The 140,565-nt window shown below is 56.7% G+C and overlaps 1 protein-coding gene across 16 annotated transcripts; it reads left to right on the top strand.

Moving 5' to 3' along the window:
- On the top strand, positions 51,865-139,177 carry FBRSL1 (fibrosin like 1). 16 transcript variants are annotated; one of them, XM_021074104.1, is made up of 20 exons: positions 51,869-52,515; positions 68,424-68,624; positions 85,275-85,379; positions 87,673-87,708; positions 105,092-105,121; positions 124,104-124,149; positions 126,658-126,982; positions 127,065-127,285; positions 128,026-128,094; positions 128,263-128,462; positions 129,288-129,338; positions 129,566-129,661; positions 130,229-130,297; positions 130,458-130,487; positions 130,740-130,811; positions 132,898-133,027; positions 135,232-135,309; positions 135,491-135,574; positions 135,833-136,037; positions 137,014-139,177. In XM_021074104.1, exons 1-20 carry the CDS (start codon positions 52,237-52,239, stop codon positions 137,894-137,896), a joined length of 3,210 nt encoding a protein of 1,069 aa, XP_020929763.1. In that variant the 5' UTR covers positions 51,869-52,236; the 3' UTR covers positions 137,897-139,177. The 16 variants fall into 16 exon arrangements, with proteins under 16 accessions (XP_020929759.1, XP_020929764.1, XP_020929768.1 ...); XM_021074109.1 differs by lacking the exon at positions 129,566-129,661 and having other exon boundaries at positions 51,867-52,515; positions 128,263-128,278; positions 130,099-130,297; XM_021074098.1 differs by having other exon boundaries at positions 51,867-52,515; positions 128,026-128,462; positions 130,743-130,811.

The raw sequence follows: 140,565 nt of genomic DNA, 5'->3' as shown, positions 1-140,565 counted from the left end.
GTCCTCCATGGCAGCTGGCATCCAAAAGAGAACATCCCAAGTAGAGAAGTTGGAAGCTACAGATCGCTTAAAACTGAGCCTTGGAAGATCACTCATGCGACATTCTATTGGTCAAGCTCCAGGGCCAGTCCAAATTCAAGGGGAGGATAAACAGACTCTACCTATTCATGGAAGTACAAAGGCTTTGCTTCGATCCAACATATTCATATATGTCTCCAAACTTGATATGGCACTTGTGAGACCATTCTCATCATGCTGTTTCCTAGCCACACCTTGGGTGGCCTTGTTGCTATCCTCACACCAAAACCATCAAGTCAGAGAATAAGTGGAACCCTTCCCTCCTTAGAACAACTTCTCATAAAATATTCTCTCTGCACCCTCTGACTCCCCTATGGGGGGGATCCTGCCTGACCCTCAGTGTCCATGACCCTGACTCCCCTTCCCTCTCCAGCTCCTTCTTTTTTTTTTTTTTTTTTTTTTTTTTTTGTCTTTTTGCCATTTCTTGGGCCGCTCCTGCAGCATATGGAGTTTCCCAGGCTAGGTGTCGAATCGGAGCTGTAGCCACCGGCCTACACCAGAGCAACGCCAGATCTGAGCCGCGTCTGCAACCTACACCACAGCTCACGGCAATGCCGGATCCTTAACCCACTGAGCAAGGCCAGGGATCGAACCCGAAACCTCATGGTTCCTAGTCGGATTCGTTAACCACTGCGCCATGACGGGAACTCCTCCAGCTCCTTCTGCATAGACTCACTGGCAGGGATGGTGATAGTAGGAGAGGATGTGCCACTCTGAGCCAGTCCTATCTCTTAATATCTCATTGGTGCTTTCAAATAGGGGGAATCTGGCTCCTTCGCCCTAATCCTTGGGTCTTAGTTACCTCTCTAGAACAACAGGATAAAATTCACCTCAGTAGCCTGTTACACTGGATTAAGGGCACTCAGTCTCTGAATCCTCCTCCTCCTCCTCCCTGTCATCCTCATCGTCTTCACCATCCTCACCATAATCGCCATCACCATCGCCATAACCATCATGTCGTTATCACCATCCTCAGTCATCATCACCCTCACCTCCCTCACCATCCTCCTCCCCTCATCATGCTCATCGTCATCATCCTCCCCATCATCGTCCTCATGCTCACATCGCCAGCCTCGCCAGCCTCACCATATTCATCACCTTCACCATGATCATCCTCCTCCTCCCTAGATTCACCCTCCTCACCATCAACATCCTGCCACCATCATCATCCTCACCATCCCCACTACACTCATCACTCTCACCATCACCCTCACCATCCTCCTCCCCCTCACCATCCTCACCACCTTCACCATCCTCACCATATACATCATTCTCACCATCAACCTTTTTGGTTTTTTTTTTGTCTTTTTTTTTAGGGCCACATCTGCAGCACATGGAGGTTCCCAGGCTAGGGGTCGAATTGGCTGCTGGCCTACGCCACAGCCGTGCCAAGGCCCGATCCGAGCCATGTCTGCAACCTACACCACAGCTCACGGCAACTCCGGATCCCCAACCCACAGAGCGCCGCCCGGGATTGAACCTGCATCCTCATGGATACTAGTCAGATTCGTTTCCACTGAGCCACGACAGAAACTCCTCACCATCTTCCTCACCGTCACCCTCCTCACCATCCTCACCATATTCACCATCCTTACCACCACCATCATCCTACCATCACCATCCTCCCCACCATGATCATCATCCCAGCCACGGGGAATAAAATGACCACCACATGATAAAGAGATTAAATTAATCTAAAGCTCACAACATCCTTTTTTCATGGGTCCTCCTGGTCCAAGATGAGCAATGGTGACCCCAGGCTGACCGGGCCTCATTTGGCCTGTGGATGGGATGAATGGGAAGGGTTGAAATAGTGTCATCAGAGTGTAGTCCTCTCTCTCTTTCTGCCTCTCTCTTTTGTCTCTCTGCCTCTGTCCTCCTTCTCTCTCTCCTTTCCCACTTTCTTCTCTCTTTCCTCCTATCCTCTCACCCCCTCAGCCCTGCCTGTCCCATGGTCAACTCCACTCTCAGCTGGAGTCTCCCCCAGGTGACTTCAGACAGTTCCTCTGATGCAGTCCCACCTCTGTGCTGCCCCACAGGCCTCTCTTCTGTCAGCCCCACCTACAGCTCCAGGCCTGAATTAATTGGTGCAGCTAGGATCATGGGCTCATCCTGAACCAATCACAGCTCTGAGAAGGTGAGTACTGCCACCAGGCCTGGGGCCAGAGCCAATCAGCAGAGTTGGGCAGGGTGTGTGTCTGCTCCCAAGGGCATCTGGACTGAGAAGGCAGAGGTGGTTCTAGATGGAGACACTAAGGGAGTTCCCATTGTGGCTCAGCAGTTTAAGAACACAGTATAGTATTCATGAGGATGTGGGTTTGATCCCTGGCCTCGCTCAGTGGGTTAGGGATCCCACATTGCCACAGGCTGTGGCATGGGTCACAGGTGCGGCTGGGATCCAGGATTGCTGTGGCTGTGGTGTAGGCCTGCAGCTGCAGCTCCAAGTCACCCCCCAGCCCAGGGAACTTCCATATGCCACAAGTGCAGCTGTAAAATTTTTAAAAATAAAAAATCAGTAGTAGATGGAGGTATTGGGCCTCTTAGCAAAAGATGGGACAGATGCACATGGAACCAGTCCCGGCGGTATGGTACCCTGAGGACAGGATGGGTTTGACAAAGGGTAGAGGACAGGGTCCAAACTGCCTCTGGTGGAGCACCTGGCTCTGCCACTGGCTAGCTCTGTGACTCTGGGTGAGGTACCGCCCTCTCTGTGCCTGTTGCCCATCTGTAAAATGGAAATCACAATACACGTACATCACAGGAATGTGTGTGCATTCAATGATGCGTGTGTGTGCGCGCGTGCGCACGCGCGTGCGTGCCCAGACGTGGCCGTGCACCTCTAGATTAATGTTGCTACAACAGAAACATCATCTCGTCAGGGAGAAAAATTCACATGAACTATGGGGCTAACTCACCAGCCGCAGACCCTCCTGACACCCCAGAAAAGACACTAGAAATAGCCTCCTCCCAGCCCCCACGTCCCACCAGGGTGCAGGGAGAAAGCGCCCAGGGCAAGGGCTGTTACAGACACACAGATGACAGCTGAGGGGTGACCAGTGGCTTCAGGCAGGCAGCAGGACATGACCCAGGCCTAATTGTCACAGCTTTTCGTGTCCTTCACACCTAATTAGATTCCCTTGTAGGGAGATAAAAGCTGTTACTTTGTATCAGCAAGGCATCTTTTTCTGCAGGATTGAGTTTCTAAAAGGGGGGGGGGGGACTGTTGAGAGTGAGAGCTGGGAGATGGAGGGAAAGAGCCAGGTTTAATAGACTTTGGAATAAAATCCTGACAGATTCAAATGGATTCTGCAGCCTGAGAAAATTGAGTGCAGAGGGAATTGGATTTATGTACTGTTAAATGTAACTGCCTCCCAGGATCTACATCAAAAGCTGTTAAAGTGGTCATCTTTGGGAGTTCCCGTCGTGGCGCAGTGGTTACCGAATCCGACTAGGAACCATGAGGTTGCGGGTTCGATCCCTGCCCTTGCTCAGCGGGTTAACGATCCGGCATTGCCGTGAGCTGTGGTGTAGGTTGCAGACACGGCTCGGATCCAGCGTTGCTGTGGCTCTGGTGTAGGCTGGCTGGTGGCTACAGCTCCGATTAGACCCCTAACCTGGGAACCTCCATATGCCGCGAGAGTGGCCCAAGAAAATGGCAAAAAGACAAAAAAAAAAAAAAAAAAAAAAAAAAGTGGTCATCTTTGGAGATGTATGGAAACTGTGTGTGAATGGACCGATGGACGGTCTAGGGAGCGGGGTCCTTCCATGGAGATCTACACAAGGCAGAGTCGGGGTTATTAAAGACACGATAAACATGACGCAGTGGGTGGGATTTAATCAGAGCATCTCAAAGCCCTGGCAAACCTGGGACTCCCAGCAGCTTTTCCTTGTGTGCGGTCACTTGGGAACTCTCAAGGCTGCAGAGGAGGGCCACAGTCCCAGGATGCTGACAGGCTGGGAGTGGGGTTTCCCAGCTGAGGGCGGGGAGGGTAGGATTTACTCTGTTTATTCATCAGCCCCGATCAAGGACACACTCAAGAAAGGACTTGGACCTGCCCCTTCCTCATGAAGACATGACACAGCCTGGGTGCCTCGTGAGCCCAGTCCTCCAAACCCCTTGCACACAGAGCCCGAGCCATGCCTCCCCCTGGGATCACCAACCCCACTAGAGAGCGGCCCTGGGGCCTTTCTCTGAGGACCTAGAAATAGCCCGGTGCTCACCCCCCACCCCCCACAAACCAGGAGCAGAGACACAGACCTATTCATGTTTGGGAGAGTGTATCAGTCAAGCTGGAACAAGGTCTGCTGTGTAACAAACATCCCTCCCCCATGACCAGTCAAAGGCACAGCTCTCACACTGTGGGTCCAGTGGGTCACAGGGCCCTTCACTCTGGGTAACCACTTGGGGGCCAGGAACCCAGGCTGACATATGCTTCCATGTCACTAAAAGAAATAGGAACCCCCATAAACTGACCTTCAAAGTCTCACTTTTTATGGTCCAAAGCCAGTCAAATGGCCAAACCAGACTTCCAGGGAGCAGGGAACTGTAACACCTGTACCCCCTGCCCCCATGGAGACAAAACGATTTAGGAACAGCCCTACTGACTCTGGGCCAGCCAGTTCTACTCACTCTCCCTCTTGTCTCCCCAAGCAAACGACCCCCAAATTCCAGCCACATCCAACCAGGACCTCGGGGTGATGCCCAGGAGGATTGTACCATTGTACCAGATCCACACATGGCACTTCTGCATCTGAAGCCCCATCAACTAAGGAATAAATCGTTTCCTCTGACACCCTCACTGATGTGTGGAACAGAGACTTGACAACCACAGTGAATGGAGGAAGAAATGAGATGCAGCCTCACAGGTTCGAGGTCCAAAGTCCAGGTTGCTGAAGGCATTTCCTCCTAAACACTTTCCACTACAAAACATCTTCTGCCTAAACTGGCACTGCTCACCTTCCACTATTTGGGTTTCTTTTCCAGCAGCACTGTTTCTGGGTGTCAGTTTCGGTATTAGTCAAGGCTGACTAGGTTCTGCTGTGCCTAACAAACATCCCCAGGCCTCAGGGATGGAAAGTGACAAAGGGCCGCTTCTCACTCAAGCCCCTGCCCTTCCTGGTCCTCAGGGCACCTGCTCACTGAACTCATTCTGGGGCCCAGGTGGGTGGGCACTCTATCCACACCTCCAGCCATGATTGCAGGCAGGAGAGGGGACTTGGTGACAGGGCAGCACGCTCACCGGCTTGAGGCCTCTGCTGCCCTGGCCTGGGGCTCCTTCTCCATCTCCTGATCATGCCTATGGTTACCTATCGCACAGTAACTCAGGGGGCAGGGGAAAGGGAGCTAGCTGCTATTATAGAATTCTTTTGTTAAATTTATTTTATTTTTTACCTTTGGCCATGCCTACAGCATGTAGAAGTTCCTGGGCCAAGGATGGAACCCATGCCACAGCAGTGACCAGAGCCACAGCAGTGACAATGCCCAATCCTCAACCCACTGAGCCACTAGGGAACTCGTAGAATTTTTTACAAGAATGGATTTAGGGGAGTTCCCGTCGTGGCGCAGTGGTTAACGAATCCGACTAGGAACCATGAGGTTGCGGGTTCGGTCCCTGCCCTTGCTCAGTGGGTTAACCATCCGGTGTTGCCGTGAGCTGTGGTGTAGGTTGCAGACGCGGCTCGGATCCCGCGTTGCTGTGGCTCTGGCGTAGGCCGGTGGCTACAGCTCTGATTCAACCCCTAGCCTGGGAACCTCCATATGCCGCGGGAGCGGCCCAAGAAATAGCAACAACAACAACAACAAAAAGACAAAAAAAAAAAAAAAAAAAAAGAATGGATTTAGGCATAAACTTGTGCAGTTTGATTCCTGGCCTCGCTCAGTGGGGGAAGGATCCAGTGTTGCTGTGAGCTGCAGGGAAGTTCGCAGATGTGGCTCAGATCTGGCATTGCTGTGGCTCCGGCATAGGCCCACAGCCTGCATCTCAGATTCAATCCTTGGCCTGGGAACTTCCATATGCCACAGATGACACCCTAAAAAAAATGTTTCTTGTGACTTTTAACAAAAAATCAGGAGAAGAGATTTGGAGATGGAGCATTGCCACAAAGTACATATTTGTACAATACAGCAAAGGAAAAGAAAAGAAAGGAGCTCCCCTGCCCAGCGCAGCCAGCCACCGGGGCCAGTCCACTGGTCAGTGGGCCTGAGGGGTCTTGCTGCCTAGCTAGCCCAACAGTGGTGTACTGGTGCTCTCCTTTCCGCCTCTCCTCAACGGAGATCAGCAGGTCTAGGGAGTATGAGCCCATGGATTTTCTTCCAATACATTCAGAATTTTGCAACCTCAACACCTCATACTACTCAACAACAAAAAAGCAAACAACCCAATCAAAAAATGGGCAGAAGACCTAAATAGACATTTCTCCAAAGACATATGGATGACCAAGAGGCACATGAAAAAAATGCTCCACATCATTAATTATTAGAGAAATGCAAATCAAAACAACAATGAGGTACCACCTCACGCCAGTCAGAATGGCCATCATTAACAAATCAAAAAATAAAAAATGCTGGATAGGGTGTGGAGAAAAGGGTACCCTCTGCTTCACTGTTGGTAGGAATGTAAATTGGTACAACCTTATAGAAAACAGTATGGCGGTTTCTCAGAAAACTAAATATAGAACTACTCTATGACCCAGCAATTTCACTCCTGGGCATCTATCCAGATAAAACTTTCATTGAAAAATATCCATGCATCCTTATGTTTATGGCAGTAATATTCACAATAGCCAAATTATGGAAACAACCTAAATGTCCATCGACAGACAAATAGATTTAGAAGATGTGGTACATATACACAATGGAATACTATCCAGCCATAAAAAAGAACAAAATAATGCCATTTGCAGCAACATGGATGGAACTAGAGATTCTCATACTAAATGAAGTAATTCAGAAAGAGAAAGACAAATACCATATGATATCATTTATATGTGGAATCTAAAATGTGGCACAATGATCTTATTTACAAAATAGAGACAGATCATGGACATGGAGGGCAATGTTTGCCAGGGGGGAGGGAGGAAGGAGAGAAGAGGATGGACAGGGAGTTTGGGGTTGGTAGATGCAAATTGTTGCATTTGAATGGGTAATGGGGCCTATTGAATAGCACAGGGAACTGTATATAATCTCTTGGGTTGGAACATGACGGAAGATGGTATGAAAAGAGAAGAATGTGTGTATATATATGGGGAGGCTGTGTCACTTCACTGTACAGCAGAAATTGAAGGAACATTGTAAATCAACTATACTTTTTAAAAAATTTTTTTCAAGAATTTTGCATCCTTGGAGTTCCCATCATGGTGCAGTGGAAACGAATCTGACTAGGAATCATGAGATTGTGGGTTCGACCCCTGGCCTCGCTCAGTGGATTAAGGATCTGGCATTGCTGTGACCTGTGGTGTAGGTCGCAGATGCAACTTGGATCTGGCGTTGCTGTGGCTGTGGTGTAGGCCAGCAGCTGTAGCTCCAACTGGACCCCTAGCCTGGGAACCTCCATATGCTGTGGGTGCAGCCCTAAAACAAAACAAAACAAAACAAAACAAAACACCAAAACAAAGAATTTTGCATCCTCACCTGTATCCCATGGGACAGACCAACTCAACTCAGTAACAAGAGCAAGTTCCACCGAGCTGACAGGATTTGCCCTCTGCTCCTTTTATTCATTCATCCAACAGGTATTTACTATGGATTTGCTGTATGTCGGACACTCATCTAGGCTCTAGGGGTGCAACAGGGGAGAAAAAATAGTCACACACACACAGAGAAATGGCTTTTCTGGTGGAGCACACTTTCTCACAGCAAGGGAGGGAAGACAGGAAACAGGGTGCCAAATGTCCATGAATTTTCTGGAGACAAATAAGCAAGGGAGGGACAGGGGTCGGAGGAGGTAAGGTCAAGTAGAGGGTCATGCAAAGAGTGAGAGAGTGACTTAGCCACACATGTCACGGAAACGCCTCCCAGGCAAAGGAAACAGCCAGTGCAAAGGCCCTGAGGCAGACGCAGCTTGAAACAACCAACGAACAGCACCAGACGAGTGGGGCTGGAGGAGAGAGCGCAAAGGGAGAAGAGCTGGAATCACGATCTATCGAGGTGACAACTGGGGCGGGGCCTGCAGGCTGCGGCAAGGACTCTGGACTTTGCTTGGAGTGTGACCAGGATCCTGGAGACTGGGGAGCAGAGAAGTGATGTGAGCAGTCTGGCTGCTGGGGGAGAACAGCATATAGGGTTTGTCCAAGTTATGTGTTGCTGCATAGCAGATGCAAAACATAGCAGCTTAAAACAACTAGGGGATTTCCCATTGTGGCTCAGCAGGTAAAGAACACGACTAGTATCCATGAGGATGCAGGTTTGATTCCTGACCCCGTTCACTGGGTTAAGAATCTGGCATTGCCCTGAGTTGTGTGCAAGTCTTAGACTCGGCTTGGATCCCAAGTTGCTGTGGCTGTGGCGTAGGCAGACAGCTGCAGCTCTGATTTGACCTCTAGCCTGGGAACTTCCATATGCCACAGGTGCAGCCCTAAAAAGCAAAAAAAAAAAAAAACCAAAAAACCCTCAGGTTCACGACCTCACATTTTTCTCAGGTCAGGGCCCTGTGTGACTCAGTAGCACTCCCCAGCTCAAGGTCCCCAGCGGGTGTCAGCAGGCTGAGGTCCCATTTGAAGACTTCCCTGGGGAAGGGTCCACTTTGAGGCTCACTCACGGCTTCTGGGCAGCATCAGTCCTCTGATGGCTCAGCTCCTGACTGGAGTTCAGCCTGGGGCCACCCTGGGCCCTTTGTCACGTGGACCTCTCCACAGGACTGCTCTCAGTGTAGCAACTGCCGGCTCCACCAGACTGAGGAAGCAAGGGACAGGGAGAAAGATGGAAGCCAGAGCCTTTTTACAACCCTGCTTAGAAGGAGCCTCCCATCACTTTCGCCATTTTCTATTCACTAGAGACCAGGCACAGGCCACACCGACACTCCAGGGTCAGGGATCACAGCGGGCATGACCACCGGCAGGTGAGGATCAGGGGTTGGCTGGAAGCCTGCATGGAGGGCAGAAGTAGGGCTGGGAGAGCAGCTGCTGCCTACTTCACCAGTCCGAGCCTGAGATGGCAGCAGCACGGAGCAGAGCGGAGGTGGTCAGAAGTGGCTCGATTTAGATACATTTTGAAGGTGCCGAAAGTGACCTTTGGGTTTTGAGATCAAGCGAGGCATCTTGTTGAAGTTCCCATTGTGGCTCATCGGGTTAAGAACCCAGCTAGTGTCCATGAGGATGCAGGTTTGATCCCTAGCCTTGCTCAGTGGGTTAAGGATCCAGCGTTGCCATGAGCTGTGGTGTAGGTCGCAGATGAGGCTTGAACCCTGCATTGCTGTGGCTGTGGCGTAGGCAGGCAGCTACAGCTCCAATTTCACCTCTAGCCTGGGAATTTCTTTTTTTTTTTTTTGTCTTTTGTCTTTTGTCTTTTTGTTGTTGTTGTTGTTGCTATTTCTTGGGCCGCTCCCGCGGCATATGGAGGTTCCCAGGCTAGGGGTTGAATCGGAGCTGTAGCCACCGGCCTATGCCAGAGCCACAGCAACTTGGGATCCGAGCCGCGTCTGCAACCTACACCACAGCTCACGGCAACGCCGGATCGTTAACCCACTGAGCAAGGGCAGGGATCGAACCCGCAACCTCATGGTTCCTAGTCGGATTTGTTAACCACTGCGCCACGACGGGAACTCCTGGGAATTTCTATATGCAGCGGTGCGGCCCTAAAAAAAGAGAGAGAGAGAGAGAGAGAGAGAGACATCATGTTTTCCAGCTTGAAGATGGGGTTTGTCCTGACCTAAGACGGGACTTAGCTTAGTCCCCCACTGGACAGGGGTTCCCCCCCTACACTCTGAGACCTTTCTCCCAGCAGAAGTGGGAGGTGAGGAGAATGCATGGGAAACTCCAGGTCCCAAAGCTGCCTGAAAACAGATGCCCAACCTATGCTCCAGCTCCCATCACCCCACCCCTGACAGCAGCAGCCCCTGCCCCGCCAGTCACATTTCCCAGTTACTAAATGAGTTAATCACTGCGTGAAAGGGGAGCTACAGATGCCTTGGAGGCCCTACCTGCGTCCCTAAGCCTGCTAACCCTTCCACTTAATCCTCTTTAAGACTGAAGGCAACGGGGGAGGGCCAGTAATCAGTTTTTAAGGTTACAGCCAACATCCCCACTCCAGCGGTTGCCCGGGGCAACGGGTGTGCGCCAGGCCTGAGATTGGATTACTCGCCTTGCGGATTCATCCATTTACGCTTATGCGCTTATGCTGCTTATGCTGCTCCGCCTGAGGCCGAGAAGGGATTTGTGGCTGTGTCCTGAGCTATGAACAAGCAAAGAAGAATTTAGGTGGGAAAAAATGCAGACCAACCACCAGAATTCATCTCAGCATGTTTCAGCTTCCCTGTGTACTTTTTGCTTCAAAATACTCCCTGAGCCGATTGCCTTGGACAAGGATCCAGCCAGAGAGGCACAGCACACACACCCCACCCCCACTGGAAGGTCAGGCTCCAGAGGAAACTGATCCCAGACATGAGACTCTGTTCTCTGGGGAGGAAGTTTAAAGCAGACCAGAGAAAGCATAATTCTCCACCCGAGCTTGGTCTCTGAGGGCTGTTCCAGAGAAGGAGGACCCCCCAGGGGCTTCCACAGCTCTCAAGACAGCTTGCCCAGCCATCTCCCTGCATCCCTGATCACATGACCTTCTGTCCTCTGCATCAACCACGCTCAGCTTGGCCTCAGGGCCTTTGCACATGCCAGGCGCTTCCACCTCCCTATTTCACACTCCTGGGTCCCCACCCCTCAGGTCTCAGCTCACTCAGCACCTCCTCCTGGACCCTGCACCTGAAGCGGCTCCCCCATCACTCTATAGCCCATCTTGAGGCACTCGTCATTTCCTAAAATTAACTTGTAATGAGTTCCCATTGTGGCTCACCAGTAACAAACCTGACTAATATCCAGTAGTATGCAGGTTCGATCCCTGACCTCACTCAGTAGGTTAAGGATCCTGCATTGCCGCAGGCTTCTGTGTAGTTCACAGATGCAGCATGGATCCAGCATTGCTATGGCTGTGGCAGCTACAGCTCTGATTCAACCCCTAGCCTGGGAACTTCCATATGCCACAGATGCAGCCCTAAAAAGACAAAAAAAAAAAAAATCTTGTAATGAATCTCCTTGCCCAGTGCCTAATACCCTCTCCACAGCGGAAGTCCCTAAAGGTTACCAGCCTTGCATGTTGTATTGTCCCTGACCCAGGGAGGGAGGGAGTAGATGAGTGGGAATACCTCATTAAAAGTTAATGAATGAATGAATGAGGGACATGTGGGGTCAGGACAGGAACAGGTTGAGAGGCAGCATCTTCTCTGTCAGAAGTAGGCGTGGCCCCAAAGGCAACCCAGCCAATCAGAGTCCCAGGGGTGGGAGACAGCCAAGACTGCTGGCTTGTGCTTTGTTTACCGCCTAGGCTCGTCAACCAGCTCCTTGCCCCTGCCCACTGGCCGGGTGACCCCAGCACCTTGGATGGGGCATCAGCTCAGGCGCCCACCAGGGAGTGGAGAGAGCCGCCTGGAGAGGCAGGGAGCCCTCCCTGGAGCTGCGGCAGCTTATGGGGCAGCCGCAGGGGCTTCGCTTCCCGGAAGCATCTTCCCATTTGTGGGACTCTTCCTTTGTTTTCCAGCCTGGGTGTTTCTAGTCCACGTTCCAAAGGCTCCTGCCATTCTCCAGCCCCCAAATTCATCCCAACAGTTCCCGGATGAAAACAAGAGGTGAGGGAGGCTGGGGGACAAGCCATGTGGGCCAGGCCAAGTCTTGTGCCCCGTCAGAGACGCCCCTGAGAACAGGGCTCTGGGCAGATAGAACTTCTGAGTCTGCATCCTGGCCCCGGGAGCCACAGGTGCTCGGGGCAGAGACCACCAGGTGGCAGTGTGAGAACATCCCACCTGGGCCCAGCCCTGAGTCCTAGTGGGGCCTGAGCAGACCAGGCGGGTGTGACTGGGCTTTGGGAAGTCCCCTCCACCTCCTGGGCAGGTGATCATAAAACGTTAGCAAATCTTCCGGGATAGCCCTGGGGGAGCAGGAGTCGAGGGTAAGACAGGCTGAGGTACATTCCTGGGCCTGGAGCCCAGCACACCTGCACATATCTGGGCACACCCGTGCACATCAGCACCCCCCCCTCAATGCTCTTCTCCTTTGCAGCCTCATTGTCCCCACTGCTCCACTGCTGTGTCCCTGTGCAACCTTGAATAAATGATCTGACTTCCTGGTACCTGAATTACCTCACCTGTGAAATGGGTATAATAACCTCCATCATAGAGCTGTTGTGAGGATGATGCTGGGACCATACCTGGCCCATTATACAGGCCATTTTAAGGGCTGCTCCTTTGAAATTTTTCTGCCCCCCACACTTCTGAAGTCACACCCGCGGACAGCCATGCCTACGCCACACCACACAGTTCTCCAGCCGTGATCTTCTCCCAGGCAGACCACCAAAGCTGAAGTCGCAGGAGCCAGTGAAGAGTCAGGTTTAGAACAGAGTTGCCAGGAGTTCCCGCTGTGCTGCAACGAGATCGGCGGTGTCTCTGCAGCACTGGGACACAGGATGGATCCCAGCTCTGGCACAGTGTGTTAAGGATCCAGCATTGCTGCAGCTGCAGCATAGGTTGAACCTGTGGCTTGAATCTGATCCCTGGCCCAGGAACTCATATGCTGTGGGGCAGTCAAAAAAGACAAAAAAAAAGGAGAAGAGCCAGTTGTGACACAATAGGGGCTGGTAGGGGCTGTGGCAAGTCAGAATAGGAGCATAGTACAGAGGGCAGCTGTTCCCGGGCAGCCCCAGCTTACCGTCACCCTTCAGGAACGTGTAGCCAGCATGACCCCATCTGGTTATTCAAAAGAAGCTGCAAGCCTGGATCTGAGGGTAAATATTCTATTTTTAGAAACATCTTGCTAGCCAAACAAAATGTTTCTGTGTATCAGATTTGGCCTCAGAAGGCCCTGGAATGTGAAGTCTGTTTCAGAGTCCTCAGTGGCATGTGGACTGACCACATTGTGAGTGGAGAACTAGGCCCCAACTCAGTTTCTTCAGGTGCCAGGGATCAGATTCACCCCCTGAAGAGGCAGCCATGGGATGATGATGATGGTTGGAATAAACCACCTGTGCCTGCCCTGGGGGCCTGGCACAAAGTAGGTACTCAGTAAACCAACACCAGGTTTTTTGTGTGTTTTTGTTGTTGTTGTTGGGGTTTTTGTTTGTTTGTTTGTTTTTTGGCTTTTTAGGAAGGCCACATCCATGGCATATGGAGGTTCCCAGGTTAAGGGTCAAATCGGAGCTACAGCTGCCAGCCTACGCCACAGTCACAGCAACGCAGGATCCAAGCCACATCTGCAACCTACACCACAGCTCACAGCAATGCTGGATCCTTAACCCACTGAGGGAGACCAGGGATCAAACCTGAAACCTCATGGTAACCAGTCGAATTCATTTCCACTCTGCCATAACCGCAGCGCCCCAACACAAATTTGAGAGCAGAGGGTCTGGATCTAGAAAGCCTGGGTCCAAACTCATGTCTGTTCCAAAGTTGTAGGTAGATTGCATCAATAATGTCCTACCCAGGAGTTCCTGCCGTGGCACAATAGTTTAAGAATCAACTGCTGTGACTCAGGTCACTGTGGAGGTATGGGTTTGAACCCCAGCCCAGGGCAGTGGGTTAAGGATCCAGTGGTGCTGAAGCTGTAGAGTAGTTCACAGCTGTGGTTCAGAGTCATTCCCTGGCCTGGGAACTTCCACATGCTGCAGGTGCAGCTATTTTTTAAAAAGGGGGAAAGAAAATGTACCCGGTATTTTTCGGTCCCCCATGCTCTTCCAGAAGCTTGCCACACCCCTCACAGCCATGAGATGGAGCCTGGTCCCCTCTCTTTCAAACTAGATGGGCCCCAGTGGCTGCCTTGGGGAAGAAAGTGGTCAGAAGGGAGGCTGCAACCTCCTGAGTCTCTGTCATCAGTGTCCAGAGTCTCCACCTGATTTTCTCTGTGCTTCGGACGCTTTAACTGTTTGGAACTGGCCACCATGCTGTGAGGAAGCCCACGCCACATGGCAAGGCCAGAGTCCAGCTAAGGTTTCAGCTGACAGCCAGCTGACCCTCTAGGCCTGGAAGCAGAGGCCAGCTGTCCCTACCAAGCCCGGCCCAAACTGCCCCCCAAGTTGATGCTGTCACAGTTTATGCCACTCAGTTTAGGGTGGCTTGTGATTCAACCACAGGTAGCTGAAAAGTGTCTGCTCCCTCAGGGTCCTTGGACAAGTCTCTTAGCACCTCCGCACATTTCCACATCTCTAATACCGACAGTAAGTGTCCACTCCACGTGCATGTCAGAGGTTCAGTAAGTATGAGCAAGGCACTGGGCTGAACAGTGTCCCCTAAACATCCATGTTCCCCTGCTCCCGGGATTTCAGAATGTGGCTTTATTTGGCAAGAAGTTCTTTGCAGATATAATTAAAGATGAGATCATCCTCGATTAGGGTGGGTGGGCCCTAAATCTTGTGACTGGTGTCCTTACCAGAAGAGAAAACAGAAACACAGAAGAGACACAGGGAGGAGAAAGTTGAGTGAAGATGGAGGCGGAGGTTGGAGAATGCTCTACACACCAGGGAACACCCAGGGTGCCAGCAGCCCCAGAAGCTGGGAGAGGCAGGATGGACCCCACCCTGGAGCCTCCGGAGGAAGGCGGCCCTGAGCACACCATTACTTTGGACTTCAAACCTCCAAGCTGAGAGAATACCAACTCCTGTCATTTCTAGTGGCCCAGTTTGTGGTGACATCACTGCAGCGAGGACACTCGAGCTTGTCTAGATTCTGGTTGGAGTGAAAATGCTAACTTTATTTATTTATTTATTTATTTTTGTCTTTTTAGGGCTGTACCTGCAGCATATGGAGTTTCCCATACTAGGGGTCGAATCAGAGCTGCAGCTGCCGGCCTACAGAATAGCCACAGCAATGTGTTACCCAAGCCGCATCTGCGACCTACACCACAGGTCATGACAATGCTGGATCCTTAACCCACTGAGCAAGGCCAGGGATCAAACCAGCATCCTTATGGATGCTGTCAGACTTGCTTCTGCCATGACGGGAACTCCTATTTATTTTTTTATGATGGCCACACCCGCAGCATATGGAAGCTCCCAGGACAGGGACTGAATCTGAGCCACAGCTGTGACCTACACTGCAGCTGTGACAACACCGGATCCTCTGATCGAACTCACGCCTCTGGAGCAAGCTGAGCTGCTGCAGTCACATTCTTATCCCACTGTGTGACAGTGGGAATTCCAAAAGTGCTAACTTTGAAGCAATGACAAAATAGAATCCCAGCGTTCCTGGTGGCTCAGCAGGAAGGATCTGGCATTGTCACTTCAGTGGCTCAGGTTGCTGCTATGGCGCAGGTTTGATTTCTGGCCAGGGAACTTCCACATGCCACAGGCTTGGCCAAAAATAAAATTAAAAAAATAAAATAAAATAAAATAAAATAAAATCCCACTTGCTGCAGGCCCTCCATCTCCTAACAGGATTCCTGTATTGGAATCTTCTAGACAGCATGTTCTCCTTGGTAGATAGGACTGTTCTTGTGTGGACTGGCATAAAGAACGGGCACTGTGCCCATGGTCGGGGAGGGGCCCGCCCCAGGCACACACTGCAGCTGGCCAGCTTCCGAAGCACAGAGCTGGCCTCGCTGGGAAGCCCAGCCATCCAGGTGGGTGCAGCCCAGAAGACCCCACTGCGGCCCCCAGGCCTGGGCTTCCTGGTTGCCCAGGGGGCTCAGCATTTGCACCACCTGCCTTTCCAGAGCCGGCAGCTCTGGGCAGCCCAGCAGGGAGATGTTGCCAAGTGGGGCCCAGAGCAGGGCTGGGGCTGCAGCTGTTCTGGGGGCTTTTCCTCTACAGCCTGGCCTTTCCTCCTGCCTCCGGGAATTCTGCCAAAGGCGTTTCAACCCGAGCCAGGCCTCTGGCCCCGCCCCCACCTCCCAGAACAGAGTGGAGCTGTTTAGTTCGGCAGAGACAAAGGCCCCCCAGAGGCCAGGGAGCCAGGCCCTGGTGTGTGTGCAGGCCTGCACCCTCGGGCGTGTCTAGTGAGCATGAGGCCATGCCACATGCATGGATGCAGCGCTCGAGCCCACTTGAGCATACATGCTCAGAAGCTGCTGATGTGTCTATGGGTTCACACATGTGTGCCTTTGGTTGTGGACACGCAGAGGCCTGTGAGGCCCGTGCATTTGCTCCTACTTGTGCCTTGGGTCCGAATCTGGGCACCCACTTGCGTGTGAGGATCGAAAAAGAGATGTGTACCTCTGTATCCAGGTCTGCAGCTGGGCCTGGGTAGGCATGAGAGTGTACGTGTGAATGTGTGTACATACATGTGTCACTGTGCACATGTGCATTTGTGTGCATATGGGGGGTTTTCTACATTTGTTTTTCTTTCTAGGGCCACTCCCGCGGCATACGGAAGTTTCCAGGCTGGAGGTCTAATCGGAGCTACAGCTGCCGGCCTACACCCCAGCAACAGCAATGCAAAATCTGAGCCGCATCAGCAACGCCAGATGTTTTAACCCACTGAGTGAGGCCAGGGATTGAACCTTCATCCTCATGCATACTAGTTGGATTTGTTTCCACTGCACCACAACAGGAACTCCTGGGTGCTTCTACATTTGAAGTACATGTGTGGGTCTGTGTGTGTCCTCCCTCTCTACATGCACGTGTGTGCTTGTGGCAGGTGCAGGATGGGAAAGGTTATTGGGGTGCAGGTCTAGAAGAGGGTGCACCTGCTGGGGCGGCAGGTCTTCCAAAGGTCAGGAGTCTCTTCTGCAAGGCCATGGGAGGACTGATGTCCGGAATTGGCCTCCTCTCTTGCGCTGCCCACCCAGGGCAGGCATTTCTCCAGTGGGTGTACAGGTTGGGGCAGGGAGGAGGTCTCAACCTGTGCTACACTCCCCTAGAGGCCAGCACCACAGGTCCCCATGCAGAGACCCCCTGACCTTCCCAGGCATCAGTCTCTCTGCCCCAAGCTCAGGCTGGAAGAGGAGCGGAGTACAGAAAAGGCAGAGGAGGAGTTCCCACTGTGGTACAGTGGGTTAATGATCTGGCTTGTTTCTGTGGAGGTGCCAGTTTGATCCCTGGCCCTACTCATTGGGTTAAGGACCAGCATTGCTCTAGCTATGGGTTAGGTCAGAGCCTTTACTGGGGTTCTCAGGGCAGGAAGTGTTAGGAGGGGGCCCAGGAGTAGCCAGGGCTCTGGTAATTGGGTGGCCCAGGTTTCCCAGCCCCTGTCCTGCTGAGAGAGCCCTCAGAGGAGGGCTCAGGGTGGGTCCAGGGCTGGTTGGTTTGCATGTGAGAGGGATGCTCCACTGGCTGGTTACTGTCTCCTGGATTTAGGGAAACCTGGGAGAGGTGGCCCCTCTAGGTCAGTGAGGCCCCAGGCATCAAAGCATCAGAATAAAAAAAAGAAAAAGAAAAAAATTTTAATGGTATTCCCGTTGTGGCTCAGGGGGTTAAAAATCCTACTAGCATCCTTGAGGATGCGGGTTCAATCCCTGGCCTCACTCACAGAGTTAAGTATCTCACATTGCCTTGGCTGTGGTGTAGGTCACAGATGAGACTCAGATCCAGGTTGCTGTGGCTGTGGTATAGGCCGGCAGCTGAAGCTCAAATTCGATCCCTAGCCTGGGAACCTCCATATGCCATGGGTGCAGCCCTAAAAAGAAAGAAAGAAAAAGGGAGGGGAAAGAAAGAAAGAAAGAGGAGTCCCCATCGTGGCTCAGTGGTTATTGAATCTAAGAACCATGAGGTTGCGGGTTTGATCCCTGGCCTTGCTTAATGGGTTAAGGATCCGGCATTGCCGTGAGCTGTGGAGTAGGCTGAAAGCTATAGCTCTGATTAGACCCCTAGCCTGGGAATCTCCTCTCCACATGCCATGGGTGCGGCCATAGAAAAGACAGAAAGACAAAAAGACGAAAAAAAAAAAAAAAGAGAGAGAGAAAGAAAGAAAGAGGGAGAGAGGGAGGGAGGAAGGAAGAAGAAAACTGGCAGCATAATTGATACAAAGGAGAGTCCTGGGTGTGGGCTTATTGTGGCCCCTCCCAGATGCCTACCCCTGTTTCTGCCACACAGGCAGGCAGGTGGTGGCTGGGACTTGACAATTCAAAGTTCCTTCTCCTGATGGTTATGGCAATGGCTGGTGAAGGGTCTCCCCTTCCCACAGGCCCACATCCCAACAGCCCACAGCAGACAGTGACCCCACGGAATGTAGATTTCTGCCCAGAGCCGCCTGTGATTCCTCAGTCAGGGTCCCCAGAGGCTTGCACACACCAGGCCTGCTGCAGTGTTGTCGGGGGGAGGCCACAACCCACACACACTGGGACATTGCAGAGGGTCCAGGGTGACACTGCCCCCTCCTGATCTGACCCCTCTACCCATACCAGGCTCCACACGTAAGGGGGCAGCCAAAGCCTGGGACTGGGGAGGGACAGGCCTACTCCTTCATCCCACATAACTTCACTCTCAAAGACAAAATTGTGAGACGCTTCAAGATGGGGACCACAAAAAAAAAAAAAAAAAAAAAAAAAAAAAAAAGATGGGGACCACACAGCATTAAACTGCAAGTGTGTTTTCTTGGCCTGGTGACTCTATGAGAACTGCCCTGGGTGGTGCAACTTTAGAGAGAGTTTTTGTCTTTTTTTCTTTCTTTTTTTTTTTTTTTTGGCTGCCCCCGTGGCATATGGAAGTTCCCAGGCCCAGGATTGAATCTGAGCCTCAGCTGCGGCTTTGCCACAGACACAGCAACACCGGATCTGTAACCCACTGCACGGGGCTGGGGATCTAATCAGCAATGCCACCGAGACAAGCCAGGTTATCAGCCCACTGAACCTCAGTGGGAATTCTCAGAGAGAGAGAGTTTGCCTCAAGGGGCCCAGGAGAGAGCTGTCTGTTCAGTCCGGACTGAAGGTCGTTCTGGCCTGAGACCCGGAGGAGGGAGCATGGTGGCTACAGGGCAACAGGGAGGAGGATGCCCTCAGAGAGGATGCAGGAAGGACTGGGATCGCTGCAGACAGACAACAAGATAGGGAAAGACAAACAGAAGGTGAACAGGAGCTGGAGGGGGAGCGGGATTGAGGGAGTGTGTACACAGCAGACCCCCTAGAGACTGCTGGCTGGGGGGCCGTGGGGTCAAGGTGAGGGATTTCAGGGCCAGTGCAGGAAGCCCAGAGGAGCCTGGCAGCTGGCCCCTCGAGGCCAGGTGGGCTCATGGTGAATCAGGAAATGGGTGGTTGCAGTGTGTGGGCTGGGGAAGTCCTCTTCCAACGGCCCAAATAGGAACAAGGTCATGAGAGGAGAGCAAAGATGGGCCAGGAGGTACTTGACACTGGAGAGGAGAAAGGAGACAGTGCGGTCATAGCTAGGGGTGGGGTGGGGGGGAACTGGGGCAGAGAGAATAGATCTGGGAAATGCAGGGCCCCTGGACACTTGGCATTGTTTTCATCTGCCCACAGCCTACTGCAGCTGAATGTTGCAAAGAGCGGGCAAAGGGTTGCATTTAACCAGAATTCTGGATGTTCAGCAATGCAAGATGAAGGGAGAGAGCGCTAGGAACTCGAGACATCTCTGCAGGAGTGACCATGCAATTTACCCAGGGACAAGGACGAAGAGCAGCACTGGCCGGGAGAGGAGGGGGAGAGGGACGTGGGGTCCTGGGTGAGGATGGAGGGTTGTAACTGGTGCAACAGAGGCAGCAGGGATACAGGACGAGGGATTGGAGACAGGTGCTTGAAACAGGAGCTTAAAAGAAGACGAGGTAGAGAACAGGAGGAGGTCTGGACACTGGAGTATACTCTGGAAGGGTCACCTCTGTGGTCCCTGAAATGCCCAACGGGGGTGACTGAAGTACTGTAAACAAGTGTGGGGAAGCCAGAAGCTGAACGCCCTAGTGAGGGGAAGCCTGAGTCGGTGGGCAGCCCAGATGTGGGGGGGGGGCAGGGGCAGTAGGCCATTCCAGATGTGGGGGAGGCTTCATTCAGGAGGAGGGAGCACAGAGCCACACCGTCACACCAGTGGCTTTGATTATGTCCAGTTGCCAGGGACCCAAGATGCTGCCCTGCCCCGGCCCCTTCCACCAGGAAGACCCACGACACCAAGAGCAGCAGACAGGCACCTGGAGGGTGCCAGAGCCCACGCGGCAAAGGCTCCAGGCTCCAATGGGCCCAGGCCTCCAAGCCTGGAGGAGTCTGAGGTCACTGCTACCCACATGGATGACGGAGAAGTGGTGAGGAACTGGAGTGTCCCCAAAGCCTGGTTCTCTGAGGCCAGAACCAGGGGAAGACAGATCCCACTCACTGAAGACCAGGGGCCCCACACTCCACAATGCGAAAGATTCTAGATCCATTATGTTATGGTGGCTGGACCTTTCATGAAACAGAGAAGCGGGTGCTATTAGCCCCTGAAGCACCCTTCTGTGCCTGGGCAAGTCCCCATTCCGGAGTGCAGGTGGTGAGGCACAGCGCCTGTCTCCCACTATTTACACTGACAGGTCCTGATGCCACCTCTCAACCCCCCTAGGACTCAGCTCTACCACCTTGATGTGTCTATGCCAGGCTTTGAAGCAGAGCAGAAGCTGTGCTTTATAGCAGTTGTGGGCAGTAAATGGTTAACGCCGAAGGTCCCACTAGTCCCTACCCTGCAAGTTCCCCAAGGTCCTCAGGACTGGCCCTTGCCAGCTCTGGGAAGGTGACCTCTGAGCCCCAGGGAGGTCCTGCCTGCTAAGAGAGTCTGTTTACCTGGGGCCTTGGGCCACTCCCAACTGTCTCTGCTGCAAAGTGACTTATGCTCAGGCCTTTGGCCACATGGCATATGTTTGACCTCTGGAGGGGCAGGAGGCTAAGGTCAGCCATGTGAGCAGGCAGCTGTGTCTATTTGACCAAACCCAAGGAGAACCCTGGACCCCAAGGCTCGATGACCCTCCCTGGTCAGCAACACCACACACTGTCACCCCACACGGCTGGGAGAATCTTCCCTTTGCAGATTCTAACCTGTGCCCTTTGCTGCAATAAACGGTAACACTGAATATAACAGAGTCCTGTGAGTCCTAGCAAATCATCAAACCTGAGGTTGCTATTGGGGACCCCCCCCAAACCTGAAGTGGGTTCCAGAAGTGAGGTTGTCAGCATTCCCACTGTGGCACAGCAGGTTAAAGAGTTGGCATTGTTTCTGCAGGGGTGCAGGTTTGATCCCCAGCCCCACGCAGTGGGTTGAGGATCTGGAGTTGCCGCAATTGCGGCCTAGGTTGCAGCTGCAGCTCAAATTTAACCCCTGGCCCAGGAACTTCCATACCCCGTGGATACAGCCAAAAAAAAAAAAAGAAAAGAAAAGAAAAAGGAAGTAATGTTGTCTTGGGGACCCCACACAAGTAGGAAATGCTGTTGCCAGGTGTGTGGCATCCAGAGCCAGCGGCAGGGGGGCAGCCGAGAGCTCTGCCTTCAGAGGCAGCCATGGCCACTCCACGCCAGCCTGTCCCTGGAGCACAAGGAACATGCCATGGTCCAGCTTCTGACCTCCCTATGTGTCTTCAGCACCTGTGAGCTAACCAACATTCATTGTACTAAGTTAATTTCCTGCATTGGAGTTCCCATTGGAATCCAACAAGTATCCATGAGGATACGGGTTTGATCCCTGGCTCTGCTCGGTGGGTTAAGGATCCAGCGTTGCTGTGAGCTGTGGTGTAGGTCATGGACATGGTTCAGATCCCATGTTGCTATATGGCTGTGGCATAGGAAAAACAACAACAACAACAACAAAAAAAAAAAACCTTATTTCCTGAATAGATGATCCAGAGTCTATTTCTGCTGCTCCAAATCCAGATTGTTGACTGGATCCAAAGGACGCAGTGCTCACTGGACCCGAGACAGGACAGCTGCAAAGGGTCAGTGTCACACCAACTGCCATGCCACCTGCAGACCAGGAAGCCAGTAGATGAGCAGCCCCTGAGTGGGAACATGTGTGCTGAGGCAGCGATCAGCACCCAGGTGAGCCAGACAGTCTTGCTCTTTGAGACGCAAGAGGGGAGAGACATGAGGTCCAGAATGGGCTTTCTCACAGAAACACCGGGAGGTTCAAGGGCTAGTCAGGCCCCCCGCAGCAATGCTCAGATGAAGGCTGCGCAGTGCGACTTCATCCCAGGTCAGGTCAGTTATTTTATCTAAACCCTCCCTTGTCACCTGCAGTTTGGGGGTCCCCGGGACCACCCCCACTGTGACAATCCCACATACTGTGCCTTCGCTTACTTGTCTGTCTCCTGCAGGAGCAGCCGCAGGGGGTGGGCGGGGATGCCCTGGGTCGCTGAGCTGCTGGTCCTAAGCACCTGGAACTGCCCATTCCTATTGTGGAGTGATGCAGGGAGGGAGAGAGGGCTTGGTGAGGACTGGGGAAGGTGGGGCAAGGAGATCCCATAGTTCAGACCTCCCTGACTCCAGGCTGGTAAGGAGACAGAGCTCAGCCAGAGAAAGTTCTGGAAGGTGCACACCATCACCTGGGGACTTGCTAAAGGCCCATGTGACCAGCAGGTGTGGGGTGGGGCCGGGTCTGCCTTGCTACCACGTGGCCATGGGCAAATGTTCCCACCCAGCATCCCATACCCCAGGATGAGGTTGCCCCAGATTTCCTGTCAGCCGCATAGTCTGGGTGAGGCACCTTGGGCACTAACCCAGGTCTAAGGCATTGGCATGTGGCAGAGCTTGTAGCACTAACCCAGGTCTGAGGCACAGCACATGGCACATCCCACCACATGACCAGCCCTGGGATGGGCACCACTGGAGCCAGTCTGAGATGAATGAACCAACCACAGCAATTAGGAGGCTGCTGGGACAAGAGCTTCCTCTTCTAGGACCAATCTGGGCTGGCAGGGCCAATGCCTCCTCTCTGCTCCCTGCTCCTCCACCAGGCAAGGCTGGGGGCCTGCAGCTGTTAATCACAGGTACCTCCCCCTTCCCTTTGCTGCCCTGAGCCCTCCCAGGGCTCTGTGACTGGCTCCCTGAATTCAGCTCCTCTGTTTGGATCCCAGGAGGCTCCTGAGTGATACAGATTCCAGCTGCAGCTCCGGCGAGAAGCCTTGCAAAGATCCACCTCTTAGCAGCCAGCCCCCTTCCCACCCACCACCAGGGCCACCACCTTTGTCCTGGAAATGCAGCCTGGAAGGGCTACAGAGGATCACTCAGTGCTCAGCTCCCAAGAGAAGAGCTCCTCCACCAGCTCTGACAGAAAGAATTGATCAGATCAAATCAGAATTGATCTGCTGAAGAGAATCCATCGAATCAGTAACAAGACATTAACTCACTGGCCGATGCCCAGAGCACATTCAGAGGTAGGCGCCCCCATCAGCCCAGGCAATCTTTCCAGCTACATCCTGGTACCCACTGCATCCACTGTGGGCCCCGGGGCTGCTGGTGACTGAGAAGCCAGCCGAACCTTGAGGCAGGGGCCACAGCTGCTGAGCATGGCTGAGCATGGCCAAGTGTGGCCAACCTCGGCCAGGGGTCCCTTCACAGAATCAAACACCTGGTAAGTCCTCAAAAGTTGAAGTGCAGCTTGTTTGTTCTCAGCTTAGAAAGGCATCAGGAGGTCTCTGGGAGGTGACAAATGATATCCTCCAAGCTCACGGCCCAGGAAGCCGGACCACCCAGCAGGGCCACCCAAAGGGGAGGCTGGTCCTAGGGCCCCCTTGGCTGACTAAGGGATGCAGATGTCTGGGTCTGGGAGGTCAGACTGTCTGTTCCCAGTGTGTGGACACATCCCAGCAGGGAGGGTGCTCAAGGCAGGCCCTGCGGGTATAATCACAGATGCCCCGAGTGGCCCCCCCCAGAAGGCCCCCCAAGAGGGTTCCTAGGAGGCCAGGCAGGGCTGAGCAATCCTACTGAGAAGGAGGGTTAACTCAACTGGCTCGGGGTACAGGGGACAGTGAGGGCCACCCTGGACCCCCTGGAGCCAGCATCCCTTCTCCAGGAGCCTCCAGAGTCTTCCCCCCCCACCACTGCCCCCCGACCCCAAGACCTGTCCTATCCCTCCTCCTCCTGGCACTGGTCAGAGTATCTGAATAAAGAGCACTTCATGCTCACTGCAGCACCGCATGTACTAAAACTGAAACATGCAGAGAAGATGAGCATGAACAGTGCACCAGGAGGACAAGCAAATTTGTGAAGCATTCCATATTTTTTGCAATTTTTTTTTTCTTTTTTGGCTGCCCCACAGCATAAGGAGTTCCCGGGCCAGGGATCAGATCTGAGCCACAGTTTCAACCAGCACTGCAGCTGTGGCAATAATGAATTCTTAACCCACTGTGCCAGGCTGGGGATGGAACCTGCATCCCAGTGCTCCAAAGACGCTGCCAATGCCTTTGAACCACAGGGGGAACTCCTGCACATTTTTTTTCTTTTTAGGGCCACACCCACAGCATATGGAAGTTCCCAGGCTAGTGGTAAAATCTGAGCTGAAGCTGCCGGCCTACCCCACAGCTCACAGCAACGCAGGATCCTTAACCCACTGAGCAAGGCCAGGGATTGAACCTGCATCGTCATGGATACTAGTCAGGTTCTCAACTGGCTAAGCCACAGTAGGAACTCCTCTATATTTTTAAAGAATATGTATATATGTGGATGACTGGGTCACTTTGCTACGCAGCAGAAAATGGAACAACATTGTCAACTATCTATACTTTAATAATAAATAAACAAACGAATAAACCCTTGCGGGAGGGATTCTCTGAGGATTTCATTGGTTTTCTTTCTATAGCATAAGGAGTGAGTGGAACACTCTAAAACAGGAGAGATTGCAACTGCTGAACATGCACTGGGGGAGGTGGGGTGGGGTTGGGGCGGTGCTGACAGGTGCCTGGGGTCCACCCCACCCGCTTCTGGTGGATGAGCAAGGGCCAAGGGTCAAGAGCAGGGCAGGCTTATGTCGATGGCTCTGGGCTCACTGAAGACCCGGCCCCACCCCTCAAGGGCAACCTCACAGACCAGGCCAGGGTCCCCACAGCCTGCTGAGCACAGAGGCCAGATGGATGATGGCCTTGAAGGCCAGGCCCACAGGTCAAAGGGCAGGATGTTCACAGCTGGCGAGGAGCCACAGGGCCTGGAAGGGGGTGATTCCAGTACCCAGGAGAGGGGGCTGAGCTCTCCCAATGGCGCCTCCATCCCCTCCTCGCATCCTTCAGGGAAGGTTTTCAGGGCTTCGGACCCCCAACTCCATGAGATGTCAGGGGGCAGGTGTGGAGGGTGGAGGATGTGAATGTGGCCGGGCTCCAGGGGGGGGGTGACCTCAAGCTGCTCCCACTTTGGGGGCTGCAAGCCTGCTCTGACTTCCAGGCTGGGACCAGCGTGTGCTGGGGTCTGTCCAGTGACTGGGGAACATGCAGGCCTGAGGGTGTGTGTGTGTGAGACAGAGAGAGAGAGAAAGATGGTGCTCCACTCCTGACCACCTGCCCCCAGGCTGACCCGAAGCTCCAGTCAGCTCACCACCCCTCTCTGTAGGGCTACTGGCTCACGCTCTTCAGCCATGGAGCCCATGCTGGCTCCACCTCTTCCAGAAACGTCTAGAATATGGACACATTTACCCATAAGGAAAGAGCTATGAAGATAACTTCAAAAAGTGAAACCGGAGTTCCCGTCGTGGTGCAGTGGTTACGAATCCGACTAGGAACCATGAGGTTGCGGGTTCGGTCCCTGCCCTTGCTCAGTGGGTTAACGATCCGGCGTTGCCGTGAGCTGTGGTGTAGGTTGCAGACGCGGCTCGGATCCTGCGTTGCTGTGGCTCTGGCGTAGGCCGGTGGCTACAGCTCTGATTCAACCCCTAGCCTGGGAACCTCCACATGCCGCGGGAGCAGCCCAAGAAATAGCAAAAAAAAAAAAAAAAAAAAAAAAAAAAAGTGAAACCACCAAATCAGAAGGGTCTGAACCATTGCCAAGTTGCTCCCAAGAAGGGCCATTTCCAAGTAATTTATCTGCTGACTTCTGTCTTGGGCCCCCGTGCTGAGTGAGAGGGCCCAGGTTACCACCCATCAAAGTGGCCTGTTTCCCTCAGTCACAGAGCCCGACTTGTCCCTCCATGGATGGCAGCTGTTACATACACATACACATACATATATGTATGTGTATGTATATTGTCTTTTTAGGGCTGCAAGTTCGGCATATGGAAGCTCCCAGTCTAGGGTTCGAATTAGAGCTGAAGCTGCCAGCCTACACCACAGACACAGCCACACGGGATCCAAGCCACTTCCAGCAACCTACACCACAGCCACAGCAACGCCAGATCTGAGCCACATCTGTGATCTACACACAGCACATGGCCACACTGGATCCATAACCCACTTAGAGAGGCCAGGGATCAAACCCACGTCCTCATGGGTACCAGTCAGGTTCGTAACCTGCTGAGCCACAACGGGAACTCCTCTCCTCTTCTTATAAAGACCCCAGTCATTGGATTCAGGACCCAACCTAGTTCCTATGACCTCATCTTAACTTTGCTACATCTTTGAAGACCCTATTTTCCAATAAGGCCACATTCTGAAGTCCTGGGGGACACTGTCCCACCCAGCACATTGTCTCCCGGAATAATAGCCGGAGTCCTTTTTTTTTTTTTTTTTTTCCTGTCTTTTTGCCTTTTCTAGGGCCGCTCCCACAGCATATGGAGGTTCCCAGGCTAGGGGTCTAATCAGAGCTGTAGGGATCCGAGCCGCGTCTGCAACCTACACCACAGCTCATGGCAACACCGGATCCTTAACCAACTGAGCGAGGCCAGGGATCAAACCTGCAACCTCATGGTTCCTAGTCAGGTTCATTAACCACTTAGCCACGACGGGAACTCCAAAATTGGAGTCCTTATAAATGGCCTCGGAGGCCTGTTCCCTCAGCCGCCCCCACCTCAGCATCCCCCCCACCCAACACTGTGCTCCAGCCTTGGGGTGTGGCCAACACTCAAGCTCATGTCCACAGACCTTTGCACTGGCTGTTCCTGATGATCTCTGCGCTCCCTGTTCCCAAGGCTTGCTCCTCACCGAATTCTCATATCAGCTTCCCGGATCACCCATAAAACATGACAAACCAGTCCTCCTGAGTATCCTCAGCCCCATTGCAAGGCCCTGGCCACCACTGCAAGGCCCTGGCCACCACTGGCAAACTACCAACTTTTGTCCTCTGACTGGAAGGCACCCCAGTGGTAGGCTTTATCTCTGCTCACTGGGGAACCCCAAGTACCTGAATAACTCTGGCACAGGGTACTTGGTGGGTCCCCCAGAGCAGGTCTCAGCAGCCGGGGTCCTGACTACCTGGCCCAGAGAGGGCCTCTCCTGCACCAGGCAGCAGGAGGATGGCTGATTTAATGGAATCCAGAATCCCCGCCACAAGCCAGGCAATTTACACCTGCAATTTGCTGAGCTGAGCAGGAGGATTTTTTTGGAAGTCCCCAGGCTAGGGGTCAAATTGGAGCTACAGCTGCCGGCCCATGCCACAGCCACAGCAACACAGGATCCAAGCCCAGTCTGCGACCTACAGCACAGCTCACGGCAACGCCAGATCCTTAATCCACTGAGCAAGGCCAGGGATCGAACCCACATTCTCTTGGATACTAGTCGGGTCTGTTACTGTTGAGCTACAACAGGAACTCCCAAATGGGAGGACTTTTTTGTGGTCAAAGGCACACTGCCAGCAGCGGCTTGATTCTAGCTGACTGGCTCACCCTGGCTGTCTGCACTGCAGGTTTGGGGGTGCCCGCTCCACCCTGCCCTGCTCCAGTCCCAGCAGACCTCGAGGGTTAGGACAAGCAGCCAGCCAGTCTTGGCTGTTCTCTCAGGCCTGGTCCTTGGCCTGAATAGGAAGGGTTTAAGAAAAAAGCTGTCTTGATACTCAGTTGTTTCAAGTTCATCCAAGGGACTGAGCAGAGACAGGCCCGCCAGTTGGCTGAAACAGGGCTCTGTCTGCAGAGTAACTGGCGTCCCCAGATGGGTGTGTCAGAGCCCCCAGCGCAGGCACCAGGCAGCCATGAGGCTGGCACCTGCCTTCGGAAGGCTCTCTCCCAGCTCCCGTGCCCAGAAGTACCAGATACTCAGGCCCCCACCCCCACCGGGGAAAGAGTACTTGGCAGAGGGAACAGCAGCATAAAAGCCCAGGGAGGCCACGTGGCAGGAGTTCAGGGCAATGGGGACCGAGGAGGCGAGAGAGAGCTAGGGCCTCCCAGGCTGTTTATAAAGACGGCCTTTTGTTCTGGGAGAGGGTGTGCTGGGTGAATGGGGCCCCAGAGCTGCCTACTTGTCTGACTCCCAACTTTGACAGATACACCCTCTGGTCTCTGCTCCCTCCTCATTGAAATCAGTAGTGGGAGGCAGGGGTCTGGGTAGGACCCCCAGAGGAGCAGGTTGGGCAGGAAGTAGAGGGGGTGCTGCTCAGAGGAAAGGGAGGGAAGCTGACCAGTGCAGGGTCTCTGTGCAAAGGCTGAGGGCCAAGGACAGAGGGCAGGGATGCGCCTGGGGGCGGGGGTGATCAGCCAAGAGCAGCCTGAAGAGCTTGCTGCCCTTGGCATTGCACCAGCACTCTGACAGACTGCGAGAGGGAAGACAGCCATTTATTTGGAATAAATACGGGTGTTTGGGGCTTTATAGGTTATGGCTTCATTTTGATTTTGATTTTTTTGTTTTTTAGGGCTGTACCCGCCACATATGGAAATTCCCAGTCTCGGGGTTGAATTAGAGCTACAGCCACTGGCCACAGCCACAGAAACACCAGATCCAAGCCGCGTCTGCGACCCATACCACAGCTCTTGGCAATGACGGATCCTTAACCCATTGAGTGGCACCAGGGATCGAACCCACATCTTCATGGATACTAGCAGGGTTCGTTTCCACTGAGCCATAATGGGAATTCCAGGTTATGGCTTTTTAAAGAAAATTCTGGACCTGTGTTTTCACAGGTACATGCCTCTGTGAATGGTATGTGTGTGTGTGTGTTTGTGTGTGTGTGAATGGTGGTAATAGTGTGTGATGTGCGGGGGGGTGGGGAGGGGCTAAGATTACAGGGTGTGGCACACCCTTCCTGAAGTTCAGGACAATGGAACAATCAAGGAGTTCCCATCGTGGCTCAGAGCATTACCAGCCAGACTAATATCCATGAGGATGCGGGTTCAAGCCCTGGCCTTGCTCAGTGGGTTCAGGATCCAGCATTGCCATGAGGGGCGGCAACTAAACACTGCAGCTAAACACCTGAAAGACAGCTAAACTCTGTCGTCAGACTCCAGACACCAGAAGCTCTCCTGCTGTGGTTGCCGAGGCCTCCCCTCCCGACACCCTCATCCCCACTGTGCCTTCCTCTCCAGCTCCCAGACCCCAGGAGGATGAGGCTTATGAGCTGCCAGCCTGACCCCATCATGTCACCCCACAGAGGCTCTGGAGCACCCCATCTTTGTGAGGCCTTAGCAGGAGGACTGTATTCTCCCTCTGTGTGAGGCTAGACATTCTTAGGGACAGAGGGCAGGGCCATGTCCTTCTGCCCCCTTGGCAGCCACTCCAAGAGCCCTGGAACAGGCAACTTTCCCTGTCTGGGTTCTGCCTGCTGTCAGCACCCCAGAACAGGGCCCCACACACAGCAGTCCACAGCTGACACTTGCCAGGTGGGGAATGAATGAATGAGTGACCAAGTGAATGAGCAAATGTGTGAATGAGTGAACGAATGAGTGAGTGAACACACAAATGAGTGAACGTGTGGATGAGTGAATGCATGAATGCATAAACACAAGAATGAGTGAACAAAGGAATGAGTGAACGCCTGACTGAAGGCATCAGCCCCGCCACCAGGGGATGCTGTCTGTGGTGGACACGGACCTCTCAAGGCCACTGAGAAAATACGTCTTAGCTCTTTTCATGTCAATGCTGGTGTCGTTCCAGCAGAGTAAATATGACCAGCCACCAGCTGAAGGCTGGCCTCCTGCCTGCCGCCCCGTGGAGCTGGCTGGCCTCTGCTAAGCGCTGCTCTGGCCCCCGTCCCCTCCCCTTTGCCATATGGCCTGGAAGGAGGACGCAAGCCTCTTTGGACCTTGGCACCACAACCTCCCACTGAGAGATCTCAGCCAGTCGCTCTGCCTCTCTGGCTCCCATCTTCATCCTAAGATGGGTGCCAACCTCAGGGGCGTCTCAAGAGTCAGGGGAGGAGTTCCCACTGTGGCTCAGCAGCATAAGAACCAGACATTGTCTCTGTGAGGATGAGAGTTTGATCCCTGACCTCGCTCAGTGGGTTAAGATCCAGCATTGCTGCAAGCTGCGGTATATACAGGTTGCAGATGCTGCATGGATCCTGCGTTGCTATAGCTGTGGTATAGGCCAGCAGCTCCAGCTTCAACCCCTAGCTGCAGGTGCATCCCTAAAAAGAAAAAAGAAAAGAGCCAGGGGACATTCGGATTAAGTGCCCACAGAGCACCAGCAACCAGTCAGCAGCTTTGTCGCTGCTGTTACTCGGATACCTGGCGTGAGACCTTTCCTCCTTGAATCAAGTCCACATGCAGGACATGAAGGAGGGGACGTCCCATTCACTCACACAGACAGATCCCTTGTCTTATGCCTGAGCCCTGGGAAGGTAAGCAAGATGGGTGTGGCCTGCACCCTGGGGAGGAAGAAGGGGGGAAAGGGCTGGGCAGAGGAAGAGGTCCAGCTGGGAGCAGGTCAGAGATGGGAGTGATGTGGCCACAAGCCAAGGGACACCTGGAGCCTCCAGAACCAGGAAGAGGCAGGAAGGACCTCCCCCGCCAAGACTCTGGAAGGAGCAGGCCCTGCACACTCCCTGACTTCAGACTTTCAGCCTCCAGGATGGTAAGAAAACTTTATTTATTTATTTTTATTTTTTGGTTTTTAGGGCTGCACCTGTGGCATATGGAGGTTCCCAGGCTAGGGGCTGAATCGGAGCTGTAGAGCTGGCCTACACCACAGCACAGCAACATGGGATCCAAGCAATGTCTTCAACCTATACCACAGCTCAAGGCAATGCTGGATCCTTAACCCATTGAGCGAAGCCAGGGATCAAACCCGTGTCCTCATGGATACTAGTCAGGTTCATTAACCACTGAACTACAAAGGGAACTCCAGAATTTCATTTATTTATTTATTTATTTATTTTGCTGTTTAGGGCTGCATGTGCAGCATGTGGAAGTTCCCAGGCTAGCCATGCCCCAGCCACAGTAGCTTGAGAGCTGAGCCTGCATCTGCAACCTACACCACAGCCCACAGCAATGCCAGTTCCTTAACTCACCGAGCAAACCCACGTCCTCAAGGATAGTAGTTGGGTTCATTTCCGCTGAACCACAACAGGATATCCCATTCCTGCTGTTTTAAGCCACCAAGTTTGTGGCTCTTTTTTACAGCAGCTCCAGGAAATAAATGCAATACTCCAAATCTACCCCTCCCTAGCAGCCTCTCCTTGAGAAATGAGAGCTCCTTCTCCCTTCACCCCACCCCAGCCCCGCCTTCTGCTGCCTGAGTTTGTAGCGGCTTGGGCTGGCTTCTGGCCTGTATTCCTTCCTTCCTTCATTATAGGAATTAGGTCGTGTGATCACGGAGGCTGAGAAATCCCAAGCAAGCTGGAGCCCAGGACAGCAGTAAGGCAGATCAGCCCGAGCTCTAAGGCCTGAGAAGTCGAGACACCAGAGGTATAAACCCCATCAGGGCAGGCAGAGGTGAGATGCGATGCTCTGGTCACCAGTGAGGCAGGAAAAAGGGGCGCCATCCCCTCTGCACCTTTGGTTTTATTAAGGGCCCCCTGGACTGGGGGCGGGGGGGGGGGTGGCAGCCCACACGGGAGGCATCTGTGGCAGAGGCTGCCATTCATATGCTAACCTTGTCTGGAAATGCCCTCACTGACCTTGAACAATGTTGCCACTGGGCACCTAGTAGCCAGTCAAGCTGACACCTCTCCTGCATCAGGGACTGGACAGGCGGCATCCAGGGTGTGCTTCCGAAGGGTCACTCATCTCACATCCTCCAGGCACCCACTGGGCATAGAGGTGGTGTCACAGTAGTGACTGGTAGTCACATGCCCCACCATGTCCCACCATGTCCCACACACATGCCCCGCCATGTCCCCTCCAGCCCCTCCCCCCACTGCCCACCCAGGAGACACACAGCTTACCTCCCTGACCTTCCCCAGGAGGCATACAGCTTACCTCCTACAGGAAAGGCCCTTTCTCTGCTGGCCCTACCTTACCCTTTAAATACCCTTATTTCTCTCCGTGGCACCTGACATGACCCACAGCGGGCCAGCGGCGAGCAGCTGCAGCCTAGGCCCAAGGGCGCCGCACCCAGTAGAAACCCCAGCCCTGTGGTTGAGTGAGTCTGAGTAGGAACATGCGTCCCAGCACTGGGGCATTGTGGGAGCCCAACAACCTGTGGTCACTTCATGTGTCCCCCACCCCTACCCTGGCCTGGAACACAGTGACCGGACCCAGATGGCACTGTTGGCAGTCATAGCTGTGAGTCTCTTTCTCCTGGAATGACTTTGTATGGCAGATGGTGTGTTCTGACCCCTGCCACGGGGACTCTCCATGAGAGATGCCCAGGAAAGGAAGCCAGCTTTGCAGAGGGTGTGGGGAAAAGTTAACCCTACTCAGAGTGAGGGCTGGCCTTTGTCTGGCTCCAGGAGGGAGTACTGTCTGCTGGGCTGGGCCATCAGAGTCCCTGAGGGTGTTTAGAGCCAGGTTTTGGGCCACGTAGCATCTGTTCCACCTCCGGAGAGGCTGGACCCTGGGGGCAGCCATGCAGCCCCGAAGCCTAGTAAAGACTGGAGGCTGAGGTGTCCCCTTGGTTTTGCAGCAGTAACAAACCTCACTAGTATTCAGGAGGATGCAGGTTCAGTCTTGCTCAGTGGGTTGCTCAGGTCTTGCTCCGTGGGTTAAGGATCTGGCATTGCCATGAGCAGTGGTGCAGCTGGCAGACATGGCTCGGATCCCAAGTTGTTGTGGCTGTGATGTAGGCCAGCAGCTGCAGCTCTGATTTGACCCCTAGCCTGGGAACTTCTATATGCTGCAGGTATGGGCCTAAAAAGGAAGGAAAGAAAGAAAGAAAGAAAGAAAGAAAGAAAGAAAGAAAGAAAGAAAGAAAGAAAGAAAGAAAGAAAGAAAGAAAGAAGGAAGGAAGGAAGGAAGGAAGGAAGGAAGGAAGGAAGGAAGGAAGGAAAAGAAAGAAAGAAAGAAAGAAAGAAAGAAAGAAAGAAAGAAAGAAAGAAAGAAAGAAAGAAAGAAAGAAAGGAAGGAAGGAAGGAAGGAAGGAAAGAAAGAAAAGAAAGAAAGAAACAACAGACAGACTGGAGGCCAAGGCAGGGAACCTCGGGCCAGCTGCACCCTGTGTGTGCTGTCGCATGTCATCGGAGCCAGGGAGTCATCTCTGTCTGCAGCCCCACAGGGAGGACACTGAAGGCTCATGTTTGGGGATCTGCTGGGTCTGTCCCTCCCCTCCAGTAGGCCTTGACCCTGAGAACAGAGCTGGTGGGGGAGGGCAGGAGGGGGTCCTCCAGGGGGGTTGTCCAACCCGAGGGGATCTCGGAGACCCTGGCCTTGCAGTCAGTGTCAGAAGTAGGGGTCTTGTGTGTACCGGGCTCCCAGAACTTTGCAGATGGCTAATTCTCACAGAGTAACCAGAACAACTGCTCCCCAAACTCAGCAGGGGCACCTTCTGTGTCTCGCCATATCCCAGTAACTACAACAGCACCCGGCACAGAGCAGGTGCTTAACTAATATTGTTTGGAATCAGTGAATTGCCTGGTTTGCTGTGGTGATGGGAGAGAAGCGGGGGTGCCTTCCAGATTCCAGGGCTGCTACATGGGCCTAAGGATCTGGGCGCTGGGTCACAGTGACAGAGAGAAAGCCTGGGAACAGGCTGACCCTCTTGCTGCTAGCATCTGAACCCGCCCCCCCTCCCCTGCCCCGCTGCCTCCCTGGGAAAGTGTTTGCTCTGTGGGAATCAGAGGTGACCTTCTGGATCACCCATGTGGATGGTGGATCCTTCCCAGGCTGCAGGAGATCCTGTTCCAAGAGTTCTATCCTGGTCCTAAGTGTGCCAGGTGGCCTTTATGAGCCAAGGGCCCCTCGGTGCACAGAACTGCCCTTGACCGAGGCCACCGATCACACCCAGGGGACCTACACCCAGCCCACTGGATACTGGACTGTACCCTTGTTCTCACAGCCTCTGCCTTCACCCAGTGCCACTTGTGGGGTCCCCTCCTCTAGCCTTCACCCAGGCCTCTGTTTGCCTTTTCTGGGGGGCGGGGGCACACCTGCTGTATGTGGAAGTTCCCAGGCTAGGAGTCAAATTGGAGCTGTAGTTGCTGGCCACAGCCACAGCCACAGCCACAGCAACCGTGGGATCCGAGCCACATCTGGACCTACACCACAGTTCATGGCAACGCCAGATGATCCTTAACCAACTGAGCAAGGCTAGGGATCAAACTCGCATCCTCATGGCTAATAGTAGGGTTCATTACTGCTGAGCCACAACAGGAACTCCCCAGGACTCTGTTTAAAGACATGCCACTCCCCACCCCCTCTTATTTAACAGTGACCTAACCCCTCTACCCCAGCCCTGCCTTTGCCAGTCCTCTCTACTGACGCTCACCCTCATGGGGTGGGAGTTGGGCTGCCTGCCTAGGACTCCAAACAGGGCCCACCAGCTGCCTGAGGCCATGGGAGAGACGCCCACCTGGAGTGCTGCCCCCACTCCCACCCCCATGGGCCCCTTCACTGGGCTCCTGGCCTCCAGACTGAAGCCAGGAGACCACATGCCCTGTGGCAGCTGTGAAAGTACCTCCACCCTACAGGCTTTGCCAAAATCAATCTTGTTTGAGGAATTCCTGTAGTGGCTCTGCAGTATCGAAAAGCCCGACCAGTATCCATGAGGACCAAGGTTTAACCCCTGGCATTGCTCAGTGGGTTAAGACCCAGCATTGTCATGAGCTGTGGTTTAGGTCACAGATGTGGCTCGGTTCTGGCGTTGCTGTAGCTATGGCATGGGCTGGCAGCTGCAGCTCCGATTTGACCCCGGGCCTGGGAACTTCCATATGCTGCAGGTACAGCAACCCCCCCATCCCCCCAAGAAAAAAGGCAAAAAAATCTTGTTTGAAAAATAACACAAGTTGAGTTCACCTACTGGCAGAGGTGCCGCGCCTCCCCCCCTCCCCACCCCGCCTCCGGAGGTGGGGGTGGCTCCAGGAAGGCAGGAGCCTCTGTCAGCAGCTGCCCTTCCCCGCCCCCTCCCCCGCCGGCAGGCCCCAGAAAGGCCCCAGGGTCAGCCCCCCCCACTGCTGCTTCCCCGCCCACACATGGTGGCCCCGAGGCTGTTGGGTGGAGAAGGATTGGATTTGTCAGATGAGTAACATTGCTGATTAAATTTGCTGGGCTGGCTGTTGGCACAGCGCCGCTGTATCTCCCTGGTGGGCAGAGAATCTGTTTGAGGTCGTTAAAAAGACGGTAATTGAAACGTTCCGAGGATGAGATCCAGCTATGAGAGTGCGCAGCCTCCAAGGACAAAATTCAGCTCCAGACCCCGCCCCCCCCCAGGGGGAGGGGGGTCATTACAGCCCAGGAGTAGACGACTAGGGCATCCTAACAGCTCCCTTTGTGTTTTCCCTGGAATTTCTCTGCTCCACCCTCAACATCCTGCTAAGGGTAAGGGTGGGGGCCTCTGACTGCCACTGAGTCCTACCCAAGGGAGCACCAGCAGGACTGCAGGGACAGATGAGAGCGGGACGGGTGTTGGTTCTCAGTGTCCCCTGCCTCAGCCCTCGACCTACCTGGGCCACAGATCCTGCAGGTGCTGTGCCCACACGGGGGCCTTGCCTTTCCCGCCCCTCGAGTCTGTCCTCCATACTTTGTGCCCGTGTACCCTTCCCTCTGCGCTTCGGCCCCAGGTGGAAAGGGCTCCTTCCTGTGCTAGTTCTGTACCACCTGTGGACTCACGGTGCTCCAAATACACCTGCCTCCCTTTTCAACAGAGCAATCACACTTCTCAAAAAATGAAAAACTGTGTTGGAGTTCCTATCTTGGCTCAGGGAGAATGAATCTGACTAGTATCCAGTGAGGTTGCAGGTTCGATCCCTGGCCTTTCTCAGTGGGGTTAAGGATCTAGCGTTGCCGTGAGCTGTTGTGTAGGTCTCAGACATGGCTCAGATCCCACGTTGCTGTGTGTAGGCCAGCAGCTCCAGCTCTAATTCAGCCCCTAGACGGGGAACTTCCATATGCTGCAGGTGCAGCCCTTAAAAAGGAAAAAAAAAAAAAAAAAAAAGTTTCGTCGCCGCCCTAGAGTTTGCAATATGCATTCATAATGATGCCAAGTCCACTTTCAATCATACTGAAGGGCCTCAAAGAGAGTGTCAGCCCCTTGGGACAAAATGTTGTTAGTTCCCCCCTCTTCTCCAAATGCTTCCTTCACTTACCCACCAGTTATAATCACCCAGTACCTTGTTTCTGTATCTTTTGAAGGAATCATTATCTGTTAGGACAATTAGAATAAGCAAAAGAATGAAGTTCCCATCGTAGCTCAGCGGTAGCAAACCCAGCTAGTATCCATGAGGATGCAGATTTGATCCTTGGCCCCATTCAGTGGGTTAAGGATCCGGCGTTGTTGTGAGCTGTGGTTTAGGTCACAGATGTGGCTTAGATCTGGTGTTGCTGTGTAGCTGTGGCGTCAGCCAGCAGCAGCAGCTCTGATTCGACCCCTGCCTGGGAACTTCCATGTGCCACAGGTGCAGCCCTAAAAAGGAAAAAAAGAAAAGAAAAAGAAAGAAAGGAAAAGAGAGACAAGAATATTTTTATGGACGATTAGAATAAGATAAAGGAAACATTTTATTCTGCCTTCTTGAGCTCCTTCTAGAACACTCTTCTCTTCTGCAGATCTGAGTTCTGACCTAAATCATTCTCCATCAGCCTGAAGAAACTCTTCCAAAATATCTTTCAAGGCAGCTTCCTGGTGCCCGTGTCTCTTTTTCACACCATCCTCAGAGGGCCCAGTTGAAGGGTGCCCGCCTGATTCCATTTCACTTAAACCTATGATTTCCAACAACCCCATGACATGGGCAGGATTATTCCTGCCCTCCAGATGAGGAAACTGAGGCCAGGACTGCTGCATGCATGGCATTTGAGCTCATTCACCCCCACAACAGGGCAGGCTGACGTCAAAGCTGAGCTCTGAACCTATGCCCAGGTTCAGAACACCAGGGATCTGTGAAAACAGAGCTTCAGCTGGTTCCAGCCCCACCCCACCCTCTGGGGGATTTGGGAATCCTCCTGCCTCCTGGCTGTACTGCAGCCCCGCCCTCAAGCCTGGCTCCTTTCTTCATCAGGATGCAGGACGTGGCCTCTGGTCCTCTGAGAGGCCGGTAAAGTGCCTGCCTAGCTGCCAGCTGGCCCAGCTGTTGCCATGGAAAAGCCCAGAGCGCGTGGGCTGCCTGGCAGCCTTACACCTGCTCCCCTGGGACCCCTCAGCCAGGCTGCTGGCCCAGTGCCCAGAGCACACATGTGGCAGGAGACCTGCTCCCAGTGGGCCTCAGTGAGAAGCCAGAGGCCTTCCCTGGGGGAGGGATATACTGAGAACCACCCCACCCAACTCCTGCCTCTGCTCCCCTCCCCCCCATTTGTCAGAGCCACTGGAGCCCCACTGTCGGGGGATGGGCTCTTTCTGCCTGCTCACCTCCCTCCCCTTTTTGCGAATGGCACTTCAATCTGTTTTGAGGAGCACCCTCCCCCTGTAAGTACAGTCTCAGGGGCCCTACCCTCACCTCGGTCAAATCCAGGACTGGCCAGTCAGCTGTGCCATTCCCCATCCCTCCACCCGTGTCATAGGTTGATCCAGGTAACCTTAGCCAAACTAGTGACACTCCTGGATCTGGGCAAACACTCAATAAAGACAAACAGCTGGTCACAGAGCCAGGGAAACCCAGATGTGTTGGCCTGGATTGACCTCTGTATCAAGCCATACCTGAAGCCAGAATCCCTGATATCTCCAATTGCCTGAGGTAACAATTGCATTTTTACTCATGCCTGATGAGTGGAGTCTTTGTCCCTTTGGGTGAGAGTCACTTTTGTCACTTTTGGTGAGTTTACTGACAGCCTTTGGGTCCTAAAGAGATTGCTTCTGGTGGGCTGTATCCTGTCTCAATACTGTGTGACTTTGAACAAATCACACACACTTACACCCCAACTATCATCACCACTCCCAGGAGCTTTGGTCTTTATGCGTCATGGGGGCTGATACACGCAGTGGCCCCTCACTCCGAGCATCCTCCACTTTGGGGCCATAATGAGGACCCCAAAAGAATTTCCTTGTGATGTCAGCCTCTCCTTATCTTCAGAAAAAGGTCAGGACACACAGGGAAACAAGAAGGGCTGGTCACCAGCTTTTCAACAGAGGTTTGAGACTTCTGCTTCTATGAGGCAAGCAGAGCCTGTCTGTGTGCATAGCCAAGAAGGTCTTTCTTATGTCCTTGCTTGTGTTCCAACTTGTGTCCAACTGTTTGCCCTGAGACTCACTCCTTGTCCAATCTTGACCAAGCAGGTGGAGCCTCCCAGGCTGGCTTCTGCCTGGGCTTGGCTGGAGGGAGTCTCTGGTGGGGGACTGTGTGTCCATCACCCTGGATAGGAACTCTCATGCCCCTCAGGGCTTCCTGCAAGGCCTGGTGTGGGTGTTCAAAATGGGGCTCAGGGGCTGGGAAGGGATCACCCCACATCCAACTCTGCCTTCTTGGAGGAAAATTCTGCAACTTACTCTAACTGTGAGCAAGTTCCCCATCACGTCTCATCTATGAAAAGTGACCCACCAGAGATGGTGAAGACAAGATATGGATCCTTCAGCAAAGGCTTGTCCTAGCTCTGATGTTTTCAACATGTTCCCCTGACACTCCCCCCACAGGTAAGCATTCTTGCCTGACATCTGGGCTGGAGACCCCTGTGGCCAGAGAAATCTTCCCCTCACCCCTCCCCGCTATCACCACCTCCGTCTCCACTTTCACTCTTAGGATGTTGATGTTGGTGGTAGTGACAATGATGAGGAAGATGAGGATGAGGACGGGGAAGATGGTGAAATAGGTGATGATAAAAATGATGGTGATGATGGTGATTTGGGAACAATAATGCCTGGGTTCAGGCCTTGTTCACATAAAGCAATGTGATTTGGGTAAAGTTATTCAACCTCTATGTGCTTCAGTGTCCTAATTTATAAAATGAGGATTTAAAAAATTGATCTTATTGGGTTGTTATGACAAATATCTAGATAGAAAGATAGTTGGCAATTGATGAGCCCTCAATAAATGCTAATTGGAGTTCTTGTTGTGGCTCAGTGGATAAAGATCCCAACGTGGTCTCTGTGAGGATATGGGTTCTATCCCTGGCCTCATTCAGTGGGTTAAGGATCTGGCATTGCCACAAGATGCTGTGTAGGTCATAGGTATGGCTCAGATCCGATATTGCTGTGGCTGTGGTATAGGCCTGCACCTGAAGCTCTGACTCAACCTCTGGCCCAGGAACTTCCATGTGCCACAGGTGCAGCCCTAAAAAAAATAATAATAATAATAATTGCTAACCATTATTATCATTGTCATCATCCCCCTGGTCACAGTGTTTGATCAAGGATGGGCAAAAAAACCAAGTGAATCCAATCAGAGTGAATCCTGGGATTCTACTAGGATGGTCTTGCTGGGGTCACTAATCTGGAGGAGTGTGATGCGGGAGCTTTAGTTCCAGGCCATTTTGCCACCCCCTGAGCCTCAGGGCCAACAGAGAGGACAGCAGAACTGATGGAGGGAGACAGGGTCCTGGCAGGTTATCTGAAACCCTAGGTCAAGCTGTGTCTGCCTTTACAGCTACATGAATAAAATCCTTTCTTTTTGGTAAGCCACTTGGGTTGGGTTTGGGTCCTTCACAACAGAAAGGGCCCTGGTGGGGTCTTGTGAGCCTTTACAGAGCCCTGAGGACAGATGATAACTGAAGCATGAGCCATGCAAAGTCTGAAGAGTGTGATAAGGAAGGAGAGCAAGACCTGGCCATGGGCAGTGGCTTGAGCTTCCTCACAGCATGGTGGCTGGGTTCCAGAACTGGCCCATGTCTTATTCTCCGCCAGATCAGGGTCTCCATGGACAGTTACATAAGTTGCACACTGCACAACTCCAGCAGGCACCAACCTTCAGCACTCAGGCTTTCCAGCCTGTATTTAGAGTGATAACTTGTGACCTAAATCTCTAAATGTTGGCTGGGATTGTTATCAATTCCTTGGAATTATCTGAAACTAGGCTTAAAGAGTAACCCAAACAACTGGATAAGGAAATCCAGAGGCAACAAATATCTGTGGAGACAGACAGAAAATGGATGAGTGAAGCATATGGTGGAAGGGAATAGGGAGTGTTGGGGGCTATGGCAGGGAAGGGCGAACTCTGCTTAAAAGGGTTCAAAGGGGGATTTCCTGTCGTGGCACAGAGGAAACGAACCATAGTATCCATGAGGATGCAGGTTCTACCCCTGGCCTCATTAGGTGGGTTAAGGACCCAGTGCTGCTGTGAGCTGTGGTGTAGGTCACAGGCACAGCTCAGATCTGGGGTTGCTGTGGCTGTGGCGTAGGCTGGCAGCTTGCAGCTTCAATTAGGCCCCTAGCCTGGGAACTTCCATATGCTGCTGGTTGGGTTCAAATGCCTTGTCCTGCCAAAAAAGTGAGCCCACAGCAGAATTCAGGTCAAGTTTGGAATCTTTGAAATAGAGACTTTGGGTCTTAAGCAGGGATGGTGTCTTGTGTCTCCCACTGAGAGCCTGGCATGGGTGCTCAGGAAATAATGCCAACCTGGATTAACCTGAGACTCAAGACCTCACATGATCTCTGAAGACCGGAAACTAGGGCTTCTGTGTACGAGCCCAGAGAGCCATAAACATAACAGCTGGTGAGTATTGAGTCCTGTCTACACTCCAGTACTCTTTTTTCTTTTTCTTTTCCCTCTTGCTCTTTTTTTTTTTTTTTCTTTTTATAGCCATACCTGCGGCATATGGAAGTTCTCTGGCCAGGGATTGAATCAGAGCTGCAGCTGCCAGCCTACACCACTGCCACAGCAATACCAGATCCAAGCCACATCTGCAACCTATGCTGCAGCTCATGGCAACACCAGATCCTTAATCCACTGAGCGAGGCCAGAGATTGAATCTGCATCCTCACAGAGCCAACATCAGGTTCTTAATCTGCTGAGCTACAATAGGAACTCCTACGCTCTAGTACTCTTAAACACTGTTGGGAAGACATCTACTTCTGACAAAAAAACCTGTGTGCCCTGCTCTTGCATTTTGGAGACCCATGTGGTCATTCTACCCTGTGTCACTTTAGGGCCACTGTGTGACAAGTAGGGACATCGTCTCCCAGTTCCCAGCTCCCTCTTACACTGTTGGGGCAGCCAATAACATTCCAGAAAGTAGACCCTCCACCAGCCTGGATCCCTGAATGACCACATGGAGCAGAACCTCAACACCATCCCTACCAGGTGGCATGGCAAGGAATAAAATAATATTGTGGACTTCCAGAGATTGTTATTTACAGCATAACCTAACCTGTCATGACTAAGGCCTGAGGGTTTTCCAAAGAGCAGAAGGCAACACAGAAGGAAAGGGTTCTGAGACCAGCAGCAGCCCCCGTGGAGCATGGAAGTGGTTTGAGCCCACATCCCAGTGGCTCCTGAGGCCCTCCCCCACCCCATCCCACTCAGCAAATGTCTGAGTGAAGGAAGCTGAAGTCAGGTGTCTGCCATTTGCAACAACAGCCAAAGAAAACCTGACAGAGCCAACGATATCCTGCTTATCTCTGGGTTTTCCATACCGAAGATAAAGTCTGGAGTACCAAGGAGCTCAGGAAGTGTTTGCTGAATAAAGAAACATGTCAGGCAGCATGGTGCCTGACAGCTGCCAGGGCCAGACTCCTCAGGGGCCATTTTCTGCTGGAGCAGGTGGTTGGGGGCATCAGCCCTGACTGAGGGGCAGCCAGGGGTCTGGGAGGGAGCATTAGCTTCAAGGCACAGGGAACCAGAGAATTTGGGCCCCAGCCCCTCCTCTGTGACTTTCACGGGCTTTTGACCCATAAAGGGGTCATTTCAGAGGCACTCTTTCAGTAAGATGTGGCTTGTAGCAAAAGATTCAAAGTAGACTAAGCAAAAAGGGAGTATAGTGAATTGTGTGATGTGAAGTGCACTCATAGATCTTATCCAGAAGTTAAAAACATCCCTAGGTCTTAGTGCCCTTAGTTTCCTTGTCCAGTTGTCCTCCACGTAGGATCCATTCTCTGGCAGACACTCGCCTTGTGATGGAAAGACCCCAGCTGACACCTGCCTGCCCCCAAGACCTGAAGGAAAAAAGAAGCCTCCCCTCCATGGTTATCACCAGGGCCCTGGGTCATGTGCCCACCCCTGGACCAATCAGCGGGGATAGAAATGAGATGTCCCAATTGGCAAAGCTGGATTGGCACTCTCGTACCTGGAGCCAGAGATGGACTTAACACCTCCCCTGTGTTTCATGGACTGAAATAGAGAGGAGGGAGTCCCAGAGGAAAATCACGGTGCTGTTACCAAACACACGATGCACCATGTATGATGGACAAGGCTCCCTGTCCATCACATAGCCATCCATGTCCTTCTTCCCAGCTCACAGAGCCCCATTTTGTTCCAGGAGAGTCAGAAACTCCTGGCCACGGGAAAGACACCCCTAACCTCTAGCCTTATGATGAATCATATTTGGTCTAAGACAGTCTTTTTTTTTTTTTTTTTTTTTTGGCTTTTCTAGGGCCACTACCATGGCATATGGAGGTTCCCAGGCTAGGGGTCTAATCAGAACTATAGCTGCCAGCCTACGCCAGAGCTACAACAACAGGAGATCCAAACCGCATCTGCAACCTACACCACAGTTCACAGCAACACTGGATCCTTAACCCACTGAGCAAGGCCTCATGGTTCCTAGTCAGATTCATTAACCACTGAGCCATGACGGGAACTCCAAGACAGTCATTTTTAAATCCATCCCCTTTGTCAGATTTTCACTTTTCCAGCCTCCTTTACAACAATTAATGGACATGAGACACTGTTCTGGTCAGAACTCCTGGGGCTGGTACCACTGTTGCTTTCCTCTCCGCATGGGGCTCTGGAGTGAGAATATGATAGCTGGAGCTGCAGCAACCTTGTTGTATCTATAAAACATTAGTAAATGGAATAAAAGCCAAAGCTGTGGGTAACATGGAACACAACATTTTGCGAGAATTCATTGAGTCCTGAATTTTTCTACCTGGGGACAGTTAAGAATTGCAATTAAAAGAGTTCCTATCCTGGATTGCTCAGTGTGTCAGGGATCCGGCGTTGCCATGAGCTGTGGTATAGGTTGCAGACACAGCTCAGATCCTGCGTGGCTGTGGCTTGGTGTAAACCAGCAACTACAATTTGACCCCTAGCCTGGAACCTCCATATGCAGCTGGTGCAGCCCTAAAAAGACAAAAAAAAAAAAAAAGGAATTTCAATTAAGAGATGGTATCTTGTATCAAGAACACTTACCAACTAAGAGTCTTACATGAGCTCAACTAAAGATTAAATGAGGTAACACAGGAAAGGTGTTTGGAACCACATCTGATAGATAAGTTCTCAAAAAGTGAGCCAGTTTCCTATTGTGGCTCAGTGCATTAAGGACCCGATGTTGTCTCTGTGAGGTTGTGGGTTCGATCTCTGGCCTCACTCAGTGGGTTAAGGCTATCCAGTGCTGCCAAGAGCTGCTGCTTAGGTCACAGATGCAGCTTGGATCCAGTGTGGCTGTGGCTGAGGCATAGGCCAGCAGCTATAGCTCCAATTCGACACCTGGCCTGGGAAATTCTATATGTCATAGGTGTGGTCGTAAAAAGAAAAAGCAAAACAGTGAGGGCTATTAGTATCCTCCTCCTTATCATCATCACTATTGCTGTACATCGTGCTTCCTCTATGGGAAATTCTCTTGGCTCTATATTCCTCTCCAGATACCATCCCACCCCATGTTCCCCTTCACCATCACACTTGTTGCAAGAGATGTCTATGCTTCCTAAGCTCACACCCACAGCCAATCAGCTATGGCTTCCACCTCCTTATATGGCAGAAACTGGTAACTTGGAGCATAATGTCTTGCTAACTACCCACCACCACGTGCTGACTACAGGCCCCAGGGGGCCAGATCTGTGCCTCTCGAGGTCACGACTACCTCTGCTGCACACCGTAGTTATTCCAAAAAGTCACTGCAAAACTAACAGCTTGTTCCCGCAGGCTGGCAGAGCAGAAAGATTTCCATTCCTAACTGGTGGGTGCATCCCAGTCTGTGCCCGAGGCACCCAGCCATAGCTGAGGAGCTATGCAAGGTCTTCTCTGAGCCTAGCTGCATGGCCCCTCCACCCTCTTCATCCCCATCTGCATCAGTCAGCTAGTGCACAAAGTGCTGTGTAACAGACAGCCCCAAGATCCTAGCCTCTTCAAATAATAAGTATTTATGGCTCTAGTATTTGGAGATTGACTAGACTGCTCATTTCTTTTTTTTTTTTTTTCACTTTTAAAAGTTTTATTGAAATGGCGTTGCTTTATCACTTTGTGATAACTTCTGTACATACGGCAATGTGATTCAGTTATACACATACACACATCCATTCTTCTTCTTCTTCTTTTTTTTCCCATATAGGTTATTACAGAACACTGAGTAGAGTTCTCTGTGCTATACAGCAGGTCCCTGTTGACCAGGCTTTCCGCTGACCTGCTCATTCCGAGTGGACTCACTCTTGGATGGGCATGCCTAGAACCATAGCCAGAGCACTCATTCCCAGGTGTGTCTCTTGGGTCCAGTGGGTTAGCCCAGGCATGGGCAGAAGGGAGCAAGTGTCTCTTTACTCCAAGCTCAGAAAGGGAACTTGGTCACTTCCATCCCTCCCATGGACCAAGGTGAGGTGTAGGGGCCCAGGAAAGGGTGCTGGTAGGGGCAAAGTAGCAGTCTGTAGTCATTTCCTGAGGCCACAAACTGGGTGGCTTAAAGGGTCAGAAACTCATTCTCTTACAGTTATGGAGGCCAGAGAGCCTAGATCCTATGCTCCCTCTGAAGACTCTGTAAAGACTGCATGGAGTTCACTGGTGGCTCAGCAGATTAAGGATCTGGCATTGTCACTGTCAGGGCAGGCACAGGTTCAGTACTTGGCCTGAGAACTTCTGAATGCGGTGGGCAATGCCAAAAAAAAAAAAAAAAAAAAAAAAAAAGAAGACACCATCTTTACTGTGAACCTGAACTTAGCAGACTGACACTGCTGCACCCCTCACGTCCCCAGGTAAAGCCAGGCTGAGTCCAGCCCCACCTGAAGCCCAGGTGGACATCTGAAGTTCCACAGCAAAATAAGCCAGTCCAGGTGTGGGTTTTTGTCAGCTTCAAGTGGAAGAGCCCCAGTTGTCCTGTGGCCCGCCCCTCCTTCCCTCAGGCTGCCCCCTACCAGCTGGACATACTGTTTAGGGCCAGCTGGTGGTGGAGGGAACCACTCAGACTGGACCACCCCGTCTTGCAAACACTCCTGTCTTGCATGAGCCTCCATTCCTCCCCCAGGCTAGACCTGCTAGAAGACACCCTCCAAGGAAAGTCAGGAAGTCAGAACGCCTGTGATGCCCCAGCCAGTGTTCTCAGCCCCCACTGTGTGCCAGCACAGAGTCAGGCCCAGAGCTGCACTTCTGGAGCTGATGTGCCCGTGAAGGAGAGGGGACCACGAGGGCAGGTGGGTACCCATGCTTGGAGAAGCCTCGGGCCCAGGCAGGTGACTGTCAGTGGGACTGTACAAAAAGCCTGATTTTCCATGATAGGCCAGTAGCGGTAGTGGGGACAGCCCTTCTGGGCATTGCCTGTGTGTCTGTAGGGTGGCAAGGGGGCTGGGTGGCAGCTGTAAAGTCACAGAAGCTGGACAAACTGTGCCTGCAGGATGCAGCCATCCCACGGAGCTGAGCCCCTCCCTCCTCAGGGCTGGCAGGGGACAGGCAGAAGCCCCCAGGGTTGCAGTCTGGAACTGCCTGAGCCTGTCGGGGGATGGGGGTGGGGCTGTGGATCATCATTCTGATGGGCACCTTGCAGGGGGTGGGGTGGGGGGGTCCTGGAGGTGAATTGACCACTCTTGCTCTCACTTCTGCCTGCTGAGCGCACACGGATTGGCCACGGGGTGAGGGGAATTCTGAGAAACACTCCCATTCTGTTGAGTCAACCCAGCACAAAGCCACCAACAGTACTCCAGGGAGAAGTGACATCTGAGTTAGGGCTGTTGAAGAGGGAGGGTGTGGACAGAGGAGGGTGATGGCGGTGGGGGTGGGGGTGTCGGGACAGTTGGGCAGATCCCAGCGGGAGTGGGTGGAGACCAACCACAGAGCAGATCCCCAAGGAGCAGAAATCAGGGCAAGGGGCACATTGGGGTTGAGTACACCCCAAATTTCAATCCCTCAAGACAGACTCTAACTTCAGGCACAAGCCAGTGAATTGGCATAGGCTGGGCCACCTGAATCTAGTTCCCAAATCTTTACTTCCTGGGAGTTCCCTTGTGGCGTAGCAGAAATGAATCCTACTAGTATCCATGAGGATGAGGGTTCGATCTCCAGACTCACTTAGTGAGTGGGTCAGAGATCCGACATTGCTGTGAGTTGTGGTGTGTAGGTGGCAGATGTGGTTTGGATCTGGTGTTGTTGTGGATGTGGCATACATCAGCAGCTGCAGCTCCAGCTCCATTTAGACCCCTAATGTGGGAACTTCCATATGCCTGCCACAGGTGTGGCCCTAAAAAGCAAAAAAAAAAAAAACAAAAACCTCTTTGCTTCCTCTTTACAGTAGGACCACACCCCCACTCCCACCATGTGACTAGGGTGCCACCCTCCCCCTCCCCTCCCCCCAGAGAGGAAGAGATCAACTTCTTGCCCCGTGAGGGTGATAGTCTTGGCCGAGTGACTTGCTCTGGATGTGATGTGAGCAGAAATGATGATGATGAGGTTTAAAGCCCAGGCCTTCATCAGGCCTGTGTGGTGTGGCTCAACCCCATAGTTGTATTTTTTTTTTTTTTTTTGGTCTTTTTAGGGCTGCACCCACAGCATATGGAAGTTCCCAGATTAGGGGTCAAATCGGAGCTGTACCTGCTGGTCTCCACTACAGCCATAGCAATGTGATCTGAGCTGTGTCTGCAACTTATACCACAGCTCACAGCAACGGCCAGATTGTTAACCCACTGAGCAAGGCCAGATATCAAGCCCACATCCTCATGGATACTAGTCAGGTTTGTTTCCCCTGCGCCACAGAGGAACTCCCTGGCCCCTTGAGTTTTGCCAAGAAAATGCCTCAGGTGGTTCACCTCTTGCAGCCTAGTTCCCAGAGAGAGATCCTTTTTTTTTTTTTTTTTTTTTTTTTTTGCCATGCCTGCAGCATGCAGAAGTTCCTGGGCCAGGGATCAAACCTGCACCACAGCACTGACCCAAGCTGCTGTCATGACAATGCCAGATCCTTAACCCATTGAGCCACCAGGGAACTCTGAGAGATCCTGGAAACAGACTGGAACCTGACCCACAGTCTGAAGCAGGACCCTCCAGTAGCCTGCAGCGTGACGAACAAGAAAGAAATAGATGATGTTCTAAGTCACAGAGATTCTGGGGCTGTATGTCATAAAGCATCACCGCAGTGGGAGCTAGGACACCTGCCCACTCCTTGGCTGGGAGCTGTCCACCCCTCCTAGACTGCATCCACGGAAGTAGGCTGCGTCCAAAATACACTGAGCTGCCATTGCCAGAAGAAGGTAGCAGAGATACTGGGAAGGCTGAAACCAATAGACATTTCTCACCATGGCAGAAAAAAAAAACACCAGCTCATAAATATGGCACCAGGGGCTGGCCAGTTAGCCAGCGCTCATTTTCTGGCTGTCACCCTACAAGCCAAAAGGATGTTTGAACCCCAAAGGAGCAGCTGGCTTCAAGGATTTATAGGGCCTGAATCGGATCTGTGAGAGCAAATTGAATTTTGAATACAATTCCATGTCAATTAACTTTGCTCAGAGCCTTACAGAAAAGCAATGACTCGAAAGCTGCCGGGGCTGCTGGGCTAGCCTGAAAGTAAACAATTTTTAGCAATGCCTCTCAGGGGGGCTGCTGGGGAGGACCTGGCTGGGCAGCAGGGGGGGGGGTTAATTAGGTGAGGCCCTGGCTCTGGGATGGATGGCAACCCCAGGTGAGTGCCTGAGCTGCAGTTGGTGACCAGGTAATGGCTGGGCTTCAAGCTACACAGCAATAGCCCAGCAATTGCAAGGCAGCTTGGGGGTGGGGAGAGGTTTCTCCGGCAGCATCCTGCCCTTGGGAAGGGATCCCATGTCCCCTACTGGATTGGGAAGGATGAGTCCTCTGGGCTGGCATGAGGCACAAGGAGCCACCTAGGCTGGCTGTAGACCAGAGAGCAGAGCCCCAGGGGCCTGGGAGGGAGCAAGTGGGAGGGTGGGAAAAGAGGGAGGGGAGCAAGGTCACCAAGAGCCGGGGCGAGCATCTCCAGCATCTTGCTGCAGGAGGCAGAGCAAAGCCCTAAGGAGCCCGTTCTTAGGGACCCTGGTTGATGCACTTGAAGTGGGGCACTGTTGGGGCACCCAAACTGTTGTCCCCAGACTCAGAGGCCAGGCTTGTCCGAAATGCAAATTCTCAAGCCCTGAGCAGGAGGAGAACATCTCTGGTATGTTAAGAAGCCTCCTGCCCATGGGAGACTCTAGGCCAAGGTTCAGACTACTCCCCACGGAGCTGCATCATCACAGCCTGCCCCATCATTCTCTGTTTTATGGAAGGGACAGCTGATGCAGAGAAGTTAGATCATTTGCCCACAGTCCAGGCAATGTGGTCCTAGAACTGCCTTGCCCAGCACGTTAGCCACCAGCCACAAGAGGCTATTTCATTTCAGGTGAAAGTTAATAAGTAAAATGGACAATTCAGTTCTTCCTTTGCATGAGCCACACCTCAAGGACTCCAGAGCCTTGTGAGGCTGGGAGCCACCGGACTGGACAGCGTAGATCTAGAAAGTTCCCACTGCTAGTGTGAACGTCTAACCCCGCCTTGTCCACTGGTGGTGTCCACTCCCCAAAGCCCCACATGCCCTGCCGGGGAGAAGAGGGCAAATGTGTGTGCAAAAGAACAAGTCAAAACAAGAAGCACAGTGGCCCTGCCACCCCGTAAACCAGCAGGAAGTGGAGGAAGCAGAGGATCCGTTGCACAGGCTCCCGCACACCCTGGGGAAAACGTTCAGAGCTCTGGGAGGGGTAACCCATCATTCTCTGCATAGTTGGTGGGGGATGAGCACAAGGCAGGTAATCAGGCTTCTGCCTCAGATCACTCCACCCTGCCTCTCTGCAGAGAGGAGTTTCCCTGTGGCCAGAATCCTGAGGATATGGTGGCTGGTCCCTAAAGCACTGGCCAGCCACCAGGAAATGAATCAAAGGAGGGAAAAAAGGGAGTTTCCCTTGTGGCTCAGTGGGTTAAGAACCCAGCTAGTATCCACGAGGATGCAGGTTAGATCCCTGACTCCCCTCAGTGGGTTAAGGATCCAGTGCTGCTGTGGGCTGTGGAGTAGTTTGCAGATGCAGCTTGGATCCTGAGCTGCTGTGGCTGTGGCTGTGGCCGTGGCTGTGGCTGTGGCCGGCAGCTGCAGCTTCGATTCTGTCCCTAGTTTGGGAACTTCCATATACCACAGGTGCGGACCTAAAAAAAGGAACAGACGAGTAGACACAGTTGTACTTGAAAACTCCCAAGCATTGTTCTAGGAGGGTGGGGAATGGGTGACAGAAAAGGGCCCATAGGAACCCCCCTGCAGTCCTCACGATCAGCTCAGTGACCCAGGCTGCAGGTCTTTGAGACCTTAGCAGGCATGGAGCCTGGAGGCCCCTCTGGGTCCTGGCAGGGCAGGCCCAAGGGCCTGTATCCAAATGACATCCTAAAGTATGACCTCTGGGGTTCCCCTCCCCCGCAGCTTACACAGTTTCTGGCCTCTGTCCTCAGAGGCGAATTAGGGTAGCAGGAATGCAGAGAAAGTTTTCTGTCTTCCTAACAAGGCTCTTTAAAAATCAAGAGATGCTGCTGCTGGCAGAGTCAGAGAGAGTTATAACAAAATCTGGAATGGGAAGAGGAGGAGCGGAACCCTGCTCCCAGACAGGGGTGGGGGGGTTGTGGGGGGTTGTGGGGGGTCCGGGAGGGTGGGAGGGCCCAGAGCAGAGAGAGCGCCTGATAGGATGGGCCTGGGTGGGCTGGAGGTCCAACTGCTTTGGGGGCTGGAGCTCTCTACCCCTTGTATCCAGAAGTTTGTAGAACTGCCTTCCCAGGTACCCCCAGGGACAACCCTGCCAAGAGCCTTTGACAACCCAGACCACACACCTCCTTGCCCTGCATGCATGGGGCCCTGGGGTGGCTGGCTCCTTCTCATCTGGCAGGTCTCAGCTCAAATCACCACTACTTGGAGTGGCCTTCCGAGACCACATCTGGCCCACTTCCACACCTCCCTGTTCAGTTTTCTTGTCATTCTTTGATATTGCTATTTGGCTCTGCATTCATGTTCTCTCTCACTTCTTAAAGGGCCATCTGTCTCCCTAGTGACTGCCTCACAAACAGTGCTTGGATGTAGGGCATTTGGTAAATATGTGTTAAATGAATTGATGACCTTTAAGATTTGAGGAAGACAGCCTGCGGATCCCCACCTGCAGTCCATCCTTACTGCAGTCTCCTGTGGGTGAAAGAGGAAGTTCCTCTTTATAGCTAGCTTTCAATTCTCCAGGTGCCCTGTCTCATAGGTTCCTGCCCTGATGAGCCCAAAATGCCCAGCGGCCCCTGCAGTCCAAACGGGGCTGTCTCTATACAAACCAGGCACCCCCTACCCCAACCTCCCCAGGACCTCCCACCAGAGTGGTGAGGTGGGGAACTTGACCCAGGAGAAGGGAGAAGGGATGAACTTCCCTGTAGAACTCGGAACCAGCCTGCAGGGTGAGGGGGGCAGGAGACAGGTGACGAAGTCCTGGATAGAGATGCAGGGTAATGGGGGGCTGAGAAACCTTCACCCAGCTTTCACACACACCCACTCCGGGTGTAGGAGGTCTGTCCCCCTTCACGACCGAGTAATACCTTTATGTCCCTGTATCAGGAGTGAGTACCCCCACCCATGACCCCCTCATCAGGGATGGGGACGAGGACCCCCATCGGTACTTCCTCGCTCCCAAAAACGGGCGGGAGGGGGTGATGGTGAGCATGCCCCCTCTGCCCATGTTTGGCTGGAGATGCCCACTTTCCTGCTCATGGGCTCCCATTTAAAGATTCTTCCGTAATGAGGCCGAGGCTGGGGAGGCTCAAAGACTCCCCCCAAGCCCGCAACGGAAAGAGAGCAGAGTTCCAGCACCCCCAAACCGCCCACGTGCAGGGACTCGAGCCCAGGTGCGAGCCTAGGGGCGGGAAGAGGCGCGGCCTCCCAGCTCCCTCCCCCGAGGGGCGGAGCGGGGGGGGGGGCAAGGCCGGGGCTGTAGAGAGCGGCCGGGGCGGGGCCAGGAGGGGCGGGGCCGGGGGGGAGTGGGTGGGACTCGCATCGGCTCCGCTGGAGCGCCCACTTCCTCTGGCGCTGGCTGCCTGGCGGAAGTACGTCAGTTGTTATCCGCTCGGGGCGCCGCTGCCGCCGCCACCGTCGCCTCACGAGCCCAGGCTCCTCAGCTCCGGTCCGCGCCGCGCCCGCCCGCTCGCTGGGCCTCTTCCCAGCCTTTGCCCGCCGCCAGTCGCCCATGGGGCGTGCCCGCGGGTCCGCGGCCGAGAGCCGCTGAGCGCTGGCCGTCACGCTGATGTGCGCGGCTGCTCGCGCCCGGGAGCCCAGGCCGCGCCGGGCCCGGGGCTGAGGCCACCCTCGCGGCATGTCCGGCCCGGCCCGCCGCCCGCCGCCGCCCAGGGCCCGAGTCCGCGCGGTCCGCACCGAGCCCGGCGGTGCCGCGTAGCACAGCGGCAGCGGAGCGGGAGCCCGACGGCACGGCCGCAAGGTCACCGCGCGCCATGGAGGCCAAGGTCCGTCAGAGCCGGCGCTCACGCGCGCAGCGGGACCGCGGCCGGCGCCGGGAGGCGGCCCGCGAAGCCCGCGACCAGAGCGCGTCGTCGGGTGACGAGCCAGAGCCCGGGCCGGGCAAGGAGAACACGGGCCTGCCCCGCGCACCCCCACCCCGCGCCGCCGCCGCGCGCCCCCCGCGCCGCCGCCGTCGTGAGTCCAGCTCGCAGGAGGAAGAGGTCATCGACGGCTTCGCCATCGCCAGCTTCAGCACGCTAGAGGCCTTGGAGGTAGGTGGGCCTCCACGAGCATGCTGCCGCCCGAGTCGCGAGCGGGCCGCCGCTGGGGCATGGGCACACCCACCCCTTAGAGCTGCCGGGGCTGTGTGGGCCCCGCGCGCCTTGTGGGTTGCTGGTGGCGGACCCAGCAGTCTGCGGTGGGTTCAGGGGTGTGAGTGTCTTGAGGTTTTTGGAAGAAAAACCTCTAAATTACATTGTGCAAACTGGCTACTCAGTCGGCCTTTTGTCAATTGCGTTTCTGTTGCCAAAATATCACTTGATTCGGCTCAGGATGTACTCGGGAGGTGGACACTGCCGGACTTGGTAGAGGCGTGATTAAATAGATACTTGGGAATTCTTCCTGTTTCACTCCTCCCCCTTGAGGTTTCTGTTTAGACGGGGAGAGGGAGGGTCGCATTTTAGTCCCTTCTCTGCCGCCGCTGTTTACTGCGTGCTTAGTAGCTTGGCAAAAAATATTGCTTGTCTGATTGAGTTATTGTGGACAATATTGGTTGAGCAAATACTTCCCTTCTCGCCTGAAAACAAGGGAGTGGAGAGGGAAATGAATGCTGTCAGGGTTGGCAAGTGGACTGGATTGGGAAGCTGCTGTCTCCTAGAATTGGCCTGGGTAGAAATGCCAGTCAGGCTCCAGAGTCCTGTGAGCCTCAGCCTGGCCACCCTCTGGGAGCCCCATGCAGCACTTATTTTAGGGGGGCTGGCATCTGCCGAGTTGGGGGTCCCAGTTCCCCTTCCTTTTCCTGGGGCTTGGGGGCCAGTGGCCTAGGACTCCACAGTCTCAGAGACTGAGCCTTGGGGGAGGGGAAGTCCCCACACTGCAGGTCTCTGTGGTGAGCCCCCTCCCAGGGGTACACCGAGTCTGTGAGGAGCCTTGGGGTCAGGTGCTGGCAGCAAGGGGGAGGTGGCCGGGGGACACGTTTGCTGCTTTTTGTCTGGGCATGTGGATGCGCAGAAGTGAGGCAGCTGTACCAGGGTTTGCGCTCGGACACAGTGCCAGGATCCGCTGTTGTGCACATCTGGTGGGGCCTGAGATGACCCCTAGGCCAAGGGGTCCTCGTCTAGCACTGGTGGGAAGGAGTGGCCCCAGGGCCGAGTTTCTGCCTTTATAAAAGCCAGGTCCTGTCCTGCAGCCTCTGAGAGTGGCTACACCACCCACCTTCCGGATATGTAACTTCCCTGTCAGGTGGGGAAAGACAGAACCCAAACTGAGGCCTCCAAGGCTCTGTGCCCCATGAGCTGGCCTCTCCCATTGGACATCTTGTCACACTGGCACATCACCCACTTTCAGGTTCTGCCTCAGGGTCTGCGTACTTGCTGTTCCTTCTGCCTGGGTCACTTGGCAACTTTGCGTCTCAGCGCAGATGTCATTCAGAGAGGGCCTCTCCTCCGTGGCCTGAAGCAGCTCCCTTTCCCCTAGCTGCCCATCTCCCCGTGTTACTCTACATACTTGCTTTGCTGTCAATTACCTCTCTTTCTGAAGCTGTCTTATAATTTACTCATCCTGTTTCAGTGCTCTCCTCACCAGAATTTGTAGCTGAAAAAAGGCAGGTGCCATGTCTGTGTGTGTGTCCTCTGTGGGGTCCTAGTGCCCCATCCATGTTTGTGGAGTGAACGAGTAAGAGGAGCAGCTGAGGTTCAGGCAGGCTGCGCTCAAGGTCACTCACCACGCCCTGGTGAAACAGACCTGTCTACGCACTGCCTGCAGTGACTTGGGCTATACCCATCCCGCGTCAGGGGACACAAAGTGCAGTGGTTTTGGGGGACATCTGCAAGCTAAGACCAGCCCTGGTGGGCGATAGTGAGACAGCTTGCTTTCTGCCTGGCATTTGCACAGTTGCATCACCCCAGGGCACTCCATGCATCTTTCTCTGCCCTTCTGAGCCAGGGAGGGGTCTGCCTGCCTTGGAAAGTACGGGGCTTCTGGAGGAATTGTAAATCAACCCACTTGTTTGGCCTCAGTTCTTACTAAAGTGTAGTGGTTTTCCCCCAGAGTTAAGATAATTTATATTGAGTCGTTAGCGATGGCTACCGTGCAGTGAAAGAGAGCTCTACCAGGTGCTGTTCTGAGCCTTCTTGTCTCCACTGCATAGTTGGGGAGACTGAGGCCCAGCACCCTGAGTGTCATGGCCCAGCCTGCCCAGTCTCAGAGCTCTGCCTAGCCCTCAGGAGTTTGCCTCAGCCTCCACATGGATACAAGCTGCCACCCCTGGAGCTTCAGCAACCAAATGTCAGGTGTAGACCTTCTCAGGAGGTGGGACCTGTGCAGAGTGCCAGTGTCCCTAGGGTGCAACCCCCACCCCAACATCCCAATGGGCTCCCTACTCCCTGTGCCCTGGGAAGGCCTTCCTGTCCCTGTGCCCCAGCCCACCTCCCAACCCTATGTCCCAGGCAGGTCCCAGGCCCCCTTAGCCTCCACTTGGTGTACCTGTGTCTGCCAGGAGGGAGGATGAGACACTCCCTGCCCTAGGGCAGCTGAGGCTCACTGGTTCTATTGAGTGTGGCAGACACTGGCAAGCACTCCATAATGTGGCAAGGGCGTAGTCAACCAAGGAGGGACCCCAGGTCTGGCCTGGCTCAGGGAATAGTCACAGTCCTAGCGATAGACTTGTCTCCACTGGAATCCTGGGTCAAATGGCTGGAGTCCAGTGTCTGAGCCAAGGGTGTGTGGAGGCCACAGTCCCAGCATGGGGTTGCACACCTGAGCTCTGGTCCCCCATCGACTTTCCGATTCTACATGTATTTTGTGGGGGGCAGTGGGACAGTCTTGTGGTTTGGGTGGGACAGGGACTCTTTCTACTGTTCTCATTTGGGACAGACCATTGGATAGCTTTTGCTATCCCTCTGGTTCCTGTGATGTCTATGCCTCCCAGTGTGTTGACCAGAGGTGATGGGAAGACCCTTGGGGGACAGGCGAGAGCAGCGCTGTGGCTCTCTACCCAGGTCCTTCTGCCCCTCCTTCCCTATGACAAAGGATGCCCTCTGCCGCAGGGTCCTGGGGGAGATCCACCTTGCAGGCAGAGTCAGGATGTGCCTGGCAGACCTACTGTGTGCCTCCTGGCCATGCACCAGCCCCTGCCTTCAGTGCTCTGTCTCTGCAGTTCTGGGAAGAGAACAGGTCTGGAAACCACCCTTCTGGTTTGGCATCCACATGATTTTTTTTGTTAATTTGCTTTTCAAACAGTAAAACACTTTTACCTGGTTCAGAAGTCAAGCTTTATGAAAAGGTGTATTTTGGAAAAAGTCAGCTCAAAACTCAACCTCCCTCAGTAAAGTATTCTCACCAGCTCCTGGCCTCCTCAGCATGTTACACAGCTATAACCACACAGACTTACCATCTTGTCTCTCTCCTTTTTTGCAGAAGGAAAAATTATTCACTATATATGTACACAAGTCTGGGAGGTGTGTACCTGGGAATAGAGATGGAAAGGAAAACACCCAAAATTTTACCTGTGGTCACAAGTGACTTCCTTTCTCTAATTCTCAGTTTCCCACATTCTGATCAACATGTGTTACTTTTACAGTCTGCAAAACACACATCTGAAACCATATGTGCCCTGATCTGCAGAGAGTTGAGCTTGAGAAGCTGTGCTCCTGCTCCCCACACCATGTCAGCAAGTGGATATGGTATGTGGGTAGGTGGTCCTGGCCCAGCCACCCCTATCTGGGGGCTTGCTGTGCATTTCTGCTGAAAACAGTGGAGCTCTTCCCAGCTTTGAATGTGCGTCTCAAGTCTGCTGACCGTGGCTGAGGGGTGGGTTCAGGTCTGGACATGGCCTCACGGTGAGTGGGCTTGTCTGTGAAGGGTGCCAAGACTCCCCCTACTGTGGGCCACACCCAAGAGGCTCGGTAGTGGTGGGCTGTCTGTGAGCCAGGTTCAGTGTTCCTCAGGGGCCGGGGGCACATGATCTGTGCTGGCTCTGGGTGCTCGTGACCGGGGGGCGGGGGGGGGCCTATGACACAGACCTACCAGCCCTTGTACGGAAGCCCATGCTGTTGATTGGCCTTGGGTGGGGGGCATGTGCCCATGCATCCCTGACAGAGGGGGAACAGATCTGAGACCACGCAAGGGATGGCACTCAGTGAGGTGGGCCAGCAGCAAATAGGTCTTCAGCTAGAAAGCATCTGAGCCTCCAGGCCAGGGCACCTCTTCCAGGCTGCCTTCTGCTCTTCAGATGTGGGACACTGAAGCCCACAGAGGGGGTGCTCTGCCTACTATCAGAGGCTGGAATTGTGGTGCTGAGCTTGGAACCTTCCTAGACAGTGTCAGGCTGCTCCCCTTTGCCCCACAAGGGCCCAGAGCTGGGGACAGGGGGGCTCTGCTCCCTCTAGGGGGGGACCTTGCCCACAAAAGAAAGCAAAGCTATTGCCAAACCTGTTGGGCCCACCTGGGTGTCTACCACCTCAAGGCAGCAGCAATTTTGCTAATTGTGGGAGGGCTCTGGGCCCAACTCGAGCCAGCACTGAGGTCCCTGTACTGTCACCATCTCCTGTCATGAGGAGACAAGCGTTGTGGGAGAGCAGTGTGACAGCAGCTTCTGAGGGCATGTCTTGAGGACTCGTTGTGCTCACATACCCACTTCGTGGATGAGGATGAGGCCCGGGATGGCGAAGTCCTTGCAGTACCAGTCCGCAGGAACCACAGGTTGTCACCTGAACTTGGGCTTATCTTTCAGACTTTCTTGGGGAAAAATCTGAGCTTGAGCAGAGGGTGGCCTTGCGCGACATCTGCAGCCTTGTCACCCTGGGCTGACTGAGCAGTATTGTGGCCCTGGGCTGACTTCCTGACCTGGGAAGGGCCTTCCTCTCTGGGAAGAGCACCAAGGGTATTGATGCTGGCTTGCAGAGCCTGCGGCTGCATGCATCTGGGCAATATCTACTGCATCACCTGCCACATGTCCATTGTAGACAGTAGAGTCACAGGGTGAATGCTCAGAGGTGACACACAGCAGTGGAGGCAGCCACAGCCCTGATGGACAGTGGCCCTGTCTCTGCTGGCCAGCCTCCTTATCCTCAGCCTCCCTGAGCTCCATGTGGTCAGAGGTTGGCAGGGGGGACGTCTCCTGGGTTCTGACCCTCTAAGGTGTCCCCTGCCCCCTCATGGCTGGGGGTTGTATGCATGGCACTTGAGGCCTCTGGTCTCAGTTTCCCTGTGTGTCCCACCCACACTGTGCCCCAGGCCCAGTGAAGGCCATGATAGCAGTGAGGGTGGCAGACCATCTGTCTTCCCGACTTGTACCCCTCTACTGAGCACCTGGAGGCTGCACCAGTTGTTGGAGGTGGGGCGGCGTGGGCCATGGGGGCTCCCTCGTGGCAAGCAGCGCCTGTTTTCCCTCTGCCCCTGCTCTAATTTCTGGGCAGAGATGCGGGTCCATAGTGTGTGCAGGTATGCACCATACATGGGGTGGGGGCTCCTTATCCCAGGTAGGTGCATACATATGTGTGTACACACTCACAAGTGTTATGTGTGGTGGGGCCCTGTCTGGGTATGCATGTGAACCCCCGTACGTGTCTGTGTGCTCAGGACCTATGTAGGTCCAGGTAATAATCAAGGGAACTATGGGCCCCGCTGACTGGAAGCCCAGTCAGCAAGGTACCCCCCGCCCCAGCAGGGCAGCCTGTGTGCTGGCAGGGGCTCACTCCCCAAACACTGTCCCATTGGGTTCTGCTCCAGTGATGGTGGTGGCCCTCTGGAGGAAGGATGCTGGAGTCTGGAAACCACAGAATCATTGTGGGGGGGAGCTGGGGGCAGCCAGGGTAAAAACAATGGCACACAGTGATTGGGCAAGACGCCTGCTAGGGGACACCACCATCCTAGCATTGACCTGTGCTGTTCACATGTTCTGTGGAGAGCCCTGAGAGGAGGAGACCAAGGTCAGCCCTGGGCAGATGGAGAAGCCAAGGCCTGGGCCTCTGCTACTGGTCTAGGGCAGAAGTCCTACTGGTCAGGAACAGGGCCCTGGTGCCCTGCTATGCTGTCTGCCTCCACTCCTCTGCCTCTTTTTCTGCCCAGCTTGGTGACTGGGATACCTGCTGGCCCTAGCACCCCTTGAGGATATATCCCTGGGTGCAGTCTTCATGAAGCCTTGGGGCTGCTGGGTCAGAGGTCTCGACGCCATAGGGGGTTGCACAACTGAGCTGTGGCCTCCCTCATCCAGCCCTTGGCAGCCCCCTCTCGCCTGGACTATTGCTCCAGACAGTTTCCTGTTGCTCTCACTCATTGGGGCCCAGGCAGTGGTGGCCCCGGGCAGGCCAGGCCAGGCTTGCATGGAGCTGCCAGGACTCTCAAAGTGACAGCTGATCTGGGAGGGTGCTGATCCTTCCTCCCTGACTCACTGAGCCCTGGCTGTGTGCTGCCCCGTGCCGCCTATGGGCCTTGTTCCAGCTGGAGGCGACAGACTGGTAACTAGATGAGCGCAGGCTGAAAGGAGATGACTGGGCAGGTACTGAGGAGGAGCGGGCCAGGTGGGGCTTGCAGGTTGAGATCCCTGGGGAAGGTCAGTGAGGCCTGGAGGGGTGGCTGGGCAGGGGCGGGGCAGTCACTGAGGTTACCCGAGGCACTTTCTCCCTCGGAGTTGGAATCTGAAACCTGCATGCAATCAAGTGCTTTGAGGACTTGGGGCAAATGTGGTATTTAGTTGTAGTTCTGTGTGGAGACTTCCACTGCCCCCGTTTGCCACAGTAGTTCAGAAAGGAACACTCCTCGAGTTGCCCCCTTTATTCAGCACACCAGGACTCTGTGTATGGGGGGAGAGCTGACTCGACCCTGATGCCAGCCCATGCTGTTAGTGTGCACACATGGTAGGGATGTTGGGAGGCACCCAGCCTGGGGAAGCCCCGGCTCCATGTCTTCCTTGGAGCAGCCGTTTGGGGTGGTCACTGCCCTCTGGACTCTGCACAGAGCTGTACACAGTGACCCAGCCCCAGACAAGGGAGCATCCTCTGATGAGAGCTTAGTGTCAGCAGGCGATTGTGGGGAGCAGAGCAGCCATCTGTGCAAGGCACACATGTGGCCCTGGTGGCTGCCACTCACACACCATTGCCAGGGAGGAGTGGGAGGCCAGAGCACGGCCTGATAGGTGCAGATGCTGAAAGTCACAGAAATAAGAATGATGTCATTCAGGGCCTCAACTTGATTCTTCCTCACAGCAGCCCCTGCAGCGGGCGCTTGCAGGTCCCATTGTGTAGATGCTAAGACACGAGGGTTAAGTCACTTTTCGAATCTCTATGGCTGGCAAGTCACAGAGCAGGATTGGAGCAAGGTGTGGGATCTGTGCTGTGTGGGGGCATGGGAGCCAGGTTGGAAGCCATGTGACCAGAGAGCCGCAGGGCTCCCACCTGTCCAGCCTGGGCTTCACCTCTCTGGCCTGGGGCTGCATGTCTGGCCACCCTGCCTTTCCTGTCCTTGGCAGGGCTTCACAGTTTCACAGTTTCAGAAGTTTGCCCTGTGAGCTCTGATCCCCCCTGGGCTTCAGGTTCCTGGTGGGACATCCAGACCAGCCTCCATGGAACCTCCAGCCCTGTGTGGCCATCAGCCTTGTCCTGACTCCCTTCCCCCTGCCCCCACTCCACTGGTCACCCCAAATCTGACATTGTGCCACCTTGAGTGCCTGGCAGCTGGCACTCTCCCTACATACACACTCCAGCCTTGAGGGGGTATGTGTGTGTCATGCTCATGTGGCCCCAGGGCTCGTGCTTTTCAGTGAGAGCCAGTCCCCACAGGGCACTTATCCAACCTGACACACCACAGCTGTGCCCTTTGACCCCAGCCCCAGCCCCACACGTTGTTCCTCTGACCCTGGCAGGCCCCCAACCAGTGCTTTTCCCACTTGCTCCATGGCCCTTAGCACTTGGCTCCCTCCAACCACGGCCCTAGTGAAAATTTGTCAGACATAACATTCATTGTCTCATCTCCTGGATAACGCCTGGGGCCCCCTGGCTCCTGAGATCACATCTCTGCCTGACCCATATCCCCCAGGGTCTCCTGTCTGTCATCTGTGAAATGATCCCATATTCCCCTCGAGGCCTGGCCCTGCCCACCTTCTCGCCTCAGGGCTTGTGCTCTTGCCATCTCCCAGGAGCAAGTTCCTCCCAGCCAGCTGAGGTGGCCGGTGAAGCTAGCCAGTATCTCCCCCTCCTCACATGAGGCCCCAGTTTCCTGTCTAGGGGTGACAAAGCAAAAGTGCTGGTCGTGTGCCCTCCCCATCTTCTCTTCAAGGCCCTTCTTCCAGCTGATCCTGTGGCTTGTTTCTCCTCATCCCCCGCCTGGACAGAAGGCAGACACAAGATGCCTCAGCCACAGCAGCTCTGGCTCCCAGCCTCCCTGGGCAGCTCCCCCGGGTGGGGGTTGCAGGAATTGAGGGGCAACTCCCAGCGTGGCGGGCATGGGACATGCTGCCTGGATGTGGAGGAGCTGGCAGGCTGGGCCTCTGGAGTCAGAGCTGTGCTGCTTCACTCAGTGTTGTAGCCAAGGGTGACTGGACAGAGACTCATCTCACAACGTAACGGTCAGGGCAGTGGTTGTGAACCTTAAATCTCAGTTAGTGTGGCTCAGAGGGTTGCCCAGGCAGTCACTGTGGGGTCGCAGTGGGGGACCCTTGTGTGGACATAGTATTAGGCAGTGGCTCAAATGGATCCACTGGATGCAAACCTGGACAGGTGGCCCAGGCCTGGCTCGGATGCTGCACCTGCGTCTTCCTCCACCTTCAAGCCACCTCCTCAGCAGGGGCCTCCGCTTTCTCCTAAGTCCTTGGCCCACATCAGCCATCTGTCTGATTTGTCTTCAGCCACAGGGTGGGTCTGTCTGTTTTGTTTCCAGGTGACTCTTCCCTTTGGGGGCAGCACATGGCAGGGGCTCGATGGACTGAGCCTGGGAGGGGCATTCCTCTGGGAGGGGGGCCCCCCAACTCACATGCTGGGGGCTAGGGACTTGGGAAGCACTGCTGGTGCTGGCAAAGCCTGTGCCTGTCCTGCTGGAGGTCGCCCTGCAGCTGACTCCCTGGTCTCTGACCATCTGCCCTCCAGTCTTGCTGGCCCCACCAGGTGTCCCAGTGCCTGGAGTGCACTGGGGGCGGGTGCTTGGTGTCAGGGTACTGAGGAGGGCTGCAGCGAGGCCTGTGTTGGTGAGGCCTTTAGAAGGTTCTCAAGGGCAGTGTGACACTCAGGCTGCCATGGTACTGGTGGGCTGTGCTGGGCCAGGAAGTAAGAGACCTCTCAGGCTGGATGCTTTGCCAGGGGGGTTGGCAACCTGGCCATAGGGTAGGGGAGAAGACGAGTAGGGCCTGGGTAGTGTGAGTGTGAACTTAGGAGGCAGACAGGTCAGGGAGGACAGTCCATCCCAGCAGCATAGCTACAGGAGGTGACTGGACCAGTCCCCATTCTAGGGTGCAGGCAGCCAGGCCAGCTCCCAGTTCAGCATTTAACCTGGACAGTGGTCAGTGGCAGGCCTTAGAGGTGCCCCAGGCCTTCCTGCACCTGGATCAGAGCCTGGGGTGGGGGTTCAGCCAGGCAGAGGGACCTTCCCACCAACTCCAGCCTTCAGTACGGGCAGCCAGGGGGGCTGTCTAAATGGAGGAAGATACTGTTGCGGTTCATGGGGTCTCCCTAGTTTCTTTGGGGCTTCTCTAATTTTAGCACTGAAGCCCCACACCCCAAGAACCCTCTTTAGTTCAGGCAGACAGGGAGAGTTAGTCACTTGGGGTGGGGAAGCACCAGTTGCTGGTGGGCAGTGCAGAAGCTACCTCCTTTCTGGCCATGGGGCTAAGGGGAGAGGGAACCTCTTGGGAAGAGACCCTGCGCTAAGCCATGTGTCCCTTGGCCTGCACATGTAGTCTCTGCCCCAGGGTACACGCCACAGCTACACAGAGCAGGTAATGAGCGGAGAAGGTGGGGCAGGGCATGGGGGCTGCGTTTTTATTCTAGTTGGGGTGAGGTGGGGGTGGGGGAGAAGTTGAGCCAAAACTTGCAGGTAAGTAGTGCTCTGAAGGGCATCCAGGTTGGGGGATGACAGCCTGCCAGGTGAGCCACAGGTGAGGCTCTGAAGGTAGAATGGGTGGAATCCACACTCAGACTGGACATGGGTGGGATTTGGCCTGAGCCCCTGGAACCATGGAGAGTGGGTGTCTGAACCATGAGTCAGGGAGGGCTGCTGGGCCTTTGGGCCCAGGAGGTTCTGAGAGTCAGGCAACCTCTACCACCCATAGCCTCCTGGCCCCTGATGGGGAGGGGGCTCCAAGCCTGACCCTGTCCACTAGTGACATGGTCATGCCACAGGCCTCCCTCCCACACAGGGCAGGAAGTGGAGGGGCAGGTGCGAGGGGAGCGGTGATGGGGTCTCAGATGGGCTGTCTGCTGGGGCCAGGCCTTCTCGTCCTGTTAGGGGGACCAGCAAGAGCCACCCTTGTTTGATGACAAGCAGCTGGGGCCCAGGTATCAGGGAGAAGGCCCAGTGTGGTTGTCAGTGGACCCCCCACCCCCGCACCTGGTCATAGGGGTGTGGCCACGCCTTTGCCTGCAGTCTGGGGACCTGGAAGGGCCTGACCCATGTGGGAGCAAGCAGCTTTGGTCCCTGTCAAGGGAATGGTTCTGTCTCTATGTTTGCTTGTTATAATTACCTTCATATCTCCACGGTTGGTTTACTGAAGTGAAGTTAGAAATTTCATTGGTGCTGGATAGTAATGATGTTTAGGGAAGCTAAAAATAGTTACGTAAAATTGCTACAGGAAAATCTTATCTGTGACTTCGAAACAGCACGCACCTGCCCCCCAGGGAGGCTCCAAGGGCCTGGCCACTGCTGGGGGTGCCAGGGCAGTACCTGCTCCATAGGGCCCCCTGCATGCGGATGTGGGTGCCAGGGGTCTGCGCATGTTCACAGGTGTATCTGTACCTGCACATGCACAGGTAGATCTGTCAGGAGGAGTAGCCCAGGGCTCTGTGTGACTGAGGCCCTGCCTGGATGCCCCCTCAGGTCTCCTCGTTTGTGCATGGACACCCTTTGGTGACAGCAGGAGCCGGCCATCCCTGGGAATGGTGGGAGGATCCTGGGGCACCAGTGGACATGTCCTCAGACCCTGGACTAGAGCACTCAGCCTTGTTCACCCAGAATCACTGCAGCCTGGGCAGCGCTTTAGTTTCCTCATTCGCATACTGGAACACTTATGGCACCAACTTTGTGGGCTCCCAGTGTGGTTCCACAGGCAGCTGTTGGTGAGCCCCCACACACCTCAGCCTCGCTTCTCCCTGAAGTTCCAACCAAGGCTTTCCGACCAGAGCTCTACTTTCACTTCCTGAGCACCCAGCCCAGGCACAACTGCCACCCGGTTCACAGATGAGAAAACAGAGGCATAGCAGGACCAGTACTGCCAGTGCCGGCTCAGCAGGCACAGAACTGTGGCACTGCAGGACAGGTCAAACACGCCCTCAGAGCTGGCATCACAGGCGAAGGCAGCCCTGGCCTTGGGTGACAGGTGAAGGGCTGGCTTGTGCTCACCAGCTCTGTGGTGCACAAAAGTCCCAAGTCACCAACGCCCTGGGGTAGGAGTTGTTCAGTCCCCTGCCGAAGGCCAGGTCTGTTCCATGAAGCCCAGGAGCTCAGGTCATTCTCAGGACAGTGACTTTGTGTGGGAGTGGCTACATCTGGGCCCTGGCAAGCTCTGCTCCAGAGAAACCCTGCTGAGATGGTGATTCTCCTTCCAGGAGAGTAAACTAGTGGGGCCTCTGGCTTAGAGTTTGTCCTCTGGAACCTTCAGGCAGGAAACACTGTGGGCCTGTCTTGGAGCCAGGATGTGTGCTACATGAGGCCTCCTGCCTGCATGAGCCAGGAGTTGAGGAGAGAGCCTGTGGCCTTGCCATTCCCCGCTGGCCCCTCTGTCCACACGAGGTCCACGCCTGCCACGCACTGGCTCACCTTTGGCCTGGTCAGGGCGGGCGGCTTTCCTGCTCCCCTACTTCTTCCAGATGCAGTTGCACCCTGGGGCCCCACCTGCCACCTGGGCTGTGGTCAGGATGGAGCTGGACTGACTCCAGTCTAGGGAAGAGGCACTGATGTTTTAAGGATTCTGATAATCTAGTTGTTTTGAACGAAAAAAACAAAGAATGCCCAAAACAGGTTCATGGGAAGTATGACAAATGAAAACAGTTTGTGGTTGACAAATGCATCCTTTTTACCACATGAGCGATGCAGTGGCTGGATGTGTCTGGAGAGATGGCCTGGCATTTTCTTGGGGCCCTTCTAGAACCTGTGGAAGGGCCAGGGTGGGTCTTAAGAGGGAGGGTCCGTCTGCATTGCCCACCATGTAAGTCACCACTTGCTTGCTGCATGTCTGCCCTTCCCCATCTGTCCACCCCATTTTGTGTTCTTTGTTCACAAATGCTTATTAGAAAGATAGTTCCCATCCCCACCAGGTGTCCCCTGGGCAGGCTCTTCCTGAGGTTTTCGTAGTTAGTAATGGAATGTTCCCCACATTCTATGCGTTGGATCAGAGCTCAGAGGCCATCTCTGGGCTAGAAACAGTTGTGACTTTAGCCAAGGTCAGCAGTGTCCTCAGACAGCCCCAGGAAGGCCTGAGGAAGGTTTCTGCTCCTTCCCTCAGAACGGGTGGCTCCCCTCTGAAAGTGAGGCTACCCCACAGTGCCGGTGGGGAGTGCACATCACAAGATCTGGTCACACTGTAGACTAAGCAAAGCAGGTGACCTTCTGCGCGTGGTCAACCTTGCCTGGTCTGCTGAAGGCCCAACTGGAACAAAGGCCTGTCTTCCCCTAAGCAAGAGGGAGCTCCTCCTGCCTGGTGGCCTTCTGAGCTGGGGTTGTGGAGTCTTCCACCTTTGGACTCGGACAATACTGTCAGCCTTCCGGGATCTCAAGGCTGCTCACAGCAGATCTCAGGACTTCTCAGCCTTTGCATTTGTGTAGCCACCTCCTCATAATGAAGGTGCTTCTCCCATAGACACACCCTGTTGGTTTGGTTCTCTGCAGAGCCCTGATTGATGCAGCCCTTACAGCATGTTGCCTGAGGTCTTTCTGTTTCTTCTCCATGGGCCTCTGACTACAGCCTGCTAGGCCTGCCCTCTGGCCTACGAAAGGGCTAGGGAGGTGGAGACCCCCACAGGTGGGCCTGGGGATTCTGAGGCAACAGACATGCAGCCTGGCGCCCTGTGGTCAGGAGGTGACATCCAGGGTGGACAAGGTGGGGACTCTGGGGGACCTCGTTGCTCTCCAGGGCCTGTGTGGACACAGCCTATCAGCAGTGAGAACCTTGTGGGCTAGTGACCAAGGATCCCACTGGACCTCTCTGGGCTTTGTCCCCTGTCTGTAAGGGGGATGGCATTCTTTATCTTGAGCACCAGGAGTCAGTCTGTATGAACCCTTGCACATGGGGCGCGAGCTTCCATCTTCACTATTATTTTCACATCACCGGAGGGACAGCCTCAACTTTCTTCCCTGGGGAAGCCTGTGGCTGTGCTGGGCCAGCTGCTGAGCTGGAGCCCCCTCCTGGCATCCCTGTCCCGGAAGGTAGGCACCAGAGCAGGAGCTTGGAGCACCTCAGGGACTTTGCCCTGGCTGCTTCCTGCAGGGGCTCCCCAGGCTCTGACTGAGGGTCTTCCCCGAGCAACTCTGAAGTGGCTCCTGCCCTGCCTGATGGTCTGGCTCCCTCCTGAGTGGGTCCCAGGTGCCTGGAGCCAAATGATAGCCTGATGCCCGTGTGCAGGGTGGATGCTGGGAAGTCCCTCGGTCAGCAGGCTCCATTGTCAGGGTGTGGGGGAGAGTGGTGCTTTGGGCTGAGATGAGCTGGGGCCCTGAGGGCTTTGGGAGCAGAGTGAGGGCATCTGACCAGGGCTCCAACAGAGGCTGCAGAAGTGCAGGTGGCCTGTGGTGTCCCTGGGGTCTGATAGCCCAGAGCGTGAGCGTCAGGAAGGGTCTCTCCTGCATCCAGGGAGTTGAAGTCCCCTGATGCTCAGATGGAAGCCTGTGGAACTTTGGCAGATCCAGGTGTGTGAGCTGAGCAGGTCATCAGTTGGGACCTGAGTTCCAGGCTGGTGGGACTACTTCCCCCCTACCTGTGGCCTCATGGCTCAGCTGACATTTTCGGAGCCCCCAACCCCAGTGTCACCACCATCCTTTTCCCTTCCCAGTGCCCCTTAGTGGACACTGGGGATGGGGCAGGGATGCAGGGCTCACAGCAAGATGAGAACACCAGCACTTGCCATGGGGCTCAGAGGTCAAAGGGTGCTGCATGCCCCCTCCTGAGAGGCCTTCCCCCCCACCCAGGTCCTGCTTGGGCCCCAGGTCTTTGTGGCCGTGGATTTGGGCCCCTCCACGGCTGTACAGGGGACTCTTGGGGTAGGGGAGGAATCTGCAGCTGCTGGGCCAGGTGGTCGTCAGCCTACAGCTTTCCTTGGCTCCTCTCAGGTGGGCTGTGGGCTGCACATGGCCCAGCAGTCGTGGGGGCTCCTGTTCCTGGAGGGCCAGCTCCAGTCTGGCCAGCCTCATAAGTGCCCCTCTCAAATTCTGGGGAGTGTGGGACCACCTCAGTGGGTAGGAGGAGGGACATGAGGAGTCATCTAGAGGTCACTCCTGGCACTACTGGATGAGAGGACCCCATGGGGCAATCCCAGCACATCCCTTTCCCTGCTGCCAGTCCAGGGGACCACAGCAGACTGCAGTGTGGGTCCTTCATGCCACCTGTTCAAGTGGCCCAAGGCCTCAGAGACCAGAGGCCAGCTCTGAGAGAGGCTGCTAGTCACTGCTGGTTTTATTGGCCAGATCCCCTCAGGTCCTCAGGAAATACTTCCTGTGGTGGTATGTGAGCAACACTTGGGGACACTTACTGAGGGTGTCACCTGGGGACACTTCCTGTGGAACTGTGATTGTGTCTCCTGGGGAGCCGTGAAGGTGCCGCCTGGGATGTGTCACCATTGCCCTCATTCAGGCTTTCTTCCTCCCCTTCTTGTTGGACACATGCTTTCAGAATCTCCTGGGTCCCTTGCTGGCATTTCCTTACCTCTCTTCAGCAGCCCAGTGGAACTGGTGTTGCCCCCCAGCTCCCCTGGGAACCCAAGCAAGAGGCCAGTGGGTGCCACTCGCCTGCACACCATCAGTAAGCATCAGGCCATCCTGGGCTCTGGGCACGTTGGCAGGGCTACAGGTAAGGGTGGGTCCAGAACCACCTCTGCATAGTAGGAGCTATGCAGAGGCCTGGCCGCCATCATTGGCATCGGTGTAGCCTGTGTTTGTTAAACACCAACTGTGTGCTGAGGCCCAGCTCTGGGCTCTGGGTACGGCTGTGAGCATGGCAGGCACAGATCCCTGAAGTTTTGCACACCTGCTGAGATGGAAACTCCTTTCCCAAGCCAGGCTTCCATCGTGTCAGGATGCCAGGCTTCCATCGAGTCAGGATGTAAAGTTGGATTGATGAGCCCGTGGTGGCTCGGGACCTGGGGCAGCTGGAGCTTCAGCATCTCTGCCTGCAGCCAGCTTCTCTGGTGACAGTCCTCAGCCCGGGGCTCCAAGGAGCACCCTAGGGAGGGCCTTGCTGCCCCAAGGCCAGCACAGGTGCCAGGCTCACACCTGCTTCTGCCGAGCTTGGGCAAGGCTTCATGCTAGGCCAAAGATCAGGCCCGCATTCACTGGCCAGGCTCCTTGGGAAACTCACCCCTGTCACCCTCCCCTCAACCCCCAGTTCTGATGGCTCACCCACGCTCATTTCCCCTGTCTGTCCCCACCCATCCTTCCATCCCCCTTCATTCCCCCTCAAATGTAGCCCTCCCAAGATGGGGGCTCCTTCTCAAGGTCTGAGTGTCAGCCTGACAGCCCATGCCCCACCCTCACACACAACAGGGTCTCACATGGTGTCATTGGTATCTGTGTCACTGGCACTTAGCTGGTTTTGTTCTCCCTCACCCCACAGAAGGACATGGCCCTGAAGCCACATGAGCGGAAGGAGAAGTGGGAACGTCGCCTCGTCAAGAAACCTCGCGAGTCAGAAAACTGCCCGACTGCAGAGCCGAGTGAGAACGGGCGGCCCCTGGAGGCAGGCAGCTCTGAGCAGGACCTGGAGCCCACCTGTGACCGAGGGAAGAAGAAGGTCCCATTGCAGCCCACCAAGCAGGTGAGCACCGGGCCCCACCCCTGCTCAGAACCAAGGGCTCTGTGCCCCCCTTCCCCCGGGCAGCCTCGGGGCCACACCCGCACCTGGACACCACCCGTCGGCATCTGGGCCTGCCTGGCAACGCGCTCCATCGTTGTTGGGCGTGGGGTATGGGGCACACGTGGACTGGGGCCAGGGGTAGCTGCCCACTGAAAATCCGTGAGTCCTGAGCAGAGGCAGGAGACCTGCCTTGCGGGGGTTGGGGGGTCACGGCCAGACAGAGGCCAAACCAGACCAGGATCCTAGGAATTAGGGGCGGGGTGCTCGGCTCAGGTGGAGCAGGAAGGTGCACCTGCTGATAGGCTGGCCCCGTTTCCCCTTTGCGTCTGCCAGGCTCCGCCGACTCCAGGGTGTCCAACATGACTGTAACGTGTGGGGACCAGGCTCATTGCTGGGTGCCCTCCATCTGCTAAACTTATGTGAAACGCAGTGTGTCTGCGAGACAGGGAGGGAGTCATGGCACTTGTGGTTGGTGATCCAGGTGCAAGGAGCAGCCCTGCCCGGGGGCCTTCTTCTCCAGCCGCTGGGAGCAGGCCCCCAGTGGAAGGGGCCATCCTCGCTGTCCCCCAGAGCCCAGCTGGCATGGGGCGGGGAGAGTGGGGCCAGGGACCTTCTCCCAGAGGACAGGGTTCTGTCCTAGGTGTCGGCTCAGTACTGCAGCTGCTTTCCTCTCGGGGACTCATTGGTTTGCGCCTTCTTTTCAGAGAGGGGTTCTTCTTGGTGTTTCACACTCCACTCTCAACTCCCTTGGGGATTGGAATGCTGGTGAGGGGGCAGCATGACTCAGGGACCCGGGCTGGATGGGGGGTCTGCAAGCACACCTGCCCAGGTGGACACGTGCTCTTTCTTCCATGCAGGTGTGCTCCCCAGAAGGGGGGCCGCTCCCAGCCAACCACTGGGACCAGAACGGCCCGGCCCAGCACCAGCAGCAGCTCCAGCCCAGCCAGCCCCAGGGGTCACTCCCAGCCCCGTGTCAGCGCTGCCAGCCCCGTCGGGCTCTCCCGGACCCCGGGCAGCCCTGCCAGCCCCAGCGGCCACTCCCAGGTCAGCGCGGCTGGCCCCAGCGGTCACTTCAGGGCCCAAGACAGCCCTGCCAGCCCCGGCGGTCACTCCTGGGCCCAGGTCAGCCCTGCCGGCCCCAGCAGCTGCTTCCAGCCCCAGATCAGCACTGCCGGCCCCAGCGGTCACTCCTGGCTCAGCCCCGCCAGCCGCGTTGGGCGCTTCTAGCCCCCAGGCAGCGCTGTCGGCGCCTACGCTCCCTCCTGGCCCCATGGCAGCGTTGCCGGCCCCTGCGGTCCATCCTGGCCCCATGTCACCTCTGTAGGCCCCTGTGGTCCGTCCTGGCCCCATGGCACCGCTGCCGGCCCCTGCGGTCTGTCCTGTCCCCATGCCACTTCTGTCGGTCCCTGCTGGCCCTCTGGCACCGTTGCTGGCCTACACGGTCATGGATGGCCCCGTGTCTCCGTGGCCAGCCCAGCCGGGCATCCTCAGGACAGCGGTGCCGGCCCCTTAGGTCACTGCTAGCCCAGTGCCAGCGGTGCCAACCCCCACAGTCACTCCTCATGATGCGTCCACGTCGCCGGCCCACCAGCTCACTCTCAGGCCAGTGCCGCTGTCCCCGGCGGGCATTATTGGCCCCGTGCCAGCCCCGAAGGTCCCTCTTGGGTCAGCCCAGCCGCCCTCGGCGGTCACTGCTGGGCCTCAGCCAGCCCCAGCAATTAGTTGAAACCCCAGAGCAGCCTGGCCCCCCCAAGCCTTCATTGCTGGGCCCTGGACAGCCATGCCAACAAAAGCGGCCACTCATGGACCCAGAACAGCCTCACCCACCCAAGCGGCCACTCCTGGGCCCAGAACAGCCGTGCCGACGAAAGCGGCCACTCCTGGGCCCGAAACAGCCCTGCCAGCCCCTGCGATCACTTCTGGGCCCGAGCCAGCCCTGCAAGCCCCAGCCGTTACTCCCCATACCTGAGCGCCCGTCGCTCCTGGGCCGGCCAGCCCCACCCCGCCGGCCTCTCCTGGGGCCCCCAAGCCAACCTCGGCAGTCGCTGCTGGACCTGGCTCGGGCCCATCAGCCCCAGCTCTCCCTCCTGGCCCTGGGCCAGCCCTGCCGGCCCCTGAGGTCACGACGGACTCGATCCTCCACCCCTGCAGTGGCCCGCCAGGCCCCATCTGTGAGCCCTGGAGCCTGATGCCTGTTTTTCCAGACCACCCCAGGTGTGGCTGTGCTGGGCCGGGCCAGGGCCCCTCACCCCGCGGCCTGAGATGTGTTGTCAGACTGGCCAGAGGCCTTCTCCAGACAGGCCAGGCTACTTGCAGTTGGAAGCTGAGGCTCAGCAGAGGCGGGAGCCCCTGCAGGGCCGCCACAGAGCCAAGGCCCACCCACGCCAGGAAGAGAGGAGAGGACCCGCAGCATCTTCCCACCTCCCCGCCACACCCGCCCCTGCCGTGCCCACTGCTTTGTGATGTGCACGCTCCTGGGAGAGAGAACACAGCTGTCCCCCAAGGGCTCAGGCTTGTGGGGGCTCCCTCAGCATCTTTCTGTGCCTCTAAAGTGCCCACATGTCCTTGTATGTTGGAGTTTCCGTGTATACCTGCCCCAGGTGTGCTGCCTGGCGAGTGTGCATTTGTGTGTGCACGAACGCGGTGTGTGGTCTGCAGGTGTGCGTGTGTACATGGTGTGTGTGCAAGTGTGATTTAGGGGACGTGCCGCTGTGGGCCTTGCCCTCCTTATGCTTCACCCACCCGGCCAGTTCTGCATTTACCGCCCTCCCAGGCAACATGTGGGCACAGCTAGAGCCAGGCCTGAGGTTCTTCTTGACTTCCTTCTGGCAAAGGGTGATGTGTGTCCATCTCCAGGGTCCTTTGACTGTGTGGAGGGGACACGAGGGGTCCTCAGGGCCATCTCTGGTTGAGTTGGAACTGCTGGTGACAAGGCAGGTCCCCCTCAGGACTCTATTTCCACCCCAGTGGCCCAGGACTGAAGCAGAGGTAGGGGCAGAGTCTCCCATCACCCCCCCAGCTTTGGATCAAGAAAGCCTACAGGGCCCAAGGCCATTATTGGAATGTTCCTTCTCAGCCTCCTTTTCATCTCCTGCAGCTAGCTTTCTGGCTGTTGGTCCCTGGGATGTCGCCTGTCAGGGCAGACCTCACACTACTGGGCTTTCTCTGCCGCCCCCCACCCATCTCACACCTGCGCTTAAGGGTCACTCCCCTCCTTGCCCCAGACCTCGGGTTCAGAACCGCCCCACATTGGTGCTCCAGGAGTCCTGGGCACAAGGTGGGAGAGCACCATCAGCCACCTGGGGTGCCCTGGCCAGGCTCCCCCCAGGGCTCCGTGTGCCCAGTCTCACAAGGTTGTACAGCCACCCCTGTACCTCCCTGGTTCACGGAGGCCACAGAGGTATCCCCTCCCACCCCCCGCATACATACACCCATATCCAGGCCCAAGCCTTCCTCCGTGCTTATTCATGAGGACCCTGGCCCTTCTGGGGTCCTGACTGGCCAGGGAGGGGTCTGCCCTACAGCCTGACACCCAGAGTAGAGCCTCCGGATACCTGGTCTCCTTCCCAGAAACATGGGGCTTATTTTTCTGATTAAAGAAAATAAAAAGCGCTGTGCCATTATTTTTATAACAGCATCAGTGTTTGTAATTTAACAAAGCATGTGTCCTACAGAAAGTGATATATTCCAACAGGTGATTTTCTGCACATCTGGACTTGCCTCTCGTTCATTACATTCCAGCTGAGCTGCAGCAGAGCAGCCAAGGGAGGGGATGCCTGGGGGTTGGGGGGGGAGATGGTGTGGTGTGGGCTTTGGGGGATTCCAGCTTGCCGTAATCAGCCCCCAGCCACCCTAGCAGCCCACTGGAGGGACAAGCTCTTCCTGTCCTGTTTCTCAGAGCCCCTGCTCTGAAAGGGGTCTTTTTCTAGATGCCACTGAAGGTGCTTCTCGAGATCTTGTCATTGATCCCTCTGATACCACTGTTGTCTTCATGAGCTGAGGGTGGCAAGGCTTCAGGCCACCCCTCCCTCCCACTTCTCTGAAATCCTCCCAGTCTGAGGGGCAGTGTGAGCAGATCTGCCCCCTGGGCCCAGCGTGCACGTTTGGACATGTCATGGGCAGGCCAGGACTGGACCTGCAGCCACTGCCTTTCTAGGCTTCTGTGCCCTGGGAATGTCGGCTATGGTGCTTGGGTGCCACTTAGTGGCAGAAACAGAACTGTGGGGACACCAACTGACAGAAGAAGAGGGCTGAGCCCACAGGGTCCCCGCGGCCAGGGCCTGGCTGCCTACTTTCACCCATAAGGGCCCACTGTGGGTGAACTCCATGGTGAGTGGGTGGGGCCTGTTCCCTGTGTCGTCACTGGCTGAGGAAGGGGATTGGGTTGCATTTGAACCCAGAGGGGCCCACCTGTGGCCACGGCTGGCCTTGCGTTCAGAGTGCTGGGACCCCGAGAGGTGTGTACTTCAGCTAGGCACCACTGGCCGTGGGGGGACTAGACTACACGCATTGCGTCCTGGGGGACCCACGATGCCAGGAGGAAATATAGGTCCTGCGTGGCCAGATTTCTTTTTGAGAGCAACTGGAAAGCTGGATTTTTCTGTGGGTTAAGTGATATTGAAACATTGGTGACTAATTCTAATTTGATGACTCACTTTGCTGGCCAAAGGGCACAGCTGTGTGGGCGCAGCGTGGCCTGGTGGCAACTGATCTGGCCCTGAGGCCAGGGGTGTGAGGTGTAACCCACCCTTCCCTGGGGAGAGTGGGGCAGCCCAGCCTGATGGGTGAAGATAGAGTGAGTCTTTAGTGGGTGTTATGGGGGCCTGGGGGATGCCCCATGTTGTCCCAGGGCCCCCCTGGGATGAGACAATCCTAAGCACAGTGCTTCCGCCAGGGCCTCTCCTCTGAGCCTCTGTAGACTGGGCTGTAGGGGGATGTGTGCCACCTGCACATGAGCCCCTGCCTGGTCCCTGCTAAACCTGTGATGAGAAGGGCAGCAGTCGTGGTCGTGGTTTGCTGTCAGGTGGAGGGGGCGGTGACCAGGTTGGTCCATCCAGGAAGTGGCAGGTGGGGCTTACTGTGAGGGGGCTTACTAAGAGACCCCTTGGGACCCCTCAGTGAATGGCGGGGCAGCCCTTTGGGAGGGGCACGGTGGGATGGGCAGATGAACCCTGATGAGGCGACAGGTTCCCTGTCCTTGAAGGGGGTTAGCGCGCCACATGCAGTGTCCACCCGGGATGCCTGGTTCAGGCTGGCAGTTTCCTGGGGAAGACAGCTTGTCTGTCACCATGCACCTGTCTCCCATATGTCACGTATGTACTCGCGCATCTCTCCTGAGCGCAGAAGTGCTCCCCAGGTGAACATCCACTCACTCCCAACAAGCTCTGCTCCTCCATGATGGAGATGCCCTGGGAGGATGAGCCCCTGGACCAGCCATTCCTAGCATGAGGACTTCATCAACACCTAAGTCACTGCTTCCTGAGCAAGGCGGGTCATCTCTGCCCATGGAGTCTCTGTTGTAGCAGGCACAGAATGTGACTCAGTCCCTTAGTACATTAGAAGAGGCAGGTGTGCATTGTGCAACGTCTGCATTCGCGTTTGGCTGGGCCACAAAGCCAGCTGGCCCTCCTCCTGCAGCCAGAGGTGGCAATGACCGAAAAACATTTATCCCTAGTGGCTCACCAAAGGTGGGGGTGGGGTGTCTAAGGAAGACAATGGCCATGTCTGCCCATCTGCCCTTGCCTGGGGGCTTGGCAAAAAACCTGTCCCAGGGTGAGATGGGGCTGGCAGGGGGTGGTGCAGCTGAGACTGAAGGGGGCACCAGCCCAAACCCTGGGAGGGGTCCCAGGGGTCTTGTTAAAAGGCAGGTTCTGACCATGCCTGCAAAGCTTAGAGCAGTGCTCTTTGATAGGACTGTGATGTGAGCCACATTAGGAACATGAAAAGGAGAGGCAAATTGAATCCTGATGTATTTTGACTCCATATACCAATAACTATGTGTATCTGTGGGTGCAGAGGGCTAGTGGGGCCACGTCATTTTATACAAGGGACTTGAGCATCTGTGGATTTTAGTATCTGCAGGGGTGTCCTGGAGCCCAATCCCCCATGGATACTGAGGGGCAGCTGTATTCAATATGAAAATTGTCAGTGGAATATTCTGCTTTATTTTCGTACCAAGTCTTGGAAAGGCAGTGTGCAGCATTCTCATACAGCCCTTCTCAATTGAGACTAGCCTCAGGCTGGTCCAGTGGGACTCAGAGCAGGCAGGCTGGGGAACATCCAGAGGTGCCCTACCCAGTTCGCTTTCTCCTCACACTGCTAATCCTGTTATCTTTCTCAGTCTTTTGTTCAGCCAGCCCTTGGTTTGAACCCCCAACACAGGACCGTGAAGCCCGGCAGGTGTCAACCTAGAACCTCTCCTCTGAGTATCAGGCCTGCATATCCAGGAGCAAGGCACTCTGCACAGATGCCATGGCCCCTCCTTGAGCATGAACAAGCCAGAATGCATCAGCTCCAAACCTTTCCCTGGTTTCAGTGATGAGCCTGGCGGCTGCCCTGGGAATCAAACCAGAAACAGGGAGACATCTTCCACTGCTCACTCCCCCAGCCCAGGCCAGGCCTTTGCTTCCACCTCCTAATTGTCCCTCCAAATGGGATTTTACTAGAAAGTAATTCAAAGCAAATGAAAACTCACCCTATAGAATGTGTGCAGTGCTGCTAAAGCAGTGTTCAGAGTGACACCTCTAGCTTCCGTGCTCATGTTGGAAAAGAAAATGGGTTCAAGATCAGTGACCATGGGAAGCTAGAGGAAAAAATCCTAAAGAAGAAAGGAGAGAATGCAGATGAGAGTATAATTAATGAACAAGAAATAAATAGTGAAAACTAACAAAGCCAAAAAGTGTTTCTTGGAAAACATCAATAAAATTGAGAACACCCTAGATTGAAAAAAACACAGGTTCCCAGTGTTAGGGATGAAGAAGGGAATTCCACTGCAGGTGCTACGGACATTGAAAGGATGGGGCAGAAACAATTTTATTCTGGTAATCAAATGGCTTAGGTGAAATGAATGCAACTTAGTAAAACTGACTTTTAGTGAAATAGAGGATCTGAATAGTCCTGTATCTATTAAATTGAATTTGTAGTCTGGATGTCAGTGCATACCCATCACTGCCAGCCCGCCACCATCTTAACAGCTAAGAGAAGCTGACCTTCCATAGTTGTCCCAGGCACTATCTCCAGGTTTCACCGAGTATGGTTAGCCTGACCACACCCTGTCAGACAAGCCTGTTTTTCAGATGAGGATACTGACAGAAAAACAAACAAATAAAACCAAAGAAGCATCCAAGTAACTTGCCCAAGACAAGCAGAAAAAGCAGCTGAGCCAGGGTTCAAACTAGGTGGCTTGGCTCCAGGATCTGTGCCCTTGACCCTGACCTTTCCCTGAAAGACTGAAGCAGTGGCAGCCACTGTCTCCTGTCTCCCTGCCCTTCTGCAGGCTGTGAGGCTCCTCTGAGGAGCCCATCTGAGCATGCTCTTGCCCTGCTGAAAGCATTCCAGAAGGTTCCCTTCATCTGCAGACAAAGTCCTGGCTCCTGGGGATGCCCCATGAGGTCCTTTGGGGCCTGACCACCCCATCCCCCAACCTGCCTACTTTCTGGGTAACTCACCCTGGGGTTCAGCTTCCCCACTTCCATGGTACGATTGCCCACTTTTTACCTGCACCCCAAACCAGGCCTGGTAACCCCAAGTCTGGCAAGGCCTGGGCCCCTGGAGCCCCAGTAAGTGCTGAGGGAGTGACACAGAGTTCGGCCTGTCTGTGCTCCTCAGCATCACATCTATTTGCCGGTTCGTTGAGGGCTTTTCTCCTCACTCACAAGACAAGTTTCCAGACTGGGCTGGCTTGAGTCCTTCCAGAAAAGTCACCCTGGCCTTTGGCAGATGAGCATCGTGGTAGCTGACACTTGTTAGCACTGTGGCCTTGGGCGGGTGACTGCCCCTCAGTGCCTCAGTTTTCTTATCTGTACAGGGGGTTAATGACACTCCTTAGGGGTTTTCAGATTCAGTGAGTTCATTTAAAGTCAGAACCCGGGAGTTCCTTTCGTGGCTCAGTGGAAACGAATCTGACTAGTATCCATGAGGACATAGGTTTGATCCCTGGCCTCACTCAGTTAAGGATTCAGCGTTGGGGTGAGCTGTGGTGTAGGTCGCAGATGCAGCTCGAATCTGGCATTGCTGTGGCTGTGGTTTAGGCCGGTAGCGGTAGCTCCAATTCAACCCCTAGCCTGGGAACTTCCACATGCCGTGGGTGCAGCCCTAAAAAGAGGAATAAATAAAGCAGAACCAAGAGTTCCCGTTGTGGCTCACCGGGTTAAGAACCCAGCTAGGATCCATGAGGACGTGGATTTGATCCCTGGCCTCACTCAGTGGGTTAAGGATCTGGCATTGCTGTGAGCTGTGGTGTAGACTGAAGACGCAACTTGGATCCCACTTTGCTGTGGCTGGCGTAGGCCAGCAGCTGTAGCTCCAATTTGACGCATAGCCTGAAAACTTCCATATGCCGTGTGTGTGGCCCTAAAAAGACCAAAAAAAAAAGAACCATGCTGGCTCCTGGCCAGCCACTGTACAAGGTCTGAATGGTTCCTCCCACCTGCACCTGTCCTGAGGCCTGGGCTATAGCTTGAGGGCAGCCGCATGGGGCTGCTCTGGGTGACTCTTCAGCCCTCCTCTTGCTGCACCAGGCTGTCACTGTGCCCGCCCCACACAGGAGGTTTGGCTCCATACAAAGACGCCTGCCCCTGCTGCCTCCATGGCCCCAGGCCAGTGACTCCTCCTTTCTGGGCCAGTTTCCTCATCTGTCAAGTGGGGCCTCAGGACTACTTGTTTCTCAGGTGGTTGAGATGAAAGACTCAGCTGGCTTCACGGCCTGTGCCGTGCTAGATCCACATGTTTGCTGTTGTTATTGCACTTTCTGCTTTATCATGTTCTTCACAGCATAATGGTTTCTCCCGCTTGGCTTTGGCCTCCTTGGCAGGCTCCCCTGGTTCCCTCAGGCAGCCATCCTGGCAATGCCCGTGGGCCAAGCCCTTGGCCGTTCTGCAGCTTGGGCACCTGGGCTGGGGCCTGGGGCCCTTAGGGACCAGCAGGCTGGGTCGTGGGGCACAGAAGCAAGGCTGCTCGCAGCCCAAACCCCCGCCCCAGAAGTGGCCCTCATGACTAAGCACCAGGCCCATGGGGCGGGGAACTTGCTGGTGGGCACAGCTGGGAGGAGGGTGGCAGGGAGCGGATACCTGGGCATGGCAGGCACCCACCTCTCCTCCCTGTCTGGCATGTTGTCAGCCCATTGGGCTCTGTTGTCACCCCCTGTCTGAGTCCTGGGGTGCCAAGATGACTAAGACAGATGACAGTCCCTGCTCTCAGGGAGCTGAGTTCCAGACAGGCATGAAATGAGTCGGGGATTTTGAGGTGACAACAGGCCTGCCTGGAAAGGGGGCTTCTTTAGATCAGGGGGATGGGAGGCCTCTCCCAGGGGATGGACCCAAGCTGAGGCCCAAGTGACAAGGAGCCCCCAGCCATACGCCTGGGAAGGGGTCACATTTCTAATGACACAGGAGGAGGAGGGCTGGGTAGGTGTGTGGACCGCCAGGAGGAAGGCTGTTACAGTTGGAGGGAGGTGCTTGTGGCTTGAGTCAACTGGACAGATGGGGACAGACAGGGACAGTGATGGAGCAGGCTGAGCGGCTAAGCCAATGAGAGGAGGTGAGATGGAGCACAGAGGACCCTGCTCCAGCTCTGGTGGCACACACACCTAGCGTCCACATCACAACTGTGGGGCAGGTCCCAGCTGCACCGCCCCTGTTCCCCAGCAGAAGGGAGGACCACACAGGCATAGGTGGGGCAACCCGACGCACACACTTGCTCATGTGCAGATGGTGTCCCCAGAGCCTGCTCCTCGGGTGGTGGCCAGCACCCCCTGTGCAGTCTGTTGTCATCTCCATCCCATCTCTGTCCATCCATCTGTCCACCTTTCCTAGAGGAAGGATGTGGAGCAGTTGGAGGGGGGTGGCCAGCCTCAGGGGGCAGCAGCTCGCTCCCTGACCCCAAGCTGACTGTGGAAATACTCGGTCACCCACGAACCACCAAACCCCTCATTGTGCCAGGCCCTGTGCTAGATGGTGGGGATGAAGGATAGCCCCTGCCTGATGGGCACCAGCAAGGACACCTGGGGCCACAGCAAATGGTCCAGCAAGGACACTTGGGGACAAGGAGCCTGAGGGGCCTTCATTGGCCTGGTTGATGCAGGAATGAAGGGAGGGTCGGGAGGCACCCCAGGAAGGAACAGGGCCCACGCCCAGCCACCCCAGAGGACAGGGGACACCAGGGTCTCCTTACTGTTGATTCCCTCATCCTGGAGCCTCCATCCCCTACTTGCATCCCTGAGGACCCCCCCCTTGCCACCCCTCTCACCACCCTGGGCACCGACAGCTGCATTACCACGCTTCACCAGCAGGCGCTGCTGTCAGCTGGGTGACACCTGCCTCAATGCTGAGCCTCAAAGGGATCCTTCTCCACCCTGACCTACAGAGGGGTTGTCATGTGCATGCAGAGGAGAGGCTGTGCAGGCAAGTTGGGGAGGAGGGCCCTGGCCTTCCTCACACACTGCAGCATCTCATCTGCCCATCAGCCCCCTTCGTGGGTGTGTTTGCACAGTGTGCATGAAGTGTCTCCTCCCTGGGGGGCCTTGTGCCTCCCTGGGCTGCTCTGAAGCCCAGGCTCCCTGAGACAGCTCCCACCCAGGTTCACCACAGAGCACACCTGGGGCCAGCGAGCTGCCAGGCCTGGGGAAACTCAAGGGGCTTCCTGGGCAGAACTAGGTTTACAGCCCTTGGGGCAATGATGTAGGGAATGATGGAGGGGCCAGGGGCTGAGGTGCCCAGGAGGCAGTGGGGTGGTCCTCAGCTGTGGCATAGACCAGGCCTCGGACCATGCACTGTGAGGGCTTCAGGTAGATGGGACAGGCTGTCACCTCCCACTTAGCCATGCCAGGCACCTGCACCAAGGGTTAATGGAAGGCCACAGAACACACTGGACATGGGGGATCAGCTGGAACAAGCAGGGACTGCGGGGTTGGGGGCAAGAAGGCAGATGGTTCTCATGGATAAACGCAGCTCCGTCTCCTAGGCAGCTGGCGGGGGCCCAGTCAGGGCCATGGGCTTGACCTTTGGCTGCTGAGTCAGCAGGGGACCTCTTGACTTTGGGGTGCATACTGGAATACCCAGGGGGCCCAGGAAGGTCTCTGAGGTGAGACCCATAATATCTGACCCCTGAGGAGGCCCAGGGGCTTTAACGGTTTGCACAGGGGCCCCGAGAGGAAATCGGGGTGCCATGAGGAGCAGGGGTGGAGATGGAGTGCAAGGAGGAGGGGTCTCCACCGCAGGCTTGAGTTGCCACATGGCCCCAGAGCAGGGAGGCAAGTGTGTGTGCACATGCATGTTTGCTCATGGACACAGGGTAGGGTGCTGTCTGGAGCCTGTGCTCGGTTTCTGCAAGGGCACCCTGGAGGTGGCCAGGGGTGGGCACTGATCCAGACTCCCTTCTCACCAGGACAGTGGCCCAGCCAACTGGGGGCGAAGGGGTGGTTTCTGGTGCTTGACGGGTGCCTGATCCTTCCTCCCGCCCCAGGGCCTGTCCCCCACTGGTTTGAGGGAGACCATGGGTGGCCTCAGCCACCGCCCCCTTCTCAGGGTCCCCCAGGGGCTGCAGCCAGGCCTTGCCCTACCTCTTCCCTTCCCAGGCCTGCAGGTGTGGAGGCCAGTGTGGTCCAGCCATGGGTCTGAGAGCACCTCCCACCCCTGGGCTGGGCTGGGCTGGCATTCAGGAGGAGAGGCATGAGTCAGGGCCCAGAGCCCCTGAGAATGTGTGTGAGCTCATGTGCCTGCCTGAGAGCTCTGTGGGATGATGCTCAGGAGGGTGAAACTGGCTAATGAGCTTCTGCAGGGGTTACCACGAATGGCCATTCTGGTCTCACACTACGCAGCTCCAGGGCCACCAATCCCACTGTCAGCACAGGCGGTGTGAGCATTGTAGGCACAGAGCGGTTTAGGGAGGGCAGCGGTTTCTGCTCGTCTGCGCACAAGGGCTATAAGGGTCGTGGGAACCTCGTGTGCACCCTACTTCATGTGGGGGTCTTGGCCAGGTGGGCAGGTGTAGGAGTAGGCGGGCATCGTGTCTGGACGTGGGGGCCATCTGGGATTCTCGGTGCAGTTCCTACAGTGTGTTCCTGCAAGTGCTGGTCTGTGAAGGGGTGTGTGGGTCTGGAGTCCCGGTGAGTTTGCTCGCTGTTGGGGTGAGGGGTGCCAGGGCGTCCCAGGCACAGATGGGTTCCTGTCCCCAACCTGTGCAGCTTGTGGGGCAGCCTTGGGACACTGCAGTCTCCTGACTCTTGGGCCCCTTCTCAGCCACACCCCCTGGGCTGGCCGCCAACCCCCCACACCCTGAGGGTCTGATCACCAGGGGGGAGTATGCATTACCTACCTACACCAGCCTGGGAGGCAGATGCTTCCTCCTGGGGGTGCAGCTGAGCCTGGGCTGGGCTGCCCTGCTAAGGAGGCGTTTCTCTGTTACTGCCAGAAAGCCCAGGGCCTCAGGTGCTCCTCAGATGCCTCAGTCAGAAGGTGGTGTCCCTAACCCTGCTGGTCTGATGGCAGCACCCTAACTATGCTGATCTAAGGGAAGTGTCCTCTCTGTACCAACTCCTGCCCCACTGCTGAGGTCCGTGACCTGCCCCTGCCAGGTTGAGGGCAGTGCCCTATTTGCACATATCCACCAGTCTGAGGGCAGAGTCCTGGCCCTGCCAGTCTGAGGGCATGCTGTGGCGGTGTGCCACCTTGCAAGAGCTGATTGTTAGGCGTTCAGGAATTTTCCATACCTCACAGAAGCCGCAGGTGCTCCATCGTGGGGCTCTCGAGGCACTCCCCCAGGGACCCCTGCTTCTCCCTGCAGTGCCACTCCTTTTCTTCTCCATAGCTCTGGAACCTGCTGCCTCACCTTTCAGAAGTATTGCCTTCTCAGTGAGGTCCTCGCTGGCAACCCTGGCTCTGCTCTGCTGTTGACTTTCCAGAGCACCTGTGGCCATCTCCTGACCCCATGCAGGCCTCTTCTTTGTAGGCTTCAGGAGGACAGGGACTTGTGTCTGTTTGTGTTCACTGCCCGGAATAGAGCAGGCGCAGAGGTACTCAGTAAGCCTCGGGTGGGTGGATGTGTGATGGTGGATAGTGGGAGGGTGAATGGATGAATGAGCGGGTGGATGAATGGACGGTGGATAGTGGAAGGGTGAATGGTTGGATGGGTCAGATTACAGGGGGGTGGATGGGTGGGTGGGTGGACCATAATGCCCAGAGGTAGGGGGCACAGGCACAGGAGCTCCCCACTGCTCTCCCAGGACAATCAGGGCCCGGGGACTCTGATCTTGTCTCTCCAGCCCCAGCTGGTATGGTGGCATGGCATCTCAGGCCTCCTGGCCTAGGTGGCCAGCAGCATTTCTGAGCCACTAGGAGGCAGGCAGGATAGCCAGACCCCAGCTTGGACTGTTTGGGCTCTTGGCCTAGGAACAGAAGCAGGTGACTAGTGTGTCCAGAACTGGGGTGGTTTCCAGGGCACAGGACTTGGTTTTATAAGATTTTCTGGGAAATGGGGCTTTCAGAGCTAAAACTGGCCACCTGAAGAGGGACGACAGACCCCAGCCTGCCCCATCCTTCAGGGCACCACTGAGGAGTCAGGCCCAGCTCAGCGAGAAGACAGCTTGTGTGAATGTCTGAATTGGAATGTGGCATCCTCCCTCATCACATTTCAGCTGTGTGCGTGTTGTTCTTCAGCCCCTGCTTCTCCACCCCTTTTGCTGGGTGTCCTTGTGCAGTGAGCAACCTGCACAGCCATACACAGCAGCCTTGCCCCAGACCTTTCCTCTCTCTGCAGTGTCTCTGGGCCCAGCCTTCCTCTTCTTGAGCAAGGACCCTGCCCTGAGTCCAGCCCAAAATACTGCCACCCCCAGCAGTGAGTGTGGGGCTCACAGGGATGATTAGTAACAATCAGAGCCATCTCAACTAGAGCACCCCCCACCCCAAAACTTCCCCAGAAGGCCTGATGACACATGATTCATGGTTCAAGTTTCAGATTCAGCAAGTCTTGGGGTGGGACCTGAAGATGTCTTGCATTTCTCACAAACTCCTGGGTGCTGCCGATGCTGGTCCAGGGACCCCACTTTGAAAACCATGGGACTAGGAGATTTGTTTTCTGCAGAGGCTCCCTGCCAGCAGGCAGTGAGGAAGGCCCCACCCCCACCTCAGGCACTAATCTTCCCTCCTTTTGGTGAGGCCTGTCATGGGGTCCAGGGCCCAGAAAGGCTCATCCCCCAAGGGTAGTGAGAGCCCGACTGGTGACAAGAGTGATACCTGGTGGCTTCTCGGTGCTGGCTCTGGGCTCAGGCTCACAAACAGAAGTGCCTGTGAGGCACATCCCCATTTCACAGATGAGGAAACTGAGGCTCGGGGACAGTTAGAAGGGGCAGCATTGGCCCAGGGTCTACGCATTCACCACTCAGCTGAGCAGGATGGAGCTAGTGAGGCTGGGGTCCCTGGGACGCATGATGGGGGTGTTCCCGCCTAGGGTAGGCCTGGGGCCCAGCCCTGGGCTTCCGCCACCACCCTCCTCAGGTGTGCGTTCCAGCTTCCCCAGAGGGTTTGCCTCACCTGGGCCCTTACCCCCAGGGCTCTGAGCTGTAGAGAGACACTGGATCTGTGTTCTGTCATTATACTTGGCTGGCCACCCAGGGCAGGGTCCTGTGGCTTTGCAGGTTGTACCCCCACTTCAGGGCTTCGAGTGGCCCTGGGGACCAGGGACTCTGAGAGGCTGCCTCGAGAGAGGCTTCTGGCTGAGCCCACCATGGGGTCTGCAGGAAGAAGGACTCAAGCCATGAGAGGGTTTCCTGGGAGAATATTCCAGAGTATAGCTAGCACATCTTGCTGACCCGTCCTGACCTTCCACCCTAGCTGGTGTCTCTAGGGCTGAAGGATGCTTACGGCAGAATGGCTGGGTGTGGAGGATGGGGCCTCACAGACCCTGGCTGTGGGGCAGGGTCTAAGCACTCCTGAGAGCATGTGTGCTGGGCTAGGAGGCCTGGAGGGTGGAGGGGAGGGCAGGCCATTCACACACCCTCTGGTGTCCCTTACACTGTCCCACAGGGACATTGGCAGCCCCCGGGGCAAGGGTCACCGGGTGCTAGGCAGCATGCGGGCCAAGAACCACCTCCTTGGTCTGCTGCTAGGAGACAGCAGACACACAGACCAGGGCTTGGACTGTCAATGCACATCCAAAGCCATGGCAGTGTTCTAAAACAGAGAGGTGAAGGGTCGGTAAAGCTCAGTGGTCCCGGGGCGAAGGCCTGAGGGCAGCCTGGAGCCAGTGTGGTTCAGGGCAGTGACTTCTAGGCCTGGGGGGGTGAGGCTCAGGGTCTCTGATGTGTGTCCTTGCCCTGCAGCTTTGTGAGGTTTGAAATTATTTCTAGGAGTCCCATTGTGGCTCAGTGGCAATGAACCTGACTAGTAACCATGAGGATGTGGGTTTGATCCCTGGCCTCGCTAAGTGGGTTAAGGATCTGGCATTGCCCTGAGCTGTGGTATAGGTCCAAATGTGGCTCCGATCCTGAATTGCTGTGGCTGTGGTGTAGGCCAGTGGCTACAGCTCCAATTCCACCTGTAGCCTGTTTAACTTCCATAAGTCACAGGTTCAGCCCTAAAAAAGCAGAAAGAAAGAAAGAGAGAGAGAGAGAGAAAGGAAGGAAGGAAGGAAAAGGAAGAAAAGAAAGAAGGAAAAAAATTGTTTCTAAGTAAAAAAAAAAAAAAAAAAAAAAAATGCAAGCAGGACTCTGGGTCCACTTCCTGCACTGTCACTTAACCTCTCTGGGCCTTGGTTTCCTCTTTCATAAAGTGGGCACAAAGCGCTTAATCAGGGCTTTTGTGTGAGGAGCCAAGAGCTGAAGGCTGGCCCTCAGCGCAGCCAGGTCCACCAAAATTCTGGCAGATAAATGACAGAACAGCACCTGCCCTAGTGGCTATTACTTGCTTCAGTCCACAGGTGACAGAACTAAGGCACAGAGAGGTTGAGTGATGGCCCTGGGACCCACAGTGAGGAGTGGCTGGTTCACACCCAGCTCTGCAGCCCTCGCAGCCCTGACTGCTTGTGGTGAGGACTGAAGGAGGCCCATGCGTGGTGTGTGTGCAGGAAGCAGGGCTGAATTCTCTTGACACCTGATGACCGGCCTGACCTGCGGCCAGTGGAATGGTCAGAAGTGGTGGGGAGGCCACTCCCCATCCAGAAGTCTTTTAAGTCATCTGCTGTCTGGAGGAAAGGAGGACAGAGCTGGCAGTTGATGTCACCATGCTGGCTCTTAGCTCTCCTGGGCAGTTCTTTCCCATCCTGGGTAGGAGTGGGTGTTACAGAGGGCTTAGCTCTGCCTCTTCCACCCCCTCCCCGGGTTTAAGGACAGAGGTGGGGTTCAGGGAGGAGCCTGAGGCCCCCCCCCGCCCGCCCGCTGAGCCCATCTCTCCCTGTCCCCAGATGAAGGTCGCGGTGTCCAGAGGGGGCGACCACAACAGTGACGGCGACAGCTTCCGAGAAGCCAGCAGCTCCCGGAGGAGCAGTTCCCGGGACCAGCTCAGTGACGTGAGTGCCCCAGCTGCTCACCGGAACATTTCTGAGTCCCTGGGGGGACTGCCAGGCCTCAGCCTTCAGCAGACACTGCAAACCCTTTGCTTAGGGCCTGGTGTCTCACTTGAGGGTTTTGGGCTCACAATTCCCATTCCCCTTCATTAAAACGTGGTTTTTTACCAATTAGGACTTCCCCATCTGGAGGGCTTTAAATGGGGACCAGGCATTAGGCCTTCGGGCAGGGGTGTGGACAAGGAGGCAGGGCTGCCAGGAGACAAGCCCGGTGGGAAGTGCCTCCGGCCCGGTGAGTGGGTCCAGGACTGCGCATGAAGAGCTGGAAGCGCTCCCACTTGCCCAGGCGGGCTGACCCTGTCAGCTAGGGTGTCTTTTGGTTCGTGCCTTGATGCTAAGGTGGGCACTGAGGGCTGCATGGAGGGAGGGTGCCCCACTGAGGCACAAGGTGGCCTGGGTCTGGGGACACCCTGTAGTGTCCTGTCTAAAAGCCAGGTCCCTGGAATTCCTTTTGTGGCTCAGCGGGTTAAGAACCCGACTAGTATCCAAGAGGATGTGGGTCGATTCCTGGCCTCACTTAGTGGGTTAAGGATCCAGGGTTGCCATGAGCTGTGTGTAGGTCACAGACACAGCTTGGATCTGGCATTGCTGTGGCTGTGGCTGTGGTATAAGCCAGTGGCTGCAGCTCTGATTCGACCCCTAGCCCAGGAACTTCCATATGCTGCAGGTATGGCCCTAAAAAGACAAAAAAAAAAAAAAAAGATAGGTCCCTGAGCTTAGGTCCCTGAGGGCTGGAGGGGCTTGGGGCCCAGGGTAGGGGTGACCCAGGCAACACACAGGGGCTCCCACCAGGATTCGGCCAGTGATGGGGGTGCTGGGTAACCCTCCATGGCCTCGGGTCTCCCTAGAGCTTAGAGAAGGGGGATGGGGCGGTGTAGGGAGCTTGGGCTTGGGGTGGGGATGGAGGGGCCCTCAGGGGGCGGGAGAAGAGGGAGGGAGGACTCAGGCAGAAAGGTCCCTACGAGGAGGCGAGGAGGCGTTGCTCGGGGAAGAGGCTTTGTCTTCTTGACCCCCAGCTGCAGAAGTGGCCGCTGAGCGGAGATGGGTTTTCTACGGGGCTAAATGGAACGAGTCGTCTCTCATTATCATCTAAATGGGGGCTGGGGGAGGGCCGGCGCGGGAGGCCAGGAGGAGGGCCTAATTGCCCAGCTCCGATCTTGTTGCCACAAGATGGGAAAATAGGCTGGTAATTGTCTGGGGCCGCGGGGGCTGCCCTAGTTCCAACTCCTCTAATTGCCGGCCGGGATGAACAGAGGCGGTTCTGAGCACAGCACGGGCCGGCGTGAGGGCGCAAGCTTGGGGGCGGTTATGGAACCCTACCCACCTCCATGGGCAGGGCCTGGGGGTGGGGGACCCCCTCCAGGGTGAGCTCTGCCTGGCAGACCCCCCCATAAGCTGACCGCAGGCCCTGGTAAGGGTCTGCGTGGGTGGGGGAGGGGCCCCCTAGCCCTACTCAGCAGAGTGGTCTGGCTGCAGTGGTCACCCACTCTCCCAGAAGAATCTTGGTATCTGGACCCCCCCCCCCACGCAGACCTTGGTCTGTGGGTCCCACACACCTGAGGCCCGCCCTCACCCAACCTGCCCAGTCATCTGTCCCCCTGTGCCTCGGGTGTCAACCCTGGTGAAACACACCTAACTGGTTTCTCCCATCAGATCTGAAATGCCCATTTGAGCCCAAGCAAGCTCGTCAAGGGTTATCGGGTCACCCGCACATGGCCTCCAGGCCAGAGCTGACCCTGTCTGACATCTGAGGCCCCAAGTTTACCTACCCAGCTCCTCCTCCAGGAAGGCTTCCCAGGGGTTCCCTGCTGGACCCTGTGACCCTGGAAGGCTGGTGGGTGACAAGGGACAAATCGACCTGGGCCCCCAGCCCAGAACCACATGTGGAAAGGGGGTGGGAGGCTGGCCAAGGGCTGAGCCCATCCCTCAGGAATGTGGGGGCTTTGCCCACCTCTCTGTTGGGGAGACTCCTCTGGGGTGGAAGGGTTCTGGGGCGGGTCCTCAGGCACAGCCCAGGCTGTTTGGGGCTCTGTGATACTCGGCTGTGGGGCCTCCAGTCCTCAACCCCCACCTGCCCACAGTCCCAGCAAAGAGCTGGGAGTGGTCCAACAGGCCTGTCTCAGGGTCACAGCATCAGCACCCCCAGCAGGTGCTCTGACTCCCCTGGTCATCAGAGGCGAGGGTGGCCTTTGGGGCCACAGCCCAGTTCCTGACTGTCCCTCTTCCTTCCCCGCAGAGCTCGGCGCAGGCGGTCTCAGGCAGAGGTTACTCCGTAAGTCTCCTGCCCCCTTCTGCTGTCCTCTCCCCGCATGCCCCAACCCTCCACCCTCGGGGTCCCCAACTGTGCTGAACGCTGCCCCCAGACTGGGAAAGGGGTTTGTAGAGGGGTGGGGACGGGGCCAAAGTGGGCAGAGGTGCAGAGGCAGCGCCGGTCCTGGGTCCTGCCCTGCAGCCCTGGCCTGCAGGAGTAGGGGTGGGCTAGGGCAGTGGCCTCTGGGTCTCATGGCGCAGCACTCGGTTTTGGGAGCCCAGTCCTGGAGCAGCCTGTGCCCTGACACCCCCTCCTGCAACCCCCTTCGACCTGGCCAGAGGGGGTGGACAGGGGCAGGAGGGAGCCATCCTGCTGCAGCCTCCTTCTCCCCCAGCCCCCTCCTCATGACTTTATTTCATTTCCCCTTAAGTATCAGGAGGAACGTTAATGACACCATAAAACCCAGAGCTCCATAAAAGCCATTTCTGCAGATTTACAGCCGTTTTGGCTCATTGGAGGGCAGGGGCCTGGGCTCCGCCCGCCTCATCCCTGCGGTCTCTGATTTACTGTGAGTTCCAGAGTTCCCGGGTTTGACAGGCTGGCTCTCTAAATCACAGTGGCTTTTTATAGGGTGTGTAATTAACCCATTAATTCCCTGGGTGGCAGGGACAGCCATGGATCCCTGGCCCTCTCCCTCCCCTCCCCCAGCTCCCTGACCCCCAGGGTCTGTCAGCCAGGCAGCTGCGCCTTCTGCCTCTTACCAGGCCAGGCCATAATGTCTTCCAGCCTTTGATCTGAGGGGTGCACCCTTCGGGGCAGTGGTCCCAAGTGCCACCAGAGGGATGTCGTCCTGGGAGAGACTCTGCCCTCCTTGGGCAGCCTTGGTGCTCTCATCTGTGGTCACAGTCATGGTTGGTGGCCCTCTGCTGCTCCTTCCTCCCATGGGCCTGGGCAGCCCTGACATGCCAGCTGCTCCTGGAGTTGACCGAGTTGACAGAGCAGAATTCAGGCCAGGCTAGGCCAGCGCCGGACTCCAGCAGGCCTGTGCTGTGGGAGGCAGCTGGTAACATGCTGCATGGTGCAGGTCAGGACTGGGGAAGGCTGGGACAGTGATGGGGAGAGGGGGCCAGAATGCCCACCAGCACGCACTGGTCCCACGAGGCTGCGACTCTTGCTGTGTCTGAGATGCCCAGGCCAGCTGGGGTCTGTCTCCCTGCCCCGGGCCTCCTTGCCAGAGCCACTGGGCGGCCCTTCTGCTTCCAAATCAGCATGTGTCATTCGTGGTCTTCTCCCCAAAATGCTGTTTCGAATGTTTCCTGGAGAAGAACCTGTAATTAACATGCCAGCTGCTTGCAGCTTAACCCCCCACTGCCGCTGCACAGGAGTGACAGATGGTGGTGGGCAGGGGCCCCGCCTGCTGCTCAGCTATGGGGGGCTCCTGAACCGTGTCTGCAGGCAGCCTGTGTGTGTGCACCAGGCCCTGGTGCGAGCAGGTGTGTCTGCTGGTCCCTGACATGTGCCGGCCGGCACTTCAGGGCACACAGGGTCAACCAACCCTGGTGGCCCTCTTGTCTAGTTGACATGGTGGCAAGTGGGGCTGCCCCTGTGGCTGGAGGAGTGGGAATGAGTCCAGAGGACGCTTGCCAGCAGACAGGCTTGCGGCTAGGGGCAGCTCAGGGCGGCTGCCATCCTGCCTCTGACTTGACGGTAGAGCCCTCAGACAGCTCGGGTGTTTGTGGCTTTCAGTGAAAGGGGAATGTGTGTACCCCTGAGTGTTGACATGTGTCTGTCACATGCCTGTGTCCGAGAGGTGGTGTCCCTGTGCGGCCATGGCGGGGCTGCGCGCCTGCATGGGAAGCATTACATGTTTCTTCCGGGTACCTCTGTAGGTGTGTGACGGTGATTCTGCCGTGGGTATCTTGATGTGACCTGTGGCTACATGGCTTTGTGTGTAGGTGTCAGCCTGTGTGCCCCTTGCCGCCTGTGCATGTCTGCGCTTGGGTCCTCAGGCCCAGCAGGGGTTATGCTTATCCTTGCTTCTCCCAACAGCGTCCCTGCACTTGCTCAGCGACATGAGGCGTTTGTCATCTGACCTGGTTTATAGGCGTACTTGAAGGGGTTTAATTTGCTGAGATTTATCCCCAGCAAATCCCCAATTATTGCTCATCCTCAAAAGCGTCTGTCCCGAAAGCTTGGTGCAGCCTCCCCAGCCCGCCATCAGATGTTCGTTAGCGCAAGAAAATTAGTTAGAAAGTAATTTTCTTAATTTGGCTGCTTGCAACCAAGGACATGAGGATTCATCTCCTGCCGAAGCAGGGGACTCGGGAGTTTTCTTTATTAAAGAGAAATGAGAATGGAGACGCCTGCCGAGGCGGGGAGCCGGCCCTGCCCCCACCCCACGTGTGCTGAGTGGCTGCCTGGGGACAGGAGCAGAGGACACAGAGCAGCAGCAGTGATGCCGGCCGTGACACCAAAGCAGTTCTCAGGGGACCGGCCTGCGATGACCTGGGCAGGGGTCCTCACAGCTGTCCCCAAGGTGGTCATTGCCACCATGGTGATGGCTGCCCACCCTCTGGATGAGGACACTGAAGCCCTTGGACCTGAGAGCCTGCCACAGGCGCCCTCCATCAGGAGGGGCCTCTGCTCAGGGATGTACTCCTAGCCAAGCCCCAGGCGGGAAGGCTGGCCCTGCTCCTGACATGCCCCTTTGTCCCTGCCAACCTCTTCCACCCAGCACCACCCTCCACAGGCTCCTCAGCACCCACCTGACCCCTCCCCAGCCCTCGGCAACAGCGCCCACTTGGCTGTAGGCCTCAGAGCACCTCTGAGCCCACCCCCTCTCAATTGCTGGGATGGGTCTCAGCTGAGCCCCCACCCTCTCCTTGGCTTAGGCACATCCAAATGCATCTCTTCTTTCCTCCCTTCGTCAAACCTGGATTGAGCATCTGCCCTGCTGTGGTCAGCCCTGCTGGAGAGGAGGCAAAGCCAGCATCCCTGCCTCTGTCCCTGTGCCCAGGGCCTCTGGGTCTGGGAGAGAAGGTGCTGAGTAAAACAAACAAGTAGCGTCCTCCGTGGAGGTGGCGAGTGCTGCTGAGAAAGAGGCGGGCTTAGGGGGACGCTGGTGTAAATGGTGGGGCCAGAGACCTCACCCAGACATGGCGGGGGTGGGGGGTAGCCCTGCAGAGGCCCTGAGGTGGGAGGGAGCCACCACATGCGTGAGGAACCAGAGGTGAGGCTGTAACTCTGCACAGCAGAGCAGCGAGCAGCGCCTCAGAGGCCTAGGGCTGTGTGAGAGGCGGCCTCCAGCCCAGTTGCCCAGAGTTTACCCCACCTGCCAAACCTGCCAGGGCAGACACACACACACACACACAGACACACACACACACACACAAACACACACACACACACACACACACACACACTCACATACATACCACGTAATTATATGATTGGCTTCATTGCACTCATACACACACACACAAACACACACACACACACACACACACACACACACACACATTGCATAATTAGCTGATTGGCTTCATTGCCTTCAGGGGATTTCTGGAAATGAATTCTAAGTTGTTGGTTGGGCCGCAGACAGCTAATTTCCCAGCTAGACTGCTAATCTCCTGGGTCTCCAGGGCCTCCACACCTCAGGCTCCTGGCCCAAGTGGGTGCCGTCAGACATGGCTGAGCCCAGCTGGTGCCCTGCCACAGGACCGTGGAGGGAGGCTGCTGCGGCCTGGGCGTGCCCCTGGCCAGTCCCTTCACCTGAGAGCCCAGGCAGTGGGGCAGAGCTAAAACTAGCAGCTGGCAGGGCCCAGGCAGAGCTGACAACAAGGGGTGGACTTTCCCCTCAGTTGCTGAGGAAGTCTGAGGGGGCAGGGTGGGGTTCGAGGCTCCTTGTGGAACTACCTTGACATCTGGGGGGGTCACAGAGGTCTCCTTTACTCCCCTGTCTGGAGCTTGATGCCAGCTCATGGTTGGTGGCCTCAGCTCCCCCAACGTGGGCATCCCCATTGTGGGCTGGTTGGGCTTCCTCACAGCATGGTGGCGGGTTTTCAGGGTCCTGAGAGCAAGTCAGGAGGACGCGGTAGCAGTGATGTGGCTGAGGCTCCAGGTTGTGTGGCATGGCTTCCTGATCCTCTATTGTCATGAGCCCCCGAAGTTCACAGGGAGGGGCTATGGACCCCCCACCCCATGTCTGTGAGAGTCAGCACTTTGTGAGAGGGACACGGGCAACTGGGCAGCCCCAGGAAACACACGCCACTGCACAGAGGCCTGCCCCAAAAGGCTTCTCAGATGGGCATAGCAGCTTCTGCTGAGACACAAGCATGCCCACGCGTGTGACCGCTAATATCACCCCACAAACATCTGCCAGGCACCTGCCGTGGGCCAGGCCCTGTCTGGCACAGTGATGGGCCAGGCCAGCCGAGCTCTAGCCAAAGCTCTGGGCAGTAGCCCGTTGGCCCCAGCAGCTATTTGGCATACCTAGAGGCTGAAGGCCATGCAGCCGTGTGTGCTGACACGCGTGTGCCTCCCGCCACCCCTTTCTCCTGGAAGTGGTCCTTGTGGCTCCTGGCTCCACTGTCACCCACTCTGGCAGAAGGGGCACAACCCTGCCTTCTGGGAGCTCTAGGTCTGGGGCTCAGGAGGGCAGAGCAGGTGACCCCCTGTGGTGGGGTACAGAGCGCAGGGTATCTGGGTGGTCGCATGCAGGTCACCTGCCAGCTTTGCCCCCAGGAGCTGGGGACAGTGGAGGTTAAAGATGAGGTGCAGCACATGGTGGGGGACTCAGCTTTAGTGAAGCATGGGAGGACTGACAGGTGCCGGGGGTGCCCTGAGCCGTCCTGAGACCTGCCTGCCACCCACACACCCCCATTAGCAGCTCAGTGCCCATAGCCCCTGAACCACAGAGCTGTCCACTTGCTCCAGGCCTCTGCTAAGCCACCCTGTGCAGCCCTGTGGCACAAACTCTGTCTTTATGAGGCAGGTTTATGACATCCATTACCCTGCTCCTTGGGCCACTTCCGAGCAGCTATAATTTGTACAAAAGCAATAAAACCCGGCCAGCCTCTCCCTGGAGTCGGGAGCTGCATTCTCCTCCCGCCTTGGAGCACAGGGAACTTAAGCCGGAGGCTGGGAGGTGGCCGCTGCTCAGAGGTCGGCAGGGCTGGCGGGTGACCATCCCTGCCTGACCTGCTTCTCGTCAGAGGATCCACCACCCACTCACCTACTCTGTTCATCCATTTTTCTGTCCACCCGTTCTTCACCAAGCCCGTCTCTCAGGGGCTCTGGGGGTGCAGCCGTGGCCCACATTTGAGAAGTTGGAGGACATAGAAATCCTTTCCTTGGGGCTGGTACAGAGCCTGTGTCCCCCTGCCCCTGTCATCCATCCAATTCCTCTCCTGGCAGAGCAGGGGTGGGGGGTGGGTGCCGCTCCCTCAGGCTGGTTGTCAGGTATTTTGAACGTGGCATGAAGATTGGTCCGAGGTTGTTATTCCCAAGGAAGTGGTCCCTGATGTGGAGATCAACATGGGGGTGGGGTGGGGGTGTTGGTTTACCTTTGGGAGGAGGGACAGGAGGGGACAGTGCCCAGGACAGCCAAACCTTCCTTCATCATCACTGTTCTGAATCAGTGGATGTGGCACTAGAAGGGTCATGGCCTTGGGGGCCTCCACTCCTGAGCTTCCTGTGGCAGGCGTTGAGGGAGTTGGGGGGACAGGGACGAGCACTTCTGGCAGCAGCTTCTTAAAGCCTAAATGGTGCAGGAGGAGGGTGCTGGGTATAGAGGGAGCTTTGGGCATTGAAGAGTTAGCCCTTGGAATTCCCATTGTGACCCAGGGGTAATGAACCCAACTAGTATCCATAAGGATGTGGGTTTGATCCCAGGCCCCGCTCAGCGGGTTAAGGGTCCGATATTGCTGTGAGCTGTGGTGTAGAGTCACAGATGTAGCTTGGATCCTGCATTGCTGTGGCTGTGGTGTAGGCCAACAGCTGCAGCTCCAATTTCACCCCTAGCCTGGGAACTTCCATATGCCACATGTGTGACCCTAAAAAGCCAAAAAAAAGCCCAAAAAAAAAGGAGAAGAGTTTGCCTTTGACTTAGCAGGATGCTTAACCCTCTGGGGTTAATAAACGTGCTGGCTCCTGGCTTTACTCTATCAGAAACACTGGCAGAGCTGCCTCTGCAGGTCGTGTGGGGGCCCCCAGGGCCAAGTGGGGAAGGGGCATGGATGGCAGAGCCAAAGTCCACTAGTCCCTGCCTGCCAAGGCTCTGCAAAGCCCTGCAGGTGGGAGAGGGGCTGGCTGGGTAGGGTCTAGGTCGAGAGAGGAGGAGGTAAAGGCACCGCCAAGCTGGGCACCACCATTTGCTTCAGTCCTCTGTCTGCAAGAGGTGGAGCCTCTTAGAGTGATCTGCCCCACGGGGCATCTGCTGTGACTGCCAGCCCCATCGCTCTGCAGTGTGGGGCAGGTCACTGTCACCTACCACGTGTCTGCCTAGAGCATCACTGAAGCCTGTGGCCTCTGCACCGCCCACCCGGGGCCCAGCTCCACTGGCAGTACAGCTGAGCAAGTCTTGAGGTCCCTGTCCTAGTGGGGAGACAATGGGAGAAAGCTTCTGTGGGGTACCTCTGGGTACAATGTGCCACTGGTCAGGGGCAGCATCCCAGGAAGAGCCAGCAGGGGGTCAGGCTGAGGGCAAATGCAGTGTGGGGTGCAAATGTGCCAGGGTCCCAAGAGGGGGCAGGGAGGGGCCCACTAACTTGTGGCTTCAGCAAGGCTTGTCCCAGACACCCAAACACCGTGGGGTTGCCCCATGGGGGAGCTTTGGGGGGTGGTCAGCAAGGCGGCCCGGATGCTGGGAGCCCCCAGACTGGGTTGTCCGGGCCCTGGGGGTGATGGCCCAACCCGTGCATACCTTGCGCTGTCATCTGAACGAAGGTTGGACTTAGGGCAGGAGGGCTTTTTTCCAAGAAAAGTCCTCCAGTCTCCACAGCATTTTGTAACTGCCTTTGGAAGCCTCCCCCCCACAACCATTATTTTATTTCAAACTGGAGCAGGCCCATGAAAGAGGAGGCACCAGCCCATCTAGCAGTGCAGAGCCTCTGACCAGAGAGCCTCCTCCCTCTTCCACCCCCCTTCCCCCCACACACATGCAGGGTCAGAGTGGCCTCACTCACACCCCTGTGTTCTGGCTGGGGATGGACCCACCTTCTTCATGGCAGCTTGAGACCCTCCATGAGGGTCTCCTGTGGGGTAGTGGGACAACTCGGGGCTCTCAGAGGGCAAGGCAGCCATGGAGGTGGCTGGCCTGGTGGCACATGTGCCATATTCCATTGGTCAGCTCAGCCATGCCAGCCCAAGTCCAAGCAGAGGGGATGGGCCTCAGGCCTGGATGGTAGAGTGACCAAGAGGGTGCCCCACTGTATTGCGGCCCAGCACCTCGGGATCCCACCCCAATGCCCACCAGTCTCGTAGCTTCTTTTCACTCTGTATTGGTCATCTGCTGCTGGGTAACCAGTTGCCCTGACTTAATTGCTTAGGACAGCAGTGTTCATCATAACAGCTTCTGAGGGCCAGGGGTTCTGGAGCACCCCCTCCAGAGGGTGGCCTGTGGAGGGACGGTGAGGCTGAGCCTTGGACAGCATGGTCACTCCACAGGGTCCTCTTGGCTGGGATCACACCCAGTGTGGACCCTGGGACACAACCCCCTTGCCTGTGCTGGCCCTCCCCAGCCTCCTCTCACTGGACTCTGCAGGCAGGGGACATCTTCTGCCCTGGACCCGCCCTGCCAGCCCCTCTTGGCCTGCCCCTACCATCTGGGGAAGCTGCAGGAGGGGAGGGGCAGCAAGCACCCCTTACTGACCTGGCCTGGGGTGCAGCCATCCCTCCAGTGGGGAGCTTCCTGCCCCTGTGAGCCCCCAGGGCTTCCTCACCCCTTGTATCACCTGACAGGTTAATTCCTCTCATTCAGCTGCTGGTCAAGGCGGTCCCTAGGTGGGTCTGCCTTCCTGCCTATCCCCTGACCACAAGTTGCATAGAGCAACGCAGGCCCCCTGGGGGCCTAGGCCTGCATGGCCTCTGCAGGCATGAGCCAAAGGACTCCTGTCCAGTCAGGTGACTGGGCCACCATCCTGTCCCTGGAAGCTGGACACAACACTCTGGACGGGCCTGCAGGAGCCCTTCAAGGCAGTGGCCACATGTGCAGGAGCCACAACCAGGGGGAGGGTCAGTCCAAGAGCAAGTGGGTGCCAGGCTGGGCCCCTGGGATCCCATCGGAAGCTGAAATTCAATTATGCAGCGCAGGCGGGGCTGCGGGGACACAGAAGGTTAGGAATTAATGTTAACACTGTTCTGGTTAAGACTTTCTGTGTTGATAAATAATTCATAAGGCAGTTAGCGCCCCAAGTCTGACAACATGAGAATATATTAATACAGTCGACTCCACGAAAGGTCAGCCGCGTGCGGCGGGCCAGGGGCCGTCTTTTATTCACGCTCTGACATGGGCTCGTTAATTATGCCAGCCCAGCAAGCACTGCACCGGGAGAGCCGCTAATGAGAAAAAGGGAGAGTGGGTTCAGTGTGCCACGCTGTCCACGGGTGTGGAGGAGGAAACGGACCGAGGCCCTGGTAAGGCCCCTGAACCCGGAGCAGCGGGGCCCCGCCTGTCCCCCTGCAGCTCAGGCAGGGTAGTGGAGGGAGGCATGGGAAGAAATCCACAGGGATCCCCCCAAGCATGCAGTCCTAAAGTGGTGACTGTTGGCTGTCCCCAAGTATCTGTGGCACCCTCACTGTGAGCCAGGCGCCACTCAGGCCCCAGGATCAGAGGATTGAAGATAACCCAGAAGCCCCTGCTCTGGCGGGGGCCGCAGAGGGAGGGGCAGATGGGAAAGAGGCATCAGAGGTGTGGTGTGTCAGCAAACATGCATAGAGCAGATGGGGATGTAGGGGGTGCCATCCGGGAAGGGGCCTGGCCTCGGGGTTCCCGGGACACTGGTGTTCCTCAGGGGAACAGAGCACATAAGATCACATGAGTGAGTGTGTGTCCCATGAGTGCGGGGGTGTGTGTGCAGGCATGTGTAATTATGATCACAATGTGGCTGGGGGGTTGCCAGGTCAGCTGGTGGCCCTTGAACCCTGTGCAGATTTGGGGATGTCTTGTTTGTCCCGAGAATGAGATGGGTGTTGCTGGCTGCACCGAGCAGTGATGTGGCTGCTGGTCTGTCACCAGGAGCTGCTGGCGAGAACAGATGAGGCACAGTGGGGACAGAGGGTGGAGGGACAGGCAGTTTCGGCCCATTTGGGGCAGTGGATTTGCTTCTGAGCTGGACAGAGGCTGCAGGGGGCTTGGTGGTAGGGTGAGGGGGCTCCCTGGAAGGACAGAGCCTCGCTAGCTGCAGTGGGGAGATGGCAGCTGGGTGGAGGTGCCCTCCACGCCAACTGTCACAGCAGTCTGCATCAGGCGTCACCATGGGGGCCACAGAGCCCTCAAATTGAATTCAACTGCACAGCCCTCGATGAAACTTCTGGGAAGAGAGAAGTCTGGGGAAAATGACCCCATTCAGAAGGCGAGTCCCCCATAGAGCAGAGGCTAAGGGGTGCTCCCTGCACATCCTTGTCACTCTGGGAAAAGTTACCCACGGAGCGGTGTCCCAGTTTTTTCCATACCTGTGGTAACTGCAGCCAGAGAAAATACAAAGTGATTTTGTGTGGTTTTTTTTTTTGGAGCCACACCCACAGCATATGGAAGTTCCCAGGCTGGGATGGAATCCAAGCTGCAGCTGCCAGCCTACACCACAGCCTCAGCAACACAGGATCTGAGCTGAGCTGTGACACCACAGCTCATAGCAACACCTGACCCTTAACCCACTGAGCAAGGCCGGGGATCAAACCCACAACCTCATGGATACCAGTCGGGTTCATTACCCCTGAGCCACAACAGGAACTCCAGTTTTGTGTTTTTCATAACAGGGTCAAAGCTCCAGTGATACTAACTAAGCAGCTTTTAGCTTTGTGAACTTCGTCTGACAGAACATTCCAGAATCCTGTGAGGTGCACAGGCAGTGCCCCCACTCTGTGCAACCCAGAGCACCCTCTGGAGGCCACTCCCTCAAGACCCCTTGGGGGGAGGAAGAGGGTGGGGCTGTTCAGAGGTCAGTGGTCAGAGCCCAAGTCATCCATCTGTTCATTCTTTCGTTCATTCCCTGCCCCCCGATCCAGGTCTGTGTGTACCCCATAAGTCATTCATTCATTCCCTGCCCCCAATGTCCCAGGTCTGTGTGTACCCCCAGGTCATTCATTCATTCATCATTTTCTGCCCTCCTATCCAGGTTGTCTGTGTACCCCATAAGTCATCCATCCATTCCCTAGCCCCGCTGTCCCAGGTCTGTGTGTACACTCCATTCATTCATTCATTCATTCCTTGTCCTCACTGTACTGTAGGAATGACATCTTTGTTCCTTGAAACTTGGGTTTCAAGCAGATGAGACTTATGACAAACAAATTAGCAATTAATTGAAGATGGCTGCAGGGCAAGGTCAGGACTGAACAGGTGCTACGTGGGTTCTGCACCACATTGAGCTCAGAGAAGGCTGAGGAGGCCAGACCGGCAGCAATGTGAGGGGTTGGGGAGCAGGCAGGTCACACAGGCCAGACATGGGGAGGAGCAGAATTCTGTTCCAAGGTCCTCTTGAGAATGGCAGGTTAGGAGGGGTGGCCTTTCTGCACCAGCCTTCCCTCTGGCCAGGCACCAGCTCCACCCTGACTCTCCCCACTGAAGAGGGACCATCAGCTGGCTGCTCATAAGCCGCGTGTCCACAGCGACAGCTCATACTCAGGGCCTGGGGTGATGCCACCAAGCCTTGCACCGTGTCACCATGGGCTTTCCTCAGAGGCTGCTCTCAGCCATGTCTGAAAATGCAGGAGGCCGTGGAGGCAGGAGCAGGGACCTCAGCCCCTCTTTCCCACTGCCCCGCCCTGGCCCGCCAGATTCCTGCCCCTCTGTCCCCGCTGCCTCACCTGTGCTGGCCTGCGTTTTTGCTCAGCGGGTCTCCCTCACCTCTTTGCTTAAGGCCAGCTGCACTCTGGCTATCAGGATGCACTAACTTAATTGCTCATTAACTGGGTAATTAGTGCTTTGTTTTGCTTTAAAGCCTAAACACTCATAAAAAGTGAATTAGCTGAGTAAACAAGAATGGGATCTTCTGAATCTGCCATCCGGGTATCGTGCATAATTAATCAGGCTCAACTGTGACTGTGCTTCCTGGGCCAAGGTGGCCTGGGGCCCTGGGAGGGGCAGTGCTAGGACTTCAGTCCAGTTTCAGCCGCCACAAGGGAGTCACCGGCGTGGGGCCTGACCAGACAGGCCAGGTTACAACTGTGGGTTCTAGAGTCTGCTCACCCACCCTCCAGCCATGCCCTGTGTGGGCTCCCAGCCGCTCTGCCTCAGTTTTCCCATCTGTAAGCAGTGGGTCTGTGCTGGGGGCTAAGAAGTGTGAAGAAGCCCAAGCTCCACTTCTTGGGCCTTTGCTCCTCTCCTGCCCCTCTCCTGCCCCTCTCCTGCCAGCCCTGTAGTCTCAGGGTCGACACCCAGCAGAGCCCAAAGCCCTGGCCCTGGGGTTTGTCTGGGGTCTAGGCACAGGGCCCTTTGGGGCCTGGACCCAGCTCTAGGCCCCTGCTCGGTGGTCACGTGGCTGTAAGCAAGCCCCTTTTTGCCTCTGCTTTCTTATCTGCGAAATGGGGCTTATACCTCTAGGCAGCTACCCTAGAGGGCAGTATGGTGCCAGCCTTCCCCAGCCCTTCGCCCGACTCTTCAGACAGTCGCCCAATGATCCCACAGCCTCCCCATTCCACAGATGTGACAGCTGAAGCCCAGCACTGCACTCCTGGTGCCCCCGCCACCAGGGCCCCCCAGGTCTACCTCTCCCTGGAGGGGAGCCTGGCTGAAACCCTCAGCTGCTGCGGTGCTTATTTACACAATTGAGCTGAGCCCGCAAGATAGTACCCAGCCCGTGGCAGGGGTTCCACAGTCCCTCATTTGGCTTCTTATTTTAGCTGAATCGCTTAATTGGCATGTGATCAACATCCCAGTGGAACATTTGCAATAGAAACGAAGGTGACACCTCATGCCTTTATCAACGGGGAAGGATAGATTTCCACCTTGAGGAGGTCACTCTGCTGCCCAGATGCAACGCCCCATGCTTCTCCCCTAGTTCTTCTAAGGAGGCGCCAACAAGCAGAGCGAAATGTTTAATGAGCTGGAGCCCCTGCAGGGCCACAGGAGGGCGGGAGCCCTAAGCACAGACACAGACCATCCACACAGCCAGTGTTCCTGGGCCTCACTTGTGGGGCCCCATGGCCCCGTGGCAGGTCACCCTCATTGGGACACCTGGCGGGACACCCTGGGGTAGAGCCCCCTCTGGACAGGATGCCCTGATGCTCACGTGTGAGAAGCTTTAGCACAACTCCCCAAGTCTTGGCATGCACACACGTAGCACGCATGAGCTGTGAGAACACAAACAACAAGCACTGCCCACGCCAAGGACTGGTGCCATCTCCCAGGTGGCCCCAGGCACACCTCCAGCCGCAGAGCAACTCAGACCTTCCTTGCCCGCATGCTCAGGTGGGATGTTCTAACGTTTTCTGCTCACACATAGGCCACAGGTACCACAGCCTTATTTGGTTCGCAGCTGCCCAGGCCTTTCCGGATGACAATGCCCATGGGAAGTGCAGCCCAGGCTGGGGAGGAAGGGCAGGCCCCCTTTCATCTCTTGGCAGCTCTGTCGGCAGGGCCTTGGTGGCACTCGGCTTTGGTGGCACTTGCGCAGCTCATCCCCGGAGTGCCAGGCAGTGTGCTGCCCCTTGCCCTCTTTGACCCCTGGCTGGAGGCAGGGCTGCCTGAATGAGAAGCTGGGGACAGAAGCAGAGCCGAGGTGGCTTCATGCCTTCCCCAGCAGCTCCCTGCAGGGCACCCTCGCCCTCCATCCCCACTGCACAGTGGGGGCTCCACAGTGGTCAGGGGGGACCCTCCCTGTCCCCAAGGGTGTCTCTGGGCCAGGTCTGGATGCTGGGACATTGACGGGGAGTAGCAGGCCCAGAAGCAAGGTCTCCCTGCCCATGAATTTTTCATCCCTTTGTTTGAGAAGTGGGAGACAGACAGGCTTCCTCCGAGCTTTGCTGGGAAGCGGTAATTAACGTTCACAACGAGAGAGAATAAAAAGGCCCATTCCTGTGGCTGCTGAATGACCGGGTTGATTCCTGCCTCTCCGGTTGTGGAGGGTGAGGAGCAGCCCCACCCCAGGCAAGTGGCTGCCCAGGTTGCTGGAAGAGGCTTGATGACGGAGGCCAAGTTCTCCCGACCGCTTGTGCAGGTGCCCCTGGGGAACAGGCACTATCAGGTCACAGATGTGTGTGCCTGGGCCCCGTGGAGGACTCAGATGGTGGTGGCAAAGGTGACGATGGTGGCAGTATGATGGTGGTGATAATGGTGATGGTGACATTGGAGAAATTGACCAAAGGTGAAGGTCGAGGTGGTGATGATAGTGCTAATGGCAATGATGACACTGACAAGGTGATGATGATGACAGAGGCTTACATTTATGGATCCCAGACTGCCAACCACCTGCTGTTCTGAGCACTCCACATACACTGATTCGTTTAACCTCAACCCCCGACCCCCGTGTGGAGGCCCCACCCCGTCTCTGCAGATGAGGAAGCTGAAGCTCAGAGAGGTGAAATGGAGCAGCCGACGTTGCCATTAAGTGGAGGAGGTGGGACAGAGCCCAGGATCAGTCTCCAGAACCGACTGTGTGGCTGCGTTCCCAGCATGTGACAGGGACCAACACTTGGGCCCTGCATGTCAGGAGAGGCAGGGATGGGGCACAGCAGGGCCCCCAGGGAGCACTGCCCAGCACTGGGCAGAGCTGTCCCTTGGACATGTGACTCCCCATTCTCAGTAAAAGGCAGGATTTCATGAGAAATCTCCAGATTTTTAAATGTTGGCAGCAAAAGAATTTTTAAAAAATGGGGGCAAACCAAGCCCATCTGTGGCTCCACCACCCAGCTTGTCTCAAGCTGTGTCTCAAGGCCACGTCCACCCATGGGTGGCGGTGAGGGAGAGAAAGCTGTCGATTGGGCCTGGGAGGTACCAGGCATCCCTCGTCAGGTCCTGTCCGTGCACAGGGGTGACCTGCCGTGACCCTCGGGTATTCCCACGTCACATCTGTTAGTGTGGGTGACACATAGTGGCCTGAGGCATGGAGGGGCTGAGCTTTTGGCCTTTGGGATGTGGAGCCCTGAGCTCACATCTGCCTCTGACCTACGCTGAGTAGTCTTGGGCTTCCCGGTGGTGTGCCTTGCTTTAGCCACCCTGGGCCATAGGTTCAACACAGCCCCTGGGCAGGAGGGAGGCACTGAGCCCAGCGGTGGAGGACAGCCTCACCCCAGCCACTGGGCAGAGTCACCTGGGCCCCAGACGCTCGGGTGTAAGAGCTTTGGGGTCCCTCACACGAGCACTCAGGACTGTAACCCCCAAGGTTGGCAGAAGGATGGGCAGAGAGGGCAGCCCTGGGAAAGTGATCCTACTGGTTGTTTGCTGGCCGGGCCAGGCTGGGAGGAACTTGCGGGCCAGTAGAGGTCTGTGCTACCTGCTGGGTGGGATTGGAGCATGAGGCCAGCAGGGAAGGAAAGGACTGACACGGGGTTCTCATCAGGGCCAAGGAGGGCTCACCTTTGGGGCATCTGCTGTCAGGGTCATGGACAAGAGCCGACACTTCCAGGGCTGGGAGACACCCTAAAACTCTCAGGTTTGGGCATTCAGCCCTTCCAAAGGGGAACCCTTCATTCTTGGCCTTGTTGGAAGACAGTGATAATTCTGCTGAGTGATGGTGATAGTGATGGTGGTATTAAAAATACATCATAGGAGGTGGGGCAGTGGAACGAATCGATAGGCATGAGGGGGGGTTGGTGGGTAAGAGGGGGGGTGGGGGGGAGCGGCGGATGGTGCGTGCTGGGGGGGGCTACAGCTCGATCGATAGCTGGAATATATGCAAGCGAAAAAAAAAAAAAAAAAAAAAAAAAAAAAAAAAAAAAAAAAAAAAAAAAAATACCATCATAAAAATACCATCATGCTGTATATTGAAATGGGTACAGACCCAGCACTGTCCTTGTGTTTTGCATGTGTTCACTCATATAAGCTGTACACCAATCCTGTAGGTGGGCTGTTGGCTCTGTTTTACAAAGCATAACTGAGGCACAGAGCGGTCATAGGACTTGCCCAAGGCTGCACAGCGTGGGTGGCAGCACAGCATCAGATTAGGCGTCTGCTCCAGAGCTGTGTCTTGGGCTCCCCACCATACCCAGCCCATCCCTGGGGGCCTAAGATCTGTCCCCTGCTCTGTGGACTCCGGGCCTGGACCTCCCAACCCTTACTAGGGTGACTCTCTCCAAGGCTGCCTGAGCCCGTGAAGGTCGCCTTGCTGAAGCAGCTCCCACAAGACAGATGTGGCTCTTTTTCCCTCCTTGTCCTGATTAATTGCCTCATTCAATTCCGACTCTATTGCAGTTAAACATTAATTCAGTAGGACTTAATAACGTGAATTCATTTACGACATGGCCTGTGCTGGCTGAAAACGGTGAGCTCTTTGGTTAATTATAGGCTCCGTGAGCTCTCACCAGGGGCACCGTCCAGAAAGCAAGCCATGGGGAGAAATGTGAAACCAGACCTGGGGTGCAGCGGGGCCAGGCCTTAGGGGTGCTTCCAGGCGCCCCAAGGGAGAGGTGTGCCGCCTGCAAGGCTCAACCCCCCCTGACAGTTTGATGGGATTGCAGTTTCCACCTCAGGGGCTCAGTGCTGCTAATTAAGCATGAAGAACCCGACTGGGGGTCTCCGGCAGCTCCTGGCAGCTCAGCTATTTCTGTATCAGCTGCAGGGTCAGAGGGGTTCCTAACCTCCCACAGCCCTCCCCCTCTAGGCCCCCCCAAAGGCCACAACCCCCGGTTCCCCTACCCTTCTCTCCGGGCACAAAGAATGTCCTGAAGTGCCAGTCACGTGTCTCCACCACAGAGCTCACCATGCAATGAAACTTGGCATATTCCGCATGTTCTGGCCACTCACATTTCCAGCCTCATCACCCATGCTCACCTTCCTGCTAAGCCTTCCGCTTACGCCGACCAGCCATGAGAGGTGTGTCTGACCTCTTACCATGGTTGTTTGCCCAGGAGACTGGGCTCAGGGTCTCTTCTCTCCTTTTCGAAGGGACACCCACCCTGGAGGTCTCGGGCCAGGCCCTCTGGAGGGAAGAAGGTCCCTGGGGCTGCTGGACCAGGAAGGCTGTCAGCCTCAGGATGACCCCCCAAATGCTGGGGTCCCTGCTGTCCCCAGAGTCGCTTTCCGGCTGCAGTGAGTGGCTGACAAAGCTCAGGACAGGTCAGCACGACTCTGTGAAGTCTGTCATGGAACCACTCCAGGGCTGGGGGCCTGCCCCATTGCCTGCGTGGGTCTGGTGGAGGACACCCCGCACGTCTGCCTGGGGCCCCAGGAGATTTATTTCCAGCGGTACAATTCACTTGACACAAATGTGTCACAACTGCAGTTGCTGGGAAGGGATTCTTTTTCCTTTATGTTCTTTTAGGGGGACAATTGCTGTGGTTTCTAGAGCAGCCTGTCTTTTCAAAGCCCTGCTTCCTGAAAATGGAAAACAGAGATTTGTTTGCACGATTATCACAGTCTTTCGTTAACCAGCTGTGCTAGTGCGGGAGCGCACTTTCTATTGGTGTGTCCACAGAGGGTGGGGCACCTGCCACCCCAGGCTTGTCCTGATGGCCTGTCTTCAGCAGGGGTCCCAGCGCCCTGCCCCTCCCCCCATGCTGTCCCTTCAGGAGAGCTCAGGCTGCCCCAAGGCTGGGCTTCTGGGCCTCCCTGCCCAGGCAGTGACTCGTCCCTGGAGACCAGGTGCCCTCCCCTGAGCTCTGGTTCATCAGCCTCATAAAGCATGCCCTCATGCGGGTGCAGAAGGTGCCACCCCAGGAGCTGAAGTCAGCCACATTTCACCTTGGAGGGGGGTGCCCAGGGAGTGGGGGGCTGCTCCATGTGTTAAGTGGGGTTACCTGGGCGTGGGAGGCTGGTCTGCATCTGATGCTCAGGTGTGTTCCTTTCACCTCTGCCTTACCTGCCCCTTCCCCAGCCCACCCCTCTGCACCCTCCCAGGGCCTCCATGGAACTCCAGCCCAGGGGCTTGCCAGACCCCTCCTAGCTCCCAGTACTAGCACCCACGGTTCACCATTGTGGGGGCTGCCCCAGCTGAGACCCCTCCCACACTCTCACCTTCCTAGCACCCAGCCTGCCCATGGGGTGCTGTGGGGCGCTGACTCATCCTTTTCTCTCTCTCTCTCTCCCTTGCAGTGCGACAGCGAGAGCGACGGGGATGACAAGGTAAGCCCTCTTCCCCTTCACTGTCCCTTCTGCTGACCTGGGCCCCAGCTAGTGGGGCCCTGGACACCACGCAGAAAGGTCATGGTTCTCCTGTGGGGCATGTGGGGGGGCGTGTGGCCTCCCTAGGGGTGGAGGCCCTGACTTCACCTGGCCAAGGACCAGATGCAGAAGATGTGTCGTGCTGGGATGCTGCCAAGGCTCTTTGGGACCACAGGACCTGCCCAGCTCCTGGGCCGTCGGCAGCTGTCTCTGTCCAGGGTTCCCTGGGGTGGGACCTCCGTGGGCAGAGCAGGGGCCACGCCTCCTTGGGCCAAGTGCAGCCTCCAGCATTTCCAGGCTGTGGGCCATAAACATCACCCCAAAATAGAGACTCCAATAATAGCAGCCTACCCCTTGCAACCTCCCCCCACTCGCTGCTTCTCAGGAACAGTGAAGTTGCCTCTAATTTGCATGTTAGCACAGGGATAATCGAGGTGCCTTCAGGCCTCCTGCCTTCCTTTCCAATCCTGATTTGCCCATTGGGATTCAGGAGTCCTAGGTCCTAGTCATCTACTGGGCCCTGTGTCCTGTGGGGAGGGGAAGAGGCCACCCTGAGCTCTGGGTCACCTACTGGGTGCTGAGCTCCATGCCAGCAGGGATACAGCAGGGGTCACCACTCAGCGACAGGAGTGAGACCCACACTTGTCTGCTTGTCCCAAAGCCTCATGGGGCAGGACTCTGGCAGAGATCATGGCACAAAGAAGGTAAGGAACCTACCTAAGCTCGCACAGCTGGAACCTGCACAGGCTGGGCTCACAATCCTTGAATAAGCCAGCAGCCCACTTGAAGAGTCTTAGGTGGCAGAGCCCCTGCATTCTCAGGGCAGGACCCCTCCAGTGGTGGCACTGACCACCAAGGAGGATGAGTGCCCAGGCAGTGGGGACAGTGTGCAAGGGAGGCTGACAGAAGGGCTCACTGAACACTTGCCGGTGTCCAGGCAGGTTTTTGTGAAATGGAGGTATGTGTGGTGTGTGGTTCTTGGTTTCCTCTTCCCGGTGTGTCCTGGCCTGTGTGGGCAGGAGCCATGGATGGGGACCAGTGGACCACCAGCCCCCTCTCAGACAAAGCTCATGCTCAAGTCCTGCTCAGCTGATGAGGTGTGAGCAATGTGCAAAGGCCGCTTGGCAGGGGGTGAGTGGGGTCAGGGCAGGCCTGCAGAGGATGCCTGGGGTCCGGGTGACACTGTCACTGCTCTGGGCCAAGCAAGTGGCTCTCTGTGACCCAGAGAGAGTGTTTTATCCCAAAGGCCTGGGAGAGGGGCAGGTGCGGACAAGAGGAGTTCTAAGGACAAGCCAGCCAAGATGAGTGGGCCCAAAAGCCCTGTGTGGGGTCACTGTCGTGGTCTGGACTGTCCTGGGAAGGTGGCCAGAGGGCAGAGCAGCTGGGACATGTCTGTGGTCCCGAGTGCCCTCCCCTCAGCCATAAGTGGCCAGGGCATCAGGCCACCAGGGCACTGGGACAGGTGCCGTGCCCCCCTGGGATGTCTTTAAACCGATTAGATTATGGCTTCTGGTAAAGTGCTACGCCAGCCCCAGCACCTCCAGCACCTCCTCTCATTGGAGACCAGTTTCCCCAAAACACTCTCTGAAGCCAAGGGCTGCCCTGAGGGAGGGGTGGGGAGGGGCTTCTGAGACCCTGAGGCTGCTGACTGCTTCATCCAGGGGCCCTGCAGCCTGACTCCTTGGGCAGTGCTAGTCCTGGTATGTTTCTCCCTTACCTCAGGGCCCAGCCCTCCTGCAGGAGCGACGACCCTGGGAGTGGAGACCGGGGGCGTTGGCAGGGACAGAGCCAGGCCACAGCCCCAAACAGCAGCCTGACCATGCACGCGAGAGCAGGCGCGCACTTCTGCACATGGCCGTCGACCCTGGGCAGGTCTGGAGTGGGTCTGGAACTGCTGGTTCTGGTCTTTCTGGCGATTCCCTGTGCCACCTGAGGGAAGAACCCACTCTAGAGGGTTTTCAGGAAGGGGGAGGTCTGAGTTCCAGGACCCTCTACTGGGAGAAACTGGCCAGGTCTGCATTGGGGCTGACCATTCTGCCTGGCTGGGCACTGGCCCAGACCCCCTTGGAACTTTTGCTGGGGCCTCGGTGGCTCTGGGTCCTGGGGAGGAAGGGCGGGGCCCAGTCTTTCTCACGCTGCGACTGGACTGCACAGGGGACGCCCCAGCTCTGCGTGTGACAGCCATGGACTCCATTGGGCAGCCAGCCAGGGCAGGGATAGGGAGCAGAGAAGCCTCCCACACCCCATGCCTCAGTGTCCGCAGCTGTCCTGTGAGTGCTGGGGGTGCCTCTCGTGGGTGGTGGTGAGCTCTGAGTGAGTTAGCCCAGAGTAAGGCAGCCCCTGTCTGCCACTGCTTGTTTGTGGGGGGACCAGTCCCCTGAAGTGGGCAGAGCTAAGCCACAATTCAGAAGGCCCCTTGGCTGGTGAGCCAGGAGAAGGTTTCCTCCCTGGCCTCCCAAGGTCGCCTTCTCTATGAGCACATGGGGCTTCAGTGACATTAGGGTGAGATGGAAGGCAGAGGGCAGAGGCCAGATGCCGTGCAGTTGACTGTGGTGCAGCTCAGCCCGGGTGGAAGGGGGTCTGGACTGAGCCCAAGGGCTGCCTGATTTGGGGAGATCTTGAGGCTTCCTGGAGCAGCCACCTGGGAAAGGGGCTCCCCCTAGGGCCCCAGGGCAGTTCACCAACTAGCAGGGACAAACTTGGTATTTCTGCCACTGGGACAGGGATGTGGGTGGTCAGCACAGGCTGGACTGTGAGGACTCAGCGGGCCCTAAATGGCACCTGGGCTGCAGGTCTGGATGCTGCAGCAGCCCCCACCCCCACCCACCACCGTCTCTTATCTGGGCACCACTGTTTCCTTGCTTATCTGCTCACATCTCTGCCATTACCAGAAAGATGCAGATACCTCTATTATCTACACAACAAACCCCCACCTCTGTCCTGGCTTTCAAGGTGCAGATGCCGACTTTCCACCATATGTCCCTATATCATTTTGGAGCTGCATTTTACCATTGTAATGAAAACTGGACGCAGTAGTGGCTTATTCTCAACCAAAAGTCCAGATGTGGGCCTTCCAGGCTGGCCTGGCCTCTCCATGATCATCAGACTCCTCTGTCTTTCTGCTTGGCCATTCTTAACTTCCTTCCCTTCCCTCACAGTCACCTCTTAATCCACAGAGGCAGCTGTAGCTCCAGCCGTCACATCTGCATGCCCCCTCCCACACCATTGACCATACAGATCACCTCCTGCATAGTGAGGCATGATGTTATTGGTGCAAAATGTCCAGTGGGGCTGAAGCAGAAGGAGGGAGGGAGGGGATGAGCTCAGAGGGGCCACATTGCACTGCTGGAAGTTCAGATGTTCCAAATGCAATGAGGGAGGTCCCTGCCACACAGCCTTGCCCTGGCAGCGCTCCCCAGGGACACCAGTTATGCACCATGGACATTATCTGAGGTGCAGACCACTTTGTTTCCTTCGCGCCTGGGACACCCTGTTACTCGAGGCTGTTTGGTTCTGAGCTGGGGAGATGGGAATGAAGAGTTTGGGTAGAAAGAGACGGAGTTCCTTCTGTCCTCCTTTACCTGGGCTGGGTTTCAGGGTGATGAGTAACTTTCTCCAGGCCCATCAAAAGGCCAACACACAAAAGAAGAAAGGTAGGGAGGGAGAGAAGAAAGGGAGGAAGGGAGAGTTCCCTGGTGGTCTGGTGGTTAGGAATCTTTCACTGCCACAGCCCACGTTCAATTCCTTGTCTGGGAACTGAGATCCCACCCACATCAAGCTACTGCTGCACACCATGGCCAAAAGAAAAACGTGGGGGAGGGGAGTTCCCTGCTGGCTCAGCGGGTTAAGGATCCAGTATTGTCACTGCCGTGGTGCAGATTTGATCCCTGGCCCAGGAACTTCCACATGCCACGGACACAGCTAAAAAAAGAAAGGCAGGTGCAGGTCAGAGGGCCAGGGTGGACACTCATCTGGGGCCTCCGCCAAAGTTGCCATCCCTCCCCTTCCCTTTCCCCCAATGCAGTGGGCAGGAACCTGCTCCCAGAGGCAGAGAGAAGGGCCCCTGCCCCTCCAACCTCCTTCCTCTGGGCGCAGAGCCAGTCAGGGAGGAAGGCGCAGCGTCTCCACAAGTTTCCAGGATGGCGAAAGTCCTGACCTCATGAAATTACCAGAGCGAGGGCGGGAGGGCAAACAGTGTCCGCTTACAGCAGTGCCCTGGCCTCACCTGGAGCCTGGCCATGAACCCATACCTAGAACAAGCTGGCAGCAGCATCACACGGGGTGCCTTCCAGACTGCACAGCTGGAACCAGCTTGACCTGCCACATTCCTAGGCGCACAGTAGACTGGAAGCAGCCAGTCAGAAGCCACCTGGGCTGGTCTGGGAGGACAGATCAGTGGAGGAGAGGCAGCTGCATGTGCAGGGGCGGGCAGCAGAGAGAGCAGCCGCAGCTCCCTGCCCTGAATCTAACTCCACACATGTGCTGGGCAAGCCCCCCTGGAAGTCCCCTCCCAGATGGCACAGCAGGAAGAGCCTGGCTCCCCCCAAACCTGCCAGCACCCAGAGTCAGACATGCATGCACCTTCAGGGAACCACGGTTGCCCCTCCCGCGCCACCCCCTGGGTTCCTGCAGCCTACCTGCCTCTCACCCCCTGGCCTTGGACTCTGCCTCTGGCTCAAGACTCAGACACACTGAGGACATTGTGCCTGCAGATGCGGGCAGACAGTTGGAGAACAGCAAGGCCTCTCCCAGCCAGTCTAGCCCAAGACGGACCTGCAGACAGACAGGAAAATCTCTGCATTACCTCCCCTTGCAAATGCCCTCCCCGCACCTCTGAGGGACCAGGGCAGCCCATGCCCGGGTACTGCTGTCCCCCTCCCCTATCCTTGAAGCCCTCTTCCCCACATAACCCCCCCAACGTGCTTCCCCATCCCCACCCCCATCTCCAGCCCTGCTCTGGGCACTTGCCTGCTGGCGGGGGAAGCAGCCCGTGCTGCCAGAAGGCTCGGGAGCCGGGCAGCCAGATGGCTGCGGTTGGTGTCTAACTGCTTTTTTATTGGAAAAATATGGGGTGAAAAATTGTGTGGGGCTCATTAGACAGCCCGCTGGCCCAGACTGGCTGCCGTCTGCCTGAGCGGCCCCTCGAGGTGGCTGGCTGGCCAGCGCTCAGCCCTCTCTCAAGAGATGTGTGTCTGTCTGGCCTGTCTGCCAGGCTTACCCATCCCCCCAGCCCACACCCCCACTACACACGCACACTCCGCCAGGACGTGCTTCCAGCGCTGGGCTGCAGGAACGAGGAAGGACTGGGATGGGGTGGGCAGGCAGCTGGCTGCAGGGACGGGGTCCTCCATGGGTGGCAGCACAGGGTCAGACACGGCCTGAGGGCCAGATTCCCCCTGAGCCCCGGTATCCTCTTTGCTAAATGTTGTGAACAGGCGGTCAGGGTGGTCTCTGAAGCTTGGGGTGGAGGCAAGGGTTCCAGTGGAGGGGGAGGCAATGTGAGCCCCTGGCCCTGAGTAGCCCCACTGCTGGCCACTGAGATGAGCTGAGCCAGTGTCCGCCTCCCCAGCACATCCTCTTCCCAGGCCCCAGGTCAGCCTTGTCCTTTCTGTGTCCTCAGTCTTCAGTGGGCACAAACTCTGGCCCAGGCTCCCCTGCCTGACTAGGGCCCCATGAACTCCATCCTCTCACCTCTGAAATGAGGCTCACCAGGTCTACCCCTCAGGCCTCCGTGAATTGGCAAGGAAAGGGTGTGTATCTTGCTACCCTGCACAGGACAGGTGCTCTCTGGATCCCAGGCCCCTCTGGCAGGTGTTTCCACTTGTCCCCACCACCACCATCACCACCACCACCACCACAGCTGCCCCTCAGGGCCTCCCTGCTTACAGAGGTTTTCCTCTATGTGTCTCTCCCAGCCCCACTCCTGAGAACAACCCTCACCCCCACCCCATCCCCTCTCTCCCAGCTTCTCAGTCAGCTGCAGGGCCCCCATCCCAGGCCGGTTGCCATGGGGACAGAGGTAGGAGCCTTAGATGGCGCGGGGAGTGCCTGCACAGGGCGAACTCACAGGGGTCTCGAAGGTGGACTGGCTTCAGCAGCCCCTCCCCCAGCCGAGCGCTTTGACCCCTAGGGCTGCTCTGCCTTCCTGTGGATCTGCCTGAGGGAGGGCCTTCGGCAGTTGATCATGAGAGTCCTGGGCAGGCATTGTGGGCAGTGTGTAGGTCCCAGCAAGGACCATGATCTGATGACTAAAACGTAGCCCACACCTCCTGGGCCCTGTACACATCAGCCAATTCAGCCCCACTTAACCCTCTGCAGTGGCCTCTGTCCCACAGCCCCATTCTCAGCGAGGAACCCAAGAGACAGGAAGGTTCTGTCATGTGCCCAAGGTCCCCCAGAGTGAGGATCTGCCAGGACTGGAGTCCGCAGGGAGAGTGAGGCACGGTCGGGCTCTCAGGCTACTGCAACTGTCCTAGCAGATGATGGTGCGGCCTGGGCTGTATACACAGGGGCAGGGGTGGCTAGTGTCCTCAAATTGCCAGCACAAAATGCCACAGACTCCATGGCCTAGAACAGCTCAAGTTTACAAGGTCAAGAGGTCAGAAGCCCAAAATGGCCACTAGGCCAAAATCTAGTTGGGCTAGTTCCTCCTGGAGGCTCCAGAGGGAGCATGGTTCCTCACCTTTCAGCTTCTGGAGGCTGTCGTGTTCCTGGGCTCCTGGCCTCTTCATCACTCTGACCTCTGCTTCTGTGGTCATGTCTCTTTCTCTGAGTGGCCCCTTGCCTCCCTCTTTTTTTTTTTTTTTTTTTTGGCCACACCCATGGCATGCAGAAATTTCTGGGCCAGAGATCAAACCCACACCACAGCAGTGACAACACCAGACCCTTAATCCGCTGCACCACAGGAAACTCCCCTGCCTCGCACTTATAAGGACGCTTGTGATCCCATTGGGTCCCCCAGGCCAATCAGGATAACCTCCTTGTTGTAAGACCCTTAGCCTTGTCCACAGAGTTCCTCTGGCCACATAAGGGGACACATCACAGTTTCTGAGGATTAGGACATGGACATCTTTGAGGACTATCATCCTGCCATCTACAGGGGCAATGCCCAGGTCTCAGGTGGCAGACCAGGGGTGCTGAAGGAGCAGGTCAGGGTAAGGGAGGTGACGAAAACTCAGGTCACAGTAGCCTAAGTAGGGAAAGTTACTGGAAGGAGAGTGGGTTTCCTCTGTGCGGGGATCAGGGCCTCACTGATTACCCAGGACCGCCTGTCTAGGTGGCAGCCCCAGTGCTGGCTGGCCTGCCCCTCTGCCCCTCCAGAGCCCATGCTCCCATGCTCCTACCCAGCTCTCTGGGTGCTTGTGGGACCCCAGTTGGATGCAGTGGGATGGGAAAGGGGCAGGGAGATTCGGGGGGGCGGGTCTCAGACTGGGAGGGTTGGGTCTAAGGAGCCTGAGGGATGTCCCAGCACAGGTGAGACAGCTGTGATGGCTCAAACTAACTAGGAAGGGCCTTTGGTGGCAAAGATACCCCCTGGAGATAGAGAATTGGAGGTGAGCACCCACCCCCGGAGGCCCCCATTGGCAGGCACCACGTGGCATGAGGCCCAGCACAACAGTAATGATGGGCGAGCCTGCTGGGCTCAGCAGGAAGCTGGGGTGCAGACTTGGGTCACGGGACCCAAGTGCAGGGAGGGACTTGAACCTGCACCTTCCAGCTGAGTGGAAATGCTGAGGCTGAGAAGCAGGGAGGCAGGAAGAGGCTAGAAGACCTCTGTGGCGGGGAGCTGCCTGTCTCTCCCGGGGTGGATGGGGCGAGGATTAGAGGGCAGCCCAGACACCCACCCTGTTCCCCCTGCATGCCTGGACTCCCCCACAGTGGAGGGATGGATTAGCATCCACAGGGCTGTGCCCCATGGGTTTCCCTGCAGGACCAGAGGTGCCTCCCCAGCCCGCCCCACCTCCATGGGACCTGCAGCCCCCTACCCCCAAAAGGAAGGGCTTGACAGCTGTTCTGGCTGAAGAGCCAGGCCTGCCTCCCGCCTCCACCATGCTGATGCTGTCAGGGGACAGGGAGCCGCCCTCGTATCCCTGCCCTGCATCGCACACTCGCACACAGACTCCCATGCTCACGCCAACGTGTGCACCCCCTCACACCAGAGAGTGTCACATACACATGCGCTCTCAGGCACTCACGTGCACACATACACCGGTGTGCTCAAGGCCCATGCACCTTCATACACGAGCTGAGGACACACTACCGTCAGGACTGGGTTGGTCAGGGTGCCCACCTCATGTCCCTTGGACTCAAGTACCACACACTGGGCGGCTTGAGCCACAGGAATGTATCCTCTTCCGGTTCCAGAGACTGGAAGTCTGGAATCAAGCTGTGGGCAGGGCCAAGCTCCCTGGAGTCTTCCTGCTTCTGGGGACTTCAGGCTCCCTTAGCTTGCAGCTTAATTGTTCTGTCTCCACACCCACCCCAGACCCCTTCTCTGTGTCTCCTCTGTGCAGAAGGACACGGTCCTAGGACTTGCCCTCACCTCCAGGACGTGCTCACATCAAGATCCTTATCTGAGTCACAGCTGCAAAGACAATTCCAAGTGCTGTTCTTTCTGAGGTTCTGGGTGTGTGTATCTTTGGGGGCCACACTCAGCCACCTCAGGAACAGCACGAGCCACAGAGGGCTATTGTGGCCACAGCTCTGAGGACGGCAGAGGGCCCAGGGCCTCCGGTGCCCGGGACCGTGGCCTTAGAAGCCCCTCTTGGTCCCACTCAGCATCCGCGTGGCTATTCTCCAACCCCATCAGATCCTCCCTCCTCCAAGCTTTCCAAAGGGTCTTCTCAATAATTGCATGAAATCCCCATCTTTGGCACAATCTCCGTTTTCTCGTTGTAGCTGTTTTGCACCAATTTGCATTTTCTGGGTGATAAGGAGGGCAAGGCGGTGTTGAGCAGGATCTGTGTTCATTAGTGAGCATTTGTAGGTTTTTCTGGCCTTTGCTTCTTTCCCAACACCATGGGGCTCGACCGCTCTGGACTCTGCCCCACCCCCCAGGCCCTTCCCACAGCGGAGCCTGCCAGCCTGGTGGAGGGGGTCTGGGCCCCAGTCCACACCCACGGCGTTGCTCTGTGCAGCACGGCAAGGACCAACCAAGGCTGGGGAGCCTGTCCCCCACCCCATCTCCCCACAACCCCCCAGCCACACTGGCCTCCTCACACACATCTCGGCAGGTGTGTCTGTCACACAGCCCACGTGCCTTCTTCGTCTGCAGCCTCTGCATTCACGTGCCCTGCAGAGAGGCAGCCGCAAGGGAGCGGGCCGGCTGTCACCGCCATGCCTAGCAAAGGGTTGTCTGGTGATTGATGTGGCTGAGTGGCAGTGGGGTGGGCGCTCCCAGTGCCCCCCAGCTGGGGTGGAGCCCCTCCACGGACCCTGTGATGACACCTCCCGCTTGCTCCGCATTACATGACAGGTGCGGTTATGATACTGGCTATTGAGCCATGAGCTGTGGGTAACTGTGGCCCTGACCTCTGCCGTCAGACTACATCATTTGGCCTGGAAGTCTGACATTGATGTCCCTGTGCTCTCTGATAGCTGCCTTTTATTCCTCCTAGTAATCTACTCCCACTCCATTTCCTTCTAGATTTCTAACCTCATTAAATCTTTCATATCAAGCTCCTTTCCTTTCTAAACAAAATTAAAGACAGACCGGCTCAAAATCTAATTTTACTCCCAAACCAGAGGGTGGGAGCGTGGCTCTAAGGTAGCGTGGCAGGGAGTACAGCCTCTTCAAGGACAGTTGGTGCCACGGTGGTCTCTGAAGTATAGCCATATCATTACAGGAAGACGGGCTCCTCTGAGATCTGAGGCTGTGGCAGCAAGGAGAGGCCCCAAGAGAGGAGCTGGGGGCCCAGGGAGACCTTGGCCGTGGCCTGCTGGCCAGACTTGGAGGCTCGTTCTGGATCAGAGTGACAAGGTCAGGCTGGACTGGCGAGGCGCTGGCAAATCTCCCAGCTGCTCTCCCCACCCCCACTAGCTCCTAAAACCTGTCACTGCCCTGGTGGGGTCTCCAGGTAGCTGGGCAGAGACTGGGTGCAGCTTGGCTGCTGGACACCAGCCCCAGCCTGGGCCCCTCATCTGTAGGACGCATATGGGCAGCCCAAGGGCTCGGTAGTTCTATTTGGGAGGAGCCCCTGACTCCATGCATCAGGGTCATGGCCCCACCGAGCTCTAAGCTCTGTGACCAGCTACTGGCTGACATCCTCAGGGTAACAGTCCCTGTCCTCATCTCAGGAGAGCCCACTGCCCACTCCCTTTCAACCTGCTTGTCACAGCAGCTGCTGACCCAGCCCCCTGCTCCCCGGCCCTGTGGTGGATCCTACAGAAGGGTCTTCAAGACTTTATCATCTCTCCTTAAACCCCCACTCCCAGCTCCTCCTGCTGCTCAGCACAAATGCCCAAGCTCCCTCCTGGCCCTCGAGGCCCTCAGCCCCACCCCACCTCCCTGGATGGCCCCTCGAAGTTGTTTCTGCCTCAGGGCCTGTGCACTGGCTGTTAGCCATCCCGGAGGACTCTCCCCAGAGCTTCTTCCCCCCAGCTTGGTCCTTCTCATCCTTCAGGTCTCAGCTCAGATGCCCCTCATGGGAAAACTTCCCCAAATGCCATTCAGAGCAGTGCCCGTCACAAGTTTTCACATCGCCCTTTACTGTTCCGCCTACCCAGTCTTGCACACGTCTTGCCTGTCGTCCCCACTAGGCTGTGAGCTTGACTCGGGCCTGGCGATGGGGGCGGATCGGCAGCTCTGCGCAGCCCAAGGGCCTGTTCTTCTGCAGTCCATCAGGGGCCCAGATGTGAGTGTACATTGAATGTGGCTGCTGTGACAAATGAGCACAAACTTGGTGGCTGAATACCACACATTGATTACCTCTCAATGTGGAGACCAGAAGTCCCACAGGAGTCTCCCTGTGGGGATCAAGGTGTGGGCTGGGCTGGTACCTACCTCTGCAGCTTTGGGGAGAACTCACCCCCTGCCTTTTTGAGCTTCTAGAGGTGCCCACATTCCTGGGTTCCTGGCCTCTTCCTTCATCTTCATAGCCAGCCAGGCAGCCTCTTCCGTCTCCCCTGAGCAAGGACGCTGTGATGAAGCTGTGCCCACCTGGGTTGTCTCCCCATCTCAAGGTCAACTCATGACCAACCTTCCTTCCACTTTGCCATGTAAGGTGGCTGTTCACAGATTTCCAGGGTTAGGCCTCTTGCTGCCGGCAGCAGAACCGTAGATCACACAACCCTCAGCATGACCATCTTTCTTCTTCCTGCCAGAGGCCTTGGAGCTGGGCCCGAGGGTGGCATAACCCCCAGGTCCCCGTGTGGTGTGCCCAGGAGCACACAGACCCACAGACACCCCCACCCCTGAGACAAAGGTGGCCCGAGAGTTGGGATTCTCCCAGGTCCTAGGTCCAGCCTCTGCTGCCTTCCCGGAGGAAGAGCGTGTCTTGACTAAGCCCATGGGTCAGGTCAGATTGCCAGGGTTCACATTGCGGCTAAGCCACATACCAGCTCCATGGCCTCCAGCAGGTCCCTTCACTTCTCTGGCTCAGTTTTCTCATCAGCAGAATAGGGGTGTTCTCCTGTGTCACAGCAGGTTAAGGACCCAGCACTGTCGCTGCAGCAGCTTGGGTTACTGCCATGACTGGGGTTCAGTCCCTGGTTTGGGAACTTCAAATGCCATGAGCAGGGCCAAAACAAATCCCCAAAATGGGGATGACAATAGTATGTCCCCAAGAACAGACGTAAGGGCCCAGTGATTCCATGTTTAGAAGCCATTTAGTGAGAGTTCCTGTTGTGGTGCAGCAGGAAACAATGACTAATTTCTGTGAGGACGCAGGTTCTCTCCCTGGCCTCACTCAGTGGGTCAGGGATCCCGAATTGCCATGAGCTGTGGTGTAGATCGCAGACCCAGCTCTGATCCTGCGTTGCTGTGGTGGTAGTGTAGGCCGGCAGCTGTAGCTGTGATTCAACCCCTAACCTGGCAACTTCCATATGCCGTGGGTTTGGCCCTAAAAAGCAAAAAAAAGAGGAAGAAGAAGCCATTTAGCAAGGGGCTTGACATCCAGCAAGTGCTGCACATGCACTCTTTTTAATGGCAGGAAACAGGATTTGGGGTTAAGACTTCAGGGAGGGGTAAAGGGAATGCATACAGTTGGTAAATAATTCAAATAGAACAAAAGGGTTTTAAAAGCCCCACCTAGAGACTGGTACCATCAGTCATTTCTTATGTAAGGTTGGAGGTTTCCTGTGGGCCATGCAAGTGCATGTGTTCGCCTGTGTTTTGCCACCTCTTGAAAAAGAAACACTGGCCCAGTGCATACGGTTCTGGAGCTGGTTCCCACACCACTGAATGGACCCGCCTCTGATCACCAAGCCTCGGGCAGGTGTTATGCAGGCCCTGAGCTGGGGTCCCTGGATGCCCTCACCAACGCTGACTTCCTGGTGCCTCCAACCCACTACAACTTAAGGGGGGGGTCCTCAAACTCCTTCCAGGCACCCCTTGGTCCCCTTACCCTGTGTGGATTTCTTCACAGCAAATTTCACGATTGGGAGTGGCGCTGCTGGAGTCCTGGTGTTGCGATTGTGCTCCGGACTGAAATGTGCCCGCCCTGTGCGCCTACACTCAGCCTTCTCAAGGGGCAGTTGTTCCCCCTGGATCTGAATTCGGTTTTGGCTCACGGAGTAGTCAGGCGGATCCGGACTGGTGGTTAGGACTGGCGCGTGCTGCGAAGCTTGCAATTACACTAACTGCTTAGACCCCCTTTCTCCCACTTTGCATCTCCGTTTCTCAGATGGTGAGACCGAGGGCGGAGCTTTCAGCGGACGGAGATGGGGGCTCTTGTCCTTCCTTAAGTCCCCGCTCCTTGACCTCGCCGCTCTGTGACTCGGTTTCCCCCCTGTAAAGTGGTCGTAGGCCATCCATACTCGGTGCTGTGAGCTTTGGAGGAGACGGTCCATAAAGTGTTGGGTATAGCTGGCACCGCGCGCCCTGACCTGGTGGCGGGGATGAAGCAGTGATCCCTCGAACCCAAGCCCGCCGCCCCGCGCGGGTAGATCCGCGCCTCGGGGCTGGATTAGTCGGGCCTGCCCGCGCCCCGCCCCCGCCCCGCCCCGCCGCGCTCCCTTGCTGCCGCCTGCGCGCCCGCCAGCAGTGCGCCCGCCGCCGCGCTGCTGCTTCAGGGCCCCGCGCCGTGCCCGACGGCACCCGGGAGCCCTGAGCGCACCGAGAGCCAGACGCTCCGAGAGCGCCGAGACGGCGCAGCGGACATGCGTGCTCTGTGCGCCCCCGGCCTAGGCTCCGGCTAGGCACGGTGCGCCGGGAGAGGGGCCACCTCGACGGGCGGAGGCTGGCGGGAGCCCGCGCTCCGCCGCCCGCGTCCATGCTGCCCGGCTTTGGCTCCGGCTCCGGCCTGAGAACTAGCAGCGATCGCCTACAGAGCGCACCGAACCCGGATCGCCCGCACGGTGAGTGCGCGCTAGTGGCTCCGGGGAGGGACTCGGACTTCGGGGACCGGGGTTGAGGGAGCTGCCGCCCCCTGTAAGGAGCGGGCAGCAGGAGAGGCCCCCGTTGCTCTGCTCACTCTGTCTCTCTTGGGCGCCAGGCGCACGGAGACCCCACGTACCTACGCCTGCGCCCCTGGGGCACACGTGGCGGCAGATCGGCGTGGGTGCAGCCCCCGCAGAGGGTCCCAGGCCTTGGCCAAGACGCTGGGGGGCCTGCGGCGGAGGCGGAGCAGAGCGTCGCGGAGGGCGCGCGCCTTTGTTTGCGCCCCGGCGCGGGCTCGGCCACCCGTGTTCCCAGCGCCCGCCGCTCTCACCTGCCGGGAGTTGGAGCTCTTTGTCTGGGGCGGGGCGCGGCCGGCGGAGATTGTGCCGCGTGTCTGGGCCGAGGCTGCCCCTCAGGTCGGGTCCTCGCAGACAAAGCGCGCTGTGACCTACGCCCGCGGCCGGGATTGCGCACCTCGGGGGACTGAGTGCTGGCCCTGACACTTGCCCTGCCGAGCGTGCCCCCTCCACTGGGACCCTGAACCTGCAGCTTGAGGATCTCCAGCCTGTAGTTTGGCTTGAAGTGACCCTTTCCTTCCACCCCCACACCGGCTCAGTGCCAGGCTTGAAGGATGTGTCTGCCTCCGCAGCCTGGGTCACATCCCGGGAGCTAATCCTCAGGAAGTTATATTAGCACAGGTCTGTTGGTTGCTTCGGGGTCTGCCCACCCGCTGGGTCAGCTGGCCAGCTCCAGATCCCTGGTCCTGGAAGGGAAAGAACCAAGGGGATCCTGAGCAGGAGCAAATCCCAGCGGGGGTGGGGAGAGTTAGTACCTGTGCTGGGAAGAGAGTTGGAACCTTCCAGGCTCCAGAGGCCCTGCGGGTGTTTGTGGAGAGCCTTCTCAATGGGCGAGGCTGTGCCCTGCCAGGTGTCCAGGCCCTGGCTGTGTCAGTACCTACCCACGACCCCTGTGGGGACTTGGATCCCCCAACTTCCCTGAGCAAACTTTAACTTGTGCAGTGTGGGTGTGGGGACCTGATGGACATGGCAGAATGGCTTTCCACCTGCCACCTGCCTTGGCCTGGGTAGAGTCCCAGGGGTCGGGATGGGTAGGGAAGACACTCCCTGTGGCCACAGCTGGCCCCCTCCTCCACTCGCTCTCTCCTTTACTCCCCTCCACTTTCCCAGTGTCTGGGGCGCCACCTCCTGGCCCTAGAGCTGGTCCTCCTGTCTGGCTGGGCCTCTTGGGCCACACAGGGGCGCCTGCAGCCTTAATTGAACTTGCTGCTGGGACCGAGGGCAGTCCTGTCCCACAGGAACAAACTCAGAGTGACAGCCCTTGGGGGAACCAGGGCTGCCCTGCCGTATCAGAGGCGGAGGTTCCAGTGAGGCTGGTGCATATGGTGTGGGGGAGCCCCCTCCCCCTCCTGGTGGCCAGGGACCACGCCCCTGGAAGGTAACGACAGCTTTGAGACTGAGCCCCTGCACTCATTTCACCTGCTGATGACAGGGGACCCTCTTGGCTGCGTGGGGGCCTCGGTAGAGGGGGGCAGCTGTCCCTGCTCTGGGTCATTGCATCTCAGGGGAGGACATGGCTGGAGCCACTGGGCCAAGGGGCGGGGGTTGCTCATGTGAGGTCAGGGCTCAGACAGGCAAGCTGGGCACAGCCTTTCAGGGGCTGGGGGAGAAGTTCAGGCTGTAGTTTGGGGCAGTGGGAAGGCACCAGAATGTTTTCAGTCCTGGGGTGACTTGTTCTGCTTCGGTTTTTAGAGATACTCTTGGCTGCTTTGTGGAGAACTGACTTGTGAGAGTGTTAATGAGACCAGGTGGTAATGACAGCAACTGCTGTGTGGTCTCAAATGGAAGTGACAGCAGGACCCCTCCTGGAGTACTGTGAGGGCCCAGTGCTATTAGGCCTGGGGGGTCTCTGGTGGGCCCTGGGCCGGTGGGAGGTAGGTGACCCCTGGGCCTTCTCAGGAGGGTATAGGATGCTGGGTACACCTGGTCTCACACCTCAACATGTGACTTAGCCCCTGGCGGAACTGGGACAGTGCCTAGTGCAGAGCAGACAGCCGTAAACTGTCCTCTTCCTGGTCCTGAGACCTTGCTCTGCCACCCGGAGATCTCGGCTGGGGGGTCCTGGCCCTGAGGGGTGGGGGGCACCACGCCGCCGACCCTACCGTCCTGCCACCACAGACCCCCCCAGCCCTGGGGAACCCCTTCATTCCCATGGGGTCTCCTCAGAGGTGAGACAACGACCCAGGCTCTCTCACCACACAGAATGCCTGGGGATCCAGCACAGGAAGAGGTCACGGCCACAGCACTCGAGCATAGGACGCGCCCGGCCTCAGCCTCTCTGTTCTTCTGGTTGGCACCTCCTAAGTCCAGATTCGAGTCCAACCCAGGGCACAGGGGCCTGTGTATTTGAGCTGCATTTGCCACTTGTTTTCTTCCAGTGCAGGTTTTCAGGGCGTGATTAGGAAGGTGACCCCACTCCTGCATGAGTGGGAAGTAGCAGGGCGTCCTGTGCAACGGGGTTTTGCACTCCCTGTTTCCATCAGTGGCATTGAAGTGATGCTGGCCCAGGGAGCCTTCCTCCAAGCGGCTCCCGCCCTTTCCCCAGCCTGGGTCCTGGCCTGTGCTGGGCCTCATGTGTGCCTGACTCTTTCCAGGACTCTTCATTTCTGTCCCATCCCACCTATCAGTCTGTTCTTGCCTCAGTCCCCATCTTATAGGTGACTCCTGCACCACCATTTACCTGCAACAAAATGGGCCTATTTGAAGTGTACAGCTTGATGCGTTTCGACAAACATTTAACGCTACATACCCACCACCACAGTCAGAGAATGTTTTCATCATCCCAGAAAGCCCTTTTGTGCTTTATTTATTTATTTATTTTGTCTTTTTGCCATTTCTTGGGCTACTCCCTCGACATATGGACATTCCCAGGCTAGGGGTCGAATCGGAGCTGTAGCTGCCAGCCTATGCCAGAGCTACAGCAACTCGGCACCCGAGCCAAGTATGCGACCTACACCACAGCTGACAGCAACGCCGGATTATTAACCCACTGAGCAAGGCCAGGGATTGAACCCGCAACCTCATGGTTCCTAGTCGGATTCGTTAACCACTGAGCCACAACAGGAACTCCTCGTGCTTTATTTTTTAACTTTGTTATATGTCATGGTGAGATACACATAACAGAATTTACCATCTTAACTGTTTTAAGTGTGCATTCAGGGGTGTGAAATACAGTCATGTTGTTGTGCAAGCCTCACCACCATCATCTCCAGAAACCTTTATCTTGCCAAACTGGAGTTCCCGTTGTGGCGCAGTGGTTAACGTATCTGACTAGGAAGCATGAGGTTGCGGGTTCGATCCCTGCCCTTGCTCAGTGGGTTAACGATCTGGCGTTGCCGTGAGCTGTGGTGTAGGTTGCAGATGCGGCCCGGATCCTGCGTTGCTGTGGCTCTGGCGTAGGCTGGCAGCTACAGCTCGATTCGACCCCTAGCCTGGGAACCTCCATATGCTGCGGGAGCGGCCCAAAGAAATGGCAAAAAGACAAAAAAAAAAAAAAAAAAAAAGTATCTTGCCAAACTGAAACTCTGTCCCCATTAAACAGTAACCTCCCATCCCCCTCCCCCAGCCCCCACCATCCTACTTTCTGTCTCTGTGGATTTGAGCCTGCCAGGAACCTCACATGATCGGGAAGGATCTCCTGTGTCTGGTTTATTTTCCTTAGCATAACGTCCCCAGGGTTCATCCACGTTCCGACGTGTACCAAAATTTTCCTTTTTTTTTTTTTACTTTTTTAGGGCTGCACTTATGGCACATGGAAGTTTGAATCAGAACTGCAGCTGCTGCCCTATGCCACAGCCACAGCAATGTAGGATCCGAGCCTCATCTGCCACCTACACCACAGCTCATGGCAATGCTGGATCCCATTCCATTGTGCAAGGCCAAGGAACTAACACGCATCCCCATGGATATTGGTCGGATTAGTTTCTGCTGTGCCACAATGGGAAGTCCCCCTCCCTTTTTAAAGGCTGAATAATATTTCACTGGGTGTAGACACCCCATTTTGTTTATCATCCATCCATTTATGACCGTTTGCATTGCTTCAACTTTGTAGCTGTGCGTTTAATTTTGTGAGGAACCTCCGAACTGTTTCCCACGGTGGCTGCACCATTTTGCATCCCCACCAGCAGTGCATAAGACTTCCAGTTTCTCCACCTCCTCACAGAGCAATGCAGGATCCGAGCCGTCTGGTACCTACATCACAGCTCACGGCACCACCAGATCCTTAACCCACTGAGGGAGGCCAGGATCGAACCCGCAACCTCATGGTTCCTAGTTGGATTTGTTTCTGCTGTGCCATGATGGGAACGCCTCTACTATCTTTTTTGATGGTGGCCATCCCAGTGGGGGAGGCCTCGTGCTCTTTGATAGTTGCCCCACACCCCAGGAAGCACTGGTTGCTTCCTGCCCTGGATGTCCAGGATGGGGACACTGAGAGCACAGGTGTGGTGCCCCGGGCTGGGGGTGACAGAGGATTGCCGTGATGAAAATGTTCTAAAACTGACTGAGGTGATGGGTGCTCACAGCTATGAACACACTAAAACCACTGGCCTGTGTACCTTCAATGTCCGTGTTATATGGTATTTGAATCATCGCTGTGAAACTGTTTGAAAACAACACCAACTAGAAAGAAGAGGTCTGCTCAGGCCAGCCTTACCGGACTCCATACTGTGAACCAGCAGGAGGGCCACACTCTGTCCCGCTTGTCCTTACCAAGGCCCTGCACACACATGGGTGTCTCCCCAGCAGGGGAGGGCCTGAGCAGGGGTAGGGGACCCATCAGAAATGGCCACACTACCCCCTGAATCGGGTTGTTGCCCGCTCAGAGTGGCCCACTCCACCCTGGACACTCGTGGTCCCCAGACCTAATACTCAGGTGGTTTGAGGCGTGGTGGGTGGTGACCTGCAGCCTGAGGCTGGGGGCAGGGGGCATCCACACTCCACTTCCCCCACCCCACCACCTCTAGTGCCAGGCCTGGTGCAGCCCTTGGGATCCCGGGGCCGGCTCTGAGTTGTGGTGCCCAGATTCCCAAGACTGGGAACCTAGCGGGGACACTGAGCTCTGCACCCCCTGCTGAGTGGGGCATCTCTTGTTTCCCAATAACAGGCCGAGTGACCTGTGTCCAAATACCTGCATCTGGGCCTGGGTTTGGTCCCCCTCCTACATGGGGGCCATGGGCTCAGAAGGACGTGTTTTGCCAGGCTGGGCTGCCCTCATGCACATGGGACCTGCCCAGACCTGTTTCTGGGGTGCCAGGGGTGGGGTGAAGGCCAGGTTCGCCCCAATCCTGTAAGGCCCTCTGGCCTCTGACTCTCTTCTCTTTTCTTCCAGGCATCTGTGGGCTCTGAGAAGCTTTTTGCCCCAGCAGCGGATAAAGGTAAGTGTGTCCCTGGGCTCTTGGCCTCTAAGAAGGGACAGGACACACTCCTGAAGTCAGTGGCAGGCTCCAAGTTAGGCCCTGTCTAGGGTTTCAGGTGCAGAGCCTGAGGCAGGAGTTAGGTGCTGTGACTTTCTGAGGGATGTGACCCCGCACCCCACTTCAGAAAACCACAAGGAAACAGGGGAGGCTAAGAGTGGGGCCAGTGTCTCGGCCTGAGTCAGGCAGCTCTGGAGCTCTGGTTCCCAAAGTGGGGTCCCTGTACCCCCTAGGGACCATTAGGAACGCCTTTTCCCCAGGCCCTCCCCAGAATCATGGGGTCAGGTGCTCTGAGGATGGCCAGCAGCTCATGAACCACCCATGCTGCCATGTGGCATTGGTCCCACTGAGGCCAGGACAGGCCTTTGTAACTCCACCTGTCGGTCAAGACTGTGGCCCGAAGCAGGTATCACTGGACCTAGAGCACAGAAGGGGCCTCAGGATGTGACTGAACAGGACAGGCTTTGGTGCCCCTGCAGCAGTGCATCCTGCCTTCAACTCAAGAAGCCCCTTCCTCAAATCAGAGCCTTGCAGCAGAGCAGACTCCTGCTGGAGAGTCAGGGTAAGGACACCCCCCCCCCAAGAGGTCCAGGAGGCACCAGCTGGCATTTCAAACAGAACTGACACAGGGTGTGTATCAGTTTCAACAAATGACCATAAACCAGGCCACTTGAAACAGCAGGCATTCACCTGCTCAAGGTTCCAGAGGCCAGAAGTCTGGAAGCAAGTGTGCACAGGGCTGCACTCCCTCCAGAGGCTCGAGGGGAGGGTCCTTCCTGCCTCTTCAGCTCCTGGGATTGTCTGCAAACCTGGCGTCTTGGGCCTGCAGGCTACATTCTTTCCATCTCTGTCTCTGTCTTCATGTGGCCTCTTACAAGGACACTGTCACTGGATTTAGAGCCCACCCTGATTCCAGACTGATCTCACCTTGAGATTCGTACCTTGATTACAAAGACCCTTTGTTCATATAAGGACACAGCCACAGGTTCTGGAGATTACAGTTCAGCAGAGTTCAGGGAACTGGCCAAGGATTTGAGGCGCTCAGAGAGAGGCATAAATGGGGTGATCAGTAGCGATGCTTACACTTTCACAGTGGCAGGAGGCTCTAGAAGGTTCCGGGAGTCTACAGAAGGGCTGGGGCATTGGTGGCACATGTCGGGGGTTGCCTCCAGGCCTGCATAGCCCTCTCTCCATGCTGATGGCTGCTCTTACTTTGTGAAGGGTTGGTATGGAGATGTGGGAGGGACAGGAGGGGAGAGAGGGCCAGTATCCTTGGGCAGTGGTGAACAGTGGTCTGAAGCCACTGGCCCTTGCTTCCTGTCCTCACTGCAGGGGTGGTGGCAGTGGCCTTCTCCTGTAGATTTGTCCCTGAAACAAACAGACCCAAGGCGGAGGCTGCATAGGGAGGTGTGGGCCTAGGGAAGGAGAATTCCTAGGGGGTCCAGACGTCTTTTAACTCTGCTAGTCTAGGTCACACCACCCTGCAGCCACAGGGGGAGGCTGTGGCCAGCGCTCCATTTGCAGTCCCTGGGCCTGGAGGAGGAAGTAGGGTCTGCCAACAGCCCAAACATAAGTCATAACCTGAATTTCCACTCCTGGGAACTGGGTTGTCATCCCCTGAAGGCAAAGCCGCTCACATAGAAGGTGGTGGACACGTGCTGACCATCTGGCCCCTAGCATGTGACCTGAGGCCCTGTAGCAACCTTAAAAGGAGAGCTTAGAATGAATAGAGGGGCTCCCTGAAGGTCTGGGCCTGATGAGGGAGGTGGGTGGGGAGAGGGTGGGTCAGTGTTGGGGAGCAGCAACTTCCTCCAAAGGGAACCAAGGCAGGCTAGTCATCCAGAAAGTGCCCCAGGTCAAGGGCCCCAAAAGGGCTTAGGCTGGGGTCACCTGGGTCTTTTTTTTTCTTTTAGGGCTGCACGCATGGCATATATAAGTTCCCAGGCTAGGGGTCAAATCCAAGCTATAGCTGCCAGCCTATACCACAGCCACAGCAATTCGGAATCCTAGCAGCTCTGCCACCTACACCACAGCTCATGGCAAGGCAAGATCCTTAACCCACTGAGTGAGGCGAGGGGTCGAACCCACATCCTCATGGATACTAGTCAGATTCATTTCCACTTCACAGTGTGAACTCCCTCACCTGGGTCTTTGCAGAAAGAGCAGCTGCAGATACAAGTGAAGCTCCCACAGAGGAAGAAAGGTGGTGGGTGGGATGGGCTCACAGCCCAGCGTCCTGCTTAAGCCACTGCCTCAATCTCCCTTTGTAAAATGGGGCCCTAACAGCACCTGCACAGGCAGGAGGTGCAGGACATTCCCTGTTGGTGGGCCCTCTGGACGGGTGGCCTCCTCCCTAGGAGTTGCATGGGACCCATGGTGTTGTGACCAAGGCTCCAGCGCCCCCTGTTTCCCCATTGGAAACCGTGGGTCCTGGATTTCCTGGGTTCACTGTGGCCCCTCTCTCCGCAGGGCCCACGTTGGGCGAGAAGTCCGAGGCCAAGGCCGGGGCAGCACCCAAGGTCTCCGGTCTGGAGCGCAGCCGCGAGCTGAGCACCGAGCCGCCCTTCCTGCCCCCTGTGCGCAGTCCTGTGCCCGCCCTGCCCTCCGGTGCCCCGGCCAGCCCACTGGTTAAGAAGGAAGCCCCGGCCCTGCCCCGCCTCGCCCCACAGCCGCCTCCTGCGCCCCCGCAGCCCCGGGCCCCGCTCCCGACGCACGTGCCTCTACCCCCGGGCGCCTTCCCCGGCCACGGCCACGGCCACGGCCCAGCAGCGCACAACGGCCTGCACAGCCTCAGGTGGGCGCGGGGCGGGGCCTGGCCGCGCGGGGCGGGGCGGGGGCGGGGCGCGCGGCCGGGCACTGAGCCCCCCTCCCTGCAGCAGGAGCAGCAGCGCCAGCAGCGGCGCCAGCCTGGGGCTCGCGAAGCACGCGTCCCTGTCGCCTCACGGGCCGGGCCCCCACCTCTCTACCTCACACTTGGCGCTCCGCTCGCAGGCCCAGCACCAGCACCACGCGGCGGCCATGTTCGCCGCGCCCCCGACACTGCCCCCGCCCCCGGCGCTGCCGGCCAACAGCCTGGTCATCCCAGGACACCCCGCCGGTAGGTCCCCTGGTGCGGTTGGTTGGGCCGGGGTCCTCACCCCTGGGCGGGAGGGACGCGGCCCCTGGGAAGGGGGTGCCGCCTCGGAGGTATAGACTTCTCTCACACCGGCCGCTCCAGACCCCACCGGTCGGGTGGCAGCGCCCCAGCAGTACGCCTTTTCCAGGGCAGAGGAAGCTTCCCGCCAGGGCCTCAGTTATGCATACATGCACACAGATATATGGGTGCGCACATGTGTACATGGACACAGACACGCTCTGCTCTGTCTTGAGCCCTGGTCAGGCAGTCTAGGGTGGGGAGTTGTTGAAGCCTGGCGCTACTCCATCACCATGATGACAGCTCCCAGGGCCTGCTTTGCCTCTTCCCATCCCTCATCGTTAGGCTGAGAGGGTGTGGTGGGTAGGGCTGAATTGTGGGTAGAGGAGCCCCAGGTGAGCAGCGGCTGGCCCAGCCTGGCCGCTCCCTCCCTGCTTGATACCAGCAGCTGCCCTCTTCCCTCTCGGCCAAATCTTAGGTCACTAAGGACTTCTCCGTGGGTCTCCAGTTTTTCTCTAAGATTCTGAATCAGCCCAGCCCCAGTTAGGGCAGCTTGGTGCCCCAGGATGGGACCAGGATACTGATCTGGAGGTGGCTGGGATGGGCTCCCCCCCCCCCGGGTGGCAACCACCATGGGCAGGGCTCCCTTGCAGGGCTGTCTGGGGGCTCCCAGGGTGGCTCACGGTGTTCTCTCTTGCCTTTAGATGCCAGCCTGTTGATCTCATTCAGCCAGCCAATCATGTATTGCCAGCCTCATTCGGGGATTCTGATTGGTACTTGGTCACAGGCACCTCTCTTACCTCCACCCTGGGGCCCGCACGTAGCGAGCGGCCACCACGGCTTGGCCTGCCGAAACCGGGAGTGCCAGGTGACTATCCGCCTCGCCCCGCCGGGAGCCCGCGGCCGACGTGCCTCTCTGTCTCTCTCTTTTTCTCTTGTAGATCACGAGCTGCTCAGGCAAGAGCTGAACGCGCGTTTTCTGGTCCAGAGCGCCCCCCTGGGCCCGGGAGCTCTGCTGCGGGCGGAGTTCCACCAGCACCAACACACACACCAGCACACACACCAGCACCAACACACATTCGCCCCCTTCCCTGCCGGGCCACCCCCGACGCCGCTCCTGCCGCCCGCCGCACCCCCGCCGGTGCGTAGGCTGCGTGCCGGCGGGCGGGCGGGGGCGGCCCTGGTGCGGGACATGAAACAGGCACACGCAGACGCTCTCCGCACGCACGCAGGCTGACACCGCCCCTCTCGGTCCGTCTGTCCGTCCAGCCCCTTCCTCCTGTGTTCCCCACCCCGGGTCGTTCCATGAGGTTCGCCATTCTGGGCCTTTTTTGGGGGCTTGGGCATATCCACACAGCGTGTGACACGGCCCTGGGGCCAGTTACACCCATGTGGGATTCTCAGCGTCTCTGTTGGCAGCAAGGCAGCAGGTCTGGAGGCTGGACGGGACTGAGGGGCCACGGGAACCAGGACTCCTACCGTATTCCGGGGCCTCAGGGTCTCGTCCCCTGAGCTGCCAGCGGCTGTGGGACAGAGTCCCCTCTACTCCCACCCAGCTTCTGCTTCGACACCCACTAGTTTGCCCGGGGGCCTAGATGTGTCCCGCAGCCTGATCACCAGTCCTGGGCTCCATGCCCCCCTCCCCCATCATGGCTGCAGCCACTTCTTGGCCTGAGCCGGCATAAGTAGACATCTAGGTGGGCAAGTCTGCACTTCCCATGCTGGGACCATTGAAGCAGGGAAGGGCCGTGCCCAATCTGAGAACCTGGGCCCCATGGAGCGGGTTCAGGGCTCTGGGGCAGCGCCCTTGGGGATCCTGGGGGACAGCTAGCTGAAGGCCATCAGCTTCAGGAGGCAGGATGGCCATTCTGGCCACTGCCTGGCCCAACAGGGTGGGTAGGTACTTGGCCGGTAGAGGGCATGGGCATGGTCTGGAGACCTCACTCTGTGCTGTCTTCCCTTCCAGTTTGACAAGTTCACACCCAAGCTGGACAGCCCCTACTTCCGACATTCCAACGTGAGTGTCCCTGCGAGCTCTGGCCCCCACAGAGTCTGCTCTGGACTCTCCAGGATGGGGTGGAGGTTGGGAGTGTGGAGGGCGGGGGCTGCATCTTGTCCCTGTAGCCTCCCACCTAGTGCAGGGGCAATGGGGTGGGGACCAGAGGGCTGGGCCCAGAGCCCCTGCCCAGGATGACCAAGCGCTGGCCGAGGCCCCTGGAACGCCCCTCCCACCTTCTCTTGCAGTTTTTCCCGCCCTTCCCTCCGGCCGTCCCAGGACTGCCCGCCCCGCTCCCACACCCAGGTCCCTTTGGATCCCTGCAGGGTGCTTTTCAGCCCAAGGTACCAGCTGCCCCCCGGAGGGGGTGGGCACAGTGGGTGGGGCTGCAGGACCGCCTCCCGGGGCGGCTCCTGCCACCTCGCCTGTGGTTGTGCTTGTTGTGATCCCAGGGGGCCCCCCCAGGGGCCTTGACCTCAGTGCAGAGCATCCTGAGCCTCGGTGGGTTAGGAGGCCTGACCAGGGGCTTGGGGGAGCCCTGCTGCACACATTCCCCCTCCTCAGCTGGGACCACTGGGGTCAGGGGTGGGGGGAGCAGTGCCGAGGTGTGATCTGGATGGCAGCAGCACGGGGCTGTCCACTCGCACAAGGCCCCAGCAGGAAGGACCCCTGAGGCCCTGGGAGCAGGGCCTGGGGTTGCTTCACTCACCTTCCCTGAAACGGGACTGCCCTGGCCCAGGAGCATCAGTCAAGAGCTGTTTCTTTCTTCTCGCCTTTTCAGAAACCCCCGGACTGAGGATGTGGTGGGAGGCCAGGCCTCCCGCCCAGGAGGCGGTGTGCAGGGCCCCACAGGCAGGGTGAGGCGGGCACAGGCGCCTGGGGTCTCACGCCCTGTCTCTCTCTCCCCTCAGACTTCAAACCCACTCGAGGTAACGGGCCGGGCCAGCGCTGTTCACACCCTCCTGCAGAAAGCCCCAGGGGTAGGTGGCAGCTATGTCCATCCCTCCCTCCTCCCCCGGGGAATGTCCCAGCCAGCCAGGCCCCTGGTGGAGAGGCACACATAGGCCTGGCCCTGTCCCATCCCCCACCTCAACTGCTCACAGAACCTGGGCCTAATGCTTCTTCCTCTGTCAATGGCAGGTGTCCGACACGTACCGGACAACAGTCAGGGTGAGTGTGGTTGTGTGTGTGTGTGTGTGTGTCTACATGTGCATGTGTGTGGGGTCTACATGCATGCAGGTGTGTGTGGAGGCATGCCTCACCTCAGGAGGAAGGGGCCTGGCAGGACTTCGAGGAGGATCTGAGTCTGGGTACCTCCTGGATGGCCAAGGGGGTATACTGTGACAGCAGGAATCCAGATGACAGGGGGCGGGATAGGGAGGTCCTGGCCTCAGGCTGAGCCTGTTGCCTGCCCTGTCGCAGAAGCCCGGGAAGTGGTGTGCGGTACACGTGCAAATTGCCTGGCAGATATTCCACCATCAGCAGAAGATCAAGGTGAGCCAGACTGCATCCTGCCCACTAGGCCCACGGGTGAGAGCGTCCCCAGTACACCCTGTGGGGGCCGTGTCCTCCCCAGCATTCACATTGCGTGTGCACACGGGCACATGTGTGTCTGAGACCCTCAGCCCTTTGCAGTGTGCCCCTTGCCTGGGGCCTGGTTGGGGCGAGGGAGGAGGCAGGGCAGCCGTGTGTGGGAGACTCAAGGTCATGCCCCCCCTGATCACTAAGCAGAGCTTTGGGAGGAGCAGACCCTGCAGGGGTGACCATGGGCACCTGTGCTGGACCTGTCAATCCCATCCTTTCCCCCAAGTGTTTGTTAAGTGTTTGCTGTGTGCCTGGCTTTTCAGCAATGGACAAAAGCGACTAAACGTGCTTATGGAGCCTGAGCGCTCTTGGAAGGGACAGGTGGTGAACAAGAGGCCGGCTCGGGGCTCGAGGCTGTCCCCTGCCGAGCAGGTGCTGCCAGGCACCCTAGGAGGCCTGGGGACCCACAGCCAGGGGCATTGGGCTAGGGCACTGAGGAAGCAGGGTAGGCCCCTCACAGGAGGCCAGGATGGGGACCACCCTCCGCCCCCAACCCCATGTCTCAGAAGGGTATTAACACCCTCATCTGCCATCTCAGCATGTTACACCCATGCACGATATTTTAAAATCATCTCATGCTAAATGTGCTAAAAAAGGACAAGTCACTTTATTGTTAGAAATGCCAAAGATTACTGGGTTCTGACACGCAAATGATCGGACGGGACCCCCTAGGAGGCACAGGGAGGGAGCTGGGAGGGGGCACTCCCTGCTAGGGCCAGAGCACCCCTTGGTCATTATCGCCAAAGCAGGTAGACCCAAGAAGTACTTGGTCCAGCCTTAGGCCTCCTGTGGCCCTTGTGACCAAGGGACTGGCTTCTTAGTTTTACTTAACTTCAATAGATTTAAAGTTTGGAGTTCCTGTTGTGGCTCAGAGGAGCCGAATCTGACTAGTATCCATGAGGACACAAATTCATCCCTGGCCTCACTCAGTGGGTTAAGGATCCAGCATTGCTGTGAGCTGTGGTGTAGGTCACAGACGTGGCTCGCATCTGGTGTTGCTGTGGCTTTGGTGTAGGCCGGTGGCTACAACTCCAACTTGATCCTTAGCCTGGGAACCTCCATATGCCGCGAGTGTGGCCCTAAAAAACAAAAACGAAAACCTGACTAGTATCCATGAAAATGTGGGTTCCATCCTTGGCCTCGCTTAGTGAGTGAAGCATCTGGCATTGCCACAAGCTGTGGCATAGGTCGCAGATGTGGCTCAGATCTGGCATTGCAGTGGCTGCGGCATAGGTCGGCAGCTGCATCTCCAATTCACCCCCAGCCTGGGAACTTCCAGATGCCACAGGTATGGCCCTAAAAAGAAAAAAAAAATTAAATCTTAATATCTATGCTAAATTTAGTTATTGGAAAAGTAGAATGATTAGGGTACATGAATGTACTTTTTTATCTCAATTTCCCAAAACCCAAACACAAAGTATGTGTAATGAAAATACAGCATCCAAATTGAGAAGTGTTTTAAGTATAAAAGACACCAGCTTTCAAAGACCATATAAAAGGGAGTGGAAACCTCAGTTAATAATCTCTGTTATGGGAGTTCCCGTCGTGGCTCAGTGGTTAACGAATCCGACTAGGAACCATGAGGTTGCGGGTTTGATCCCTGGCCTCAGTTGATGGGTTAAGGATCCGGTGTTGCCATGAGCTGTGGTGTAGGTTGCAGACGTGGTTCGGATCCCACGTTGCTGTGGCTCTGGCATAGGCCAGTGGCTACAGCTCCAATTGGACCCCTAGCCTGGGAACCTCCATGTGTGGCAGGAGCGGCTCTAGAAAAAGCAAAAAGACAAAAATAAATCTCTGTTATGGATCCCATGTGACTGAGTCACCCTGAGTCACTTGAAACATGTTGAGATAAACCTCACTTTTCTCTCCACTTTCTGGGCTAGGCCAGTGGACCAGGTGGAATCACACCTTGTCTAGGCTGCGGGCTTGGTTCTTTGGGAGGACCGAGTGCCCAGCCTTCCAGCAGGCAGCCCCTGCACATGCTCTGTCTCGGCAGATGCAGCTGGACCCCCACAAGCTGGACGTGGGCACCAAGCTGGACTTGTTCAGCAGACCCCCTGCCCCAGGCATATTCGCTGGCTTCCACTACCCGCAGGACCTGGCCCGGCCCCTCTTCTCCAGCTCGGGTAAGGCGGCCGGCCTGGCCCACGGGAGGTGGGGGACCCAGCCACTGTGCCAGCAAGGGGGTATCCAGTGGGCAGAAGCCACCTTGCCTTTCTCTCTGGCTGGTGCGGGAGCAGGAGAACTCTGGCCACTTGGGCAGTGTTTCTCAGTTGGACCTGGCAGGTCAGCCATCCTTACGCTTCACCCCCACAGACACTTCGTCACAGCTGACCAGTGCCCTGAGTGTGTGCCCTTGCCCAGGCACCCCCTCACTGGGACTTCATTTCTCATGCCCCGCCCCCAGGAAGGGTTTGGCTTTTCTCAGGATGGCGGGAAACTGCTCCCATGAACCTCTAAGCTCCCCACTCACAGCCACACCACAATCTTGCTGTTTCAGGGTCCCTGGGGCCACACACAGGCTAGTAGCACTCCCAGGACTCTGGACAAGTCACATACACATACACACAGAGCTGTATGTGTTGCAGTGAAGGGACCCAGAGCAGTCGGCCAAGGAGGAAGGGTGGAGGGTCAGAATCAGTGGGCCCTTCCTGACTGCTGCCCTGAGGGCCAGAGCCAGGAGCCGTGACAATACAGGGGAAGCTCACGGGGCCCCAGCACCCAGGATGTTTATTGGGGGCCAGCTACATAGGCCCTCTGTCCGCACAGACCAAACTCCAGACACACAGAAGGAAAGCAGGTGCTAAACATGAACCACGTTGTTGGCACAAGAAACCCCAGTTGCCACCAGTAGGGGGCAGCCTTTCTGAGGTCAGAGCCCAAGGTGGAAGCTCCGCTGTCAGTTGCCCACAGGTCTGCTGTTGCCCCTTCCCCAGCTCTCAGGCCCTCGCAGGAGGCCATCCCTCAGAGAGCATTTCCTGACCCCTCCTGGCCCTCCCCTTTCCCTGCCCCAAGTTCGTGTATGCTCACCACTGCCCGCTGCCCCCTTGCACGTGGCTGTGGGGTTCTGTGAGGGCAGCCTGTCATCACACTGGTGTGACAGGGTCACACTGGCCAGCCTCTGGAGCATGACAGCTCTTCCCAGCCTTGGCTCCACTGCCCTGATGGCCTCCAGACCCCAGCCAGGGCAGGGTGGCCTCCAGGTGTCAGGGTCCCTCAGAAAGCAGAGCGCCTCTATCTGGGCCTCAACCCTGACAGCCAGCAGCTCCCCACCCACAGCCCAGTCCTGCCTTGTGTCTGCCTCCCCCAGCACATGCCCCACTGAGATCAGGGCTACGCCATCTGTCTGTGACGCCTAGTCGCTCACCCTGCTTGTCTGGCTCTGCTTGCTCCTCCTATGTGTTTTCTTTCTTCCAACTGTTTTCATCCCTGAGAACATCAGTTCCTTTTTTCTCGTGGTGTAAGCTTGTTAAGGTGACACATTTCCCTAAGTGCACCCCACAGTGCTCCCATGCACGGTCTTCATTAGTTTTAGAGCCAGCTATTTCCTAAACACTCTGACTTCTTTGAGGGTCACTTAGGAGTGAGGCTACGTTTCTAGTTGGGAGCTCTGTGCAGATGAGAACCTGCGCGTGTCTGGATGGAAGAGCCCACCTGCTGCACCCACAGCAGGCAGGCAGGAGCATGCAGTTGCTGGGGTCTCACCGGTAGAGGGAGCTGGAGAGACAATGGGCACCAACTTCACTGGTCCAGAAATTCACCTCTAGGCTGAAGGGTGGGTGCCCCACCCTAAGTGGCTGGATCGGCCCTTGACCCAGCAGCCCCTTCTCAGGACTGGGCCCACTCGGCTGCCCTCCACATTCGGTTCTGAGGGGCATCAGGGGAGCCAGGGCTGACATCAACCACAGTGAAACCTGTAGGCCGTGGCTGGCAGCCAGGGGACACCACAGGGGGAGCTGCCGTCTTCAGCAGCCCTGACTTGGGCCAGTGTGTCCATTGGCACCCAGGCCCCCACTACTATAGGAAACCTGGATCACTTATTAGTTGTGGTTAGGAACTCCAGGGTCTCTGGCTTGGGGAGTAGCCCCTGGAGCCTCAATCTCAAAGACTTTTTCTTTCTGCCCCCTTTCCTCTGGGTGCTCCACTGCCAGCAGCACCTCCCTCCCTGCTCTCCCTCAGGGTCCCTCCAGATTCTAGGGAGTCAAAAGCCCACCTCCTACCTATTACATGCCTGGAATGGGGGCTAGGGCACCCACCCTGAGAACAAGCCACAGACAGGCCCCAGGTGCACTCAGGCTGCCATCAACCTGCACCTTGCCCCTGCCCTCAGGTGCCGCCCATCCCACTACCAACCCGTTTGGACCCTCAGCCCATCCTGGCAGCTTCCTGCCCACTGGTCACTTGACAGGTAGGTGTCTCCTGAGGTCCGTGTGGTCTGGCTGGTTCCTGCCGTCCTCAGAACTGAGGGGATGGAGGTGAGTGGGGAGGAGACCTGGAGAGCCAGAGCACCCTTCAGGTTCTGGAGCCACGGGATAGGGGTGAGGGCCTGGTGGGGACATGGAGATCTCTGAGCCTTGTTGCTCCCACAGACCCCTTCAGCAGATCAAGCACCTTCGGGGGCCTGGGGAGCTTGGGCAGCAACGCCTTTGGAGGCCTGGGCAGCCATGCGCTGAGTGAGTGACGCGCCATCTGCTTTTCCCCTGCATGTGCCCTCCCCTCACACACAGGTGCCCACACCTGTGTCCTCCACACGCACCTGTGCATGTGTGGGCTGCCCGGACGCCACACGGACTCCCTCTCTTTGCCACCTCCTTTGCTACGGGCCTGGGATCAGGAATCCGTGCTTCTCCCTGGCTGCCCGATGGTTCTGCGGGGGACTCAATGCGGGCGGAACAGTGGCCCAGCCTCACCTTCCCACTGCCACCCCCCAGCTCCCACAGGCGGTATCTTTGCCCCCAAGGAGGGCCCCACGCTGCACGGCCTGACCAGCCCCCATGAGGCCTGGAACCGGCTGCACCGGGCGCCTCCCTCCTTCCCCACGCCACCCCCGTGGCCCAAGCCCATAGACACGGAGCGGGTCTCAGCCCTGACCAACCACGACCGAGAGCCGGACAAGGGCAAGGAGGAGCGGGAGCGGTGAGTGGGGTCCTGTGCTCCCATCCTGCCTGTTTCCTGCCCCCCTTCACCCCGGCCCCCACCCCTCCCAGCATTTGCACCCCCCCAGCCATCTCTGCCAGCCCTGGGAGCCCCTCGCACCTGGCAGACTCAATTCTGCTCTCTAGACCTCCTTGGTTGGGAGAGTGTGAAGGCTCCACTCTCCATCCTGCCCGCACAGAGGACCCTTGCTGGGGCAGGATCTGGGCAGGTACTACCCAGGTTCTGCTCCCTCTCAGACCCCAGCATGAATGGTCTGCTCTTGGGTCACAGCAGGGCCTCTGGAGGGAGCTCAGATCAGCAGGGCAGAAGATGCTGTAGCGCACTGGAGGGTGGTGCTGAGCCACTGGGGGTGGGGGGGGTGCCTGGGAGGTACACTTGTGGGGCGCCCCCTGGGCTGGAGGATGGGGCTGAGCTTGTCTGTCTGGGTAACCCCCAGCCCTGCCCCCCCCACCCCCCCCGCCCTGCCACCCCCCCACCCCCCCCCCACCCCCCCGCCCAGGCGGCAAGGCTAGGCTGTGGCAGGGGAAGTGGGAGCCACACTACCAGGTCAGCAGCAGAGTCTAGCACTTGGGGGTTCTTGCAGAGTCATGGGCCAGCTATGTGGACAGGAGCCCAGTTGGGCTCCCTGTCTGGCCCTATCACTTTCCACCCTTCCAGAATCCTGGATTTAGGATATTTCATTCATGGGCATTGCAGTCTGTGTGCCAGGACTTGGGGTTCACAGGGTGGGGCTCAAGAGAGCAAAGCAGAGGGCAGCCTTGAATTAGCATAGAAGCAGCTGGGACCATTTTGTCATAGAACCCAGAGAGCAACCCAGGGCCTGCCCACCTCCTACAAGCCCCTTACACACACCCAAGGACCTTGAGGTCCCAGTAGCAGACCATGGCCTTTTGTTAAGATGGGAACCTGGTGGCAGAGGAGCTTGCTGCAGGGGTTTCCTGCCTGGCTGAGCCAGGTGTCTTATCGCTCCCAGGGACCTCCTGGAGAAGACGCGCCTGCTGAGCCGGGCCTCGCCCGCAGCCCCCTTAGGCCACCCGGGCGGCAGCCTCCTGCTCCGCGGCCAGGGCGAACCGGGCCGGCCCGGAGTCCCCGCCGAGCGCGAGGCCGAGCCCCGCGTCAAGGAGAGCCGCTCCCCAGCCAAGGAGGAGGGCGCCAAGCTGGCCGTGCGCCCGCCATCTCCTCTCAGCAAGGCGGCCCTGGGGGACAGTCTGCGCCTGGCTGGCCTCCTGGGGAAGCCGCCCGAGGCGCCGGCCGAGCGGCCCCAGAGCGACGTGAAGGTCAAGGAGGAGCGCGGGGAGGACGGCGACGCGCCCCCACAGCTCGCTCCGGGCCCCGCGAGCCGCGAGCGCCTGGCCTTCGCGTGGGAGCCGCTGCGCGACGCATACCGCGGCCTGGAGCCGCCCCGCCGCGGCCCGCCCGGCCCCGGCGCCCTCTTCGAGCCCCCCGAGCGCCCCTACCGCGACCGCGAGCCGCACGACTACAGCCCCGAGCGCCTGCGGGAGGCGCGCCGCGACGAGCTGGAGCGCGCGCGGCCCCCGCACCTGCCCGCCGGCCCTGCCCTGGACGGCGCGGCGCTTCTGCCCGCGCTGGGCGCCCTGCACTACCCGCGCCTCGCTCCCGCCGCCGCCGCCGCGCTGCACAACGGGCTCCTGGCGAGGCCCCCGCCCGCCGCCGCCGCCGCCGCCCTTGGCGCACCGCCCCCGCTGGTGGCCGCGGGCGGGCCCCCCACGCCTCCCGGGCCGCCGCGGAGCAGGACTACGCCGCTCGGGGCCCGCGCGCCCGGGGAGGCCCGCGACTACTCCCCGTCCCGCAACCCCCAGGAGGTGGAGGCGCGGTAGTCCCCGCGGGGCCGCGCCCGCCGCATGTACAGAGGCCCCTCCACGAAAGCACTGCTGTCAACTTTTTTAACTGTACGTTGTTTCTAGAACCTAAGCACAGTTCCATCGGTCCTGGGGTGACGCCCGCTCCTCCACCTGCAGCCTGCGGAGCCAGGGATTTCAGACACGGTTTTGCCAGGAGTGATCTTTTGCTTTCCAAGCTCGACATTAGGCAATTGGAGAAAAACTTCAAGTTTGTACCTTTTTTCCCACAGGTGATAAGCGTTTTTAACAGATTTGTATTTTTTTCAATTTTGTGCTCTTTGGACGTTTAAAAGAAAGACTTTTGCTTTTTTATTTTTAGTTTGGATTTGCAATTTAATGGCCTCAGATCCCTCTCCAGAGCCCCAGGGGTTTTTTTTGTCTTATTTATGAAGAAAAAACAAAAAACAAAAAAACGGTCATTTTGTCCAACGCACTGTGAGGCCCCCACTCAGGCCCGGCCCTGGCCCTCCCTTGGTACTTGGAACAGAAGTTACAGATATATATTAAGATAATTAATAATGTACAAAACTTTTTTTGCCTTATTATGCAGAAGTGTAAAAGGGTTTCCTTTTTGGTTTGTTTTTTTTAAAAAAACAAATGAAACCGTGTACATAGTCTGTTAATATAAATATATGATGTTATTAAATTCTTAACCTAGGTAGACTTTATAAAAATCGTTTCTAGAAATTCCTCTGGTTATTTGTTTAACACGGTCACAAAAAAAAAAAATTCACTGGCTGTCAGTTGGAAACGCCCTCAGATGGTTGACTGCAGCAGCATCCTTCAACTATGCAAGCGCTCGGGACGGCCCGGGCCTGGGGGACCACGGCGCGCTCCCTGGAGTGTCTGCCCTGGTGCTTTCTGTGCAGTGTTCACAGAATCACACCAGACAAGACTGGGGAGGTGAGGAGTCCAAAGGCTGATTACAAGGGGAAGAGTAGCTGTCTCCTCCGCGGAGCCACCGGCAGACATGGTCTCATGTTCTCCCACCGGCCAAGGCCTTGGCGTTACTTCCTTTGGGTTCTGGTTTGCTTTCATGACCCCGTGAACGTCACTGTGCCCTGTCATCAGTGTTCCCTGTTTCCTGACGTCCATACCTGTGTCCTCAGCGTTTGAACCTCAGTTCACCCATCTCTAGCCATTTGCTTTGTTTGGTTCTGTATTTCCAACCCCACGTTTCCACTGTAGGCTCCGGTTATTTTAAATATTTTCACATCAACCAATGAAGATAAATACAGCCTTGATTTTGGATGAAAAGGTGGTTGTGTGTTTTGTGGGGCTTTGTGGCAGGTGGGGGTGAGCACCCACCCTGGGTTCCTTCCCCGGGTCCCATGGCTCCTACCCGCTGGAGTGCCCAGCTGCTCTGGGAGGAGCCTGGGCTGTGAGCACCTTCCCGGAAGCAGAGCACCAGCCTCACCTGGCCTCGCTCCCTCGGGCTTTGGCCTGGCACCTCCATCTTGCCCTCAAGTCTGCTCTTGTCCTGTGGTCCCCATGCTGTCACCTGCAAGGTGTTCTGCACGGAACCGGTTCTGAGTCTGTCTTCTCTGCACTGCACATTGGGCACACACCCCATGGGGGGCTGGCCTTGTTCCTGATGCCCTAGCAGAGCAGGTGAGCCATTTCTGGAGAGGTGAGTGCTCAGGAAGGGGGAGGGAAATAGGGCAGAGCAGGCCACCCCCACTCTCTGGAGAAGAAGGGAGGGACGCCCACCCTGCAGTGGCCACCACAGCTACTTGCGCTTAGCACTGGGCCTTTACCCCTCCCCTGGCTGTGGTTTGGAAATGGGGCCCTGGCATTGCACCCCAATTGGATTGGCCTTCTCGGGTGAGCGGCCAGGCCCAGAACTGCCCCGTGCCTAAGCAGGGCCATGAGCTCATGGCTGTCCCCATGGAGGGATAGGGGTGCCCTTCATCCCCAGGGAGAAGCTCCTGGTCATTGTCAGGGCCTGGATCACCAACCAGGGGGCTTCTCCATGGGGGGGTGATTCCTGGGGGGGGGGCGGCCCCTCCCAGCTGCTGTGACTGCTCTTGCATTTCTTGGTTTTCCCCCCTGGGGCCGCTCTGCCCAGCGACCTGGGCTGCACCCCACCCCACTGCAGGGTCCCTGCAGAGCAAGCCAGGAGAAGCAGAGGCCCAGCCAGACTACCGCCCAGGGCTCTGAGACCCTACAGGTTGGTATAGTTGAGGGGTGGGTACAATTCAGGATCTGCCCTTGACCAAGACCACTTGGGAGTCCAGGGACATCTGAAAAAATAAAATACTTGGGTTAAAAGCCAGACAAAGAGGGAGTTCCCGTCGTGGCGCAGTGGTTAACGAATCCGACTAGGAACCATGAGGTTGCGGGTTCGGTCCCTGCCCTTGCTCAGTGGGTTAACGATCCGGCATTGCCGTGAGCTGTGGTGTAGGTTGCAGACGCGGCTCGGATCCCACGTTGCTGTGGCTCTGGCGAAGGCCGGTGGCTACAGCTCCGATTCGACCCCTAGCCTGGGAACCTCCATATGCCGCGGGAGCGGCCCAAGAAATAGCAGCAACAACAACAACAACAACAAAAAAGCCAGACAAAGAGGTCTTTCTCATTTCTTTCTTAGGAGTTCCCTAAGTTTGTGGCTCAGTGTTAAGAATCTGACTAGTATCCATAAGGATGCA

This window comes from Sus scrofa, chromosome 14 (assembly GCF_000003025.6).
Source record: "Sus scrofa isolate TJ Tabasco breed Duroc chromosome 14, Sscrofa11.1, whole genome shotgun sequence".
Lineage (NCBI taxonomy): Eukaryota > Metazoa > Chordata > Mammalia > Artiodactyla > Suidae > Sus > Sus scrofa.
Note: the sequence above shows the minus strand (reverse complement) of the source record. Positions and strands in the feature narration are given on the sequence as shown.

Bases quoted from the DNA above. Each gene is read 5' to 3' on its own strand.
- FBRSL1 (XM_021074096.1), top strand. From the start codon at position 52,237: ATGGAGGCCAAGGTCCGTCAGAGCCGGCGCTCACGCGCGCAGCGGGAC. The intron at 130,488-130,739 runs GTGAGTGTGGTT...GCCCTGTCGCAG, and splicing joins CGTACCGGACAACAGTCAGG to AAGCCCGGGAAGTGGTGTGC. The intron at 136,038-137,013 runs GTGAGTGGGGTC...TGGCTGAGCCAG, and splicing joins GGCAAGGAGGAGCGGGAGCG to GTGTCTTATCGCTCCCAGGG.